This window comes from Trachurus japonicus, chromosome 11 (assembly GCF_045865225.1).
Source record: "Trachurus japonicus isolate A0001 chromosome 11, Traja_1.0".
In the NCBI taxonomy this organism is placed as follows: Eukaryota; Metazoa; Chordata; class Actinopteri; order Carangiformes; family Carangidae; genus Trachurus; species Trachurus japonicus.
The window spans coordinates 17469224-17588636 of record NC_140917.1 but is presented as its reverse complement, the minus strand read 5'-3'; the positions used below and the strand labels follow the sequence as shown (position 1 = coordinate 17588636).

Sequence of the window (119413 nt, the reverse complement as noted above, 5' to 3'; positions counted from 1 at the left end):
CACATGGTACTGTAGCAAAAATGCTGCTTATAGCCTTTTTCCTGGTTAATGTAGTTTTACTTTTTTATAGGCTATTTCATATGAATTTTACCAAAGATAGACTTTCACTTATGTCACAATGTTGATTTAATTTCGTTTTCCCCTCTTTACTTCATTTTTCACTTTGCATTACTTTAAAAGCATCCAAAGTGTAAGAGATTTGTTCAGGCCTACTCTAATTCATCGTTAAACCAAATTTAATTAATTAATTAATTTCATTTTTTTACCTTTACAAATGAATATAAAACATGGCAGCATTTTTTAAATACAGGTTTTTAGTTACAGCTACATTTTGAGTGAGTACACTTTATTTATTTATTTATTTTTTTCATTTTTGTTTTTATTTGAGGGAAGCGGGGACTTTTATTGTGACATTTGTGTGTTTTTATTCTGGAAGACATTTTAACCGGAAGTGCCGCGCTTACGTTGGCTAGCTTAGCAGAGCGCAAAACTGCTGCTTCCGCACTGCTTCCTTGTTTATTAGTTTAAGGAAAATAATCGCTTTACTAGAGAAAAGGTTCGTGTTTTCTCACCCAGGGCACTGCAAGAACCCCTCCACAACATTTCTAAGTGAGTTTACTTTTAGTTTTGGTGGTTTTTGGTCAGTTATCGGTGCGACGCCCGGCTCGGTTTATATTCAAAAGTTAATGCAAAAGTTAGCAGCTAGTTCACTCGCCTGTATTTTCGTTAAATGTCGCAATCCAGACGTGCCGGTCGCTTTTATGGTAGCCTGTTTCAACATGTACCGGTCTGACATTTCAGCAGCACTTCCCTAAAGTTAACTTATTCAGCACACAGCAAGTTTATTCACAGATCAGCTCCTCCATCAGCAGAGTAAAGCCAACGTGGCTGCTGTCAATATTTGTGGCATGAAGTCATCAGGAGAGTGGGGTTTTTTTCTTTTCTGGTAACTGAGCTGTTTTTTTCTTTTCTTTTTTTTTCGTCCATTCAGGTTCACACACTCCTACTGTCTCCGAGGAAGCTGATAAGGAGAGACTCAGGATCTGAGCTTCACCACCACACACCAGTCTGAGCTGAGTTACTGCTCTGAATGGCCACAGCTGCAGAGGAGCCTCCTGGGCTGCAGGGCCACACCGGCAGTAAGTGCTCTGTTATTACACACCATAATACTACTTGGAAGAATAATTCACATTTTTATTTATTTTTTAATTAAAAAAAAGAAAAAAAAAAGTTGAATCAAGTTACTTGCTGATGATACAAACCAGTAGTGCAATGTTCATGTAGTTGCTGCTTTTGTCTTGGTGTGAAATCATAGGACACTGAATAAAAACAAGACATTTGAGGTCCATTTTGATGGACAATTCTCACAACTGTCATCAATGGAGAAGACAATCAGTCGTATTAATCCTACATAAAATCCCTGGCGATTAGCTCCACCCCAACCAGTTGCAATAGAGAAATGCTTTACACACTTAGTAAATATTATAATATAATGTTATACCTTTTCCTGGATTGATAATTTGAGTACATTACACTGTGATGTACGTTTACAGTGTGAAAAATATGGATACTTCCTTCACCTCCAGTTATTTTCTATGAAATTATGTCTCATGTGGATGTGACTTCTTATAAACCTCTAGAGAAGTTTGACTGAACCTCAGGGTCATTTTAGAGGATGTGGTTCACATGTGTTTTTGGTTTTTACATAATGCAGTGGAAACACTTTTGCACACCAGTACAGACAGAAAGGTGCGTCGGAGGAGGAGAGCAACATGGATTGTCTAAGACAATCTCGCACACTTCCTTCTCACTTGCAATATTTTTTATTTGTTAAAAGGCCAGCGTTTCGGTTGTTTAACCTTCTTCAGGGCCTCAGTGTTTTTTAAATAATCAAAATACTATAACAACTGAGCCTACGGTATTTTATAAAAAAAAAAAAAGAAAAATTCTAACAATCAGCATCTGTGCTGTTTAAGTTATATTATTTAGGCTTGGACATTTAACCACTTTTTAGTACGACAGGGATTTGGCACCACTCTGTCATTATTTGCAGTTAAAATTAAAAGAGCTGGGGAAAATATATTCCGACTCTTGGACCCCAGTGTAGGTCAAGCTCCAAACATGCTGAATCCCACATTTTCCACCATTAACACAAGCAATTGCTCAGCTATTATTAATACTTTAAAAAAAAAGTAAACTATTCAGGTCTAATCTTCCATTACATGGATCAGGACATTCATTGACAGTGTATAGACGTTATTAATATCTGACAAGATAAAGGAAATCGTCAGCACCACTTTTAATTCTCATATTGGTTAATCTTGTACAGTAAAGTAACGCACATAAAGACCTGCAGAGTCAGTTGTGGTTGAGGCCTTCTTCTCTCAGACGTAATGAATGAGGTGCGTCTGCGTCTGCATGCTTGTGTCAGAGTTCGGTTGCACTCTCTGTTTACATCATTGGGGAGTTATGTAACCTGTGTGATTTGATATTAATGACATTAAAAAAGAATTGCACTTGTTTGATTATCTGATTTCTTGACGCTGCCTTTTGTATTATCTTGTATAACTTCAATGTTTCTCTCTTTTTCCCTGCCTCAGATTCAACTGGCATACGCAAAAATGCTTCCCCAGAGGTAAGAAATTACTGATTTGTTTGGAGGAAACTCACTCACCTCAAGGTCCGTTAGGAAACCCACATTGCATTCATTTTGAACTGTTGGGAATTTACCAATATTTAGCTGACACATCCTCTTTTACTTCCTCTTTGAAACATATTGCTGCAAACTTGTCATGAATTATTTAACTCTTGTAAATCTCCATTCTGCCATGTTTCCATCGACAGGGTCCGAGTACCAGCACTATGACTCCGGCCATGAAAAAAACTATCGGCCATCGTGGAATCGATCCCACTGGGGAGACCACGTACAAAAAGGTGGGAGATCAGCTCATCGCTGACTGACACACATTTACAGTCCCTCACTATAAGCAACAGATTACTGTATCCATCTACACTTTGATGCAAATAGAAACAAGATCTTTTTGACAGGTTAAAGTTGGTGCTCGGTGCTTGTTCCGATTTGCTTTCAAGCCACAGTGTTGATTTAAAACATGCTTACTCACAAATTTAAAGTTAATTCATTAGGTTCAGTTGTTAAAAAGGGTTTTCTATGGAGTTTTTCCTCAGTCGATGTGAGGGCCTAAGGGCAGAGGATGTTGTTATGATGCCATGTAAAGCCCTTTGAGACAAACTGTTTGTGAAAATGGGCTATACAAATGAAATTGCCATGCCTTAAGTTTTCTCTTTCTTCCAGACAACCTCATCAGCCCTGAAAGGTGCCATCCAGTTAGGCATCACACACACGGTTGGCAGCTTAAGCCAAAAACCAGAGAGAGATGTGCTGCTGCAGGATTTTGAAGTGGTGGAAAGCATCTTCTTCCCCAGGTGAGTCTTTTAGATTATGAAATAAGGATGTGGAGCGGCCTGCTTTATGTAGAGTACAACTTCACTTAATCTGTTCTCCTGTGACTCTTTTACTGGCAGCGAGGGCAGCAACCTGACTCCAGCGCACCACTATGGAGACTTCAGATTCAAGACCTACGCTCCAATTGCCTTCCGTTACTTCAGGGAGATGTTTGGCATCCGGCCCGATGACTACATGGTATTTCTGTTCACTCAGCATCTGTTGTGCTTAAAAATGCGGAGAAAGCAAACGCATCAGTAAAGTTCTGAAGCAAGGGAAAGAGCTATGAACTGTAAAAGGAAAGAAGTGATTGAGGAAGTGGAAGGAGTGAAACTAGAGATGTGTTGACACACTAGAGGTGGAGCTGCTGACAGTGTGGGGGACACAGCTGACTGTTGATTTTCCTGTTTCATACGCTTGAAGCTCGTCTTCTAGTCCGGTGTAGCCGTCTCATGTCTTCACACTGTGCTCTGGTCTGGTTACAGTACTCCCTGTGCAACGAGCCGCTGATCGAGCTGTCAAACTCCGGGGCCAGCGGATCTCTGTTCTACGTCTCAAGGGATGACGAGTATATCATTAAGACGGTGCAGCACAAAGAGGCAGAATTTCTGCAGAAACTGCTTCCAGGATATTTTATGGTAAGACCTGATGAGAGGCAAAGGTGCAGAAGTGTGCACGTGACTGTTCAACCCAGTGAAACTATGGACTGTCTTCCCAATCATCATCCCCTTGTCCATTTATCCATCGAATTAAAAATCTTGGATACATACAACCTTTGCTCTTACAAACAGAAAAAAGAGCATACTTTAATTTGCCAACTGAAAATAAATCTGCAATTATTATGATGTACTGCAGTGGGAAGATAATTGTGTTGGGTATGGACTCCAGGAAGAATAGCAATGGCCTTAGCCAAAGCTAATGGAGATCCTAATAAATGAAATGGCTTAAAAATTTTGGTAATTTTCCAAATCAAAATGTCAAATGTTAACTTTGGCTTTTTAAAATTTTGGATTTGATGCTTTTTACGCCAAATACTTTTGGGTTAGGGGGTTAAATATGCTTCCTATGTTATAGGAATTTTAAATTAATTCAAGAAAATAACTGGCATCAGTTGCAGTACTATGGACATGTGACCATTTTTGTCGGCATTTTTCAAATTAAAACTCACAAGCCGGAGTTGGTGCAACATCATTTGCTCATTGTTTAACCTGTAAGACACTGTTTGTTTGGTTTTAATTTTATCACCACCGTGCATTTGCATTTTGATAACTAACATCCTGGCTTGTCTGTGAGTAATGAGATAAGCCAACATATTTGTTGCTGGCACGTCTTTTGCATGTTGACTTGGGATATCTGCCTGTTTTTGCCCATCATTTATTTGTCCTTGGTTAATATTACTGTTATAATATTTTCCCTTCCTTCCGTCCTTCCTTCCTTTTCTTCCTCTAGAACCTGAACCAGAACAAACGGACCTTATTACCAAAGTTTTATGGACTTTATTGCGTCCAGGCCGGAGGTAAAAACATCCGTATTGCAGTCATGAACAATCTGCTCCCGAGTGCTGTACGAATGCACCTCAAGTTTGATCTTAAGGGCTCCACCTACAAGAGACGGGCATCAGCCAAAGAGAGGGACAAGGCTGTGCCCACGTACAAGGACCTGGATTTCATGCAGGACATGCCTGAGGGGCTGATACTGGAGGCGGACAAGTACAGCGGTGTGTGCAAGACCATCCAGAGAGACTGCCTGGTGAGAGTTAGAGAGAAATGTTTTTCTAATCATCAGGCTACCAGCATCATGACGTTGTCAAACCCAGTTCATAAACACTTTTTCAGTTCATGTTTATCTATAAGTCTCTGGTCTCACTTGTGCTTGTGCTGCTTGTTTTTCCCCTTCAGCTCATGCAGAGTTTCAAGATTATGGACTACAGCCTTCTGGTGGGAATCCACAATGTGGACCAGGCCTGTCGAGAGCAGGTTAGCGAGGAGGATTTAGCAGGCGCCATGGACCAGAGGAGGCCGCAGGGCCAGAAGTCTCTGTACAGCACCGCCATAGAGGCCATCCAGGCAGAGACGGGGAGCATGGGATCACTGGACACAGAGGACAAGTGAGTGACTACATGTTACATGTTAAATCCAAATTAGGAACACAGAGCACCAGATGAAACTTCTCGTGTTTATTTTACAGAACGGGGGGAATACCTGCAAGGAACTCAAAAGGCGAGAGGCTGCTGGTCTACATCGGTATTATTGACATACTGCAGTCCTACAGGTGAACAGCTCAGACACTCTGTATAAATGTACTTGGATTAACTCCTCCCACAATTGAGATCTGAACTCCCCCCTTCACAGACACAATGGTTCAATCAATAAATATTCTATAACACACATAAAAAGATCCTATAGTGAGAAGAGAAACAGCAATTGTGGCCTTACTTCCACGATTGCATACTCCTGGTTGACTTTTTATATTAAATTTCAATATTTCTCTCTGAACCAGAGAAATCTCTACCATGCCTGGCTTGCAGGTGGAGGGTGGTGGTAGTAGGGGGATCTGGTTTGTGTTCTGGTCTGTTTTTATCTTTACCTCAATTGAAGGATCTTTGGACAAAATAAAACACAGTTAAAGATGTATAGCACTGGTATTGGAGTATTAATGGAGAAATATGCTTCATGTGTTTATTTTCAGATTGGTGAAGAAGCTTGAACACTCCTGGAAAGCTCTAGTTCATGACGGGGTAACGTACAGCTACTCACGTCATTTAATTGTATTTTACATTGTAAAACACAGATATTAACTTGGACTTCTTCATCGTCTCCAGGACACTGTATCGGTACACAGACCAGGTTTTTACGCAGACCGGTTTCAGAAGTTCATGTGCGGCACGGTCTTCAGGAAGGTCTCAGGTACGTACACTGTATTTAATATACGTATAATGTCTGTCTCACTTCGTGGGCTCTTCAGTAACACTTTACTCTCTTTTATCTAGTCAAGACCTCCCCATCTAAGAAGCGCCGTCCAATGTCCCATGGTCCTTTGAGAAAAGCAGCTGGCTCCGGGCCTCCTCTGTCCACCCAAACCAGCGTCAACAACCAGCAGCCTCCTCTCCAGAATCAGTTCAGCTCCGAGTCCAGAGAAGACACCGAGGGAGACGCCGGTGAGAACAGGGAGGGTTCCACTGTGGTATGGGAAAGAAATTATGTGTGCCGATAACGACAGAGATTTAGTCTTGCAGCGTGTTCAGGCATGTGAAGAGCTTCTTTCTCAACATGGTATTGACTGGTTTGTTTTCCACCCGCTCCACATAGTTATGCAGTCGGGTCGCCCTGACCTCCTCCCAAACATGACCTTACCAGCCGGGAACGCTGCTGAAGGTGCCGTCTCCTCTTCCTCCCCGGGAAACCCTGAAGTCGCTCCCACGGCTCAGCCTGTGACCCACCCTCAGGATACCTTCAAATCAGTGGGGGAGGCTCTGAACAACACATCGAGCCAAGACCAGGAGCACAGCGCCCCCAAGAGGTAAGAGGGTAGATCACACGTGAAGTGGAGTGCTGTCATAATTGTTTCATTCAGATTCTGGTCAATTGACCTACGGTACTTGTACTTGTATACTGCAAGTTATATTATTTTGATTGAGCATTTCCCTCCAACCTACGTTATTTTCTGCCCTTCATGTCTGTCTGTATTTTTACTGTCCAGTTTGTTAAATTAATCCACATCTGTATATTCTGAATTAGACTCATTGGGGTTCATTTTTTAAGTAGTTAGTTGGACTGGTCTGAGTCTCAGGGCCACCATATAGTTGGCTTGCAGCGCACTACACCCAACACACATTGCCCACTTCCTGTTCATTTAGTCCTGAAGAAGATCTGAAAAGATCAAAACACTGACCCTCAACTCTCAATACATTTTTGGGGAGCATTAAAGGGGAACTATGCAAGTCCAGTTGCTTTTCCGCTAACCCTCCTCCTTTGTTTACAACGACGCTGGCTAGAAATCAATCAATAGAGCAGTACATAACGTTACATATCATATAAGATGGTACATACGTATATATCTGTGTAGTCTTATCCGTCGTAAACAAGAGATTGCGGGTTATGGGGCGTGTTTGTGTTGTGGTGCCACCAAGACGAGAGCTGGGACACCGGGGCGGCGGCGTTGATCTTGCAAAGTTGATTTTCAGCCAAGAGACGCTAGGTGGAAGGCAGAGAGCCTCCATTCTCCCTGTAACAAGTTACATGTCATGTATTAAACCATCACCATTACTCCAAAGCTGTTTAATTAAGGTAAAAATGTAGCATAGTTAAGATAAAAATCCTGCATAGTTCCTCCTTAACCTGCGTACGAACATTTTTCCCTCTTTTGGCTCAATTGACCCTCTGTATCACACTATATACAACTTCCATTCACTTGCTCTGTTATTCTTTTCAGAGCTCAGTTTGGGACTCTTGAAGACAGTATCGGCTCTGAGGACGTCATCTCACTCAGTGATATTGTTCCAAGTGCGAACAAATGTTCTGTAAGTTGATTTTCTCCATTTTCCCAGGTTCTGACTTAAAGGTTGAATATGTAGAATATTTATTAAAAGCTATATTTTTTCAAAAATAATACATCCATGGGGCCTTTAGAGGGGTACAGAATGAAAGTATTGCTTTTCCATAAAAAAAATTTTTTTAGTCTGAATTATTATTTTTAATTTTTTTGACGGGCTCGACAACTGACTTTCTGTCAACGTTCTGTTTACATTCGTACCTGCCTGTAGCCGACATGTGGCTCAGTTCTCTGCTGTTTTCCTGCCTCCTCCCGGTCGTATGCGTTTGTTTCCAACCAAGCCTTTTTAATAATCAATCGGTGGATCAATGGATTATCATATACTTGTTAGGATCGGTGTATTTGTGTAGTCTTATCTGTCATAAACACGTTTATCGTCGCGGACTTTCAGTGCCACGGAGCTCCTTTTTTTTTTTTTTTCTCCAACTTGACGAGAGCAGTGACAGCGGAGGCTCTGAGGCTCTGAGCAGCAGCGGTGTGAAGGCAGAGAGCCTCCACTCTCCCTGTAACAAGCTACAAGTCATTTATTATGCTGTTAATGACGGTAAAAATGAAACATAAGGTAAATATCCTGCATAGTCCTCCTCCTCTGCTGTCCTCTGATCAGAGCGGAGTCCCTAGCAACGGCCCGTTTTACCTAGCAACGGTCTGGCAATCGACTGCTGGAATTCTTTTTCTGTTGTTGTTCTTGTAATTCTACATAGTCAACCTTTAATGTTGTGTGGTTCTCTAACCAGGTTCTTTGCTTTTGGTTCACAGGTGTAGATGTCGGAAGGAGAACAGGACTGAAATTAATCTGAAATAAACTTGCAGGATGTTACGAGCATGGATGAAACATTACAAGCCCCGTACTGTGACCTGAGGTACCAAAAGTGTAAAAGCGCAATATTAGGTGTGGATTTGCACTTGGATTTCCAAATCTCAACAAGGCATTAGCGTGTTAGTGGGTGGCTGTGTGCTCACACTAGGTGCATTAATCATCTGGGTATTGAACACTATTATTCATCTCATAGGAATGCTTGTATGCACAGCCAAAGATAGTGTTTGGCCCTGATGTGCTCAACTAAGCCAGCGCTCAGATTCAGGTGTAACACGAGAGCTTTGTCTTATTTGAAAACCATACTTCTTCATTCAAACTTAAAGCAGAAGTAAGCGATCCGGTTGTTTTGGCTAACTTCTTGTCAGCCGATGGAGTTAGCAGCCCCCGCCCTCGTCATGGATCTATTGGTCCTCGTCCCTACGTCACCACATTCACGCGCATCCCTTGGCTGCACACACAGAGGACGCCCTTTATGCCGTTCTCTCTCCTCATTGGATAAAGGTTGTAGGATACAAGGAAAGTTTTCTCCTCGGCTTACAGCAGAGCAGAGTGACTGACAGACCCGTGTTTCAGACCAAACACTCTATATAAGTGATTGCTGTTGGAAGATATAACTATTTAAGACTTATATTAACAAACAAATATTCCGCTTACTTCTGCTTTAATTCTTTCAAACTAGTTTTTGGAATTGATTCCTCTCCTGTGTTTACTACATTGTCGGAGAACATCCTCATGCGTTGACCTACACAGTTTAGCACAAAACTACATTATCTGGATTGGGGACACAGTTTTTAATAAATGCTTTTTTTTAAAGAAGTGGCTGTAGTTATACATTTGCAATTTTTAAAGTTTACTCTAAATGAAAATGATGCTGGAAAGAGAGGTGATACTCGGCTTTCAGTTTCTATTTAACCAGCCCTTCTAATGGACCTGTACTTTATATAGACTGTGAATCCTCAATTTTACTTTCAAGTGAAAGGGTTATTTTACAACGATTTCTTGATTTTGTTTTTAATTACTTTTACACTGGACGATCTGATATCAGGTTCAGGTTTAGTGTGGGGAGTCGGGACCAATAGACTTGTGATTAAATGTGACCGATGGACTGATCCTGAAAGTGACACAACTGGGGCCTGTCTCATTGAATACAGAGTGAGTCGGTTAAATTTGGAGTGAGGACTCACATTCAAGTGGCCGTAACTAATGCCACTGACCAAACCTACAAGGATCAGTTTATAGGAGAAATATAATGATATAAACACCTAAGTGGCACTTTGGGACTTTATTACAAACGAGTACAATCACATTGTTTCCCATTATGCACAGTATTGTAAATAGTAGTTACAGTGAATGTTTGCAGTATAAATCGTCATCTCACCATGGCAACCGATCAGAGCAGAGTTGGTTAGATGCAGTACTAATTAAATTAACTGTTGCTATGCAACAGTTTTTTTAATAAACTTTTTTATGTTTTTTTTTTTCTTATGGTCTGGTGTAGTCTTATCTACATATTTACTGCTAGGCGCTGCAGCCAGTCTGGGGAATTTGTACATATGTCACATTCACTTTAGTTTATTTTGTTCACCAAAGTTATAGTAGTTTATTGCAACAGTCCTGCAATGAATCAAGGTCATAGTGATGAGTTTTGTTATTAAAGCAGAAGTAAGTGGTCCGGTCGTTTTCGCTAATGCTGCGTTCCAGGCAGGCTTTTGAAATCGTAAATTACAGCTTCAAGTCACAACTTACGACTTTGTAGCGTTCCAGGCAACCCACTCGTGTTTTTCCGACCTGTTTTACCGGTGAAAGTCACTATAACGGCCACTCGTAACTTCCGACCGGTGAACTCGTACCAGATCGAACTGGTACCACTTCACGGTCGGAAAAATACGAGTTTCCTTGAACGCACCATAACAGTCCTCGTCCCTACGTCACCACATTCACGGCGTTCCTTGGCTGCACACACAGCCCTGCATGCCGTTCTCTCTCCTCATTGGATAAAAACTGTAGGATACGATAAATGTTTTCTCTTCGGCTCAGAGCAGAGCAGAGTGACTGACAGACCCGTGTTTCAGTCCAAACACTCTATGTAAGTGATTGCTGTCGGAAGATAGAACTATTTAAGACTTATATTAACACAAATATATCACTTACTTCTGCTTTAAGTACAGGTGTCAGGATAACAAAAATAGTTTAATAAATAACTTAACATCTATAAGTAGTAGTTATTAGTTAATAGTAGTATTAGTTCACATTGTAGTAGCTGAAGATAGAAGCACCTAATAAAAAACTAGCAACTGAGTGTATATAAAAAGAGGACAGTGTGGAGATGTGGATGTGCATCATGCTGGCCAGTGTAAGGTCAATGGGGGCTTAAGAACTTTTCTCTCTCTCTTTTTGAATTGTATGTGTGTCTGTGTGTATGTGTGTGTGCACTTTAACATTACCAATGTTCTTGTAAATTAGAACGAAAGATTTCCCTTAGCATAACTGCATAACTAACTACAAATGTGGTACAACATTTTTGTATTGACACTTTGCCACTATTTGCTGTAGTCTGCTGCTAAAAGTGAAAAAAGGCCAAGCATAAAACAAATGTGTATATTTAATAGGTGATCAATTACATTCCACTGGAGACTGCTCATGGCCCAGAGTAAAAGGCTATATATTTTTTACATTGATTTATAGTTTTATTTTTAGTAATTGATTTTAAGGTATTCCTGTTATTGTCCTTTCTATACATTTAGTTTTTACAAAAAAAAATACTGAAATTATTTCATTTTGATCAATTTTAATGTTAATGTTACATTTGTTGCAGCTACACCCACAGGGACACATTTTTTTACCTGACTACTTATGAGATTTTTTGATGTCGAATGCGATCTGCTTACATTTAAAAACTGCACGTGTCATGTGCACAAGGTTGGATCTGGAGCGATAAATCCAGGGTTAACTGAGCCAGTTGTGCGATGCGTTATCCAAAATTAAGTGTAGTGTGGCTAAGAACTTTAAGAGAGATTTTTGAGACAGGCCCCAGCTGTGGTACAGTTGTTTCTATTACCAGTAAAACATGGTGAAAGAACAGTTTATGTGTTTTTTTTTTTGGTTTTAATTTGATGTGGGGGTTGGTAACTTTAGATTTAACTAACCATATGTATGTGTGGATGAATAGACTGTGCAATACATTAAGTGAATTGACAATTTTGCAAACAAGAGATGATGAACAAACATGACAAACACACAATTTTCATACATCCACTCTTTTGGCTGTTACATCAAACTGTCAGACAATGCTCTGTCCCAACATTAAAATTGAAACTGTGCCTTATTGTAAAAACTCAAAAGCCGTTAAACGTGCAGCCTTTGAACCAAACATGTAAATAGTCATATTTATTATCGTATTTATTACTGTATGTCTTTCTCTGGTTTCCACAAAGTTTACTATGGTGATGATGGATTAAAAATGTGCCTTTCTTTAGCACAACAAACCTTCAGCATGCAACTGTTAAAGTGTAAAACTTTAATAATTTTGTTTATATCTTAACTGTTAAATCATCCTGAATGATTACAATACACTTTAATCTGTCGTAACTTGGTTTTGAATATATAGTATTTATTACTGTATGTTTTTCTATTATTTCCAAAATGTTTGTTAATGGTGATGGATTTAAAATGTTTCTTCCTTGTGGACAACAAACAAACGAACTGTATCTATGGCACGTAACTCTTAGAATCTAAAACCTTTGTGATTATTTTGTTTATTATCATAACAACTGTTAAATCAGTCTTTTTTTGTACAAGAAATATGTGCACATCTGTATAAAAGGAACAGAACAAACGTTTTCACAGAATATCAATTTACAAGTGTCCTTCCATGTTTCTCTTGGGGATGTCATGTTTTTCTACACTTGTATCTAAAGTCATTAAAGAAAAGGAAAAAAAGACAATGTTGCTTTTCAAGGGTGTTTTCAATTTCCAAATTTTTTATGTTTCCGAGAGCTTTTGGTGTATAAAAAAACACTGTAATCTTAAACATGCTTGGTTTATGGAAATGTTTATTAATTAGTAATGGTTTAATTCTAGGATTTGCCAAAAACGGAAAAAAACAAAAAAAACAACACACAGCTGTTCATACCTAATGTCTTATCCATCAACAGTGTTGACTATATCAGTACAAAATTACATATATTTGGACAGACTCTTCATCAGTAATAATCAGTGAAACTCTATACTATTCTGAGCTGTCTCTATGGCTACTTAAAATCTATCTGCTGTTGGAAATATTAATTTACAGGTCTGTTTTCTGGTCAAAATTCATATTTATTCTAATTTTAAGATATCTCTCAACATCTCAGTGTCAAACATAAGACCAAAACATATGATCTGGCTTTAAAAAGACTAAAGAAGACCAGAGGAAGCATAGAAAGCTCCAGGAAAAAAAGCCAGTAAGACAGATCATTCTACAGGTGCATCTCAATAAATTCAAATATCATGTAAAAGTCAATTTCAGTAGTTCAAGTCAAATAGCCCCAACCAAGTTATGGTGTGTGTATATAAATGGATATACTTTTCAGAAGGCCAACATTTCCATATTAAAAATGCTTTTTAATTTGTCTTTTATTTTTATTTTTATGTAAGCCATATAATCATTACAATTAAAAAGAAATTAAACACAGATATGCTCCATTCTGTGTGTAATGGTCTATATAATGTATTAGTTTTTGAATTGAATTACTGACATAAATAAACTTTTTCATGATATACTAATTCATTGAGATGCACATTGATGAGAGTTCAACCAAAAAGGTAAAAAAGTAAGAGGAAGTGGATCTTGAGTCCACACACTGCAGCTGCTGTCCGTTGGTACGTTTCATGTTATCCGCCCCAAACCAATCATATCGCGCCATGTTCAGCCTTCGTCCAATCACCTGCGAGCTTGTACGAATACGACAGAGAGCAACAAGAACTTTCCAAGATGGGGCTTGAAAGTACTATGGTCTGGTAAGAACTGAACAAAATGTGTTTTAATGTCGTTGTTGGTGTATCAGAGGTTCATACAAAGACATCTCGGGTATTTACACGGTTAGGTTTTTCATATAACAGAAGTCATATGGAATAAGTAACACTGTAGCCGGCGAACAACACATCGACCGGCTGAGTCATTGTAGCTGAAGTTAGCTCAGTTGGTCTGTCTCTTCGTAAAGTTTTTCGTTGACGTGTCCGCATTTACAAACGTAATTAGTCTCAATTTAGTGCTTTGTATCGACTGTTTTGAACCGATTAAACCCAAATGATTTGATCGATTGGACCAGCGACCTAAGTGGTGCCACCACCACTTGCTAATGTTAGCAACCAGTGCTAACGCTGTTTTGATTTTGTAACGGCAGCGTATTGATCACTAATTCCCCGTAAAGAAGTCAGACACCCTGTCACAGTAAAGCTGCTGTCGAAGATAGAAACTTAGATGTAAAATAAATGTAAATGAGCTTCAATGCCTTACAGGGGTCTTCAACGTTTTTCAGGCCAAGGACCCCAAACTGATGGAGAGATTGAGCAGGGACCGTAGACTGTATACATGGACCCACTACTATAACAAGAAAGTGTATTATATTAACCTGGGCCCAGTGCCATGTATACACATACCTTGTTATTGTGCATTCAATACTAAGCTATTCAAATAACACACAGCATCATATATTCATGTTTTTATGTTAAACAGACCTTGTTAATGCCAATATACAAGCTATTCAAATTGACGTTTTTATTTGAAACATGTATGTGGAAACTAAAAAATATCTGCCTTACAAGGTCCAGGTTGATATGGGAACGACATATTAACTGATAATGTTAGCTCTTCTTTTTTTCTTTAAATCTATTTACACAATGTCAACAGCAGTAACAGGAAACAAGGAATGCTTGAGGTAGTTTAGTTTAGTTTAGTTTATTTCGGTCAATACATGTCATTAAAAGAAAAATAACAAACCAGAAAGAAAAAAGTAAATAAAGAAAAGTAACATCAATCTGAATAAACAATAAGTAAACAGAAAAAGAAAATTTGGACCGAAAAGGCATAGGCTGAAGCATAGCTTATTACGCCTACCCTGTTACAACTCTGGTTAATTTAAAAAAAAAAAAAAAAATTTAAATGTAAAATGAGGTAATGCAGTCTTGGAGAAAAACATAATAATAATAATGGAGAAATCAAATGAAGAGAGCGACAGAGAGAAAAAATAAATAAATTAATAAATAGAAATACAATAAATCACAAGTCAAACTCATTACATACAGCTATCTGAGGCATTAGTATGTCCAGATGTGACTTACATTAAGAAATGAAGACAGAAAAGTTGGGTATTTGTTTTGTAAATTTGCTGGTGTGTATATGGAATTTTGCTAATAGAAAAAAAAGGTTGACAATGAACAACTTCTTTGTAGGTATTTCCTTATTAAAAAGACTACATGAAATACATTCAATTTTGAAGGGGCAATATTAAAAAAAGATGACATAATGGTTCATCTGTGTGGTGACAGAAGGAACAGAGAGGTTCAACATTTAACTGGTACTTTAATGTTAGCTCGTTAGCTCAATGATGTGTGATGTTGTCTTCCTCAGTGTGGACAACAGTGAGTACATGAGAAATGGAGACTTCTTGCCGACCCGGCTACAGGCTCAGCAGGATGCTGTTAACATTGTCTGCCACTCCAAAACACGAAGCAACCCAGAAAACAACGTGGGCCTCATCACCATGGCAAAGTAAGAGCATCTCTCTTTTAACACAGCACAAATCACAACACCAACATCACTTTCTTTAGCGCATGTGCCCTTTAGTTGCCTCTTTATTTATACAACAACTGTACATCAACATGTACAAGTAAGTGATAAGGGTAAATTGACATTTAACTTTGAATTACTGCATCATTGCTGCATCATTTTAATTGGCAAGAAAAAAAAAACATAGAAAATGCATATTTTAATTTCCCACAGACCAAAGTGACATTTTAAGTCTAAGCAAGTCAGTCTAAGGCTTAGATTGACCATGTATTCGTGCTGCTGTCATGTGATCTTGTATTTTTCTGCAGTAACTGTGAGGTGCTGACCACGCTGACACCAGATACTGGCCGCATCCTGTCCAAACTCCATGCTGTCCAACCCAAAGGAAATATATGCTTCTGCACTGGCATCAGAGTGGCTCATGTATGGACTTTTCACATTATGATCCATTGTTTCAGACTTAAAACAATGAATAGGCCTTGTAATTGTGTTATGTAGTAGTAGAAATAAAAGGGTTTATGATATGTTTTTCTTGTGTAGCTGGCCCTGAAGCACAGACAGGGGAAGAACCACAAGATGAGGATCATTGCCTTTGTTGGGAGTCCTGTGGAGGACAATGAAAAAGATGTGAGTTTGAAGTCTTCTCATTTTCAGCATGATAGGTTACACACACTTTCCCATTGTGTTTATTAATGCTTTTGTGAGTGTTTTTTTCTCTTACTGTGTCCCTACCTACCTGTCAATTCTGCAGCTCGTAAAGATGGCGAAGCGCTTGAAAAAAGAGAAAGTGAACGTGGATATTATCAACTTCGGAGAAGAGGTGGGGAATTCTTTGTTCATCTTCCATGGTACTGCTGTAGGACAGTAATTTAAAGCACAACATATAGATGTTTTCTTGTAATGTATTTTCTAGGGATCATCCGATATGTTTTTTTCAGGGCTGATACCGATACCAATTATTAGTAATCAAGGAAACTGATAACCGATATTTAGAATAGATATTCATTTGCAGTAAAAATTAAAACTTTGCTGTAAAAATATAGAGTAACACACCTGGGATTAGAATCAATACAGTTTACTGAAAATCTGTGATAAAAAAGACCATATAATTTTGTTGAATAACACAAACTCCAACCCAAATTTACTGGTGACCTCAGGCAGAGAAGTCGCTGCATCAGAGCCAAAAGAGCGTGTTTTATATACAGATTATTGAATGTAAAAATGCTGAATATCAGCAGATATTATCGGGCATGCTGGTAATCGATCTAGCCCTAATATTTTCTTGAACCACCATATTCTACAGTTGTCCTTACACTCTTTGTCCAACTCTTTACTCAGGAGTTGAACACAGAAAAGCTGACCGCTTTCATCAACACTCTGAATGGGAAGGAGGGAACAGGCTCCCACCTGGTCACGGTCCCTCCAGGGCCCAGTCTGGCCGACGCTCTGCTCTCCTCTCCCATCCTGGCTGGGGAAGGAGGCTCCATGATGGGTCTGGGGGCCAGTGACTTTGAGTTTGGTGTGGATCCTAGTGCTGATCCAGAGCTGGCCCTGGTAAGTTATAATACGAATCGGTTTCAAGTGCCTATTAACGGATACTTAGATCAGGTTTAATTATGCTGTGTGTGTGTGTGTTCTTTCAGGCCCTGCGTGTATCTATGGAGGAGCAGCGGCAGAGGCAGGAGGAGGAGGCCCGCAGAGCTGCTGCTGCCTCTGCGGCTGAGGCCGGCGTGCCCACACCCACCGCAGACGGTAATGGATGATTGACAAATTTAACTTGAAAGACTTTGCTTATTATCATAATTAATATTTCTTTACAGAATGATAATTTTTTGGTTCTTAACTTTTGATTGGTTTTGCTCACAGAATCAGAGGAGGCCTTGTTGAAGATGTCGGTATCTCAGCCTGAGAGCGGCGCAGCAGTGCTTCCTGACTTCAGCAGCATGACAGAGGAGGAGCAGATAGCCTACGCCATGCAGATGTCTCTTGCTGGAGGAGGTGAAATCTATTTGATTATTATTATAGTCATTTAGGATCTTGATTATCACATTCACTCTTACTTTTTGTTAAAATGTTTATTACGATTATTTGGTGATTCATTCTTTGATCTGTATTTTGAGCAGAATATGGAGAAATGGACACAGGGGCCCCCATGGACACCACAGAATCAGTGAAGGTGAGTCATTAGATAATGAACCAACTGGGAAATTGGTGTCAGCTGGTCCTTGTGTATTCCCACTGCATTTATAAAGGTAGAGTTATTTCTGGAGTCCAGGGCCATGGGAGTAAATATACTACCGTACTAATATACCGGTAGTTTCAGGACCTCAAGGCTTTGATGGAGATGAAGCTCTGCTGGTTAAATCATTCATACAAAAGATGAGCAACTGCATAAAAAAGGCAAATAATAATTATAATCTAATAAAAAAAAAAGTTTTGAGTTTGGTATGAAATGTACAATCACTTAGAAACAGAAATACAGATTACACAAACATTGTAAAATCCTGATCAAACAGCTAAAATCATTGGACACTGAGATTCTCAATTTTAGATTGATGAACCTTCTTCCTATTTTAATCCATAAAGGGTTCAGATGTTGTTACAGACTGTAACAGCTCATGGCCTTACACATTATTAGATTTTAAACCTGTCCTTGATGAAACTGATGGCATAATATAGTTACCTTATTCAGGAGAGCCCTGTGTTTGCTTAGGAAAACTGAAGTTACAGTAATATAGTTACTTTATCCCTTATTACTTTATTATTATTGCCAGCTGTCTATTTGCTGTTATTGATTATATCCTATAATTGAATAGGAGGAAGATGACTACGACGTGATGCAAGACCCAGAGTTCCTTCAGAGCGTCTTGGAGAACCTGCCCGGCGTCGACCCAAACAACGAGGCCATCCGCAACGCCATGGGCTCCCTGGCCTCCCAGACAGGAAACAAGCCAGATGGCAAAAAGGATGAAGAGAAGAAGAAATGAGAAACAGAAGAAGACGGGCAGAGAGACACTGACCAGATTAAAAAAACGAACAAATTCAGAGTAATGGCAGGATTTACTTCAATATATATACGATAAGATTGTCGATGCATCGTCCTGCGTGACAGCGCTGATTGACATTAAATGCCCTCCTTTTCTGTCAAATGACACTTATGAGCACCAACATACATGAAAATAAAAAGTCTGCAGTCCTGAATGAGTATTTAGTGGAAAATCTTACTGCCCAGCAACATAAATGTATTTGCTCTTATAAATTTAATGTGGACCTATTCTCAAATTGGATTGTGCACTCTTCACCCTACATGGTTTAAATTACTGATTGATCCACCACAAGGGAAGAGGAAAAAAATGTGATGACAGGCTCTTTAAACATATAAACACACACTCCTGTCATGTTTTTGTGCGTTTTTTCTTTTTTTTTGCAATAAAATCTCTATGTAAATATGTCGCCTTTTGGTGTCTGTGTGTGCTGTTGCCTCGTATTGTTGACAGTGCTGTGTTATGTGTGTGTGTGTGTGTGTAGACTGGGATAAGGAAAAGGAAAAAAAAAAAGGTGTGATCACGGCAAACGATGATTGCAGAAGGAGAGAGAGCGACCACTGTCTGTCCCCGGCTGCACATGGATGTGTAAAAATAGTGTGGTGAGGACGACACTGCTGAATGTTTTATGTCATTTTCCCCACCGGTTAGAAAAAAAATAAATATACGTGTCGTTTGCAGCAGCAGCAGCAGCATCATCATCTTCTTCCTCCTCCTCCTCCTCCTCCTCCTCCGTGCATTATTTTTTCTCTTTTCCCAGCCTGGTAGGATAGGACGTCTCGGGTCATGTGACGGGAAGCGCAGCAGCATTTTCAGCTGTGGAAAAAAAAAAAACGAGCTAGGATAGTCGGGGAATCGCACATCCAGGTAAACAATCAAAAAATACATGCAATATTAAACGAAAAAATCCCTTGTCCCGGCCACGGTACGGTCTTCTGTGACATCGTCGACCCTACGACCTACGCTGTTGTGAAACCACACCTCTGTAAAAACCCGGTTGTTGCCTTTTTTTTTTTTTTTTTTTTTTTTTCCTTCTCTCCTCTGATGGCGAGGCGCTAGCTCGGTTTTAGCTAAATGACCCCTCTGTGTTGGCTGCCTGCAGCTCAGCGGCCAGCAGCTAAACCAGCCTGGGCGCCGCGGACGGAGATCTACCGACCGCTAGCGCCAAATACCCGAGGTCGCTGCCGGGTTCAAGCTGCTCTCTGTGTCTCTGTCTCCCTCTGTGTGTGTGTGTGTCTTGGTCACCGCTACAAAGCCTCTGCATGCAACTAACCAGCGTTGTTGTTGTACTAGCGTTTCCCATTCATAGCGAATTACTAGAGTTACCAGGGGAAAGATTTGGTTGTTGGTTGCAGAAAGAGAGAGGCAGAGAGAGGGAGAGAGACGCCGACGCTACGTGCTAACAGGCTAATGCTAGTGCAGGAGGACCCACAGTGCAGCTTAGCAGCAGCATGCTAACTAACCTGCTGCAGGTCAGTGGGGTAGCTGCAGGCAGGAGGATGTTGTTTCCCTTTATGAAATTAGAGGTACTTAGAGGTATGAATATCGGCGATTTTTTAAATGATTTTTGCATGTTGAGATTTTTGTAGCAGGTTTTTAATGCTGAGTGATGGATAACAACAACAACATCAACACAGGCAGGCTCGTGCTTTGTTGTTGGCAGTGTTGTAGTGGGTATATACTGCTTTTTAGGTGGGTATACTGTATCATATAAAGACTATAGTTATATAGTTTTGTTGTAGTGGTATACTGCTTTTTAGGTACCCTGTATAGACTATAGTTAGATAGTTGTGTTGTAGTGGGTATATACTGCTTTTTAGGTGGGTATCCTGTGTCACATATAGTTAGATAGTTGTGTTGTAGTGGTATACTGCCTTTTAGGTACCCTGTATAGACTACAGTTATATGGTTTTGTTGTAGTGGGTATATGCTGCTTTTTAGTTGGGTACCCACAGACTATAGTTATATAGTTTTGTTGTAGTGGGTATATTCTGCTTTTTAGGTGGTACCCTGTATACACTGTACCAAGACCAAGACCTCTTGGATGAGAGGTGAAACGTCTTCCTAGACAAATAACCAAGTCCAATTGCGTTCGATTTAAATTTCCTTGAGATAACTATGACCTGGACAAATGAGAATATTCACAGGCTTACTGTATCACATATGTACTATAGTTAGATAGATTTGTTGTAGTGGGTATATACTGTTTTTTTAGGGTTAGGGTACACTGTATCATATATAGACTATAGGTACATAGTTTTGTTGTAGTGGGTATACTGAAACATTATTGCCGGCATGTCCAAACTATACTGCAGGTTTTCTTTCCAACCAAGTACTGTAGCAGACACCAGACTTGACTCATTTAATCAACTGATCTCAGTCTTCAGACAGTTGATTGGTCAAACTATGAGCTCTTGATTGGTTGGAACAAAAACCTGCAGCCACACCGACCCTTGGAATAGTTTGTACATGCCTGTATTAATGCATTTTCAATGGCTATACTTAGTATACCTGAGTATGACATAGACTACACCACTCTACACTGCTGCCCTCTTCTACCATGTCTTTTTGAATTTGTGTTTTTTTTTTTTACAGGAGTCAATCCCGGTATGGGGGACATGAAGACCCCAGATTTTGATGACCTGTTGGCAGCGTTTGACATTCCTGACATAGATGCCAAAGAGGCCATCCAGTCTGCTCCGGACGAGGCAGAGGGACCTCATGGAGCTGCAAGCGCACCCCTGGGAAAGCCGGACAGCGTGGTGGGGGGCGTGGGGTCGTCCCTGAGGCCGCCAAGCCCCTCGGACCCCCAGGCCGACACCTCCATTGTCAGTGTGATTGTAAAGAATAAAGTCCGCGTCGAGGCCGTAGATGGAGGCGAGGGGGACGCAGACCAGGACCCTATAGATGTGATCACAGGGGTGGATGTGGGTCCTAGACTCGGCGCCTGTGCCCCGGGGATGGCTGAATCCGACGCCCTCAACCACAACGGTTTCGGGGCTTCCGGTGTCTCCACGCCCCTTCCCCTCAGCCAGACCCAGTCTAACGGAGCGTCGTGGTCCATGAACACCCCGAAAGTGTCTTCGGAAGCAGCAGCAGCAGGCGCCGGCGCGACCAAGCCTCACAAGCAGGGTGGGAATATTTTCAACAGACTGAAACCTCTGGTGGCGCAGGGGTCTGGAGATCCGGTGGGCCGGGCCAGGAAGATGCAGCTGCTCCAGCAGCAGCACCAGCAGCAGCAGGATACAGGCCAGGAGAGAGCGGACGGGGTGAAGGCATCGTTACCCTCGTCCTCCTCTCTGTCGGCGGGGTCGTCTCCTCTGGCCGCCGGCGGGCCCGTCGGACTCGCCTCGCCGTTCTTCCCGCCTTCCAAGCCTCTGCTTCCAACCCCGCCGTCTGCGCTCTCGTCACACCCACTGCACTCATCTCAGCCTTTTAACGGAGCGCCCAAAAGTGGCCCTGCCGGATTTCAGCAGATAGAGGAAGATGATTCGGACCCGGACCTGGGGAGTCCGCTGGTGATCCAGGAGAACCCAGACTCCCCGACTTGCACTCAGCTGAGCCGACGTTACGTTAAGTCCGACTCGGTGTCGGCTCAGCCCACATCCTCTACTGCGTCTCACCCCAAACCTGGTGACACTCCTTCAGGGACATCTCTGACATCCTCGACCCCCCAGTCCGGCTCCACAGACAGCCCCCAGCTGGAGGACAGACACCCGGAGCACGTCATCGAAGAGCGAGACTCACCAGAGAGTCCAGAACCAGAGATGCCAAAATCGACCGCTCAAGTCGCCACTAAGAGATGCTCCAGCCCCGCCGTGGCCTCCACTCCGCCTCCGTCTGAACTACGGGAGCCCAAAGAGGAGGAGGAGGAGATGGAAGTGGGGAATGGGATAGACAGGGCGGTCGACGGCAAAGCTGACAAGGGAGAAAACGCAAAAACTGGTGAGGAAAAGATGGAGGTGGACGACGGCAAAGCTAAACCCCCGTCGACCGACGGAGGAGAAACAGGCGTCGCCGCGCCGGCTGCTTCAGGAGCTCCATCCCGACCCCTCAAGGTCAGAATAAAAACAATCAAAACCTCCACAGGTGGAATCACCAGAACTGTCACCAGGGTGGCGCCCAAAGGTGGTGCAGCTGCGGGGAAGGGTCTGGACCCCAAAGGGCAACCCGGCGAGCGTAAGGTGTTGGGAAGCAAGGCCCAAAAACTTGAAGCTTCCCCAGGTCACATGACGACAACATCCCAGAAAGTAAGCGCTCTCAACGCGCTGCCCGTGTCTACGCTGGCGGCCAGCAGCGTCATGCTAGCCGCCGCCACAAAGGTGCAAAACAAAATGGCTGCGTCTGACAAGGCGAAGGTTTCCGCCACCGCCGTCAGCATCACTAAATCTGCTGCTCTGCCCGCGACTCCGGCCGTGGCCTCCTCTCCAAAGTTCTCAGTAGCCGCCGGCGGGATCAGCGTACGCACGGCCACCAATAAGACGGCCAACGGCGGCAGCGGCACCATCATAGGCGGCACGCTGCAGTCGAACAAACCCGCCTCCATCGTCAACAGCACGGGCGCCGTCATCTCCCGCAGCCAGTCCAGCCTGGTGGAGGCTTTTAACAAAATCCTCAACAGTAAGAACCTTCTGCCGAGCTACAAGCCCGACCTGTCGGCCCCGCCGCCGCCAGAGTGGGGTCTCCCGCTCCCGGCCACAGGGTACCGCTGCCTGGAGTGCGGCGACGCTTTCGCCCTGGAGCGCAGCCTGGCCCGACACTACGACAGACGATCGCTGCGCATCGAGGTGACCTGCAACCACTGTGCTAAGAGACTGGCCTTCTTCAATAAGTGCAGCCTGCTGCTTCATGCCAGGGAGCATAAGGAGCGTGGGCTGGTCATGCAGTGCTCGCACCTGGTCATGAGGCCCGTCACTGTGGAGCAGATGATTGGACAGCAGGACATCACGCCCATTGGCGGTAAGTTGGGCTGCAGCTAACCTAACATTTCAATTACCGATTCATTTGTTCTTTCATTTATTTATTTATTATAGATCCACTCATCAATAGAATAATCGGGAAAATACCTGACAGATTGCAGCCCTTAAATGTTGACTCTAAAAGCATCAAACAAATTTCATACATATGAAAACCACATGACGGCCACAGTTACTAGTAGGGATGAGTACCGAATTCGGTACTTTTATTGGTACCGACCAAATTCCCACAGTAATCCCAAGTATCAATTCACATAAAATCAAATGGTACCACATTTTGGTACTTGAATGCACCCTCATGTCTGTGAGTCTGGCTGACGAGCAGCGCATTGCCCCTCTTTGCCACACTCTCTGTCTCTCACAAACACATTGACAACAGAGATGTCTCAATTTCCCCTCATTATAACAATAAATATTCAAAATTCAGAAATGTTGACTCATTTTTTATAAACAAAATAACTTTTATTACCGCACAAAAAAGTACCGATAACAGATACCGTTGCTTACCGGTACCAGTTCACAGGAACCAGGTATCAGTAGCGTAGCGGTGTAAATGTGAAATGTACCCATCCCTAGTTACAAGTCACTAAAAGGTCCCGTAACATGACCAGTGGTTTGGTGTTTGGTCTGTAGAACATCAGACTATGTTGAAAACAGCCTCCCACAATCTTCAAAAGCCCAAGTTGACATGTTCAGATTGTTTTGTCCTACAGAAAGTTAGAATCTCAGAGTATTGCATTTTATTTCATTTCATTTTATTCCTACATATGTGTATCTTTTGTGTTTTTGTGTGTTTTGTTTATACATGTTTTATGTCTATGTGATCTGAAGTAGCAGTTGTAAGGAGGCATATCTGAACACTGACTCAATTTCAGCTCAAGAAAAAAATGAAGGTGTAACACGTTACTTTTATTTATTTATCCAATTTTGATCCAAAACACAAATAAATTCTATTTGATCAATGTGTGAAACAGAAAAATGAATAAAATTCCCCCAAAAAACAGATTGATCTAAATGATTGATGATTTGTTTTCATATGTGAAGTTTGTTTGATGGTTTAAGAGTCAACATTCATTCATGTTGTGGCTGCAACATGTCAGGTGTTTCTCAATCAATCTAATCATAAATTGATCTTTAAAATGTCAGAGAACAAAATACCATTGTATGGTTCCTGTTAAGTGTTTAGACCAATCAGTCCCAAATAAAATAGATTTATTGAAATTCTTATAGACTAAAAAAAACGAGTCAAATATTCAAAAATGAGGAGAGGAATCAGATTTTGTGTAATTCAAAATTGTGTGTAGTTCAAAATTTATTTTCTGTGAATGGACTAATCTTCCAGTTCTACATAAAACATTTTTTAAAGATTTGAAACAATCACAGAAATGACAGTCTAATGACATTTTATTTTATTATTATTTTATGCAATAAAATAAAATAAAGTTACATCATTTGTGATTCATCTCCATTGACCATGTCCCATTTGTCTCTTCTGGTTTCCACCTGTTGGCTGACCAGGCCTGCTCTCCTCTTCGTCCTCCTCTCCTCCAGTCTCCTCTCCCTCCACCACATCCGGCGGCCCCGGCCTCTCCGCCAACTCCAGCCCGTTGAAGGACGCCTCGTCTCCGGCGGCGTCTCAGCCTCGGCCGGTCCGCCGCGCGCCTCAGGGCCCCCAAGCGCTGATGCCTCTGCCCTGCAAGAAGGCCGAGGGGCTGCAGTACAACAACTTCAAATGTCCGGAGTGCCAAACGCAGTTCTCCGGCAAGACTGAGCTAGTCACGCACTTCCAGCAGATCAGAGCTGCTCCCAACTCGGTGAGTGTCGGCGGTGAGAGAACAGCGCGCTTCGTGCTGATTTCTATTCTTGGTCACTGATTGTTTGATTTTCCTCTCTCGCCGCCTCAGACGTGTACGCAGTGCTCACCTCCCATGATGCTGCCGAACTCGTGCGCCGTGTCCGCCCACCAGAGGATCCATAAACACAGAGCGCCCCACGTCTGTCCCGAGTGTGGGGGGATCGCCCGGCAGGCCAGTTTCCAGACCCACCTGGAAGAGGCCTGTCTGCACTTCGCCAGGCGCATCGGATACAGGTGTGTGGACACTTTCCAAAACCAGTAACTACACGACGGCCACAGTTACTAGTCGGGATGAGTACCGAATTTGGTACTTTTATTGGTACTGTCCAAATTCCCACAGTAGTCCCAAGTATCGATTCACATAAAATCGAATGGTACCACATTTTGGTACTTGAATGCACCTTCATGTCTGTGAGACAGTGGAGTGTCTGGCTGACGAGCAGCGCATTGCCCCTCCTTGCCCCTCCTTGCCCCTCCTTGCCCCTCCGTGCCCCGCTCTCTGTCTCGGGGTCTGAACTTCAACACTTTAATTTTTTCAGGCCCGTTTAGAGCTCTACTGTCTGTGAACAGCCCCTCCTCTCCCTGCCCGTTTTAAGCAGAGATCCCTCATAATGCCACCTGTTTACTCTCAACCATAACATAAATATTCCAAATTAAAAAAATGTTTACTAATTATTTATAAACAAAATGACTTTAATTACCACACAAAACAGTACTGAAACCAGGTGCCGTTGCTTGCCGGTACTGGCTCCCAGGAACCGCGTATCAGTTTGGTCTGTAGAACATCAGATAATGTTGAAAACAGCCTCTCACAATCTTCAAAAGCCCACGTTGATATATTCAGATTGTTTTGTCCTACAAGCAGTTAAAGCAGAAGTAAGTGATATATTTGTGTTAATATAAGTCTTAAATAGTTATATCTTCCGACAGCAATCACTTACATAGAGTGTTTGGACTGAAACACGGGTCTGTCAGTCACTCTGCTCTGCTCTGAGCCGAGGAGAAAACATTTATCGTATCCTACAGTTTTTATCCAATGAGGAGAGAGAACGGCATGCAGGGCTGTGTGTGCAGCCAAGGGACGCCGTGAATGTGGCGACGTAGGGACGAGGACTATTATGGTGCGTTCAAGGAAACTCGTATTTTTCCGACCGTGAAGTCGTACCAGTTCGATCTGGTACGAGTTCACCGGTCGGAAGTTACAAGTGGCCGTTATAGTGACTTTCACCGGTAAAACAGGTCGGAAAAACACGAGTGGGTTGCCTGGAACGCTACAAAGTTGTAAGTTGTGACTTGAAGCTGTAATTTACGATTTCAAAAGCCTGCCTGGAACGCAGCATTAGCGAAAACGACCGGACCACTTACTTCTGCTTTAAGTGTATTACATTTACTTTAATTTGCTAATAAAACCAGCAAATATTCACATTAGAAACTGAAACCAGCATTTTTTTAAAAACTTATTTTGGTGTATCTTTTGTGTTTTTCTGTATTTTGTTTGTACTTGTTTTATGTCTATGTGATTATGTGATATTAAGTAGCAGTTGTAAGGACCTATATCTGAACACAAACTCAATTTCAGCTCAAGAAAATGATGAAGGTGTAACAATATCACACTTGTCTCTTGTGTAGGTGCTCGAGCTGCCAGGTCGTGTTCGGAGGGTTGAACTCCATCAAGTCCCACATTCAGACGGCTCACTGCGAGGTCTTCCACAAGTGCCCCAGCTGTCCCATGGCCTTCAAGTCTTCCCCCAGCGCCCAGAGCCACATCAGCACCCAGCACCCCACACTCACTGGAGGACAGGCCAAGTAAGCCTCCTCTGACTCCCAAAACATACACTGGACATTTTCAGAGCACGTTCAGATGAATTTTATCAGGGGGATGTTTGAAAATGACACACAGGGTTTTGGAAACGTGTTTTTTTAAAAATAATCTTTGATGTGTGTTTTTCTTCTTTTGCAGAATGATCTACAAGTGTGTGATGTGTGATACGGTTTTCACCCAAAAGCCCTTGCTCTACATGCACTTTGACACTCACTTAGCCAAACAAAAAGTGCATGTGTTCAAGTGTCCTGACTGCACTAAGCTCTACGCCCAGAAAGGTTCGATGATGGAGCACATTAAGGTGCGTTTCTCAGCGTAGGAAATCAACTCAGATATTTCATATTGGAGAACACACAACACACACAAAATCACTGCCATTCATTAACAAGCATTTTGCCTTCATGTGTTGCCCATTCACTGCTTTCTTCAGTGAATGTGGTGTCAACAAAGGCATACAGCAAATCCTTGGATCGGCCTTAGCAGGGCTCCTCTGCGGTGACCTTGTCCTAAGTTCTATACCAAGTACAGCACTTATTGTAGAAACAGTAGTGAAATGGACTAATTCACCTGCTCTGAATGCTTTTCCCCTCTCACACACTTGTCCTGCCGCCCACCTCAGACCGCTCACAGAGGCCCGTCGGCCAAACAGGAGTCTCAGTCCGACGCCTCCAACCCCGCCTCGTCTCCGGCCAACACATCCGGTCCATCTGGCGTCAAGTCAAAGTCCTCCGGAAAGCCGGACAACTCCGACGGAGAGGACTGGGGGCGGGAGCAGGAGGAGGAGGAAGATGAGGAAGACGACGACGACGACGATGCGGACGAGGACTACGAGGCTCCGGGGGGGCACTCGGCCTCGGCGGGGGGCAGCAGCCAGCCCGCCGCTCCGACCGAGTGGACCTGCCCCCAGTGTCAGACCACCTTCACCGACAACGACGACTACCTGAGTCATGTGAAGATGGAGCACGGGAAGGTGGGACATCGCTGTTATTTGTTTATAATCAGATTATATGGAGTCCAGTGACGGTGAGGGAGGAAACCGATAGGGGGTTTCAGACAGACACAGTTCTGGTTCTGGACCAGCTGCGTTCACCAGTTTAAGTTTAAACCAAAGTCGACGTACGTTACTCTGCATTACTCAGGCGGGAGTAAAATGCTTTTTTGCTGTTTTTTTTTTAAGTTTACTAATTATTTGGTCTGGTGCCTCAACCGTCTCTTCCCCAAGGTCAAAGATAATAATCACTTTACTTTATTAAACCCCAAAGGGAAATTTATACAGCTTGTTCTTAATTGTTCTGCTTTCTATCTTTTCTTGAAATTCTGTAGACGCCCAAATCGCCACCGAACTAGTGATGCCAAGATTATACATTTTCTTGGTACGATTATTGTCAGAGAAATAATCACGGTATTACAATTATCACAATTATTATGCATTAATTAATTTCACAACTCTATGAATGTGTGTAATCAAATATATAATGTAATTCCATTACTAATAATATACACAAAATATTTCAAGTATCTATTAATGTAGGACCAATTATTAATCTCCCAGGCGAAGTGTTTTATTATTAATAATAAAAAAAAAGGTAGGAAAATTCAATCTTACGTTAGGTAAATGGACCAGTATCTGTGCATTTACCTTTACTTTGGCGCACATCTGTCGATATGGTTCCACAAAATATTTTTTGGAAAGTGACAGTATTTAGGAACCTTTACGATTAACTAATTAATTGGGGCATTTAATACCGCGATTAATTGTGAAAACAAGTAATCATAACATCCCTACGCCGAACATTTCATTTCTTTAGCAGACCACTGCAAATGATTTTTCTCCAGGTTGTCAGTCGCCATAGATATATAAACGTAGATGCCGCCTCTGACGCTGCTGCCCATTGGAACGGATTGTCGCCGCCACCGCCATCTTGAGGAGGAGGTGTCTAACTTTTACTTTAATATAAACACTACAATTCAGCTATATAACTCACGTTAGCAGTTAGGGTTAATGTAAGTGCCATGGAACTGATTTAATATGGCCTAGCACAATTATCCACCTTTTTCCGAACGTCAAAAACGTAGCCTGTTTTGCCGGTTTTGGAATGTTATGTTTACGTTTCCATGGTTTCAGTAGCCGCGGTAAATGCATGGATTTTTTTTTTTTTTTTCCCCCCAATGAAAATCTGTAAAACGCATGGATCATCACAGCAGCTTTTAACAGTGGGTATCACACAAATTGACATCTGTGTTAAAAGCCAGCGTTAATAGATCCATGCGTTTACCGCAACTATGACAACGCCTGAAAACCATGGAAACGTAAACGTAAAATTCCACCAAACCGGAAGCCAGTTTTGACCATAGATGACGTTCGGAAACTTGTGGACATAGGTAGCCTACAGTGGTTTACACTCACTCGCCGGCCTCATCACCATGGCAACCACAAACTCACAGCCGGGGGAAACAGCTGATAAGCCTAATAGCCTACACATACAGGCAACAAAATAACAAACTATTAATATATTAACTACCGGTATATGCACTAAATGTAACACATATCCCACCCTATGATACGTTACGTTAGTTTCATTTATGTCAGATAACTTACCTACATCAAATTCAAGAAGTTCATAACAGTTATATAATATAAAACAACCTATTACTTGAGAAAAGTTATTCCATGTCTCTTCGTTTTGGCGTTTCTTTCATGGGAACATCCGTACGCGGCACTAAAGTTTGGCATTTTGCCAGATTCACAGCTGTCAAACCCTCTGACTGTTGATTGCTTGTCAGGAGGAACTACTCCTCAAGATGGCGGCCGTGAGACATTCCTGACAAGCCCGAATGCGGCATCTACGTATATATATCTATGGTCAGTGGCTGCCTTCTCCGCCTCCTTCCTGCTCGTCTTTACAGCCTAGAATAAGACACGCCCACTGATGACATCACGGTTTACAGGGAAGAACCAACTATTTTTTGGTTTCCTTGAGAACCGACTTTTCAGGTTCTGAGCCTGTGGTTTTTTTGTTTGTTTGTTTTTTCGGTTCAAAATTGTGTTCAGGGAGCTGACCCCGCACGGAGCCCTGCCTGTGTGAAACCCCTAAGAGAGTTTTAACATGAACTGTTCAACCAGCTGCTTGTGCTCTAGTGATGGTGAAGCAGAAACCTCTGATGATGACATGAAGAAGTTAATTTCCTGTCTGTACTGTAGCACACTGAACTGACATTTAATGGGTTTTTTGTCTTATCTCTCTCTCTCTCTCTCTCTCTCTCTGTGTGTTTATGTGTTGCTCACTATAAAGTTCCCTTGTCGTATTTGTGGAGGAACGTTCAGCACGTCTTCCAGCCTGAGGCGTCACGAGCGCGTCATTCATGAGGGCAACAAAAGAGTCTTCCATTGCCAGTGAGTCAACAAATACATGTTTTGTATTTCGTCACATTACACGAACAAGTAAAAGTAGTAGTTTTCATGGGTTGATTTATCAGATAAGCATATTGATTACTAAGTGTGTCTAACTCTAGAGCTGTGCTGATAAATCACATCAAAACTGCACCGTTTTTAGCTTGTGTGTGGACAGACAGTGTGCTGTCTATATTGTTTGTTTATGTTTCTTTGTTTATCTGTTTATTTGTCTGTCTGCCTGTTTCTTTTTATAATTATTGGGCTTGGAGTCTGTAAAATAAAGCTATCAATCAATCAATACCATCTAATATTATGTTATTGCAAGGATGTTTTTAGATATCATTAAAAAAAAACAGTTATTGGCTTAATCAATATTAAGTTTGAATTTAAAAAAAAATCAATATCAGTCAGGCCTGTGTTCATTAGGCCTAAACTGTTCAGTTTGTTGTGATCTCTCTGCTGCATGAAGTTGTTCAGCTCTCGTCGTTTATTTCTCAGATACTGCACAGAAGGAAAACGCACCTTTGGCAGTCGGTTCTTACTGGACAAACACATCCGGCTTCACCACAGAACCGCAGACGGACAGGTGAGTCCAGACGGCGTTTACACACTTCTCTCTGTCCCTGGACACGAACAGGGACAGAGAGAAGAGACTGTTTTCTTCATGTAGTGTTTACAATGAAAAATTGACATGTTTCCTTAGAAAGTTATTGTGCATTTTAATAAAACTCAATGAGTCATTTATCTTTATTATAACTCATTTTTATCTTCTTTTTAAAAGTATATTTTGGCTTTTTATGCCTTAAATTGAAAGGACAGCTGTAGAGAGACAGGAAATGAGGTGACCAAGAGAAGGCGAGGACTATATCTTCTGCATATGAGCCTGCCTGCTCTACCTACTGAGCGCCCCTTTATCTTTAAAAAAAAAAAAAAACCTCAAAATGTTATTCTTAGTTTCTCCTTGTGAGACGACAGTGATGTGAAAAAGTCACTGATGCTTGTAACATTGCACCATTTCCTGTCGATGTTAAGTACATGCCGTTTAGGGAAGGCCATTTCAAGCAAAGGCACTATTCGATAATCACTGGGAACTATTCGACCATTCTTCGAATAATGGGCTCTATGCACAGCTCCACTACTTCCTGAACTTAAGGCTGCTCTTTTATTTCCTGTCTTACATTATTGGACAAACTGATTAATCCAGGTGTGTCTGAATAGTCACAATGGTCAGACACACCTGGATTAATCAGTTTGGCCAATAATGTAAGACAGGAAATAAGAGAGCAGCCTTAAATTAAGGAAGTAGTGGAGCTGTGCATAGAGCCCATTGAGTTCCACACAGAAGTTTCTGATGGCTGTAGGAGTCCGTCCACGATTCTCCTTTGTCTGCGACAGTAAAAAGGAAACATTTACATTTTTTCAGACAAGACGATCGTCTCAAACTATTCAATTTTTTTTAATCACGACTATATAACGACTATTCGAATATTTGAAAATCATTGCCCCTCCCTAATATTGTTCACATGTAGTTTGTGAAAAATGATGATAAAGTTTGTTGTTTGTCAGACGTGTGGGTTGTGTGAATTATATAAGCTGTATATTGTCTTTGGACAAACTGGTTGTGTTTGTGAAGATATGCAGCAAATTCCCCGTCCGCTCTGTGTCAACCCGACGTTAATTCTGTTTCTCCCCACTTGTTTTCTCAGGATCGGCCCATGACGAGGAAGCGTGCCGCCACAGGGGGGGAGGGTCCAGGTAGCTCCTCTGAGCAGGACGGTGAGGGCGCCCCTCCTGGAGCCAGGGCGGGGGACGAGGAAGAGAACGCCACAGAGGAAGGCGAGGAGGGCGGTAGCAGCAGCGGTACCGGTACCGGTACCAGCAGCGGCAGCGGCCCCGCAAAGAGAACCAGAGCGTCCGCGGCGACGACATCGGCGACGCCCGGCGAGCTGGACGAGGAAGACAACGTTTTCCGCTGCGTCCCCTGCGGCTTCTCCACCGAGGACGGGGCGGAGTTCCAGCGCCACATCCCCCAGCATCGGGCCGACACGGCCTCCTTCCAGTGCCTGCAGTGCGGCGTCTGCTTCGCCTCGGCCGGCTCGCTCAGCAGGCACCGCTTCATCGCTCACCGCGTGCGGGACACCCAGAGTGACACGGAACGGGGCACCCCGCGCGCCCACGCCGGCGGCTCCCCGGACGGCTCCCCCGCCGGCTCCCCCCAGGCGCTGGGCGAGGACGGGGACGGGAACCTGAGCTGCAAGGTGTGCGGCCGGCGTTTCGACAAGGCCTCGGACCTCAACACCCACTTCAGGACCCACGGCATGGCCTTCCTCACCGCACACAAGACCACAGACAAGCCCCAGTAGAGACAAGTGGGCGAGTCCTCAGAGCCGGACAAGATCCATCTACAAACGAGGAGTCAAGGGGGGGTCAAGGGGGGATCACGCCCGAGCCCGGGCGGCGGCGGAGGAGGAGGAGGCGGCAGAAAATGAATGTTGATCCTGAGATAAAATGGAGCTGCTTCCTGTGCAGTTTTTTTTTTTAAAAAGCTACCGTAATTAGTTTTAATCTACAGCACCTCTTGTGTGCGATTGTAACTGCATGTTTGATCATGTTACTGGTCACTTATCTGAACGCACCTGTGATCGTGGAACGGCTCTCCAGCAGCCCCCCCACCCTCCACCTCCAGTAAAAACAGCTCTCTATCAGCCATAAGTTACTGTGTCTAATACGTCTTCTCCCTCCACCTCCATCACTCTCACTCTGCACTGAGTGTCGCCACCTGCCTGTTTCTCCATGTAACACTCACACGCCTCCCACTGTACTCCCCATAGCTGTTTTTTTTTAACTTCATATCAGTCATGATATTCATATTTGTTTGCTTCCGGTCCACAGCCGTTTTTTTCTGGCATTTATGTAAAAGTGATCATCCACGGCATCCTGACACACGAGCGTTTGGAGAATTTGACACTGATTTTTATGTTGCTATAATATTTATTTATATGAAACACATTACGACTCTTTGGTATTTGTGCGAGTCCGTTGCGTCAAATCTTGCTAGACATAGTGCGGGTTTTTACGTTCAACACGAAACATGAGATGCGGAAAAATCTCGCGAAAAAAGCATCTCGTCGTCACGGAGGTGAGGTTACCGGAGGTCTGTAACCTGTGTAGTGTGAATAATGTGTGATGTTAATTGTAATGCTAGAAGAAGAGAGGTCAGGCTTCCTGCCAGTAGTATATGTGTACGAGTTTTGCCATGTAAATACATATAATTACACTAAAAGAAAGCGTTCTGGTTTTAGTAACTTGTTATGATAATGTGAATACGTATAGTATTTGTACTTGTACTGTCCCCCCCTTTTTTCCCCCCAAAAAACAATTTGAGGTTAAAAGAAAAACAAAAAAAGACTCCCCCACCCCCCACCCCCAGAGGTAGCTATACATTGTAATTACAGAGCAGAGGGAGCGTGCGGGGGTTGTGTTGTTTTAATGTGTATGAATACAAATGTTTATCTCTTTGAGATGGTTCTTTTTTATCTACAGAATCAGTGCTTGCTGTACTCACATTTCTTTTGTATGTTTCAAAAACAGCCTTCACGGTCATGTGTTGGAGGCCTATATGAGTGGATTTTTTTTGTTTGTTTGTTTGTTTTGTTTGTATCTTTTTATATGTCATGCTATCATATTTATATAGCTCAATAGTGGAAAGTTCATGTCATCTTCTTTTTCCATGGTTGTGGTCTGCTTGCTGAAATGCCATACACTTTTGTGCTGTTTCGAAATAAATGTGTAAAAGTTGATGGGAGTCGGTTTCTCTGCAGAGCCGAGGGTCATGTCTGCGCCCTTTGAACAGTATTAACCAGACTGAACCACACGCTACAGCTGAGGCTGATGGGAATTATTTAGCAGGTATTTGGTCAGTTAAAGCTTTGACCTGGTGGTGGCGCTAGATTAAAAGTTAACAGATCACCAAAATTGTAAGGTTTTATTATCTACTGGGAATAATGGTATCAATTTTAGTAGATTAGATGTTTTTGTTTTGTTTTACAGGATATGGTATAAACTTTGAGTTGTTGGTGGCGCTAGACAAAAAGCATTCATCCTCCTGGCACCACTATCATTTACTAAATGGGCTCTATGCACAGCTCCACTACTTCCTGAACTTAATGCTGCTCCTTTGTTTCCTGTCTGTGGAGCTGTGCATAGAGCCCATTTCATAGTTATTTAACGTGGTAGGATTTTTCTGCAGCCACAGTGAACCTAGATGTTTCAATAACATTAGCCACATACATTTACACAGTCTCAGTGGATGCAACACCATCAGTCATTTTAATAACTTAATTTGACCACTAAGTCATTTTCTCACAGCCAGGCTCCACCCCCTCCAGCTCCAGCCCCGTCTTGCCCTCCGTGGCCTCCTGACACGACGTCTGGAGCTCAGACGGAGCAGGAGGGTGGTGGACTTCAATCATCAGCTCGTAGGTCAGCGTCCCCAGCAGCGCTCCGACGCACGGGGCCACTACAGGCACCCACCACCAGCCTCCCCCGGCCCTGCACACAGGAGGGTTGTCACAGGATACGATATGTTAAAAGGATAGGTCAACATTTGGGCATATTCGCCTATTGCCGTAATCACTATAGTCATAGCAGTAGGTTCATCACCTTTAATTATTGGTGCATGTTGTTTTGAGATCTGCGGGGCAGAGACGTGAGCTGCTCAGTGAACACAATGGAGGTGAATGGTACAGGTCCCCTGTCCCTCAAAACTCATTACACAATCCAATAACTCCAAAACACTCTCATGGACAAGTTGTGACCTGCACATTCACCACACTATGAAATAATAATGTAACATTACGAGACAGAGTTGTTTTTGAGGCAAATGCAGCCAGAACTACATTTCAGACGCGGATGCTGGGTGGAGTGATTTCAAAAGCGCAAGTAGTTCTGCGTATTTGCTTTATGTGTTGTAATTTTACATTATTATACATGATTATTTCATAGCGTGGCGAAAGTGGAGGTCACAACTTCTCCACGAGAGTGTTTTGGAGTTGTTGGATTGTGTATTTGATGAGTTTGATGAGGGACAGAGGACCTGTACCATTCACCTCCATTGTGTTCACTGAGCAGCTCACGTCTCTGCCCCGCTGATCTCAAAACAACATGCACCGATAATTAAAGGTAATGAACCTACTGCTATGACTATAGGGATTATGGCAATAGACGAATTTGCCAAAATGTTGAACTATCCCTTTAATGTAGAGTGACAAAGTGGACAGATTGGACAAAAAAACAGCGTCCTGAGTGAAACCACTAACTTGAAAACATCCACTCCCCAGCCGGCGATGTAGGTAAACAAGCGAGGCCCCAAGTCCCTGGCTGGGTTGAGGGCGTAGCCGCTGTTTGAGCCCATCGAGATGCCGATCACCAGCACCACCGCTCCCACCAGGACGGGCTGGAGACCATCAGGGAGGGAGCTGTTCCTCTGGTCCCCCAGAGCCAGGACACACAGCAGCAGTGCAGCCGTTCCTATCACCTGGTATAACGAGGATACGGAGGTCAACAGCTTGTTGGTTTTAGTTCATACAAGTTCTGTGTTTCTGTCTCTGAGTGCTTTAATAAGTTTGTGCATTGGCTACAAAAACCACAAAAAGAGACTGGTGAGAAGTGGACGTGCTCTTGTTTCACTCAACAGCGTCTGACCTGATCCACGACTCCTCCCCACACACTCAGGTAGTCGGCCGGGTAGGTGGAGAAGATGCCCGCCGTGGCAGTGGGACCCGACACCGTCAGCTTACCTCCGCTGTACATCTGGATGGCATCTGCACACACCTCATCACACATTAAAAAAAAGAAGATGGGCACTGTTGTTTTCAGTCAACCCCACATTCACAGTCCTCCTGCCAGAAAATCCATCTGCAGCAGTGAATGTGTTTTAATAAAACCAATTTAAGTCACAAAAAAAAGAAAAATTCAAGTGACATTTTCAACAACTACAATGTCAGCTATTAGTCATTCGTCCTTTTAAAAATAATAATAATAGAAAAGTGAACTTGGGAATGAAAGCTCACCGTAGTACTGCAGAGCAACAGTTGATGCAGCCAAAAAGGCTCCGAGCACTTGGAAGAAGACGTAGAAAGGCAGCTTCAGCCATGGATGTCTGCCCAGCACACACAGGCTCAGAGACACAGCAGGGTTCAGATGGGCACCTGATATAAGGACACAAACAAGAGCTCAGGTCTGACATAGTACAAAATAATATTTCTTGAAATAAACACATAATCAACATGAAACATAGGCTAATATTATCATGTTTTATATTATAAGCATTTTGGTTCTAATGTTGTGCGCAACCGTGTGAGGCGACTGGACCTTTACAACATAGGGACTGTACAAAAATGATCAGAGGTGGAGAACACAGACTGTAAATAAAGATAAACGTTGCCTTTGTGACATCAGCCATACTGTAGGTTGCCACTGTCACTATCTTGCACCATCAACCAAAGAAGCCGTGCCCTCAATCATACACAACTTTGAGCATTTATAAAACATTTAAATGAATGAGTTGAAGAAAAATCCATCCCCCGAACAGCCATAGAAAAACCATACTGTAAATGTTTGTTGTTAAGTTGCTCATTTTTACATGGGAGTCTATGTGGACTAACTCGCTCTGGGGAAGAATCCATTTGAAGATGTTCAATTTTTAGTATTTCTCTGTTTTCAGCCACGCAGGTTACTGCTTTGTGGAGGAGGACTGAGAAAACTTTTTTTTTTCTTTTGGCTGTAAGTAGAGTAGTAGGACTGTTATAAGACAGCAGGAGTCGGTCATCAACTTAAAAAAGAAAACTCTTACTCCTGCTATGGTTCATAAATGTGGATTTTGCCGTATACAGAGGAAAACAGTTCTGTGTGTCAGATGTTTAAATTGTTGGTCCACATTAGAGGCTCCTTTTAAAACAGATCTTCACTGATCCTCTCCTCGGCAGCTTGACTACATTACCCACAATGCAACAATGCCATCACTGACACTATAATTCAAGATTCAGGTGTATGATGTGAGATGCAGCTCATGTAGCTTTGACCTGGTCGCCTCAAACCTCCTTACTCTCCACAATCAGATTTTAATCATCTCCTTTTCACATATTAAGGTTTACATTGTGGTTCAAATAAAACATCACAATAACAATAAGATGAGAGAGAGTTTTGTTTTACAGCAACTTGTCCACAGCCCCTCTCACCTGAGACTCCACGAGACACATAGATGCCAAATGTTACTCCCAGAGCAAAACCCAGATTGATCGATAGGTACTGTCCTTTCTTATCTTGAGTTGTCGTCACCTGGGCAACAGAGCCACATCCAAACAGCTGCAAGTGCACAAGATGAAGAGTCGTTTATTAAAATATAAATATAACACTTTATGTAGTCTGTAGTGATTATACTGATCCATATATGTGAATCTGGATCAGTGAGGTGTTTATATCATCACCATGCAGTTACCACAGGATGTTCTGACGCAGGTAAACAACTCCACAGGTGTAATCTCTGCTTTTATGAACTTGATTTCGAGGTAAACTGTTTCATGATTGCTGTTGTAAACGCTGATCGCCCTTGAGATTAAAAATCTAGACAACACTTGTCTCAGCAGCAGAGACAAACAAACATCACAGATGAGGGTCGTCTGCATCGATCCTCACTTTTTTTTTTTACCTCTCTCTCACCCATCCTCCCCCTCACCCACAGTCACTCTTTTATTCTGTTTTTCTTTAAGGCCAAAGTCCTCGGTTATCTATTGTGAAGATTCACTAGCTGCTTCAAAGCCAGAGTAAAAGAGCATGTGATAGTTTTAGGAAGCTGTTAAATACTCTGTGTCGAGCTTACTGATGAACAGTCTAGACTCTGGATAGTTTTCTCATTTCTACAGCTTATTAAATTAGATTTAAATCCTGCGTCTACTGGAAAAGACACAGATGAAAAGCAACTTTCTGGATGAAATATTTTCAAAATTATAGTACCTAAATTGATTTTGAAGAGTGAATCCATTGCAGATTCAACTTCACCTCATGCAACTCTTCAGTTCAGACATACTATACTCACAATCAGGATGTAGACCCCGAGGCATTCAGCCATGCACTCCCTGACCAGCTGGTTTCTGATCTGACACTTCTTCAGCAGCCTGTCCATCCCAGAGCTTTCCTCCGCACCGTCCGGCCACAGCTGAGCTTTCAGAGCCGGGCTGCTGCTGCTGCCATGGCCGTCTCTGCCATCAGGTGGATCTGACCCACACAACACTGCAGCGTCTGCCCCACTGAGCAGAGTTTGCCCTTTCATACTAGAGCAATAGTCTACGTCACGCTCTTTATGGCATGTCTGAGGCAGTGGAGTGTGAGTAGGTAGGAGAGGAGAGTAGTTCAGTTTGCTGGACATCTTTTGTTGTTGTTGTTTTTAACCTAAATCACAGCATGGTGATAGATAATCCATCCCACAAACTGGACTCTTGCAAAGATCCTTGTTAACACCCACAGGGTTGCTTTGTTTTCATCTCACCTGATAGAAATTGGCTCTGATTGATCCTCTCATGTCATTGGTCCATACATCACTTCTTTCTCTCAATGCAAACAGGAAGTGATGCCAGGTCCCAGTTCTTCATCTCAACTGAGAAAAGAAATGTATGCACATATTCCTTGTTTCACATCACTGTGAATTATTTCAGTGATTTTATAACAACTCGTCCTTTGTGCCATAACGTGTCTAAGTATGACCACAACACAACAAAGGTGATAAGAAACAGCAATAATAAGATAAGACAGAGTTAATGCTCAGCTTTATCATATCATGCATTTAAAATCACTGACCTTCTCTGGTGAAGACTGTAGGACAGCAGTGGTGTCTATTACTTTCAGTTCATATTATGCAAATCCAAAAAATCTAATAAATGTTACCACGTTTAAAAAAAATGTAATGGAAAAATTAGTTGCAAACACACTGTAATTTTAATAAAGTATCTGTTCTATTCTATGGTTCAAAAGTATTTCCATGTAGAAATATCACAAAACCTTTTTGTCTTTTTAATAAATAAATACATCATTAAGTGTATCCTTCACATACATAAATAAGTGTACACATAGAAATGGACAAATATTATTGGCTGTAAAATTAAAAAAGCTAATGACAGGACTTCAGCTGCAGGTATCCATGGTTAAAAGTGAGTTGTGGTGCTTAAATGTTCTTTATGGTCCTTGTCATTGACTTCCTCATTGTTTTCTGACATGAGAAAATGGGAATATTAACTGAAACCTTTTGAAAAACAAAAATCAATGGTTATATGAGCTTTATGTCCCAGGAGGGGACACAGACTCATAAGTAAAGCTGAGGGAGAACATTGTGTGCCATTACATTTCTGTATGTTTGTTAAAATAGTTTGTGAGGATGGTGCTCTCTCTCTCTAACGTCAGGGATAAAGCCAGTTTTCTCAGGGTAAATCAGGGCGGTGTTATCTCCACTCCCCTCTCTCTGATGTGTCCCACATGAAAGGGCTCCTTGATTTTTTAAATTCTAACTGAACATGAATTATCGTCCTGTCTGTATCAGAGACATCTCTGTTGGAAATCTCAACCACTAGCCAAGGTCACAGTGAAGCATTAGTCTTTGATTTAATGGCCATTTTATAGAGAAAGAAATGATGAGCAGTTAAGATGGTGGAGCACAGGAGAGTTAGGCTAAATAAACTACAGAGATAATAAAAGCTTAATTGCAGTCATGCATACCCCGCCTTGATAAATGAGCTGCACTGATGAGGACCGGATAAGATTAAATCCAGATAAGAGCGATCAAGATTGTTATTATGCACTTGGTCGAAACAGAAAGTACACAAAGACACGACAAGAACAGAACAAGCTGCATTTCTTAGTGAAGGTGTTGGTATGTTTCACTGCAATTCAAAGCTGCTCCACCAAAGGCATTTGTTTCTCAGCGTAGCTACTTTATTTCCTCTTGTCTGAATTTAGTGGATGCAAGTAGACTTCAATATCCAAGACGTCATTAATGAAGAATAGTTTGGTGGAAAAAATACACCAGCACAACCAGATAATACTTTTATTTATCTAGGAATAGTGTGCAGAAACACTACAGAGTGAACTGGAGGAGGAGGCTCTGCTGGGGCGCTTTAAGCTGTTGCAAAATTAAACATTTATAAATATTGAAATGTAAAAATTAGGATAAATCTTTACACAAGGATCTGGGAATTTGATTTTTTTTTTTTCAGGCTCAGTACTTCTAAGAAACACCAGAGTTCACTCAGTTAATTTTAGACGACAGAGTCAGAAACTAGAGGATTAACTTGAAAAAAAAAGTCTCTCATACATCAACATTTTATCGACTGTAATTTTTTTTTTGAGAACTTGAGGGTCATAAAACTGCAACTTGTCTCAAAAAAGTGTCTACGTTTGTTGAATTAGACCTAGTTGGGTTGTTGCAACAAAGAGTCCCAAATAAAGTGAACTGACTAACAATGTGTAAATATATTAAGACTTTATTAAATGCATCGCACACTCACGTCCGTACAGGCCGGTCTACGGGACAATACAAAAATAAAATATGTAACTGTGAGTCGTTCACCAGTTGATGTGTCTTTGGAATTGGCAGCTTCTCGTCTAGGTGGTCGGTTGAAAACCCGGTGCCGTCAACAGGCCGGTGACCCCTGATCCAAAACTGTGATTTTTGGTAACTGAAGGTCATGCAAGTGTTCTGTCCTCCTCATATATCCTGACATATATCCTGTAAATATGGCAACTCACAGCTATACAGAAACACAGTCATATACTGAAATAGTTTCAGTGTACAAAAGCTACGGCCAATCAGTCCAGAGAGCAAACTTCACTTTACAAGTTATTTAAAGCCTCCGAAGAACTTGGAGAATAATGAGTCATAATCCTGCATGTCTGAGAAGGGCCGTGGACCACCTGGAGGAAAAAGAAGGGTGAAATAAATAATAGTCATGATGAAACATTTACAGTGAGTCAGCTGTGAGTTTAAAAAAAATAAAAAAAATCCTACTGGGGGTTAAGTCACCTGGTAGGATGGGGCCCGGTCCGCGGTCCGGTCCCTCCAGGGCCCCGGGGCCTCCTGAGCGCGTCACTGTGGTTTCTTCGTTGCCGTGGTCGTCTCTGACTGTTCGGCGCTCCTCCACAGTCTGACATAGACACAAGACCAGGAAACTACCATTACTGCATCTCGGTGGAGTCTCCATCAGCCACATCTTAAAGAAGACTTTTAACTTTATTCAAAACAATTACATATTTAAAATTCAATGCAATTTACTTGAACTGAATCTAAACTAAATCAATTGCATGCAATTAGACTGAATATAACTGAATATATTACATTTAATTAAATTGTTTAATTAAAATTAATGAAGTAAAATAAAAATCAAGCAAAATTAACTGTACTACATTTAATTAAATCAGTGGGTAATAAAATAAATTAAATCAAATCAAGCATACTAAATTTGTATTTCAGTTCATTAGTTTTAAACAATTAGATTAAGTGAAATGAATAACCTGACAGAAAATTTAAATTTAATCTATATGTACAAATTTGACTCAATTTACTTGATTGAGTTAAATTTATTAAAATAAATTAAATTACATTTTAATTCAGTGATATCTGACTAAAATTAAAATAACCACATGCTGGTTAATGGCAATAAAACCGAAGTTACAAGTGGAAACATAAATAAAAAGTCATTTTGTTTGCTGAACTGTACTAAACTAAACTAAAACATGATAACGTTTTTATGGAGTGCGGCCCTGGCAAGAATAATCTCTCAGTCCCTGTTGGTGTAACTATGACGGTCTTAGAGCGGGCGACTGTATCTGTCTGTGAAACACTTAGAAATCTGCTCTGAGAGAGTATTAAAGCAGAAGTAAGCGATCCGGTCATTTTGGCTAACTTCTTGTCAGCCGATGGAGTTAGCAGTCCCCGCCTTCGTCCCTACGTCACCAAATTCACGCGCATCCCTTGGCTGCACACACAGAGAGGACCGCCCCTTTATGCCGTTCTCTCTCCTCATTGGATAAAGGTTGTAGGATACAAGGAAAGTTTTCTCCTCGGTTTACAGCAGAGCAGAGTGACTGACAGACCCGTGTTTCAGACCAAACACTCTATATAAGTGATTGCTGTCGGAAGATAGAACTATTTAAGACTTATATTAACACAAATATTCCGCTTACTTCTGCTTTAACAGATGAAAACAATAACAATAAACAGTTCAGACTTGTATTCTCACCCCATCAGGCTTCACCACCTTGGTGACAGTGACTGACTGGAAGAATGATCGGATTCGGGGCTGGCTCGGTGACTGAGCAGCAGGTGGGGATAAAATCTGGTCGAGGCCCCCGGAGGACACTACAGAGTCCAGATCTGGAGTGAACGGAAAACTAGTTAGAGACACGAAAGGCACAAAAACTCCACTGCGTCTCCTTTTCTAATTAATTTAAAAAACATATTCCTTACCTCTGTCTCCTTTGTGCTCCTCTTCTGGAGCTTTCTGTGGCCCCCGTCTCCAAATATCATTAAACTGAAAAGACATCCAAGAGGAGTTTATATACATAAGAGTTAAGATAATGAGAGGTGTCTCTGAAACAAGTATTGACGACAGTCTTGTGTACCTTAGAGAAAGGGCGGCCTTCGATTCGGGGCTCTCTCGACAGCCCTGGTTGAGGCCCTCCTTGGTTGCTATCAGGGGTTTTCAACATAAAGTCTCTCAGGGAATTCCTAATGGACCCTTCTCTGATCTCCGCTCTGTCCTCAGGTGACGGCGGCGGCATGATACTAGGAGAACCTAGGAAACATAAAGGAAACAGAGAGTACAGCTGATACTATGAGAATGTAAGAAACCAGACTGAAACGACTAGAGAGAGAGAGAGAGAGGAAAGACAAATCACAAAACAATGAATGTCAAATAAATGGATCATGGATTACGGTCCGTACCAAAGTGTCCAGATCCTGGCTGTCCATCCCAGCGACCCAACTGGGAAAATATCTCCTCCATCTCCCGGAGGACGTGGCCGAACACCGGAGGCTCCCGGATCCTCATCCCGTCTGGGCCTAAGCTGAAGCCGAACCTCCAGGCGCTGTCAAAGGGGTCCTGCTGGTCCCCCCGGTACCCATCATAGTAGAAACCATCCTCCTCATCATCCTCATCGTCATCGTCATGAGTCATGGCATCGAAGAAGGGGTCCCTGACACATTACAGAGGGTAAAAACAGAAAGTAAAAGTGAAATGTGAGTTAGTGTATGTATGGACTGATTGTTGACTCCCCGAGGTTCAGTAATCCCTGAGGTCACTCTGAGGCTAAATCAACCAGCTGCCATGTGGGCGGAGGGAGGAACCCCCGTGGTTTCCTCCTGGCAGAGAGGCGCTAATCTCGACCTGTCTGCGGGAGCTCCGGTGTTTCAACCTGCGTCATTGTCGCGTTTACATGCACAGCTACGTGCTTCTGTGCAACACTTTGTGTCATCTTTACTGTGGTGCAGCCTGCACACATTTTTTTTTTTTTTTTTTTTTTAAACAAATGCATTTACAAACTAGTCAGGCAAATATTATATCTGTCCAAAATTTAACAAGAGCAGACATCATGTTTCAGAGATAAGAATTAAGAATAACATTAAATAAACAAAAATTAAGATAAGTGAGTAAAAAACAAAACAAACACATATCAAATATATAGAAGGGAAGAGAAAAAGAAAAAGAAAATAAATAAATAAAAACATACATTACATCATCCAGGATTAAAACAAATGTTACGCTACATTAGTCAGATCATTTTTGAACATTGCATAGAGGTCTTTGGCATGTTTGGACTTAATACATTTTAGGGACTTAATATAGAGATGGAATTTATTTAAAAAGTATGTGAAGATGGGTGGAGTTTTTAGATATTTGGCTTTGTGAATAAAGAATTTGGCTAGGATTAGTAAGACATTTATCGTTAAATCCAATTGTTTGTCTTTTAATATAACACCATAGGTAATACTATGCGCACATTGCATTGTCCAGTTGCAGTCAGATTATACATGCAGAAAATCCATTTCCAATCGCATTATAGTCGGGTTTGGAGAAGTCCGGGTATTAATCGGACTAACGCGTTTACATGCACTTCAGTTGCCCAGTTATAGTCGGATTAAGGCAATAACACACTTTTCTCAACTAACATGTAAAGATAGTGAACGTGTGACGTACGAGAGCTAACGTTAACTAACGTTAGCGAGCCCATATGTTTTGCTTTTGTTTTCTCCTCGGGCGACATGAACATGAACTCACCTCCGGCCGCCGTGGTGACCTCCGGGGACTCCGAAGAACCCGCGAAACAAATCAAAAACGCTCATTTAACAACAGCTGTTTGTTGGTTTCTCGCGAAGCTAAATCATAACTACACAAACTCAGCGGCTACACCGTCCGTCCACCTGCAAACGGTCACTGTTGTCAACAATGTCGTAAAGCGTTCTGGATGGTTCCAAAATGACGTCAGCAGTCGTAATGGTTACAATGCCGTAAATTACCGTAAATCCACCTCAAGGGCGAAATAAAAAATGTCAGCGTCGGCGATGTTAAGATTTAAGTGCTGTAAATTGCAGTTTGACGGCTAATACATTACAGGTTTCCCCTACTTGTATTACCATCCTCTGTTAGTTCCTATTCATTCACTACATTTGGTCATAAAGTAACAAAAATGTAGCTCAGTCACAGTCATACTGCTGCTTTTTCCTGTCTGTAATTTTAAATATTAAATGCACATGGTATTATTGTCTTGATTTATATTTTGTACTTTTCATATCTTTTAGCCTATATTTTTAATTACCCGTTTTCATATTTGAGACTTTCCATTGTTGTACAAGTAGCCTATATGCTTTTTTTTTTTATCTTTAATATCACAATTATATGTACATGCAATGCTGTGTGTAATAATTTTCAAGTTGTTGATTAAAAAATGTTGATGCCAATACTTGTGTACCTGTACTTGAATAATAACTTTACTTGTGTGGGATTATTATCTATCATGTACATGTTAAGTTCTGATCTTAAGACTTCCTCCATGAATTTAAAGAATGTGTACTGATATATAAAACACTTGAGATGCTCACATGTCAAGGACTACATTGTCCAGTATTATATCAAGTGATTAAAATTAGCTCCACCTTGACCAAAAACAGCATCAAGGTGCTACTGCAATAACAAGACTGACAGAGGTTATTCTGCTGCACAATGAGCATTTAACTCACGTAATAGGACTTTAACTTTCAGAAGTAGCTACACGTTAAAGTCCTCTATTCAAGATGTTACTTAATCTGTAAACTAATAATAAATAAATAGTCAATTAAAATGTCCTGGCTTTAAAACGTGGAATTTTACCAAGGAAATATGGTGGTGTACAAGTATACAGTAGAAAAACAAACACATTTCTAAGTAAATACAACTGTAGATGTATTGTGCATCTGACCACTACTTTTCACATCACATCTGTTACACACCGCCTGCGTTGCATGAGTGCGGTAGTGGACATGGGGTAAGAGGAACAGGACAACTGTTATTTTCCTGTCAGGACTAGTATCATAATGTAAGTAGTACAAGTTTAAGCAGATTATTCAACTATTTAGGAAAGTAACTGGCAGTAAGAGAGCACTGATATTAGGCAATATCCTCTATATTTAGTATATACCTGTCAAAAAAAAGATGTTTTAAAAAAAGTGCATCCAAATCTTGTAAACAACAAAGAACAAACAAATCTCTGGAGATGTGCTGTGTTTGGAGTTTAATTTGGTACTGCTGATCCCCTGGAGTCTGTTAGATAACTCAGGCCTATAACAGAAACCAAGCCCAAAGCCTGAGTCAGATGGTTTCAGTTGTGTTAAACACTCGATGGCACAAGCTTCTTTTTACAGTGTTTGTCAAGTCACCAGCCTTGGGCAGCGTTCAGCAACACACACACACACAAACACTGAGCATCACTGTCAAACCACTGGAAGATGCTGCTGCTGCTGTATTTACAAGCCACATGAGAAACAAATATAGTTTCTTAAAAGACATTCACATCCAAAATGATGAAAATGTCTTTTTCTTGTTTATTTACTTAATATTTATATATTTTTACAAAATAAAAAAAATATATGAAACAAAAAGCTAACAAGTCTGCAAGGATTTGAGAAGGAAAAGGAGAAAGCCATCAAACAAACAGGGACTACAGTACTTGTGTTTTTTTTATATATGTACAAGACAAGTTTATCCATTTAAATTTTTTTTTTTTTTTTTAAAACGCACAGTACAAAAAGAAAAAAATAAATCACTGACAAAAAAAACCCATAGAACAATTCTGTCCATCAGTATTCAATTCTGCAGTTTTCCTTACAATGTCAGGGGACAGGCGGTGGAGCAGGGAGGAGGTGGGGGCCTCAGAAACAAACAAAAGAACACACTGGAAGGCAGACTGGGTGTGTATTGGCCTTGGAAATCATTCTCATCATCTCTTGCAGAATAGGTGCGAACTTTATGCAACATATTCGTAATTTATGGGAACAGTTACTATACAGGTGTGGGATAATGAAAAATTCTGTGCTAGGCAAAAAACAAAGCACAGTACACAACCACGGCCCCTGTGTGTACAAACATGCACGCAGTCACATGACAAACACACTTTCCTCACAGTCCAAGCCAGTGAGCTTGCTTATATGTCTTTATATATAATATATCTATATTTGGTAAAAAATAAACTTCACAACTCTACCAATTTAGAGAATTGTTTCTTCAAACTTAAAATGACATAAAAATGAAAGAAAAGAAAAAAAAAAACATTTAACAGCAATCAATCAAACTACTGTGGTTGGATATTTTATGCAGGAGGGAAGTTTCCACCAAAATTAAGGAGTGGGGAGTTGAGGGTGAGAAATACAAAACCAGCCTGTCCCCCCACCTTCAGATATTACATCGTTCCTCCCCATCAGCAAGAAAAAAAAAAGGGGGGAAAAGACCAAAAAAAAAAAAAAAAAAAAAAAAAGCACAGGAAATGTTCATTCTTTTAGAAAACAGTTCTATGTTACATACAAGTGAAAGAAAAAAGGGGGTGGGGCGGGCGGGATTAACATGATACAAATTCCCAACACTCAATAATTCATCTCTTGACGGTGTATCTATAACCATTTAGGTCCGATCTCCCCCTTGTTTCTAAGCCCCTCCTGTCCCTCCCACCCGTCCATGCATCATTACAGTGCTCGTTCTCTCGGCGCAGCAGCTCCTCTGGCGGCCGCTCAGAGCTGCAGGAGTGGCTGGGCCAAGAGACTGGGGAGGGAAATCTCTTGCAGGAAGAAGAGGGAGTTTTACACGTGGAGAGACTGAGGAAGGAGGAGTGACGAGCCCCCCTCCTCGCTTCTGCTGACGGGCGGGGGTCGGAAGGGGTTGTTTGGGGGGCGAAGGGTAACGGATGTTAGTTTGCCCCCCAGTTGTAGCTGCTGTATGCCGACTTGTTGATCTGAGACTTCTGCTGAATGGAGGCGTTCTGGCTGCGCTGCCCAGTGCCGCTCTGCGGAGAGAAAGACAGAGACACTCGGTCAGCCGCTGCCATCGCACCGTGTTGAGTGAAATATCTTAATGACACAACCACCCTATATATACACACAGTATATATATACACACACACACACACTTCAATACAACTGCCAAGAATCAAATGCCACACTAACACATGCTTACACTTGTTCCTGTATATCAGTGCACGTATAATGAATTCAGTTTCCAGAGCCAATCTCCTCTAACGGTTGTATCAGCTACAACAATGTTATCTGTATTTCCTGTGTTCAGTGTTGTTAATGTTTAATAATATGAGACCAATAATGGCATTGTGACACTACTACTTCCACACCACAGTGTTTGTCCTGTGTGTGTCCTGTCAATCAAACTCAGACTTAACAAGGTCATTAAAAACATGAAAAGGATTTTTTAAGACCAAACAATATCATATCTGGTACTAGATGTGATGTGAGGACGGCTGCATACGCTACACTAATTTCAAATCCCCCTGCTGATCGTGAACTGCCAAACAGGAAAACTGCCATCTCATTTGTGTAAATGATGAATACATTTATGCAAGCTCATTTTGTAATCATTTTGTAGATAAGTTTGTGTCCTACTTTTTGTATTTTGGCAGTTCCTCATTAAAAAAAATGTCCAACAAAGAGCCCACACTGAACATTTCCCCCTCGTCCTGTTAGGGTACATAACGTCTCTTCTTTCCCCGACCAACTGCACTGAACTACAGCTGTGGAACAAAAAACACAACAACAACAACAACAACAACAACAAGCATGTACACTACCTGTCCGTCCTGCTGCAGGTGGTGGTGCAGGATTTGAGAATGGGGCTGTTGGTGCGGTGCCAGGATGTGCATGAATGGGGCCGGGGCGTAGCCAGCGGCCGCCGGGGGGTTGATGGGTCCCCCGCTCCCTAAAGCCGAGGGCAGGCTGAACGAAGCTGCCGGCGTGCCGGCGTGAAAACCCTGCTTCTCAAACGACTGCAGGGAGGAAGAGAGACAAAGAACATGTGTCATTTTTTAAAACTTGATCCAAACCGTAGGTGGTCATTTTCTGTAACTAAACTAAAAAACAGTTCTCGCGTGCCATTTACCATATGAAGAAAGTCAGAGTCCTTTTGTGAGGAGGGATTTACAATATTTTTGAACGTTCATGTTCTGTAATTACCTGTGTCTTTGTGTAAACAGACCCTGAAATATCTGGTACCCCCGTGTTGCTTGATGTCACAGAGACTCCTGCAGAGACAGGGGGAAACAGGACACACATTTAGTTCAACCACTGGGAAGTTTAATGTGTAGGGCGAACACTGTTGCCTGACAAACAAAAACCACACAACACTTGGTTATGAGATTCTAGTCGGCATGATAACTAAATGTGTTTCTGTGATTCCACTTGCTTCATATAAAGCGTATAAACACGTTTTCCGAATCAAGTTCGAGAGAAATAACTTTGATTTGAAAGCAAAAGAAACCTGGGAAATGTCAGGTATAATATCTATGTCGTCGTGAGTTCATAGATGATTTCAGCAGAATTTCCCGTTGATGACGACAGAGTCGGAGCGAGAGGATGAAGAGGGATGAGATGAACTGGGCGGGGAGAGGGATGAGGATGAGGAAGATGATGTAGCAGTGTGTCAGTTCCAGTCAGCCACAGTGGGTTAAGCCTGACTGTATCTGGTGGTTACTGCTCAGGTTGGTCTCGCACACACTGACCCCCCTGTATCGCCATGGAGACGCAGATCAGGGTCAACACGTGTGCAAGAGAGGACGGGCATACTTTCAAGACGTCGGTCTGGTGGCATTTTCATGACTGAATTAGTCTTTATGGGATTCACTGATCAATTTTTAGAAGAAGTGTTTTAAAATACACAAGGCCTAAAGGAATGAGCACAGTTTATTCTTTGTAACTAAATGAATGACAAAAGCTATGGATTGAAGTTGTTACAGATTAATACAACCATTCTTCTCAAAATAACCACTGGTCTATAAAATGTCAAAAAATTGTATTAAAAGACGTCGAATGCAAGTGTCCTGAGCCAACGGTGGAATAAGGTGGAATCTCTAAGCTTCAGTTTTGATGTTTGATGCTACATCTGTGGACGTTATGAAAGGACATAATGAAGAAGACACTGTCCCTTAAGATGATGAAATAATTAGCTGCCACTACATTTGTGGAAATGATCATGGTTGGTGTCGTCTTGCTGTCGGTGCACCAACCGCAAACCACAGTTGTCATCACATTTGTCATGGAAATGCCACAATGTAAACACTCAAAGTATCAGAGCAGAAACACTGAAGATCAAACCCCCCGGCACATGTTAACAAGGCAAAAAAATGTGTTTTCATTCCGGTACCCAGTGTGAGTGGTTGAGTGCAGCCGCTTTTGAAGAAGCTCTTTAGACTGAATATTCACACCCCGCTGTTATTGTGTAAATCACAGCTTTATTCTGATCAGGGATTGCAGACACTTTATCGTAATCCACTTTGCTCAACAGGACATCATCGACGAGCTTGTTACTCTGGAGACGGACATACCAGCAATGGTGATATGAGTGAAGAGCAAGCAACACTGAGGGGAAATGACACGGCTTCAACCAGAGTAACTCATCATCAGTTTATTGCGGCCACAGCTGCCACATTTTGTCCCCAAACCTGATAACTGAGCAACATAAAAAATAAAAAAAAAACCCAGATTGGACTGATGATGAGTGACCCTGGGAGACGACGGGTAACAGACAGAATGGCAGACAAGGTTTGTAAGAGAGGCAGGCTGCGTTGGACTGTCTACAAGCTGATGTAGCGACGGGTCTTCCCCGCAGGCTGCAGCTCATCAGCGATGAGGCAAAGGAACGAGAGCAAAGAGGAGGGGGGGAGAAGGATGGTTGGTGACACAAGGAGGAAGACGGGAGGGACAGGGTTGCTTTTTTTTTTTTTTTTGCTTTGTTTGGTTTCTTTTTGTCTTAATTTGGCATGTGGCGGCACTCACCGACTCCAGGCCCGGTGACAGAGCTGGCTGGCTTGTTTTGTGCAGAAGCGGCGGCGGCCACGGCAGTGCCGTATCCGCCCTTACAGAAATCCCCACTCCCTGAAGCCTGGCCCACATCCTCATAGCCTGCAACAGTCAGACACACAGCCGCAGCCCACAGCGTTAGACACACCAGGCAGGGGGACGCAGACCTGCCTCAAATAGCATTTGCAAATAATTCATAGCGTTTCGTTTTGAAACTGTAACCGCATGGACGGGCTTTACCCAAAAACTACAACAATACGGATGGTGTCAAGTCTGGTGGGAAACGCAACTGTTCTGAGATCTGAAGACTTTGACACCAACTGCATCGTCGTCCTGCGTGGTAAAGCCTCCGCCCATCCAGCACAACAAGCAGGTCGGATTCAACGCTAACCATCATTTGCAAGTACAATTTGACCCAAGTCTGAGGGGGAGGAGGTGGGAGGGGAGGGAGGGGAGGGGTGGGGGGTTGAGGGGGCAGGCAGGGTGGGTGTGTGTGTGGGAGGAGAGGGTGGGTGGGTGGGTGAGGGGGGGGGAGTGAGCTTGAGTTGGGTGATGGCAGAAAGCAGCAGATGGTGCAGCTTAGAACAAATAAGTGTTGCACGTGTGACCAAAGGTGGATATTGAGTGATGACTTGAAGCATGGAAATAAAATACAGCATCACTGAGAGGGGGAAAACAAAACAAAAAAAACAAAGAAACAAACATATAAAAAAGGTGATGGAGTGGATACCAGAAGACCACTGGGAAAATATGAAACTGCTGAAAGAATATGGGCTCAAAGGAGTCGTAGAGAAATATGGGAAGATGATGGGGTGCTCCATTTGTTGATGTGTTTACGATGAACGTGTGTGTCCGTGTGTGTGTGCAGGAGATGGGTTGGATGGTGAAGCCCTTGGGCGAGCTCCACTTTTCTGAAATGAGCAAAAGCAAAGCCACGGAAGACAGCAGGAGACCTATGATCTAACCCCTCTGATATTTTAACTGGTGGAGCCAGACACTGCTGATCAAGCCCCTCTCCTTCTTCTTCTTCTTTTCCATTTGGTCTGAATGGCAATCCCATATATCCTATCATGAGAAGCCATTTCATAAAAAGTGGCAGACGTCATTATAGAAAAACAGCTGAAATATTGAGTCCTGTTCCTTGTGTGTGTGTGTGTGTGTGTGTGTGCAGGCAAATGAAGAGGTGTGTACACGAAGCAGATGCATTTCCAATAGACACAACTAAACCTGAACATTTAAGGCTCACAGCTGAAAACATTCTGTAAACTTGAGGTCAACGGTTCAAGTGCGAATCAAAATGTTTCGTGATCCCGTTTACAACAATCCCAACACAAGCAAAACAAATGCCTTTTTCACAAGCATCGTGTTTATGCTTGCAGATGCCGCAGAGCTCGGATGAAATATGCAACTCCACACCAATGAGAGATCGATGGGCTCATTGTGTGAAACAGCACAGAGTTGTTGGTATGCAGGTATACAGAGCAGGACCTGCATGACCCCCTCTAAAAAACATGGCACTTCAATATAGTTTTTAGTGGCTCACCAGTGCTGTATCCATGGGAACCGTAGCCACTAGCCTGCTGGAAAGGTGTGGCTGATGCATTGACGCCGACATTCACACCGTGTTGCTTTGACGAGGTAGGAGCCACCTGGATGAAAACAAAACATGGGATGTAATTTCATCGCGTCAGCAGGGAGAAAAAAAAAACTAAACACTTCATGGATGTCATCAAACTTGTGCTTTTCCCCCTCATTTGGACTTCAGAGTGAGGAAATACTCATGTTTTGGATTTCAGAACGCAGCCTGATGTCACAGGGATATCAAAATCTTCTACTCCTCTGTGGAATATTAATAGATGCTGTTAAAAGCCTGTCATTTGATCTCATAAAACCGTAAATTCTCAAAAAAGACGCCGGTCTCCTCCTGTACTGGCCGCCGGGTCTGGCTACAGGTTTGAGCAAATAAAAGCCAGTCTCAATAAGAAGCCGGGTCTATTTTATTTTCTGCAAGTTCTTATGATCGTACCAAACCTCTCAAAGCCCACGATCGACCATTTGAGCAGTTTCTAAGCTGCTTCATTCATGTTCTCAACAGGCCTGAAATAAAAAATAAAAAAACTGGTCGGGCATGCCGGTCCTGTTGAGAACTCCAGCTGACCCAAGGAAAGAGCTGGAGCCTATATACAGTGCCCTTCTCTTTCATATCCCAAATAAAAAGAAAGTCACGGTGGCTTCAATGACAAACCAATATTCATTGTAATACAATCCAAATGCTCTATAGACTAAAGTTCTCATGTAAACAAAAAAAAAACAACCTTTTTCTTATGGTGGCAGGCACGACATGCCTTTCGACCAGCAACACCTGGCACTGATTGTCCTTTGTTCAAATAACCCTGTGCCCCTTGTGCGCATTACATCACTTCCTGAATCAGCAGAGGTTTACCAAAATAAAACACAGAATACACACCCAAATTAAATGCTGAAATGGCTCCTACATACAGTCTATAGTTGGAGCATGCAGGTTTAATTGGTGCCGATTAAACTTCTAAATGAACACGTTCTCCAAACAATTTTATCATATTTTCCATCTTTGCTGAGCATAAGGATTTGTTCAAAATTAAATAAAGCTTGTGACAAAGTGTTCTCACCGGAAACACAGCAGGTCCGTACTGGAAGGTGTTGGGCAGGCCTGGCATGCCAGTGTAGTAAGGGAGGCTCGTGTAGCTGTAGCCAGGCGGCAGCGCGGGGTTGAGGAAGGTCTGCTGTGTGGTGTGATGTGTCTGGGTTTGGTTCTGTTGTGTTTGGGCTAATGTCGTGGCCGGAGCCGGGGAGGACGCATCGCCTCGACCAAACTTCGACAAGTCGCCTGCAAAGGAAGAGAGGGGTGTGAAGTTATTAAAGGAGTATGAAAGTATTTCCACTGCAGGCGCGAGCAAGACGAGACGTAACGACTTGCGGTTGAATACCGTCGCTGGGCGGGATGTTGCACGTTTTATGAGCTGGATAGAATATTACAGGCTCATCACCAAAAATGATTTATATTTATCTTCTTACTAGAGCATGCATTCATAACATATCATATCACATCACCACCAGCAATAAATAATAAATACTGGAATCATGTTTATCATGTCTATCGGGCTCAGGTGTCAATCAATAGCCATAAAAACCTTTCAGTAAACTCAACACCACACTCAAAGAGAAATCATTAGTGGACGGCTCACCAGAATAGGGGTTACTGGTCAGGCTGCCCTCTCTGCCAGTCAGTGCTGTTGTGGGAGTTGCAAAGGGGATGCTGTAATAATCCTGAAGAGATAAAAAGATATATTCTTTTAATAAAATAAAAACTTAGGTTGTGAAGAGGTGAAGTACGGGGTTGTGCATTATGGTTTTATTGCAGCAATTGAACACTCACCAGCGGTATTCTCGTCTGCAGCATCTGTAGGTCATCATAGCCGTACACCTGAGGCTGGGACAAAGCAAAAGATAAAATGGCGTTACAAATTATACCAATAATCTTCTAAGTGTGGGTAAATCTACGCTCAGGTGATCATGAACTTACAGGGTAGGCGTGCAGTAGTCCCGGGGCCATGATGTATGGGTTGGGCAGTAGAGGCGGCACTCCAGGTGGCAGGTTCGGAGGTGCTTTCCCTGTATACACAGAAACAAAATATACAGAACGTATTTATTTGTATTTTCTCTTCAAGCCAATGCAACAAAATCTATAACCACAGGTTGGTTCACTGTGGAAATATATATATCCTCTTATTTGCCGGAGTAAATTCAAGGCATCAGCTACAGTGACACAGCAGAGCTGTTCAATCAATCGTAGTAAAATGACACCTCAACAGTCTCAGTGTACAAATGGATTCTGACACAATTCAATTTCAACAAACCAAGTGCTAATAATTCAGTGTTTTGGCCCAGAGCCGCTTTCACCTGCTCAGAGCAAGAAGTCAGGAGGAGGGAGGAGAGGTGGTGGCTGGGAGTGTTTGAGGTCTGCCTCTGCTGCTTTGTGGCAGGTCACAGCCCATTGCATTTGCTTTTTAAACCAATGAAACATCTTCATTGGTGGGAAACTAATAGATATTTTCCGTGTTGCTTTGCGCTGGATGTATTGAGCCCTGCGTCTTTGATGTGCATAGGTGGTTGTGGAATGAACACCGACCATACTTCCTCCCGTTCTCAGCACTAATTTCTCCCTGAGCTGCGTCAACATGTCAGAAAACTGCATTACACCATGCAGAGGGAGTAAAGAAAGAAAACTAACATGTGTGAAAGTGGAAAAAAAAAAAAAAAAAAAAAGGACAACCAAACCAAGATGAGTCAGAATTATGGAAACACAGCCAGTGATGAGGCTGAGGAAATGGAAACCAATTTGTTCAATCCAGGACAAATACATTGTGCTCTTATCAAATAAAGGGTCACAGCGGGTTTGCCATTCTTCAACTAAGAGACAATGTTCATAGTCAAAAACAGCTTCTTCTTTTTTTTTTTAGCAATCTTTTGGTATAGCTGTGATGCTCGGTGGAGTAACACCACAAAGTAAAAAAAAAAAAAAAAAGATCTCAAAAAAGTAGAAGATGAAGCTATCCAGACAAGAAAACTCTGCTGAGAGCTTGTGGCTGCATCAAAGCTCACAACAAAAAGCTTAAGGTTATTATAAAAACCACAACATGCTTTTATACTTTGCTCAATTGAGAACTACAGAAAACCCCTACGAAGCAACACAGTGAGTATCTTACAGTAAGGACAACTGAATTACACAATTTGATGATTAACTACGTGTGTAAATTTATGTTAATTAACACCATTATTAAAACAGACTGTCAGAAGTCTAGTCAAAAGGCTCAACAGTGCAAATAATTTGATCAATTAAAGACAATACGTCTCAGAGCATAAACTAATTGTTCAAATAGTAGTGGTGTGCATCTTCACTGGCGTCACGATTCGATTACGATTCACCAGTCTACGATTCGGTTCGATTCGATTATACGATGCATCACATCCTCAATCTCCTATGTTGCCACACAGGACATGTCTGTATGATGATACAAGTCAGCAGTGTAAAACTCAAGGATGTTGAACATCCCTGAATGCTATGAGTGACAGGCAAACAGCCGATCATTTAACAGCTGTGTAGTTCAGTTGCAGCACCGTATCCAGATGTGTTTATTGACAACAGGAGAGGAGATTTTAAACTAAAAAGGACAAGTTAGCTCGTTGGTATGGTAACGACGGATTTTAGGCGGAGCGGACTCGCGGACGTCCGAGTGTACTCGAGGCGGACTCAATGTGACCCAGAGCGGACGTCTGCCGGACACATCACCACTGTGCGTCTGCCCCAACTCTGAAGCAGCGACAGCTTTAATGAAGTAGAGGCCGCTCACCACCACGGAAACGGAAACACTCGATGAAATCCCCGGAATAAATACGCGGGGCTACGAGCGGCTTACATCTCACTTGGTAGAGCGTGCCTGCTGCAGCGACCCTGGGTTTGATTCCGTCACACCCTTTGCTGCATCTTATTCCCCCCTCACGCTCTCTCCCCCTCCCCGTCTCTCTCCATCTTTCCTTTCAAAATAAATGCATAAAAAGCCTGGAAAAAATGGACTTGCGTGCTGGTGGCGGTGAGAAATATAGCGGTGGTGGCCGCCACCAAATTCTCTATGCAGGAATGAATTATTTGAATTTAAAAATCAATTATGTGAAATAATTGCATCTAATCAGAATCGTCCAATTAAGATTCTCAATGCATCTCTGAAATTATTATTTTCCGCACCCCTAGCAAGTCTTATAAATAAAAAGCAATACATCTCAGAACATAAACAAAGTAGCACTAGGCTAAAGATACAGGCTGCATTCACATTGCAACAAATAAATTAAATATGCCTCAGAACAAGGCTCTGGCTCTTTGATCTCTCTCCCTCACATATTTCTCAAGAACAAAAAAAAAAACCTCGTGGCATTCTTCATTTCAGTCTTACCCATGTACTTCTGAAGAAAGTCGACCAATAAAGATCAGCGATAATCAATCGGGACACTCCTATTTCATAGTGAAGCAGACTATGGAATCACATGAAGCTGCCAGTCCTTTGCATCTGCAAGTTCTCCAGATGCTTCAACCCTTTCAACTTACAATTGCTACCTGCACATTTTGTCCTGGAAAAAAATAAGTATGCAGGACAAACAATGTGTCGGGGGAAAAATTCAGCACTTTTTGACACATTTTTGTTCCACAATTTCATAGCATGTGATGGGATGAAAAATAACCTGACGGAGGAAGGAGATGCACTTAAGTTCATGTCTAACCTGAGGATGCTGCAGAACTGCGTGTGGATGAGGAAGTAACTGAAGAGGGAATGCTTGAAGCCGTTGAGGAGACCGAAACTGTGTTGGCTGCTGCAGCCGGGGCTCCCATGGAGGCAGTGTTGAGGCCCATGGTCAGACTGCTGACGGGGCCAAGGCCAGAAGGGGCTGAGACGGTGGCGGAGCCCACCGAGGAGGCCTGAGGGGCCCCGAGGGACACTTGTGCAGCAGCAGCAGCGGAGGAAGAGGAGGAGGGGACTGATGAAGACGGCACGGCTGAGACGGAGGAAGGGAAGGAGGAGGAGTGCAGGCTCGAGTCACCGTCTACGCTGGGATGCTGCAAGACAGAAGGAGTAAGAGAGAAAGATGGAGTCAGGACTGATGAAATTACATTTCCATTAGGGTGAATGGACATCTAATGTGCCCTGTCTGCCATCACAGGAAATGAAGCTTTTTAAAATCGTTCACTGATGGAGGGAGATACACTCCACTCCAAACCAACTGGCTTCAAACGACATTTCAGTGGTTACAAAACCAAAACAATAATCGCTGGACATGATTGGTTCTTGAATAGACATGTACAAAAATACATAAAAGGACCAACCAGTAAGCTTGAGTTGGATGTCCGGACTGAAGATGGAGCAAGGCTGTTCTGTTGTGTTTGGTGAGAGCTGCAACAACAAGAGGAAGGTTCAGAGCACATCACACCCACTGATACCTGTATTCACCCAGAGGTCATAACTAAATACATTAGTTCATTTACTACTGTGTGTGTAAAATGTAGCTTCAGCTCACTTGTGCTGAGGAGGAGGAATGGTGCTTGGAGGCAGGTCTTCACTGTGCCCCAGAGCGCTAAGGGATGTCTGATTGGATGTAGCCAATAAGGAGGCGGGGCCGCTGTCCGTCAAAGTGCCCATGCTGGAGACAGATGCCGGCGTGACTGAGTCAGACGCTGGCTTGACTGATACTGCAGAGCCTGCTGCAGCTGGGGGGAGAAAAAAAAAAGTGTGTGAGTGACAGATGCGCCAGACAATGCTCGTAGGAAAAAGAAGAGCTTCGTAAAACAGACGCTTACCTTCCACAGATTGCGTTGCTTGTATTGAACTGTAGCCATTCTGTAAAACCAACAATTAAGGTGAGCTCACAGGTTTCTATGGAAACAGGCCCTTGATAAGAAATTGAAGGGTGTCGGGCACTTGCAAACAGTCACAAAAAAAAAAAAAAAGCTTGGGTGATATGCAGAGAGTTTTAACAACAGGTCAGGTTTGAAACCAGCAACCAGCAATTACAACGACCACAACGTACAAAAGCAAAAGAGCTGGAACAATGAGGGGACAGACCAACGCCATCTGCACCGAGTGCGCTTTTTATCTCAGAGGTCTCAGAGAAACGCAGTTTTCGATCCTCTGTGTGTCGTGTACATATTGTAGAAATGACAGTAAAACTGACTTTGTTCCAGGGAACGTCGGCTTTACCTTGGGTTGCATATCCTTCTGCGGGGAGGAGGAGACTGAAGGAGGGTAACGCCGTGTCTGAGGGGCTCTCTGATCGTACAGGTCCATCTGGCTGGAGTTGGAGAGAGCTGGAGTCGACTCACTGCAGATTGTAACGGTATTGACAAGACCACATTGGACTTTGTCCTTAGAGAACAATGTGTGGTTCTCACTTTTAAGTGGTTTTAACACCACAAAAAACTTCTAACCCAACTTCCAATACTAGAACAGACATTAGTACCGCTAATGGCTATGTGTAAGGCAATTAAACTGCTTAATGTCCAAACATTGGTATATACGTTGCCATACAATTTCACCGTCAAATGTTACTTTGACCCAGGAAGTGGTGAGAGAATTAGTTTCTCTAATCTGCACACAGTTTTCTGGTTGCACTAACCTGCTGGGGCTCGTGTAGAGGCTGTTCTGAACCTGGTTGGCTGGTGTCGTGGTGGTAGGGGCGGACTCGTACTCTGGTAGAACTGGTTCGGACCCAAATTGTAACGCTCCGAACTGAAGATTGAGGCCTGAGATGTCTGTTGAACCAGGCATCTCCACTGCCATTGCTGGAATCTGAGGGAAGAATCGGGGTGTTTAAAACTATTCCCACAAATCATGCTTCAAAACGAGCCATGTAACAACACAAACCGCAAAACCAGACATGGCGGAATTAGAGGTAAATCAACACAAACAAGCTCCAACAAGGTGCTTTTTCTTTTCTTTCTCCAGATTTGCATAATGTGGGTCTACGGATACATGTGAATGGAGCAGCATCTTTACACTAAAGAAACTGTAATTTGAAGTTTACCTTGGTTGTAATGGAGGTCCTCTTCTTCTGTTGTTTGAGTTTATGTTGCTGCAAAGGCAGTGGACTGGAGCCCTGGGCATCTGAAGAACTTGGAGAAACTTGTTGACCTAGAGAAGGGACCGCTGTCATTTTGGGAAGGGAGGAAGCAGGTGGAGGCACCACATGGGGTGAGGATGTGGTTTGTTGGGGTAAGGAAGAAGACGAAGAGACAGAGGAGGAAGGAGGCAGGCCTTTGTCCTGCAGGAACACATCCAACATGGACGAGGTGGAGGTGGCGGCCTGGTAGGGCTGCCGCTTCGTAAAGGGTGTATGGACCGCAGACTCCGCTTGAGTCTTCATGTCTGGACAGTGAATGAGGGCAAAAGTAACGTAAGGATCTACATTGCATTTAAATACATGTTGTCCTTATTATGCTCAAGTGGACTGAACAACAGGGGCATTTAGTTTCATTCCTAGTAGTAACAGTAGAGTGTGATCTCACCGTATTGTCCCAGTGAAGTGGCACTGGTGTCCCAGGAGGAAGGGGCTGTGTTGGGAGGTCCTGTCTGGGAGTGCTGGGCTGCCAGCTGGGCCAGAGCCTGGGCTGTTTTATATTGCTCCAAGAACTGAGAGCCAGTGGTCCCTGTGCTGCCTCCTTTGGGGTCTCCCACATCCCCAAAACCCTTGCTCAGCATGCTGACCTGCAATATTGGTAGATTGTTAAAAGAGGCGCTCATTTCCGAAAGGCAAATACTGCTGCTACGTAAGTGTAATGAGAACATGGTGTCTATGGCCTTATCCTTTTCCTGTGTGGTGAGGAAGCAGTAGAGATGCAAGAGTTAAGAGATCATTTTGCATCACTAAGCAAACTCAAGAGTCCGGGTGTATGTAGCCGTGTAATTTAAAAAAAACACTTCACATGGCTTTTTTCTTATTTTAGTGGTCTCACCATGCTGTGCTGGGTGTAGGGGGTGCTGGAGGACGTTTGAGAGAGCGGCACCCCTTGCTTGGAATTGCTGAAAACCAGTGACTGGGACAGGGAGGGAGGCTGGGTGGCCTCCATGGGGGGGTTTTCTGTCTCTGAGGAGGAGGATGGTGGAGTCTTCCCCAGGAGCACCGCAAGGTCAATCCTACAGCGGGGAAGAAACATTTATTATCACAAAGAGACATTAAAGTGGCGACTGTATCAGTTGTAGGGGTGTAGGAAAATATCAATACACTGAAACATTGCGTATAGATATTCAAAAGCACTGTATTGAACTTTTTTTTTTACTACATACATTTACTCTTTAGTATTTTAGGACTGTAAAATCTGGTCATTTTGAATTAATGTGTAGCTTAATTGGTTAATATCAATAGAAAACACATTTATGTATTATATATTTTTTTCCTGTCTCAATAATGTATGGAGTTCTAAATTGTCCATGGATGGATGGAACAAATAAAATAATGAAATCAATTTTCATCAAGCTAACTTCATCAAGCTCTGGCGACATCTTCAATCGAAACAGTATCCAGTTCACTGTTCACTGACAAAATGCAGCAGCAAGTCTCTAATAAAGTGAGAAGCTTGACTCCGGAGCGATCCATTAGTCAGTCAATAGATTCAACTGTAAACTATCTTAAATAATCAATTGTTTTGCTTTTGTAAAACATCACAATGATCTATCCCAGTTGTTTTGTTGGACTAACAACAAAATCAAGTAAAATTTAATCCCCATGACATCGCTCGAGCTGAAGAAATACAAAGTTTGGTCTCAATCAGTTCCTGGAAAAGCTATTTTCTGGAAACCGTGAGTCAGGCCAGTGAAGTGCATGAAGGACCCACCTCTGTCCTTTGGTGATGGTCACATTCTCTTGAGGCAGAGGAATGGATGCCACACTGGAAGCTGTGAATATCTTGGTCTCCGAGAGCTGCAGAGGAAGATGGAAGAAGTCCAAGTTGAAAGGGCAAAAGTACACATCCAGGATTAAAACGAGAACCAGTCCTCCATTAGTCAAACTGTGCTAAAATCAGGTTTTTTTTAAGAAGTGCTCACATAATTTTATATTTAGAGCACTTGCATGAGGTTAAAGCCAGAAACACTCACATCCTCATTCCAGTCCTCAGTGCCCCACTCCTCTGTGGCCGTCCTCCAGGCTCCTATGAGTCAAAGACAAACCATTCAATATTGGTGCGATAGGAAAAGCGAGCTTCAAACTGAAAAGAGGAATGCATAAAAACAAGAAGTGAAGGCTTGTTTACCAGGAGCAGAGTCAAACTTGGGTGGGTAATTTGTTCCCTCTCCTGCAGAGTATTCCAACCCTGGAGACAAAGACGGAGGCAAAGAGATTAAAGCTGAATGTCATGGAAAGAGATGATTATCTTTTATTCACCTGGCTACACACAGACATCTGGACATAAGGATCTGGGAGGAATACAGCTTGTCCGAGGTCTGGCCATTTGTTAACAGTTTGCATGGTTGATAATGAAGGAGGCTTCTACGTCCGGCATCAAAAGGCAAGTGCCCTCTGAGCGCGAGCGAACCTTCCTTTCATCTTTTTTTCCGGAGCTTTCATTGGAATGCCAAACATGATTTAAAAATTGTTTCGGATGGTAAACAGACGCTTCATTGATAAGATTAACTCCTCTTACTGGAGGGCAACCTTTCGAAATTAACTTACTAGCTCCTTCCTCCAGTTCCATGCTTCCCGTGTTGTTCCAGGTGCTGCCCCCTCCATAGTTTTCTTCTGTCTGGGCTGGCTCCGCATAGTCAGCAGGGTTGAAAGTTCTGGGAAGACAGCGAGAAAACATAAAAAAACACAACATTTGAGCTGACAGCTGAGCAACTACCCATTTCCAAAAACATTAGCCATAGGTGCGAGATCACACACAAAAAATCTGGGGGAGTATTTTTTTTTTTTTTTAATCTTACCTATTACAGGTCAATGTTTTGAAAAGGCTGAGCAGAAGCAAATCTGCTTAGTGGTTTAAGCCACTGATTTAGTTGGTTTTCGGTGCATCTGTGCTGTTCTGAGTAAGTCCCCAGCATTACTATTATCATAAGGGTGTTTATGTAATAAAAGAGAGAGTGTAGGGAGGGAGACAGGAAGAGGAAACTGTATAAGACCGACGTGAAAACCAATACGGTCCTGAATATGCAAATGAGGAGTAGGCATTTAAATACTATGTTGTTGCTCCTCAACAATTATTTTCGGCATCTCTTTCCTTAATTCACCACACCCGTGTATGCTGAAGAAAAAAAAACACAGCTGATGCAACCAAGGCAGCATAATGACGAACAACACTTTTCTTTTGAGTCAAGCCGAGCCGAGCAGCTTTCTTTATTCGTTTGGGATGCTTCGTGTTCAATTGTGAGGGCATTTACGGCTCGCATGAACAGATTTAGCATCCGATTTCAGACTAGTCATATCTATTTCATATCCTATTAATAGAATAATACTTTGTTTTGATAATGTCTTGTATTACATCATCCTGTTTTACGGCACTCAAAAGGTCTCCCTACAGAAAGCAAGAATAACAGACACACTAGAGGCAATGCACTCACCTCTCACCTCCTGCAATATCATATCTGGGCCCCTTATCAATCTGGCTTTAGAGGAAAAATAATGGCAACAATTACAGGAAGCACAACAAAGTAATAGTAGAAGACAAAGCTTTTTGTTCAGACCACAATCCAGAGCAGCAGCGTAAGCAAAATGCCTTTGATCTACCTGTGCCAGTACTGTAACAAACACTCCACATGTCTGTCAGTCACTCCACTAAGCAGGGCAAGCCAGTGTGCTTTTAGTGATGGTGGGTCAATTAGGCTACATGTTTCAAGGAACCCCACTCACCATAAGTATTACACAATGCATACACAAATACAAACCCTTTCCTGCTAGATGACAGCTGTTTTCAGAAATCCTTTTCAATGAAGCAGTGCGTCTCCACCTATACTTGCAACAGGCATTTAATACTCATCTGATCTTTACACAGTGATGTATATACTCTGTGATAAACCTCGACCAACTCAATAAACCATCTCAGATTTAAAAAAAAAAAAACAGGTAGCCGTGTCACACTGTATTAAATCTTCTCCTAGTTTCTTATAAATGTAAAACTGGGAGAGTAGTTTATGAAAGCTCCAACAAACTTTGACTCATTTCTTCCCTGAGTTTCTTCTCTGCAAATTCAAGCACAGAATTCAAATACAAAGGCTGCTAACAGTTACCCCAAAGAAACAGCACTGTAAATGAGCCAACAAATGCTGTGGTACAACTGAAAACAACTGGCTGCATAATGAATGGAGCTGTGTTCTCTCGTTCTTAGCAATATCTAGTCTCCTTTTATTGCAGGAAACATCAGGAATGGGTGAGGTTGATATATGCAGCAGCTCATGACACCCACATAAAGTCCATCACAACCAGGATTAGATTAATGCTAATTTCAATGTCTTTATGTATATGCATATAAGAGTGAATATAGACAGCAAAATTAAGTTTCCCTCTATTATGGGACAATACTTGAGATTTAGTAGTATTAAATAATGAAAATTAATAAGCACTTGTGAGGTAGTAAATAATATCTTCTGAATGACACAGGTATGGTGCAACTTTGATTGTATAGTTAGTGGGGTCTGGTTAACTTGTCCAGCCAGCCAATACCCATCTGTGTAGTTACTAAATACGTCATTCATAAAAACATCTAAACACTGACACTGTGTGGGTTATCTGAGCCTCCTAAAATTTAAGTCATCTCAGGTTTACACCGACTCTCCAACAAATGCCTTTGATCAGCTTTTTCATTAGTAATGACTTATGGCGTTTGTTCCCCTTGTGGGTCGCTCAGTATTCATTTACAAGCCGCCTCGGCGTTGTGTCAAAAGCACCGGTACAAGATACCGACAACACACTCACAGTGCTTTCCCCCCTCCGTCATCTCATCTTATCAAACAGTAATAACCTGATCAAACAACGTATCTGCTTGTAGGCTGCTTCTTTAAAAAGCCATTTATACTTCTTTAAGTCACCGTGTTTACATGACACCGATACCCAGCTGGTAAACCGTGTCTGTCAGCAACAAGATGCAAAAGTTGCAGAACTGTTGTGGCGTCGGGTAGATGCCTTCAACATACAAAAAGAAAAACAAACAAAACAAACAGCTTCTTTCGAACCAGCAGCAAAATATTCCTTTGAGACATGCGAGTCAATATCTGGCTCCACAAAAAAATACAAATACGCTGAAAATTGCATCAGAGAAACTCGGACCATAAATATACCTTAAAGACTCATGCCTCGAGCTTTATAGTTAAATTGTCTGCAGCATCTCAACACGCCTGTTTTTTCAGCAAAGCCCTTGCACCTTTTGAGCCTCAAAGTACAAATATATACATGAATTTATGACATTCTTACACTACTGCTGAAGTACACTTTCAATACTTGCTTCAGTGAGAGCGAAAAATAACATTCAACCTTTCCTTGGGTGAAAGCCGCTCAGCCCTTGACCTCCATAGAGGAAGCCACGTTATGTCACATGCACTACTTGAGCAAACCCTAAGGGCCAAAAAAACCTACAACTGCAGAATAATATCACACTACACCTGAATGCTCATTATTAAAAAGGCAGGATATTTAGTATGGAAACTGTACTCCTACTACATTGTTTCCCATTGCATGACAGTGAAATGAATTGAAGAGTGGCACCACAGTTAAGAGAAGACGTCCTTTCTGTTATGACACCTACTAATCAAGCTGCCAGTATAAGATGCCAGCTCATCAACTGGCATGTTATTGACTGCACACACACACACATAGAAACTGGTACACAGAACAGGCAAAACACACAAACTGAATAATGCTACAGCCCGGGGGCCAGAGAGCAGAGACTGTTGAGTGGAGCCAATTGGGTCCCTGATTCCCCTCTAAGTGGGTCTATCCAGATTTCACTCTAGAGAAAATGTTCAGACACTATACATTCAGCAGACACTGAGCTCATGCTGCTCCTTTCCATTGGCTGATGTATGTCCTCCTTCCTTTGGATTACGGCTAAACAATAAGCTGGGGTCCTGCTCTCTGGTGACCATGGCAACAGGTAAAAGTGGAACAAAAGGCCCTCTGGTTTTAGGCAACGCAGGTGTTCCCTTACCCCATGCCCTGCGCTGAAAATCTGCCTCCTCGCCGTCCAGATACCCCTGGAGAGACAACAAGAGCTCATTTCAAACTCTCAGTTTAACAACTATTGTCACAAGAAGGAAGGGTAGAATTTTATGTAAAAATAAAAACCCTATCTCGCTTTGACTGCATACCAAGGAGTCTGGCTATAGACAATAATAGCTACTTACCACCAACAGTTCCTCTTCCTCTGCCTCGTCCCCTCCGGCCTCGCTCTGCACCTCTTCCAGCTACTCCGGCCTTGCTGCCATCCAAACCGTTCTCCTGACCACGGACTTGAGTTTAGAGAAGAGACAGTGGCATGAAATGTAGATGCTACACAGCAGCCAGTTGTCAAAATAAGAAAATGTACGTAAAATGTTTTACTGTTTAGAGAGAAACTATGTAACCAAGGCGTGTTGTAATGTTCCTCTTTTTTATATAAAAAGGGGTCTCCATGTTTTTTGTGATCTGTGCGACTTTTCATTCTTAACCTCAAGCACGTTGCAACCAAACTTCTCTCACACGTTTAAAAGCTACTGTTCACGTAAACTAAAACATTCTCTGCTGCTGCTTTGCGTTTAAAGATTTCCACTGATGGACCTTGACAGGACTTTCATTTTGAATGTACAAGTTCCACAGCCATGTTTGATAAATGACTGGTTTTAAATTGTAGATAAGCTCAGGAATCCTACAGAGATTTTGTTGCTTTGCTAATGCAAGGGTCAAAGTATGCTGTTTGTTTACATATGTAAAAATTTGTCAGAATTCATTAGAGGGGGAAATATTTTGTAAACCATAGATGTGTGTTACAAATCTGAGCACAGTCCCCTGGCCAGTGCCTTTACTACTAAACCAAAGCTTGTTTCAGACTTAACAATCATCATAATCCACTACTATTCATCATTTCAATTTACATTCTTAATTACACCTTTTTAATATTTGTCTAAACTGTTGATGTCAACACTACACAAAGCATTTGAATTAATTTTTCTTCCCCACTGTGACAGTGGAGGGCACTAAAACACTACAGTCATCTCAGTGTAACAAGCGAAAAGGAAAAACCACAAATTTACAGATTTAGACAATTACAATTAAAAACGTGTACAAGCGAGCCATTAACGACAAATTTTAATCAACTCAAATGACCTTTCGTCTTGCCTAACCTCAAACTTTCCTCTATATATTTAAACTGGGTGTATCCAACCACAATGGGAGATTGCTGCAGAGTTTGTGTATTGCATATGATTCGAGGAGCTTTTGCTTCTTTGCCTCTTTTCTTTAATTTTGTTCTGAGGGATGAACTTGCTCTGCTTCCAACATTTCTCTGTGATCAGAAATCTAAAAAAAAAAAAAAAAAGACTCTTGCAACATGGATTTCCAAATTCTACGAGCACTCGCTACATTGGAAGGTGTAGGAGGAACACATGCTATTCCTTCTGCACCAAGGACGTGACTGCACCCCTCTGTTTAGGTCACAGACGTGCCTCATGTACCCTGTGAGAGCGTCTGCGTGAGTGTGGTGCTGCAGAAGCTCTGCTCTAATCTATCAGAAATGATGGACAGCGTACTGAATGTTTGAAGGAAATTTGGTCAATGCAAATAATTATTTTCTTTTTCCAGATCTTGTTTGTAGATAAGTCATAAATGCATGGGAGAAATAGAAAAAGATATTAGAGCTGTGCAGCAAATCCCAAACTTGTCATTAAGATAACATGACACAATGTGCCATTTCTGCTGCACAGCAAAGCGTACTTTGCCTGCATACAAGGCTCTGGTCGAATATACTCATTATGCAGGTTTCCCGACCATATGAGCACCTTGTATGTTTTCTCTCGAGTGTCAAGTGCATAAAGGACTTTCACAGATAAATGTGGTGATGCCACAAACTCCAAAAGAAGTCCCAAGTAAAAAATAGAAGCACGGCAGAATCAAAATAACCCTCAAGTAGCACACAGATGAATTTCTTAAGGGACTCGAGCATTGAGAAGGACGACACGACAAAAACCAACAATAAAGGATTGGTAAACACTTACATTCTCGTCCCCTGCTGGCTCCACGGCCTTTGCGTGGAGCTCCGCCCCGACGACGTGCTACATCTTTTTCTCCGCCTTTCTCCCGGTTCTCTTTTCCTTCCTCTCCGGTCTCTGCTTGGCTCGTCTCCTTCTGGCCCGACACCCCCTTCTTCTTCCCCACCATTTCCCAAGAGTCCTTAAGAAGAAGCAAAGACAGTGCGACAGTTAAGTGAGTGTACTGCTGGATTTATTGACTTTGTACTGACTCATCAGGTGAGGGTCAACAAAAATCACTGCCACTTTAACAGGACAATGGGCTCAGGCTAAAATATGATCAAATGTAGGGGAAATGTACCAACAAACATGATCTTTATGTTTTTCCACCAGGTGATAAATTGTGTGGGCTGGATGTGGCAGCAGCTTCTTTAAATAAAAAGCGAAAACAAAAACAAATTTGGTTCCTCTTGTTGGTATTTTCCCACCAAGCCATATTAAAGCGACCCATTTCTTTCTCGTCTGTGCCTGCCTCTTGACAGTTTTAAGTAGCTGACAACCCCTCATCAGCTCTGGCGAGATTAATCACGCGTTCCCCTCGTGAGTCCATTTTATCGATAGTGATAAAATATGAGAATTGATACGTTTTTCTAAACAGGTCTCAGGCATTTCTTTACAATGAACTTCTTAATGCGCCTTTTTACTGCTTCTTTATGTTAACTATGAAAACACAGTCTCTGTACACATACACACCATGCTCAAAACTATCACAGTTGCAGTACTCATACAACATAAACTGTGAGTTCATTTCCATAGTTATCTAATCCAGTGTAGCCCTGATTTCTCCAGAACCTGGCCTACACAGCGCTAAGCCCTCACACAAAGCCAATACTCACAGTGTCTGGGCTACCCTCCAGCAACACGTTAATGGCTCTGTTGACATCCCCGTTGCAATCGTGCAGTGCAATCATAGACTCATCCTGGTCCTTGCCTGTGATGTCAATCAGCTGGAAAAGAAAGAGTGACATGATGAGACACAGACATGACCCCTGGCTGACAGTCCTGCCATCTCATTCATAGAAAGATGAGTTCTGGAGGCTTATGCTAAATGATTCAAAAAAAACACGAAAATTACATTTAGGGAAAAATGTAAAAAAAAAAAGAAAAATGCCATTCTGAAATGAAGATCATTTCAGTGGGAGGTCAGAACAGAGATTTAGCTACAGCACAGCACAGAGCCGTCCATCTGCTCACCTGTTTGACCTTCTCTTCAAAGTCCGCATCATTGTGGTCTGAAATCATCTGCGCGAGTCGGATCTGCTCTGCGGTTGCCTGTTCCAAGAAGAAACGCCAAACATGTGTGTCAACCAAGCGAAGCACGAGCTTTGCTTTTTGTAGAGTCGGACACGAAAAACGAATATTCAGTTTGTTTGTTTTTTAATTCTCTGGGTCTCACACTAAAGGAATTATTATCCAACAAAATAATAAAACAAATACTACGCACCACTTCGGTTACAGTGGCCTTAAACTGGAAACACACTTTTCCTTGCCCACTTCACATTAACTCAGTTTGACACCCATTTTGCATTGGCGTCTTTGTATTTTTTTTTTGTTTTGTGTACATTTTTGCACAATTGTGTCCCCCTGTGTATGGATTGTATATATAAAATCAATTTAACTTGGAATATTTAACCTTTTAGGGTTGATTATCTCACAGATGTAAAACTGAAATGGCCAGCGCCTCACTGAAACCTTTTAAGAACTCATGCAAACAAGTATTTGATAATATGCCTACTATTATCTAAATTAATATGTAATATAGTAATAAGAAAGAGACCATATATTTAACTTTTCACAAATTTTAATATAAACTTTTGTCAGGGAGTAGGAGGAGTAAGCTTTTTCAGAAGGAAACAGCAAATAGATGTTCTAATAATGATACAGCACTTTTTCATACATTTCATCCTACATATGACACCATCAGTGGTTATTAAAGATATTACTGGACATTCATGCTTGAAGACTAGCCTGATCACTACTGTGTAACTATAATTGTAATCCAAAAGCCTAAAAAAAGGGTTTTCCCTCCTGATGGTCAAAATATGGTGTCAACAGTCTTGAAACCGGAGACTGTTTCCATGGGTCATATTAATATGAGCACGTTATTGACTTATACAGTTCAAATTGTTGGCGCGCACCATTGTAGCCAGAAGTTTTGCATCCAACAAAAACAAGTTACAATTTTGCAATACTTGATTTGACTGCATTCAACCCTTGCATGCAAATCAGTTTGCATCTGATCTGACAGTGAGACAGGTGTTGAGGGTGAGGGTACCTGAGGCCTCTGCTTGTGCTGTGTCTGGCTCTGTGTCTGGCCCTGTGTCTGCTCCCAGCTGCCCCGGGCTCGGTTCCCGCCCATGGACGTCATCATTTACAGTATATACAAATAACAGTATTTACAAAGGAATAACACCTAGGGAGAGAAAGAGACATGAGAGACACATTATGGGCATGTGATAATGACCTACTTCATGCCATGTACATGCACAGTTGACTTGAACAGTACTTCCTCAAACTGCCTGGTAGCTTATTGCCTAGTGGGGGGGGGGGGGGGTCGGGGGGGTGAGGAAGGGGGGGGCTCAGCGGTATCGAGAGGACACCATCAGCTTTGTTTCCGAGACGTCTGGAAAACGTTGACAAAGGATGTTTTTCAGCCCCTTTCTGGGACAATGTCTCAAACCAAAGCTAGCCGCGGGTTTGACCCGGGAAGCTGTAGTGCCATGGTATACTACACTGGGTGTTGTTGCATAGCAGGCTTACAAGTGCACAACACAGGTTAAGTTATTCTCCTCTTCGGGGGTTATGATGCAACGCTCAATATATCAAAATAGCCTTGGTAGTGCTCAGTTAACCCATATATTGTCAAACGACATCATATGATCACAGAGCCAGTGACAGACAGATACATTAAATGGATCGTCAAAACAGAGGGGGGAGATACAAACATACACAGTTCAGACAGACGACTACATCTCTGTTCAACAGCAAACTGTTAACCTTGTTATCGACAGCTTCTCCTTAATCTTGCATACGTTACGTAAAACCCTGTGTGAACTAGCCCACAAACAAGGCTAAAGCCAGGCCCCGTCGATCATCATTTCAATTCTACTAGCCAGCCACATGGCCGAAAAAACGCTAGCCTTACTGGCTAATACTCGAGGGGAAAAGCAACCAGCTTTTAAGTCTTGGTGGGCTTCCGCTTCTCACGGCTTCACCTCATGGCGACTACGAGGCTAACTTCAACAGCCGCTAGCTGCTCACCTGCTAACTAAAGTGCCGATAACCGGTTCAACGTTGAGCTGTTAGCGTTAGCTTGACCGAGCTTGGTGGCCAACAAGTTAATCAGCTAAATCATCAAATAGCTAGCGAGCAATAATAATAAAAGCGTTCACGTTCGACCGGTCAAACCTAACAAAAAAAAAACGCCCATGCCACTCCATTGCCACTGGTTATCCCTGCTAACGACTGTTAGCCACGCTGCTAACGTCGCTACATGGCCGTTACAGGAAATGTTGGCTCGGTAGCTGCGCTAGCAAAGCAGCGGCTTCTAGAACTGCACCGCCGCTCTGCGACATTTAGAATCAGTCTGGCCCGCCGGTGTGATCTGATGGCCGGGCTGTCGACATGGGAAAACACCGAGGCTAATGGCAGGCCTGCAGGCCCTGAAAATGAAAATAAATAACAGGCGATACTGACCAGAAACCCGGCTCAATATTAGAGACTGCTACACAACCGACCGACAAGTGGTCTCGTTGTCGACCTTCTAGTCGGATTTAGGACAGGATATAATTCCTGAACCCCAAGTTGATACAACTAAATTGAGAAAATATAACGAACCGACTCGCTCACACAATAAGCGAGAGACTGAATTTACCTGTTTCTTTTCCACTCTGACACCACGGAGAGCTGCGTCACGTGGTTCTCCACAGCGCTTCGAGGAAACCGGACCCACAACATGTGATCACTCATTAATATAGTTTTATATCACCAACGGGGTTACGATAATGTCCGCGGCAGGGATGCAAATTCAGATAATAAACTCAGACAAACAACGAGGGGTAGTAAAAAAAAAAAAAAAAAGATTAATACCAGAGACGTTCTAGGGCTTTGTTAATACTACAACGAACAGAAGCTTGAGTTTCCCATGTTACAACTACTAAGGTTGGACATTTTGAATAAAAAAATATAATAATCGTATGCAAGAGAATATGAATGACTAGAAATACTTTTGCACAAAATAACGTGATTGAATTCTAAAGCCTAATATGGTTTTTAATGGTATAAAAGATGTGCTTTCTGCACAGTACTTACTGTAAACACAGAAGACTATAGAAAGTATGTAGGCATATGTAGATTTATGTAGATATATGATAGTCCAATGACACAATTATCTGTATAGAATTATCGAGATTTATTTGATAGGAAATTAAATAGGCATTAAAATATAGATAATATGATTTTATATAATACAATATCACCAAGTATGTCAAGGCTTCTGGGATGTGACTAATGTTAATATATGTTATATAAACGTTATTAAGAACAATGTGCACTAATGTTATTATGAAGTACCTGTTTATATGCACAGCAGGTCAATGTCCAAAACAATGTGTTTTGGATAATAAATTCACCTTTATACAGGAATAAACGTCATATTATAGAAAATATGTATGGTGTAAGACATCAGTAGCAGTTTTGTGGCTAAACAAAGCAAAACATTTCACACAGTTTCTTCCCAAACTACAGGGTCTTATGGTTCGCTCTTACAGCGTCATTACGGTAAATGTGGAGCGTCGTAAATCAGACGTCACTGTCGCGCACTCGCTCGGCCCCAGCTAGCATAGCTAAGCTGCGTAATTTTAGGCGTGATGTCGCTGAATAAGATGATGAGTATCGATACGGCGTCTACATAGTTTTCTTTCTAGAAACATCCTTTAGAGAGCCGCAGTGTAGTAAACAGCTGGTCTGTGCCGCAGTGGGAACGGTTTTCAAAATGAACAGCCGACTGTTAACTTAGCTAACTTACCAAGCTAATGTAGCAACGACAAGTTTAAATTGCGAGCGAGCTAATCGACTTGTGGATAGACTGTAAACACACCGGTGGTGGATAACATGGCAGAGTCGTCGCCACTATCAGGGGTCAATGTTGTTTTGGTCATGGCCTATGGGAGTTTGGTAAGTTAAGCAGCTAATTGTTACGTTAACGTTTTGGTTGCTAGCTGTGTCAAAGCTCATCAAATGACAGCCGACTCAATTCAAGCTCCTGTTGTGTTGTGTTTTGTTTTTATGCGCAGGTGTTTGTGTTGCTGTTTATCTTCGTCAAAAGGCAAATCATGCGATTTGCTATGAGATCCCGACGGGGACCCCATGCGCCCATTGGCCACAATGCACCTAAGGTAAAATACTGTATATCTCTTTTGTCCTCGGTTGCTTCCTGTGTTATTGTCAGATAGCACAGGCTGAATACGCGGTAGCTGTTGTTGGTGCAAGAGTTAACGCGTCTGTGCATTGTCTATATTTATTAATTTACAGGGTCTGAAGGAGGAGATTGACTCCAGACTGTCCAAAGTGCAAGATATCTGTTTCGAACCACGTCTCCTATCGGAAGAAGACGATAGACTGAAGCAGGGATTACAGATCAGTCAGTCACTTTTTCACACCTCAACTTGTTGACACCTGAATCTCTTTGCACTCCACATTTCTATTTTATTGTGTAATCTGAAAACAAAACCCCCGTTTGTCCTTTGTACTCTGCACTGTAGGTTGCTACAACTACCTGTACAGAATGAAAGCTCTGGATGCCATCCGTGACTCAGGTGAAACACTAGAATTGCTGATTAAATGTATTGATTCTTCAGGTGCATGCATGATCCCCCCCATCACATCACATAACTGATGTTATTTTTCTCACACTCATTGCATTATCATTTAACAAAAACATCTTGTGGAAAAACAGCATATTCCTTGATGCTTTAACCCAGTCCTGATTTTATAAGAGACACAGTTTCTCCATTGGTGCTGCTGAAATGCCACATTCTCTGACCTTCACTTCTTGTTCCTTCCTGTTTGGATCTTAGGAATTCCTCTGCAGGAGATAAGCCGCAGTCCCAGTGCGTTTACGGGGCGCAACTTCAGGAACTGGCTCTTGGAGTTGCGCAACTCCCACTCTTTGATAAAGAGCAGCCACAGTGCGCTCATTGACCGATTGCTTGAGGGCTACGACAGTGCCCGCCATGGGACCGGGGTGTGTACCACTGTCCAAAATCACTCTCTTGTTCACTCACTTACCACTCCCTATGAATAGACACTAAAGCTAAAACAGCCTTTGATACTTACTATTAATCATTTTTTGTCATCATTAACAGTTATTCAGTTAAATGATTGTGAGCTTACTAATGTAGAATATTGCAATCAGGGCTTGTAAGCAGAAAGTGATGTACATGCCATAGAAACTATTCTTTGTTCCATTGTGGATTATTTTAGGACACTATTAGTGATGCAGTTACATACTGGATCAACATGTGTGGTGATGTTGGCCTCAGGCTGAGTGTGACAGTTGTAGGGGATGGAATGAAAATAGCATATAATGGGCTTAACATGTTTCCCATCAGCTGTTGTAACATGTTTCTGATTTGGTTTTTAACTCTTTGTTCCAGGTGTTCGGGGAAGCAGAGTTTCTTGAATACCAGCAGGCCCTGAGCGAACTAGCTGATGTGTAAGTGCTGTTGTACTGGTCCAGACTTGACACTGTTAGACTTGTAAAATTGTTGTTCTGCATTGCTCACATCAACAGGACAAGGCGTGGAGCATGCCTTTAGCAAGTTATCACCAATAGTTTTAAATTATGACAATCTAGTGATAAAAATGATGTACAACAGTTCAAATGGCCTATCACGTGTATAATTTTATCTAGGGCTGCAATTAAAGATTGTTTTCATGATCGATTTATCTGTCGATTATTTAAATGATTAATCAATTAGTTGTTTGGTCAGTAAAATGTTGAAAAATGTCAATCAGTGTTTCCCAAACCACAAGATGACGTCCTCAAATGTCTTGTTTCGTCCACAAACCAAAGAGATATTCAGTTTATTGTCATAAAGGAAGAAAGAAACCATAAATATTCACATTTAAGAAGCTGAAATCAGAGAATTTAGACTTTTTTTCTTAAAAAACTACTCAAACCAATTATTCGATTATCAAAATAGTTGACGATTAATTTAATAATCGATTATTGTTCGATTAATTGTTGCAGCTCTAATTTTATCTGTGAAATGTGTAATCCACTTGGTAATGTATTCCTGTATTTATCCACTGACATCAACCCACATTTGTTTTCCATCTCCTCCCTCAGGGTGAAGGCCTATTCCAGCACCACCAGTCTGGACCAGCATCACCAGTCCGCAGCGAAGGACCTGACAGGGTCTCCTGTCCGCAGCACCCCCTCCACCATCCAGGTCACCTACCTGCCCTCTACCGGCCAGCGCAGCAAGAGGCCCAAACACTTTCTGGAGCTTAAAAGTTTTAAAGACAATTACAACACACTGGAGAGCACGCTGTGAAACTCTGTTCTTACAGGCCGACGGACATTACAGACTGAGCATGTGTACGATGGTTGCACACGGCCCACTGGGAAACAAACCGTAACAGACTGTATCTTTGTTCCTAAACTAAGCTGTAAAAATTTGACCCAAAATTAAGTTTGGGAAACCCTCTCTTTTTTTTTCTGAAAGTTTTCTTTTGTAACAGGTCTTAAAATCTTGTCACAAGATTTCTTTCCTGTAATTGTGATGAAGCCCTACTGTACAACAATGGCTTTGACTTTATTTTGGACCTAATGAGCGTGTTCAGATGGCAAATGATTGTAGCCAACTCGGCATGGTTGTCATCGTCAATTTCTTTAAGACAGCAAAGTAAATGACAAATCACCTCCATTTCCCCCCCCCCACAAAATATCCAAATGTAAATATGGATGTATCTTTTGAACCACTGTGTGTTTGTAGGGATGAAAGATATTTATATGGACATTATAACTTATTGAATTGATACTGTGTGATTTTTTGTATTTATGTGAGGTTGTCTACTTTTGTTGTATAAGATAAAAACCTTACGAACACTTCTTCATAGTGAGTGTGGTTGATATCTCCACCAGGTGGCAGCAAATGGTTGCGGGGTACAGGTGTAACAACAGAGTGGAAACCATTGTGAAACATTGAGAGCAACACATAAACCTGATAAACCAGGAATTTTATTAAAATTAAATACAATTTTACAATCTACAATGAAAGTACATAGCCTTAACTTCGGTGCCTCTAACTAAAATGTTCACAGTAAAAGGTTATTCAGTTTATAAAAATGTTCATCCTGCAGCAGGAAATATTTTACAGAGAGAGAAAGAGCCAAACACATTGCAACAAGTAAGTCTATCAGTTCAATCAGAGTTAGTTATTAAATATGAAACCTTTTAGCACAAAACAGGGTTTATCATGGTGCGTGTGTTGAGGCAGCACTTGGCAGCGTACATAAGAAACAAAATTGTAACATCAGCTACTCACCGTCTCTACATGTAGCCTCCAATAAGTATTTTACAAACAATAAAGAGAGCAAACATTTTTACATGTAAAAAATATTATTATTATTATTATTATTATTATTATTAACATTCTTAACTATTCAACTCCCTCTAATGTCAAAGAAATATATTTAACTTATGCATAAATCATATTTCATGGTTGACATAGTTAACGTCGTGCCTGCCATTGGCAATGTGGTGCAAAGCACTGAGGAATTTGACCCCCAACCCTGACGCCAAGGATTGTGGTAGAGCAGGCTGCAGGTTGAAGAAGTGCTGCAAACATCCAACAAAACGTGATTATTTCTACATTAGACCAAGAGTATGTGCAATGGAGATGTTAACAATAATAATTGTTTATAATCTCAAACTATTTACAAATTATTTTATGTGAGCGAGGTGGAAAAACCTAACAGCTCTACTGAACTCTTGCTTCTGCAACTTCAACACCTTCTGACAGAGGACGTAGTTAACTGCTCAGTACACTGTGCATCATCTTGCATTGCATGTCTCCTTGTTTGTTTCCTTTAGCAGATTGTTTCTATGTTTGTAATCTAGTTTCAGTTCTCTCTGACTTTACCTTTTTAGGTTTTGTTTGACAGTCAGAAGTCCTTTAAAGGGATGCACAATGATTTCTCAAAGGTAATGGGTATCAACAAAAGAGCACTGTGCTTTGTCACCATGAGGTCTGTTAAGCCAGCTTTTTTAAATGACTGCAGACCTATGTTTTATACACTGATAGCCGGTTAAATGTATATATTTACAGTTTTTATTTCTGATTATTCCGTTGGTCGACACTTCATTCAGGACTTGATCTCAATGACTTTGATGAACGGCAGGACCTTGTTGGTCTGTGTTGTCGGTGTGAGTGGTTTACTGTACAGGGGAGGGAAGAAAAAAATATAAAAATGAGTTAATTGAACATTAAACTATTAAATGAGTAGCTGACAGATACTGCCAGGATAAGAAAATGAGCAGAAATGGTAATTAGGAAGCGATTGGTCACCTGTAAACGACCTCTGGCTTGTTCACAGTGGACGTCAGGGGTGGAGGAGTCTGGTCTGACAGGAAGTACTCCATGTGGTCATGCATTTCTCTGTTCTGCAAAGTGAAAACAACAGTAATAAACATTAATGTGTGTGTCCGTTGGGGTTCTTTTCCATGTGCTAAAGGTCAGACACAGGGGGATTACAGGATGAAGGCTCTATATCCAAGGCAATTTTAGGGTATTTCCACTTTTAGTCTACTTGGAAAAGCCTTGTGCCTTTAGTTACCAAAAAAAATAACAACAACAATCCATTTTATTGCAAACAAACCCCACTAAAAGACCAAAACAATGAATCTTTAATTTGCCTCTCTGACCTTCCTATCCTGTGTGTGTCTCTCAGTCCCACGCTTAATTTGTTTCTAATGAACATGTCATTTTTATAACACGGGACAAAATGTATGGGTTTCTTACAGACTTGGGAATAGCAGTTCTTAAGGAGAAGTTACTTAAAGAGGAGAAAATCTATCAGGCTACAACACCACAGTCAGTACTTGGGATCATGTGTTTTAGTGAATTAAGACTAGTTAATAGTGAAGATATACAAGTAAAGGAGATAAAAAGAAGTTCAAAATACAAACAACTTATCTTTGAAAAAATAGTAATAGCAATAACATGTCTAACTAGAGATCTTTATTCAAGAATTCACTAATGAATGCTGGGATATACAGCTCCTGACCTCAGCTTCCAGGAAAGCCACCTTCTCCTCCAGATCCCTGATGACTCGATCTCTCTCTTGCATGATAGTCCGGGAGTTCTGCAGCTGTTTTACAGGCAACACAAACAAGCACAAACACAAAACACAAACAATGTGAGATACTCAGGAGAAGCACAGCTCATTTTTCCTCAACAGGAGCAGATGCAGCATCACTTATTCATGACGAGTGAGTTTTGTTTCACCACACATTTCCTCCTGGCTCCATTCCCTCACATCAATAACACTTTGTGTCTCTGCTTCCTCAAAATCTAATTTCCTTATTAATGGCTTCCTGTGTGTTTGTGGGCACTAGAGGAATAATTTGCATTGTGTTTGAGTGTGCGTCTGTGTATGCCCTTGCAGCACCAGGCAACCTGCCTGTGGACATAAGTACCTGTTCGATCATGTGGCGGACCTTCCTCTGCTGACTCTTCAACATGTCATCGAGGTGATGAATCTTTTCCTTCAGATTGGCCACTTCCTTCTCCAGCTCTGCACACCTACAACACACACACACACACACACACACACACACGAGGAAACGCTGGTTAATACACATGAAGTATGAAACCCTACACAAGAAAACTGCTTGACAAAATATTTAGTGATTCTGACTGTGGGGTGGGGAATATAACATATTTAGCAGCTGTTAAATCCACTAACAAGAAAAACAAACAACTTCCAGGTATTACTTTAACCAGCGAATGCCCCTCACCTCTGCTCTTTCCCTGCTCCTCCCTCGGTGCCCGTTTTAAGCTGCAGCAGCTCGGCCTGCCCTGCCACCATCTTGTCTTTGAGGAGGCCGCTCTCGACCTCCATGTTTCCCAGTAGCTTCTGCAGCTCCTCCACCTGCTGGCCTCTCTCCTTCGACTGCTCCTCCGCCTTCTGCAGCCTCTTTGTCTGCTCAATCAGGCGATCTTGGTAGTCGTAGGACTCCGCCTGGGAAGGCACAAGAGTGACAATTGGTTTCAGTCCCTCTCTTTATTACACCGTCTGTGTCCCAAATCCTCTCAAGATACCAAACCTACAGGTGTTACATGTAGGATGTTTCAGTGAGCTGTAGATGTACACAACGCAATGTAAAAAAGATAATGAAGGAGATGCTCATACATAGTATATGGATTTATTTTGTATATAACAAAAAATGTATGCTATAAAATGGAGCATGTATATCTATGTTCAGTTGTCACATTGATACAACTAATTACCAACTGACTGACTAGTGTCTAATCAGTCAGGATAACACCTGTGCAAGTGAACAGGGTCTTTAACAGATGCATTAATGTGTCTCGTCAGTGTGAGTTGTTCAGCACACACAATATTGTTGTTGTGATATTAGCTCAGTTTCTGTTTTGGTTCATGACATGGCGATAACTAAAAATAAATTGTGGCATCAATTACATTTTGTTGCTGCTCCTAAAACAATAATTAAAAAAAAAGAGGCAAAGGTGATGGTGAGAGCACAAGACAGAAGAGCCTGTGGTGACATCAGCAGGCAGCGTCCTGAGATGACCTGACGGATGAATGTACTGTCGAGCAAAAGATGAAGCAAGTGGAGGATCACAGGATGAGAGATGAAATCCAAAGATAACACTGGCAGATAATGAGGATGATTAAAAGAACGAGAGAGAGTAGGGTGAGTCATAGCGGCAAGACAGGAAATCGTGTCACGTTACTCGTCTCATGAGACAGACCTGCAGTCTCTCTTTCTCCTCCTGATGCCTCTTCTCCATGTCCTTCAGCTGCTCATACAGACGCTTGGTCACCTCCCGGAGCTTCACACTCTCCTCCTGAGTGTCTGTAACCTGAGACAGAAAGTGACATGCTCAATTAGGTTTAATCTGGCAAACTACTTGAACCTCAGGGCAAGGCAGGAGTTAACACACAGATAAGAGCGGCAGCTGATGGTCCATTTTCTGAGAGTTTAAAATGTTATTTCTGTCTAGCCTGAGGTAACAAAAGCAAAAAGCATTTAGACGAGATGCAGGGATGTCTGTTGAAATACGCAGAGATAATCTTTTTTCTTGGAGCTGTCCTTTAGGTGGGCAAAATACCTCTCCTCTCAAGACAAACAGTGCACTCTGTGTAATCTCACACTACTTAGAAAGGAGGGCAGTGTAAATCGACCCTAGCTTACCTACATATGACACATGCAGGTCACTGGGTATGGGTAACCACAACGCATGCACATTCGCTCCCTGCTTTGCACTACTTCCTCAGTGGATAATGGTTTTGTGTTACAGGAAATGCTATAATGTACCGAGCGTCCGATAATGCATGTGAAACACAATATTCTGAGTGTGTGTGTGTGTGTGTGAGCGCCATTAGTCAGAATGTAAGTGATCCCTTTCACTGTGTGTGTCGTACGCTCTGTCATCAGCTTCACAGAGTCTGGCCGTTTTCTGTGGAACAGCAGGCGTTAGGCTGGCATGTTAACGGAAACAGCTGGAGGCCCACACATTTTTTCCATTATCCATGTTATGCCTGTCATTTGAATTCAAATTTGAATGTATTCAAGCTCGTTCTATCTGAAATCGGTCTCTGACGCTTCCCATTGTTGATTCAAACGGAACAAACAAATCGTCAGTAAACAAATCGTAAAAAAGCCCAGCAAACACTCCTCTGAGGATTTTAAATGTGTCTTACATGAACATCTGGCTCAATGAGAACAATGTTGCCATTGGTGACAGCTGGTTCGTTGATAGGCATGTTGACTCTGAAGCCATTGGTTACCATTGGATACTGGAGGAGAGAGCGGCGGCCGGTTAGTGGGTTAGTGACATTGCTCGGATGTTTCAGCACTGTGCTAAAAAGAAAAGCATCTTTAAAAAAGGTGAATGTAGAGGGCGTGCACCTTGTTGTTGTTGTTGTTCTGTCTGGCCGCCATCTGCTCCCTCAGAGTCTTCAGACAGTACCTCACCTAGAAACACAAACACACCGAGCATTAAAAAAAAAAAGCGAGTTATGCAGAAACGCCACTGTGCCCTTCTGCTCATTCAACCCAACATCATAAAACACACACACACACACACACACACACACAATGTTGACTCATTGTCTAAATGCGGCCCGGGAGGAGTTGCTCACCTCCTGAATCTGTGACACCTCGTCTGTCAGCATCCTGACGCTTTGTGCTGTCTCTGGACGGGATTCAAGGTAAACCTGGGGTAACACAGAGGTGGGAGAGTGTGTTAGATCAGGGCTTCCCAAACTTTTCCATGCCAAGGCCCCCCAAATAGCAATAGCGTCTGGCCGGGGAACCCACCGAGATTGAGGCTTTATGTCAGGCACAAACTGCCAGGTCAACACAGTTTATGATGTCATGAATGATATTTTGACTGGCGAGCAATTGGAAAGATGAGCATGATGGAAAATAAGGTACTATAAATTATATTTCATAATAATTCTCAAAATATAATGATTTGATTTGATTTTGTTATTTGCCTTTTTTTTCTCATCTTCACTCCAATTTGCTGAGGACCTCCTAGCACCCCCAGGCCACCCCAACTTTGAAAACCACTGTGTTAGATAACACAGGTGAATATAGTGCCGATATAACATGAAGGGTCGACCAGCTGCGTACAACTATTCAGACAAACAACTACAGAAAAACAAACTCAAATACCTTGATGACTTCAACTTTTTCGTCTGTCGGAGTGATGAGTTCAGGTGTTTCTTTCTGCTCCTCTGGTTTTTGTGGCAGCACCACTGCTATGCTGCTCTCCTTCATTCAGTTAAAAACAACAAAAACGAAGATTAGTCAAATCCCACCATGATTGATTGTTCTTTCAGTTTAGTAAAAAAAACACAAAAACCACTCCTTTCATTTTGTACCTTGTTGCTGAGTCGCTCTGAGGTGCAGCCTGACTGGTTTCGATCTTGCAGATTGAGTTTAAGCCGCCTGCATGATCGGCCCTGAAATGAAAGATGAGAGGATAAGTGGGACTGGATGACTAAATGGAGGCGGAGGAGCAGGATTATGGGAAAAACAACCAATGAGGAGAAAGAAGAGGGGCTCAAAATGAAAGTCAGAGGGTGGAGCGGAGAAAGAGAGGGGGGGACTTTTTAGCCATAAAACTTCCCCATAGTGAAGTTCCTCTGTGGATGCCATGGTGATCCCGAGCAAAACATTTCCATTCAGTCCTCACCAGTCTGCTGACTCTGACCACACACACTCTCCATCCACGACACGACACTACACTCACTGGAAAATGAAACCAGTCGAGTCCAGAGGAGGCCAAAAATACCAACACTCAAAACATCCACAACCTCTGAGTCACCCTCAACTGTACTTTGTCACCATGGCAGCCAAAACAAATGGAGGAACTCAGTGTTGTGCGCTGTGCTGACGATTCACAGTAAAACAAAGTATTTAGAGAAAATAGTGATGAACAACAACTGTACTGAATGCTTTTCTATGTTTACAATGTTTTTTTTTAAATTAAATCCCATGTATTGTATCATATCTCTAGCTATGATAATATATACTGTAGGCCTGCGTGTGTTCGCTCTATAAGTCTCTCATAGTCTCTTCTCTTCTGTTATTTGCATGTTAATATAACTGGTTTGGTTGGGGGGGGAGTTCCAGTCTGTTCTGTCCTGTAATTACATGTTGGTAAAAAAAAAAAACATAAAGAGGGCAAGGTGTTTCCAGCTTTTTTTTCCGTTCTTTTCTTGGTCCTCCTTCAGCTTTCCCCTTGATAAAGCAGATAATTTCTTCTCATTGATGACTTGTTCATGGCTCTCATCTTAGTTGAATCCTGACTCTATTATTTTTAAGTAGACCTATATTTTTTGGCTTTTTGTGCCTTTATTAGATGGTGCAGTTGAGAGAGACAGGGACAGGAAATGGGGAATGACATGCGGGAAAGGGCCGCCGTCCGCCGATGTGGGATTCAAACCCGGGGCCGCCTGCAGTGAGGACTGTGGCCTCGTGCCTGCTCAACCTACTGCGCCACCCGACTCCCCTGGATCCTGACCTTTTTATAGCCTCTTTATTTTTTATTATAAGGTCTTTATTGCTCAGGTATGACATGCAATTCTTGATAACATGAACACACCTGTGTTTTTGTTTTTGACTGTGGGCTTTAACTGGAAGTCTTTGATGTTCTTATCATAGCTATTAAATCAAAGTTCGTCATCTTGATTCACTGTTATTAGGTTAATATTGTACAACTTTATCTTAAAAGTAGCTATTTGTCAGATCCCACACATTTTGGGAAGTACATAACTCCTCAAACTGTTTCTTGGCCCGTGGTTATTCAGACTTTATGTTTCAGAGACAGACAAGCAATCCATTTAACAGATAATGCATAACATAAAGCTGACAACCGAAATTCAATTTAAAACGCAAGTTTTTTTTATGTAATTGTAAGATTTCTCCCCAAAGCAAACAAATACTTTCTTAATCCTCCTGGACAACGCCCACATAGGTAAGTGCTGGTAAAACTCCAGACTAATTGTGCTAGCTGCTTTCCTTTGAATTTACAAAGAAAACAAACCATTTGGCTCGTTGACAAATCCTCTTCTGGTGGAAGATAAAAGTCCAGGTGTGGGTGACCTGTTATGTAACATCTGATTTTTGTCTCATTGCCAGCCTGACCCGTGCTTAATCCTTAACCCTTAACTCCATGGAATTGCTGTGTTTGTTTGCATGGATGAGTGAATGTATGTCTGTGTATGAACTTCTATGGAACACACTGTACCCATCTGCAGTGCGGCTCCACCCTGCATTAGCTCAAGTGTAAACAAAATTACGGTTATCAATCATGATTTGAGGGAGACATCTATAAAACTCCTCCATTAATGGCTGTAATTATATTTTATGAGGGTGTTTGCAGAGTAAATGATCAATTATCTTAACTTCTGCATTGATTTATGTTGTTGTCTTCCTCTATAGATTAAGGTGGGAGTAGATGAGACTCCTCTGACATCAAAACTATTTTAAGAATCAAAAGACTGACCTAACTTTATTTAGACTGTACTGATAACATAAGATAGGCTGTTGATTTGATTTTCTTCTATTGAATATATGCAACTGCAGGTGTTTACAGTTGCTACGGCTCAGTGGTGTCTCTGTGTTCATGAAGGTGTTTTCAAGGACGAGCTTTTTATTTTCTGTCAGGGAGGTATTTTTTTTACAAGTTTAAGAGGTAGGTGTTACTTTGGAATGATGCACGAGAAACAGATGTTGTTCCATCGTCCTAAATCACCCAGAAGGACATTATGACTCTTCGCTGTCAGTCTTCTCACCTGTGTGATATTTTAGCTTCAAACACTTCAACTAGTGGCTGCAAAACATCGGGTTTATGTCACCTTGTTCGGTCAAGTGTGACCTGATTAGCTGCACAAGCATTTTTGGCATACAGCGCACTGATGCTGTTCACAAATGAAGCCACTTTACTCACCTTTAATGACACCTATGATTACACTTCGTGAGAAAGAGGCACTGACACATTCTCTACATGCCACAGTCTGTTGTTAACTATACTGTAAGTGAGGAGGCAATGCCACAATAACAATGTCAACACACGGTCACATCATGAGACAGAGACACCACATCTGAATTTGTATCTTGGAGTTTAGAGGTCAGAGGAACCTTTAATCAGATCATTTATCAATGAAATACAATCATGGACAAAAGAAATGACAAAGTCTGACAGAATGTAGAAAGTTTTCCAGTGGGAATAAAACATTTTTCACTTGGTCCTTGTAGATTTTGTTTTACACTTGTGCAATACTGCTCTTGTCTGCAAACTTTATGAATTCAACCCCTCCTTCTTTCCCAAGAGAAGCCCTTTGAGAAAAAATCTAACTTCCAAGAAACAATGTGGCAGAGCAGTCATATTAACACACATTAAGTGCCAGGGGCTTATTTCCTATTCCATCATCAGGTTGCATCAAAGTGAGAAAGGAACTAATTAGTGGTAGAGGCCAATGTTACACCTTTATCTGACAACTCTGGCCAACTGACAGAAACATCTTCAACACAAACTCAAAAATTTACGCCAACAGCGTTTTAATGAAATAGAACAATTAACATGCAGGCCCGTTCTTGCAGATCATTTGGTATTAACAAAACAAGCATCGAGTCCTAGAACACTGCGCTACAGAAGTGAATACACAAGGATGGGGAGGGAGAGAGTCTATTACAACACGCTGAAAAAGTGATGACACCAAAGTTTGCTCAAGAGACATCCTTGGGCACTGTTGTGAGAAGGATTAATATTGAACCAAAAGATCATTTCTGTAGTGTGCATATGTGCGTGCAATACATGTGTGTGTGTGGTTTTACGACTGTGACACATAAATAAACTTGTGTGTGGATGGGTGTAAGCAGTTTCAGAGTGCGTGTCAACATATGAACAAAGCAGTGCAACCCAGAACAGCACATGTGAGTAACACATTTGGTTACTTACATAAGCCGTCAGTTCTCTGCTTTCAAAGTCAAACGCAGGGTAAATGGTTTAGCTTGAATGGCAGTCCTTTGTGCGTAATTGCAGCCTGAAAACCATCAGAGCCAAGGCAGAGACAGGCCGGCCAACATTTCACTGTGATCTGAGGGAGCAACAGCTCCAGGGCTGCTTTGTCCCAGAGACACACAGAGGATCAGACACACCCTGGGAGGTGGATACGGGTACACTAAAAACACAATGTTCTGCACATCCACACACTATTCTTTAGCACCAACTCCATGTACACATTTACAGTCATGTAGAGCTAAGAAATAAATACAGTGGTAATGTGTTACAGTCTGCTATTTCCTATAAAATCAAACACTTTAGAAATAAATCATAGGTATGCTGTGATAGTCTAATTAACCCATAAAGCAATCTCTAACTCAATCTACGTTAAAACCATTAGGAGGTTTTTTTTTTTTTTGCCAAGCTGTTCCAAATGCCTCTAAGGTGCTGCTTCCTTCTCTTTGTAAATTTATTTTTCCCACACCACATGATAAATAGAAATGTGGTGAACTGTGACTGCTCTGTTCCCATAAACAAATTAGTTGCCATATTTCAAAAAAACAAAAGTGTGATGTATTATAACTTCAAAATCTTTGACAGGTCAACATCCCAGTTGGATGAAAACATTCCCAATCCCAACACATGATTAGGACAGAAAGCAGGACTGATTAACAACCACTCCCAACAAAAACATGCTTATTAGGTGTCATTACAGACCAAACGGCCTGTATTTTTAATTAAACACAGTGAATCACTGCATATTTGCTCTAATGTAACAACTCTTACTCTTATTCATGCACTCAAACAAAAAATACAAACCTGTTTTTTCAAGCTGTCAAAGTACAGTGAAATGCATTATCCCCTCAGGTAAATACTTCAGCTTTGTCCTTATCTACATTTACAGTACTCTCTGCAGCATGGACATTTGCAAAGTCATACTTGACGTATATAATGGGATCAGCCCTTTCCTCTGCTCACTGCATTCACATTCCATTAAAAACCTGCCCCTCGTGTTGAGGAAAAGCTTCTGTGAGCTTGTCCGTGCAGCTCAGTGAACACTTGATTTACATTTCTACTGTATTTACAGTTCAACAGGCCTCAGGGTAAAGTACCATTCCAGTTTTTCCCCTATATCTCTGACATAACATTAGCTCTCATTGAAATCTACTAATTTCACAACAATTTTGTTAAACTCAACCTGTAGGTTAAAAGAATCCTGTGTAAATGTCCGTTGGTCAGAAAGTGATTTGACGAAACAATTTACTCATGTCAATTAGTCTAAAAGATCTACCAGTGTCATCTGAAATGACAGTCAAAGCAGTTTTCATAGATCATTGCAGGCCTACATGCTGTGCTCACATGTCATCATAGAGTCTCTGAACAAGTGCTGCAATACAGAGATCTCAAAACGATTCAACATCTAACGTTATTCTTAATCAGAGGCAACATTCAGCAAAAAACAAACATTCTGGTAAACAATCTGCCTCTGGAGGCACCTGCTTAGTGCTGCCGGTCGGCTGGTCAGCTAAGGAGTAGTGAGCCATGAGGGAGGGTCTGGTTTCTGTCTCTAGTGCCCTGTTTTCACTGCATCACACGACAGAGCGCTGCTATACAACTCTAGTAGTGTTTTACTGCAACTTCTGCTTACAGAGGCTGACGTACTCTTAAGGAGCTAGGAGGAGAGTACAAATCACTGAAGCACAATAACTGAATGAGGAGATTACAAATGAATGAACGGCCTCATTTAGAGTAAGAGTAACAGTTTTGAATGTAGCAGAGAGAAAAAAAGAGCGGAATAGAGGAGATACTATGACAGCCAGGTTTCCAGGAGATACAATCAGCCGCACAACAGATTATATAATCATGTGTACTCACTTAGAAAATATAACAACAACCAGTTAGAAACAACGCGGTCCAACCTGACTCAGGTTTACAGATTTGGAGGTGACATCACTATTTTACTAGCGTCTTGGCTACGGGAGCGTCTTCATACCTACGGGATCAGACAACTCCAGTTACTGTACTGAGCCACAGCCAGTTACAGATGATGTCACTGCTGTACAAAGCTAAATGACTCTGTAGAACGACGAATACCGTAGTGAAAATTATTAAAATGCCAACAAGATATAGATCTGTGTGCTTATTGAGACAAGCTCAAAGGGGAAAATGAAGAGAGTAACATAATATGTGAAGATTCAGAAATCTCAAGTCATGCCCCACGTGCCAGAGTTCACAGCTAAGTGTGAAATCCATCCATCTCCCACTGCAGTCAAAACAACGCAGTTTTATTACCAAGCAACGTAACTACACACAATGGGAACGACATGAAATGTTGTAAAACACTTAAACAACAACTTGCTGATATAAGTGATATCTCCACACCGCCACAACTACGACTCCAGACTGTTCCCTTCCCATCGATACCAACACCATGTGTCATCATCATTACAACAAAAAATGAATCACCTCCACTGTGTAACTGATGGCGGTACTGCTGAAATTGTCAAGCTATTTTTGAACAAAATGATGCCTAAGTGGCTCTATTTGGATACAGTTAGTTGGTGTGTGGCAAACATCAGCCTTTGTTTTAAGTACAACAGGAAATCCCCAAATGAATCATGTAACCAAACCATGTCACATCAATTCAAAGAGCAGACTAAACTGCAACCACGAGTACCATCATGCACACATTCAATAAACCCAGATGCAAAATACCCCATATCTCATAAAAATCAGTCAGATATCTACCTGGGCAGAAGGAGCTGTCTGGGACTCTTCCCAATGATGTTCACACAGCTGCGATCCAGACCTGTTTGTGTCTGTCTGACTAAGTGTGTGGGAAGCCACGGCTGTCTTGCCTTACATGGCTGGGTGAGGCTCCACCAGCTGCCCAACCCTTTTTTCCTCCAGTCACAGAGCTACGGTGCCAGTCCAAAGAGGCACAGAGTGTCCCCCCTCTCCACAATAGAAAGAACTGGAAGGAACATTTCCACTTGTTAAATTATACACAGCCCTGAACAAAAAGGGTTTGTTAATGGTGAATCTACACTACAGAGACATTTGGACAGAATTTCCTTTTCAAAGTAAATAACTGACTGGGTTAAACTCAGCTAATACTGTATGCAACCATTATGTAACTTATTTAGGACAATTCGGGACCAACAAATAAACCTGTGGGATTTATATGGCACATGGTGGCAGTGATAGGTAGCAGCACTCTAAGGAATGTTTGGTGCGAGTTACATAACAAAGATTAATGAGGCATCTTTATATAACCGGCGTCACTGGCATGATGAGAGTGTGCAGTATAAACAAAACTCTGCAAACAAAAGTCAAATGCCACAGTCCATATTAGTTCATGTCTCTGAGTCTCTAACCATCCAAAACAGCAGACGCTAAAACTTCCATCAATGGAACTTATCATAGGAATAGTTCAGCTCCTTTGTTGCTCCCCTTGAACCACAATTTTAACGATATAATGAATAATCACCAAAGGCAACCTTTGCTGCGTAGATAAAAAGTTCAAAATGAGAAAGTCGAGAATCAACAAACTTTCTGTTTTGTGACGAGTCCTCTGGTTTGCAAACTAAACATCATTTCATTTTCTTAAGCTATTTGTACATATTGTTTGCACGCACACAAATGTATAATTGCGTATCCTTTTGTTGATGTGTAAGCAGCGGAGCCAACACGCCATTTACCCCATTGGAGTCAAACACAACAAGCTTGTTAGGAGTGGATCTCTCTTATGTTGCCATGTAGGGAAACAGTCGAGTTGACAAAACACCCATGACAATCCAGCTAAGCTGTTTTAATAATATCCTTCCCTGAACCACTCTTGCTCTTCCCAGCATCCTCTCACGCAACGACACAACACACAGTCACTAAACTGTCATTTGTCAAGATTGGGAAGAAAACAATTAAACTGCCATATGGGATGAGATGAAATGGTTTTCCTTATGAGAACAGCAAACAGTGGGGTTTGCAGAATGGGATCCAAGAGAGGTAAAAGTTGGCGTATATGGGGCAATCACAGGAAAAACTGAAATACAGGTCTGTCTACAACCAGTAACAAAAACAGTTCTAACAAATCCAACAAGATTGTTGTCTTGATCCTCTTTTGGAGGATTTTGTATCATGTGTATTTGTCTGGATACAACCAAGCAATTCTCCTCTTCCTGTCAGATGATAAATAAATGATCTATCCAGTCATGCCTTCAACCCATTGCACATGACATAACACTTACTAACTTTTACAGTTTAAGCCAATGGGTTACTTTTGAATCAATTACCATTTCAATGCCAACAAGTTATGTATTGCTTCATTTTCCATTTAACAGATTCTTGTTTGTTCAACTGTCATCATAGCGCAGCAAACTGTGACAGAGCAGGTTCTGAATGTAGCGGTGTGAGATAATAACACATGACTTGACTGGCAAAGAAAGGTTGGCATTTCGCTTTAACCTCACACCCAAAACATCTTGGTACAGTGGCTTCTTCGGAACTCTTGGCATGGAATTATGCAAATTCAACATCACGGAATGTCAGTCCATTGACTTGTCACCTTCGCTTATCACGGTTCTAGAATGACTTAGAATGTTGCAATCGTTCTTAAGCACAAAACCATGGGCTGGAGGCTATAATCGTTTCTTTTTAAAACTTATGAGGCGCAGCGTTAGACCAGCGTTTCTCTTATGTAAACACCTTTTAAAATGCTCAGATAAGGATCCAGAGTAATCCATCCAAGACACAGAGCAGGTTAAAGTTCAGTGAAAGTGCCATGTATACAGTGGGACACTGTAATTACCCTGTACATAAAGTGGTGGAGTTAAGTGATGTGATGCCTGTAATCCAGCAGTCACACCTGCTAGTTAACCTGAATGAGTAAGAAACAAGGGACAAAGGACAATTTGATATGACTTTATATTAGGCTAGTTCTTCTGATAAATAAGATATAGCCTATCAGTCAACTCAACTTTGACTCACAGTCATTTCATTTAAATTTAGATTATATTGTCACTACAAGAACATCTGACTGACATACAGCAGCCAAAACTCATACTGTAAAAGATAGTAGGCTACAGTCATTCAGATAGCCTAGGCTACATGTAAATGCTTCTGAGATTACATCAACTATTATATTGGGATTCTAGGGTATACAATGACTCAACTTTTATGGAGGAGTAAAAAAACAACAACTTATGGATCAAGTTCTGTGTCAAAAGTCTAAAATAAAAAATAAAAAAAGACTACTAGATGTGCTTTAAATGTCGAGTTTTCGCCTCCATATCTTGAAATGTAAGTTTTAACTTTTAATTCGTTACGTATTTAACACAAGAGTCCGCGTGGGGCTAATTAGCGTCATCTACCACAGCTGAGGAACTCTTTTCATTGTGATACGCAGGAAGATTTTTTTCTTAATAAGTAGCCTATGATGTTATTGACTAACACAGACACAACTAGATCAGTTACACCTGACAGGGAATAGACCGAGTGTCTTTGGATGAAAACTGTTAAACTGGTTTTAATCATTACTCACGTTAACTTTATTGTCCTCTCCTCCACTCGCTACAGGCTGCGTCACTCCGCCGCTCATCTTCTCAGCGAAAAATAATGAAAAAAGGGTTAATACAAAAAAAGTTTCACAGCCGTATAAGTAGGCCTATTCCTATGTCCTTCAACTCTCACTCTCCCTTCTTTTGTAAACAACTGCTAGATAGTTAAACTACACCGCGGAGAGCAGTGGAGGGGCTCCTGGACTCTACTCCGCTCTACTCTGCTGCTCTGCCTTCACTCCTCTGTCTGACCAGGTGGCTGAGCTGTGCAGGTCCTCTACACGCCTGCTCCAACTCAGGCGGAATGTAGTACTGAATCATAAATCAGCATGAAGGAGGCAGAGTTATTGTATGCAGTTTGTGCCACTTCAAACTTCTGCATTCTCCACATTCTGCTTTACAAGCCATATATTTTCTTCCTATGACAGCGTTGATGGTGATAATTTAGCTACAGTGCATAGACTCGACTTAAAATTGAGTTCAAGTTTAGTTTTTATCTTTCCACCTACACCCAGGGCCCTTTTCTGTGATCTTATCTTATCTGACTTGATCTTATTTGTAGTAAAAATGCCTTATACATCACAATTAACAGTTAGTACCTACATACTGTAAATTCTAGGTAGGCCTAAGTAATTTGATCATAACGTCTATTGGGAACTCTCCACTGAGGAACACATCATTAAGACACAGCAGGCTCAAAGGACCATATCTACAGTGAGATGTACAGTGCATGCAAAAGTTTGGGCACCCCTGGTTTAATTTCTGTTTTAATGTGAACAGTTAAGCAAGTGGAAAATGACATGATCTCCAAAAGGCATAAAGTTACTGACACCCTTAAAATTTAAACAATATATTATTTTCAAAATGACAGAAGGGCCCGCAGCAAAGGTTTGGCCACCCTGCATAGTTAGTAGCCTACCTAGTAGCACCTCCATTGGAAACTATCACAGCATGTAAATGGTAAATAACTTGTCTGATACCTTGGTCACAGTTATCTTAGAGCTCAAGTCTCCTGGGTTTCCCGTTCTTTTGCAGGGTGCTGCTTTATTTCCCTTTTTCACTCTTAAATTATAGAAGACAAACATAATGCACTGATATTGCTTAAAATATTGCAAAAGAGTGTTTCATGTTTAACTTTATGCCTTTTGGAGATCATTTCATCTTCCACTTGCTTAACTATTCACATTAACAGAAACAGAAATGTTGACCAAGGGTGCCCAAACTTTTGCATGCCACTATACTGTAGTCAGTCTGCAGGTAAAGTTCATGACAAACATTAGGTGATGAGAGCGGTCACACCTGCTATTTAACCTGAATGAGTGAGAAATGAAGGACAAAAGACAATTTGATATGACTTTATATTAGTTCCTCTGATAGATGAGGGATATCAACTCAGCTGAACTCCTTTAAATCACAGTATTTTTTTCAAATTCAAGGTAGATAACAGAGGTAATTCCATTATAATATTGGATTTTTCTGTAAGGATCTATAGGGATAATATAAATAAACACATATGATTGAAGAAAAACTGTGTCTGACCTCAGAGAAGCCGGTGAGCCCTCCATGTGGCAGACACTTGGTGTGAGTGCGGCTGAACCACAGCATCTTGCTCTCCGTCACCTGCCTGATCTTCTTCCAGACTGGTTCCATATGACTTCTCTCTTCATCGGTCCTATTTCAACAAATTTGGTTCAACCTCTTCCCCTCTCGATTTCCAGTCAGTTCTCTTGTTTTTAACACCACAGCACCAGGAACCTTCCACTCTGAGATCTGCTTCCTTTCCACTGCAGCTAATTCTGTGTCAAGCCTGCAAATAGGATATAACCCTGTTTGATAACAGTCCCGTCACATGTCAGGTGGCTCTGGTGCCACTTACACTCTTAATTATTTTTGCGTTGTGCCTCTGAACTCATTTACCCTTGGCAGCATATGGCTTGAAACAATTGTGACATGGCTGGCTCATGAGCCCGGAGATGGTGTCCTACTTTCAGCCTTTGACAATGTGGCTGTTACAATGTGAGCACATTTTGTACTTTAACGTTACGGTTTCCCTATGACGTTTTTAAAATGAAAATTTCATAACCTTCATTTAACAGTCCAACCTAATTTAGCAGAAATTCACATAAAAAGCTGTTAAAATTCTCTTGAAGTTTTAATTGACACTGGATTTTCTTGTTATTGCTTTCAGACAGGTGTGGCATCACATAAAAGCGGGGGCCATTAGCATGGAAAGACCAGAATCTAATTCCCTGGTAAATCCTGTGTTTTTCCGCTCTGGCTTAGATGATGTCATTACGTTTTATATATCGGATTTCAAGAGCTATTTGTTCTTTGACAGCCAAATAAAAGCAGTGACTTTGTGCCTTAATGAAATACAATAAGCTACTGTAAACGTGGCACGTCTGCTTTGTGTGACGCACCAATCACCAGTGAGAATGACACAAATGCAAATGACAGATTTTACTGAACAGCCCAGCCTTAGGTAAATATACACATACGTTATATAGATTAATGGCTTGGGCATGAAACAGCAGCCACCTTTATGTCCTGTACATTGTGGAGTGTGTGTGTTACTTTAAGTCACAGGCATGAATGTCTTGAACAAACCACCAGTGTTTGAATTTTAGACATGGTGGCAAAACATGGTGGTCATAACCTACTCTGTATTGTCTGCTGAGCTATTTGTTTACATGTTGTGAGTGACATTCTCCTGTTTCTTCCCCTGAAGTTTTTGGAGAAGCAATGGATCAGCGCTGGTGCAGAACAACATTTCTGCTCCGTCATCGTAATTCACAACCAGCAACTGACTGCTGACCGCTGCTAACTTTCTCACACATTGTGAAGGTACACTCAAACCACTAATGAACATTTTCAACCCTACAGACTGTATGTTGAGCTACAGTAAATGCTCCATCATTCATTATGAATCCAGATCTAATTAGTAATGTGTCATTGAATACTATCTTACAAAATGTATATAAAGTTTTCCAAAAGAAGAGGGAGAAAGGCGCAGAGGTTAGACGAGGTGGAGTCATGATTACAGCTTGATGTCTTCAGTAATTACAGTAAACCAACTAAGGATTACAGACTCTGAGTCTCTGAGGGGGAAACTCAGCCAGAGCTAAAAGAACCACACTGTTCAATTACACCAGACAAGCAGCTCGGAAAGTGAATCTAGATTTTAAATAATGAAACGAGGTCAGGACATTTTATCCAAACATCAATGCCAGATATTCACAACATCCATTCTTACTTGTAAGCCTATTTGGAACAAAATGCAACTAATAATTTGCATGCAGTTTGTGCTTAATCCAAAACCAATACTAATGCAAATAATATAGAGATAATAATATCAGATAATGATGATTATAATGATACCCTCAGGTATTTGACCTAATTACAAGACATTCTTCTTCTCTTAGATAGATTGTCTTTGCCTGACATCTTTGTCACATTACTCCATTACTTGAACAATTGACTATAATGAGCCACCGAGACGTCTATGAAAGAATGATGTGAAAACTATAAATATTCTCTGTCTGAGCTGCAGTTATTAAACAATATTGATTCAGTCACTGCTGAATTCACTTGTTCTGGTAATGTGAGAAACCTGTTGGATGAGAGCTCAAGTGTTTTCACGTTTACAGCCAGTCCAAGGGATTTAGTCTCAAAATCCCCTTGTCTGATACTATTTGTCACCTCATTGTTAGTGACCCCATGACGCCATGCTGCCTGACAGCGTATGAAACTCCCTTTGACAGTGAACCATCAGTTCCTGCTGAATTGGTTTGCAGTGATAAGCTGCAGCACAGAACAGAGCAGCGGGGCGGCAGCAGGCCTTGATCTTGTATTCTCTGTATCCCAGTAAAGGTGCGATTTGGCCTCAGGTTTTTTGATATTTTAAACTGGTGTCTGATACAAAGCAAAGCCCCTGCATAGGTTAGGACTACAGTCACATCACGTGTCTTTGAAATCCAACATCCAGGTGCAACATTTGAAGACACGCTGCCTTTACCTCTACCGATATACTGTATACATAAACTGGAAATATCTCTATGAAACTATACAGTACACAATATATTCAACATTCAAATCAACCTTCTTATAAACTTTTTGTTGGACTGGGACCATTTCCAAATTTAGATTCATGGCTGTACTGTATATGCTCCAGTTATTATATTTTGACTTTCTTGTTATGAGTAAAAACTCTATTGATCTATGTGATTATAAGTAAAATGCGATCAGCTTGATGGCCCTGTGTGAACTCACAGAGGTGAGTACGAGGTGTGCACTGTGGTTTTGGTTATAGAGTGAATTAATGAGGACTAAGTTCAGACCTGCCACTGACTGGCACTCCTCTGTTTGAGTACACAGAATAGGCAGTTATGGCGTCAGGCGTCATGGCCGCACCCCTGGGATAAGAAGCTTCGTACACTAATCGTTTTATCCCAGGGGCACGACTGTGTGATATCAAAGATGACCTAAGTTCATAGGACAAAAATCAGGCTTCAAAATAAGAACTCCAAGCAAATGCAACATCGTTAAATCTACTGGGGATTTTCTTAAAAAGATAACAGAGTTTGGGGCCTTTTGTCTCTTTTGGTCTCAGTTTACCACGCTGTCCCTGGTTGAAGTTTGGCCAACCTTTTGTGCTTCTGTGTGTCCCTCATTTCCTGCAACAGTATTGCATTGTTTCTACATAAGAACAAAAAGATAAAATACGTTTTTAAAAAATCAGGAAAAATGACAATATATTTCTTTTTATTGTACATACGGTCAAAAATGTACTTAAAAATATCCGTCAACAATTTTGGAAAGCTTATAAAGCTCTTTGCCGAATATCAAATGGTACCAGCGACTTCATAAACAACCTCTGAATTTATAGCATCCTTGCATGTAATTGCCATAATTCAAATTAGGAAAGTGACATGTTCAAAATATAATAACCATCATCACAAGTAGTGGGAACAAAAATGTGGAACGGAAAGCAGAAGGCGATGATACTGCTACTAGGAATGCAGAAGAGACACAAGCAGAGGCAAGCATATGACACACCGTCTAAATCATTACAGCAGCAGCAGATGAACACAACACATGCGGTGACAGATAATATATTAAACTAATTGTTAAGGCATTTGAGTGAAACATGCACGTGGGCCGAGCTAAAGAGACAGCGATATACTAAACCATCTTCAGAGATGTGGCAATTAAAGTAGAAAAACGTAGCAAGAGATGATCAATCTCTGAGGATACACAGTGTTATTTCTTGTATAATATTTGATTGTCTAGAGTTAACAGGTATGCACAGCTAATACAGTGTAAAAATAAAGGCTCAGTTTAAACAGCCCATTAGTGTCACATTCAAAAGGTAAAAAAAAAACAATAATTGCATCACTTTGAATACAACAAAGAAACACTTGGAGCCACTAACAACACTGACAGTTATAACTTATCATGCGTAAGCAAACGTAGATAAAACCAACAACTGGAACAGTAAGAAAAAACACAGGTAATTTTTTGGTGTAAGACTGATTTGAATTTGCAATTCTGGTGTCAGTAAAACAAAAAACAAAAAACAAAACAAAAAAACTTGCTTCTGTATGAGCTCTGACCATACAACATGCCACAGTGATGTGCTACCACAGGAGTATACAACTGATATGGTTAATACAAAAAAAAAACAGCACAGAGCCTTTTTGGAAAGGTATTTTTAGTAAAAGTACATGAAGTAAAACTGTAATTGTAATTCTTCTCTTCATAAAAACAGAGAGAAACAGCAGATCTCAAGATGACAGCAAAGAAACAATCATAATCACAGCTGAAGGCTCAATCTAATTATCCTGACAACCTGTCTCTGTCGGACTGCTGCACTAAAAATAAAACCAAGAGCAACTGCAAGGCGAGTCTGTAGTGCATGGCAACAGAGTTCTTCACACGAGTGAGTCCTTGATGCCCTGAGTACCTTTCTCTGACAAACTCTAAAAACTTCTTGCACTGAAAAAAAAAGAAAAAAAAGAAAACAACGCTCTCTTTTCTTTCTTTTTTTTTTACCCTTGCAGTGTTTTTTTTTTCTAGGAGCTGGTGGTCTGCAGGTGGCTTTCATTCAGGATGGAGGTGATGTTGGTGTCATAGAAACCGTCCTCGTCGTCAGAACTTAAAGTGGTGGAGCCCAGAGCGGTGCGATGTGTGTGATGTGACTTCCGCCTGAGGGAAAGCAAACAACAGAAAAATCCAACAGCATGACTCAGTCCTTCTACTTCAATACACTGCAGCTCAGTGAGCACAGGGAAGCCGTGTGTCAGGCTAGTTACTATAGAGTGCCACCTAGTGTAAAGAAGATGGAGTGATGGGGTTACTTGTCAAAAAAAGTTAAAGGGATAGTTCACCCAAAATTCAAATTTCACTCATTATCTACTCACCCTCATGTCGACTAAGGGCTGGGAGGGGTTTCAGAGTCCTCCGTGCCTTCTCTGAGTTACAGCAGGGCTCCGTGCAGCACTGCATGTCCATATGACGGTTGCGAACGGAGCTCACTTTTCTTCGTCCAAAAAGACACACCAAAAAACATCCAAATACCTCCATACTGCTCGTATGTAATGTCCCTCTTGTTTTGAAGCCCCAACATGAGAAATTGTTCAGAAAAAAATTAAATAAGTCTATGTTTTAAGCTTGTTTGTAGCGGAAGCTCCCAGTGTTGTTCTGCCGGAATCTCGCACGATTTGTGGAGCCGTGAACTGGGTGTCAATTAAATAGTGCGAGAGTGAACTGAGACACTGGGAGCTTCCGCTACAAACAAGCTTAAAATATAGACTTGTTTAATTTTTTTCTGAACAATTTCTCATGTCGGGGCTTCAATACAAGAGAGACATTACAGACGAGCACTATGGAGGTATTTGGATGTTTTTTGGTGTGTCTTTTTGGACAAAGAAAAGTGAGCCCTGTTTGCTACCGTCATATGGACATGCAGTGCTGCACGGAGCCCGGCTGTAACTCCGAGAAGACACGGAGGACTCTGAAACTTCTCCCAGCCCTTAGTCGACAGGAGGGTGAGTAGATAATGAGTGAAATTTGAATTTTGGGTGAACTATCCGTTTAAGGAGGTCATCTTATAATGTGTGTTGGACAATAAAATGATAAAATATTAGCTGATTTAAAATATTTTTTGTGGCAGTGCATGTCATCCCCCCTGTCTCTGCTTCCCCATTTCCTGTCTCTCTCAACTGTCCTATCAATTAAAGACAAAAAGCCCCCCACAAAAAAAAATACTGCACAACATCTGAGATCAACATGATTTCTCGGTCTTACTTCACTTCTCCCTCCAGCGCTGTGACTTTGGCCTGCAGCGCCTCCTGGAGCTCCTGCTGCTCCTCCAGGTCCCGGAGGACCTTGCGGCGGACGCCCTCCAGACGCTCCACCTCCCCCTCGCTCTCGTCCACCTGCCGCTTCAAGGCCTTCACGCGCAGAGACAGCTGGGGACGGAGACAGAGAGAGAGGGAGAGGCGGGAGGTTAGAGGGGGAAACGGAGGAGGTCACAGGTGAAGTCGTAAGGAGCAGAGGGGAGGAGGCCGGACAGGCAGGGGTAAAAACCAGGGGTATGTGGGCTCGTAAAGGTGGTGGGGGGGGGGGTCAGCTACGGCCAATGAAAAAAAAGGCAGAGGCAGCAGAAAGATGATAAGGGAAGGAGGGCAGGGGGTGGGGGGTCAGGGAGCGCTCTGGTGACCGAGTCGGGGTGGGTGTGGGTCAGAAGAAGCAGAGGTGAGATTAGTCTTATGTAAAAGAAGCAATAAACACTGTTTGAACTGTGTTAATGATTAAGCAGCAGGTGTAGGTCAAACAGGATCTATAGATAAGAGTCACTACATTATTTAAACTGTCGAGTAGCTAAATTAATACAAACAATGAGAAACCTGAGACGGGATATTTGATACTTCAGAAGGGTAAATTTCACTGGTCTGGCAAAAACAGTTAAAACACATTCATTTAGCTTGTTTCACAAAATAAAAAACTGGATATTTTGGTTTTACTAGCAGCAGCAGATCCTGGCTAACTGTTAGCATCCTCAGTTTCCGTTGTCTTCTTGATCTTCCAACTCGAAGCACATTTATCAAAGTGTCCAACTCTCACTGTAACTGGTTAGCTCCAGTTTCGAATTTCAGCTTTTTGTATTTAACCTGCAAAAACCAGGACAGAGAGCAAACGCAATTTGCATGCAAATCTTGATATTTACCTGATCTCTCTGCTCAACGTGTTGGCTCCTCTCTTGGTCTAATGTGGCGTTTAGCTCCTTTAGTTTCCTCTCGGCTCGTCTCTGAGAGGCCTGGACACCGGCCTTCTCTCTGTCGGAAGAAACTCAGAATTAGCACAATACTACGACAACACTCTGATGTGATTACATTTTCATATTTAAGGATATGTTGTGTCACATTTTCACTCATTCTCCATTCCACGTGTCTTCATTTTATGTGAATCTCTGTGTCAACAATATGTAGACTTCTATCTGTATGAATGTATAGGTGAATATGACAAGTCGTGTACATTAGGACAGCTCTATAAAAGTGCAGTCCAATTTACCATTAACGTACGTATCGTACCTTTCCTCACTGCGAAGTCTCTCCTCTAACTCCTGAATCTTGTTTTCCAGCAGGGCGATTCCAGCCGAGGGCCGACTCTGTCCCTCCATGTCCGCCACACGAGACTTCAGCTCCTTCACCTGGGCGGAGGGTGGTGGGTGGGGGGAGTCGTACGGTGAGGTGATTGTGTGTTGGTGTATGATGAGTGAGTTTGTGTGCTTGTCTTTTATGAACAGTACCTACCTGTCTCTCCAGCGAACTCTTATCCATCTCCAGGTCGTGTCTTGCCGAACGTTCCTGCATCAGCTCTGAACGAAGCTGATCCACCTGAGAGAGAGGAGACAGAGGAGGGCCGTGTGAGCGAAACCTGTCTCCGCTTTCATCCATTACACACAAAATACCTCCTGCTCATTTGCATGTGTATTCAAATGCTTTTATGCGGCACCTGATCTCTGCTACGAGTTATGCGGTCGTTTAGAAGCTCTACACTGCTCCTCTCCTCGTCCAGCTCGATCTCCAGTGCCTTAATTTTATCCTGTGAACACACACACACACACACATATAGAAGAGCAGATTAATACATACTATAACATATTTCCTTTATCTGCCTGTACTCTATTCAGCTATTTGACACCTCCATATCACTCCCACCCATCTTTAGACTCCCCAGATCACGACCTTTGACCTTGAAGCCTCACCTCCAGGCCTCTGATCTCCCTGGTGCGATCAGTGTGGGTGCTCTTCTCCGTGTCTAGTTCACTCTCCAAGTGTTTGAGGCGGTTGCTGAGCAGATCTCTCTCCAGCTGGGCGCTGTCTCTCTCCTCGCTGCACGTCAGCAGCTCCTTCTTCAGACGGGAAACCTGGAAAAAAGAAACAGTGCAGTTGGTCACTGAAATGAAATTTTATAGGAATTACACCTATTGTAACTAAGTACTTTAGCATTTTCCAAACATAAAGTGTGTCCAAGCAAATTTTATAGTCAGTACGATAAATAGTAATAAATAGTAATGCTGTAACAGTTGGTATAAATGAAATTCAACCTTTATTCCCACACTGTACAGTGTACCCATGACACAATACATACAGTAAGTTTAGTGATGGGGCCATTTAATAATATTATTCTTCTATGTTAAATATCAATTAAATAAGGAAGGAAATTTGCTTGGACACACTTTACATGCTCCTTATAGATCCCATCTCCACTTTCTTAAACCTAATGTGATAGGCCTATATCCACATTTCTAAATGGGCATTGACCACTTCACCACTAATATATCTGCAAGCAGATTATATAGCCTAACTTTTAGAGATACTGAATTTTGGTAAGCCATAATCAATACAATTAAGAGAAATAAAGACATGGAAATTTCAGTCTGTGTGTAATGAATCTATATAACATGAGTTTTACTATTTGAATTGACCTTCTGAAATGAATTAACTTTTGAATGATATTCTAATTTATTGAGATACACCTGAAACTCAAAATAACTCAAAGCACAGAACAGAGGCCAGCAGTTATGTCAAGTCAAGTTAAATTAAGATTATTTGAGGGATCTTCTTTGTTTCTGGGTTTTGCTACATGAGCAGATTCACATTCCCGTCTCCGTCCTCACCTCGTCCTGCTGGGCCTTCAGGTTGCCCTGGGCTCTCTGCAGCTCGGCCAGTCTGTCTTTGCTGTTGCGCTGCGCCTCCAGCAGGTCCTTTCTCGAGCGCTCCCTGTAGTCCTCCAGCTGCGTCTGCAGAGCCGCCACCGACTGCCGGGAATCTCCCATCATCATCTCCATCTGACAGCGGAGGAGGCAACAAACCAGAGCAATGGAGATCAATGATGATACCTCTATCTATGTAATGTCTCTAGATTTAGACGATATCTAAACCATACTGTTGTTCCAACACACACACACACCTCTTTGTTAATCTTCTCCAGGGCTCGGTCCAGCAGCCTCTTCTGCTCCTCCAGGTCGCTCTTGCCCCTCCTCAGCGCCTCCCTCTCCAGGTCCCTCTCCTCCAGCCGCCGGGTCAGCTCGTCCCTCTCCTTGCTCAGGCGGGCGGCTCCTCTCTTGGCCTCCTCCAGCTGAGACTTCAGGGAGCGGTTTTCATCCTCCAGGGCTTCCACCGCCTCCTCAGCCTCCGAGCTCCGGTTCACGCTGGAGTGAAGCCTCGACTGTTGTTAAAAAGAGAATAATATTAACCACACAGTCGAGACATTTGTGTTTTACCAGTACTTCATAACTGGCCTTTGAGCTCTGCGTGGTTACACCTGTGATACAAAATACAAGGGATTGCAAATAACTGAAGGGCTTTCAAAAATATTTGCTGTACTAGATGATGAAACCATTGCATCCAGACTCCAAACTAAAATCTCACTCTGTATCTTTGACATGTGGATTTGTATTAGCTTTGCACCTCTGCTGATTTGGGCCCGACTACGCTCTTCACATGATCAAAAGTAATACGATTAAAGCTCTTAAAACAGCTGTAATGCGCTGGTGTTCCGGCGCACACGCAGCACAATGCACATCTTATGCAAATTTATCTCGGAGGGATTATTTTCCACGCTTACATGTTGGAGTTTTTTTTTCTTTGGGTCTCATTTACTTCACGTCTCTCAGTTGAAAATAGCGTTTGTGTGGGAGACCATCTCTTTTGTTCTCGTACTGTATGTGTGTTGAAATCGTTTTGCATGCGTGAGTGTGTGTGTGTGTGTGTGTGCAGTCTTTTTCTTTCTTTTTTTTTTTTTTTACCATGCGTGCTAGTCTCTCTCTGAGGCGAGTGTTTGCTTCCTGCAGCTCTATGTTGGCACCATGGTCCACTGCAGTCTGGTGGAGACACGTGGGTCAAAACAGAGACAGGGTGTGAGAAGGTGAAACAGAAATTTGACTATACATAAATCACCTGTGATTTTTGATATTTGCACATATTTTTCTAATATAAAATGTCTTCCAAACTCGCTCATATTATCACATTCACTTCTTTTCCACACAACACAGACGCTGCTTCACCTCCTTTGCCTTCTCGAGCGCCTTTTCCAGCTCGGCCTTGTCTTTCTGCCACTGCTCCTTCGACCTGCCGATTTCAGTCAGCAGCTCGGCCTCTTTCTCTCCGCTCGCCTTCTTCAGGCCCTGAAGTGCCTCGCTCTTCTGGTCTAACTCGCCCTTTTGTTTGACCAGATCGGCGCGAGCCCGCTTCAGATCGTCATGGCAACGCTGAAGCTCCTTGGGATAAGTAATCAGAGATGAATAATGCGTGTGTGAGCAAGAGGAATGTGCCAGGGCGGTTGTATATATGTGTGTGTGTGTGTGGAGGGAAAATGAATGAAAATGAGAGAGAAATGATCTAAACGTCACCCACAGTCGTATTACGGCTCTGACAGATTTTTTTAAAAAGCACTAAACATACTGTAAAACAAAGACAATGAGCCCCTGCATGTCACCCACACAGTGAGAAGAATCTCCGCCTCGTGACTAACGTGAACATGAATTACCTCCGCTAACGACCGGTTATCATCAGGCATCTGCTTCTTCACTGAAAGAAGCGAATTCTGAAGATCCTTCAGCTCGCCTTCAAATTCCTCCCTCTCCGAACAGGATTTCAGCAGCCTGCGGATAGGAAGTACATCTTAAAAAGTATGCAGTGGTGACAGTGGCTGCCATATACTACACACACACACACACACACACACACACACACTGCAAGGCCGTAAGCATGAACACATGTGCGACGAACGACAAACAAAGCGCAGAGAGAGCGGAGCAACACTACTGCAGTTAAACCATAAAAACATCACCACATCCCGAATCTGACTTTGTTTTTTGTGTTTAAATCAACTCCATCGCTTATGTGTTTGTTCAAAAAGAGGATTTAAATCAGGAAAACAATCAATGAGCACATTTTTGTGAATGCTGATTGGCTTGATTGTTGATTGATGATTGGGTTTGACATCACCAGATCACTGTTATTGAGGGCCCACAACACATCATCAGATCATCAGACACAAACACTCTGATCTACGAGCCTCTCTGCTGAATCTCAGGAAACACATCTCAACTTCTGATTGTAAGAAAAAAAGACTAGTCTAAATCTACTCCAACCAAACACACTGAGACTGATCTCCTCTCTCACATTCGCCTGCTGACGTGCTTCCCGCTCCTGCCGAATGAAAAGTCAAGTGAAAGAGTAAAGGCATTAAAAATAACTCCAGAGCAATGTTATCTTGTAGGAGTGAATCAAAAACATTTTTTTTAACATCACTTAACAGGATTCTGTGGACTAATTCTCCTGATTGTTAAAACATCAAACAGGACAGAGGGTGTTTGATGTGGAGGACGTTACCGCTGCTATTTCAAAGCTGTCAACAGCAGCCTGTTTGAATGTGTATGTTTTTATAAAGTAATAATATGGTTACATAATCATATGATCTTATATCTGTCCTTAAAGGGATAGTTCAACATTTTGTCAAATTGGCCCATTGCCATTATTGCTATAGTCATAGCAGTAGGTTTGTTACCTTTATTTGTCGGTGTAAGCTATTTTTAGAACAGTGGAGCAGAGCCGGCAGCTGCTCAGAGCTACGCTACGGAGGCTAATGGGATTTCTTGGTTTCCCTCATCAAACTCATCAAATACACAATCCAACAACTCCAAAACGCTCTGGTGGACAAGTTGTGACCTGCACATTCACCACGCTATGAGATAATAATGGAACGTTACGAGACGGAGTTGTTTTAGAGGTAAATTCATGCAAAACCACTGATGCGCGTTCCCGTCGGAGGCAGTTTTTTGGCAAGCAGTCTCTGTATTTACCTCGAAAACAACTCTGTCTCGTAACGTTCCATTATTATCTCATAGTGTGGTGAATGTGCAGGTCACAACTTGTCCACCAGAGCGTTTTAGAGTTGTTGGATTGTGTATTTGATGAGTTTGACGAGGGAAACCAAGAAATCCCATTAGCCTCCGTAGCGTAGCTCTGAGCAGCTCGCGGCTCTGCTCCACCGTTCTAAAAATAGCTTGCACCGACAATTAAAGGTAACGAACCTACTGCTATGACTATAGGGATTATGGCAATGGGCAAATTTGACAAAATGTTGAACTATCCCTTTAAAATTAGACATTGATTCATTTACACATCTATGGTGTTTGGTGTTTTTTGAAGCACTCCAATGTGAGTTATCACATCATACAAAGACATTAAATGCTGCCACAGTGTGAAATACATGTTTTTGGTTTATATTCTGAACAGCTAAACAGCTTATAAATGTAATTGATATAGATGTTGTTGTTTTTTTCAGGTCATCTGCCCTTTATTTCTACGTGGTGCAATGAAAACCATAAAAGTAGATGTAGGAGTGTTGGATCATAGACACTGACTCTTCTCTGGTGCTGTGCAGCTCCTGGGCTGTGACCTCCAGCTCCGTCCTCCACTGCTCTCCCTGATCTCTGCAGCTCTCCAGCTCCTCTTCCAGCGTCAACATGGAGGCGTTCACCCGCTCCCTCTCCTCCTCTATCTGCTCCTGGGACTGATGCATGACCACACACCCACACACACACACACACAAAATGATGTTTAGAGTTATCAAAGTAGGTGTGCAACACGGGGTTATTTCCGCTGTTAAATTACCGTTCTCATTATCTTGACATACTGTATAAGAGCAGTGATTCAAAGCGAGCTCGCACGCCCAAGTCTGTCACATTTTCTTTTAATTCACTTTCTTTTCAAGCATGTTGGGCACAAAGGAACAAAGACACACAGAGAACGTTCAGCTTCCTCCTTCATCAGCGTCTCTTCAACTTCAAGTACAATACTTGCAGATAAAAAATAACACCATTAAACTTCATAGAGGGAGAGGGAGTGCGGAACAGCCGACACAAACAGCGATCCGGCTCCTCTTGCTAAATAAATCACCTCATCAAAAAGCAGCTGACAACCTGTCTGCTCATTTCCTGCTCTCGGGCTGCGTATTACGTTTTTCCTGACACGGCTGTTACTGTTTCCAAAATCTGCATAACGATCTATTCCTGTACAGCTGTATATCTTCTACAGTGCTACATCCTAGCAGCAGCACCCCGAAAATAGTCTACCAGTAGAAAAAAAAGGAACTCTGCCATGAAAATTCCCCGAAAACTTTCACACTGCATTCACAAGTAGAAAAATCCTCTTTTCTAACTGTGCACGCTGGGCTCAGCCTGACCCGACGGTGCACCCATGGACACATTAAACAGAATAATAAGACAAAGCCTTGGTGTGGAAAAGGCAGCTGCAGAATCGAGCAACGACTGAACTTTAATAACAACCTGCTTAATAAAACCTGCGGGACACAAACTGCCTGACAGGTAAAACCTGACTAGTCTCCCTCTCTACATCTGCACAAAGAGCTGCTCTGAAAGGAAACATCCTTTGTATTAAGAGTATTTTATCCAGTTTTATCTACTGTCACAGAAACAAAAAAGAAAATCTGTCATCAGAAGCTGAGAAATATTGTAGTAGCTGCATTGCAGGTTTTACTTGAGGGTAAATATCCTTCCTGGTTAACTACCTGCTGTAATCTGACACTGAAACAACATCATGGAGATACAGTAGTCACATGAACAGAAGCAAATCGTGTTTGTGTGGAGCCCAAACACAAAAAGAAAATGGACATCTTCATCTTCATTTTCAGAAGAAAAAAACTTTAAAAAATCCTGCACGCCACTCCCTGAGTGACTGAAAACTACAAATAACTTAAATGTAGTAGAATAAATACAGTAAATGTCAAAACCCACTTGGAGCTGCTTCCTCTTCTAGTTAAGTGATATTTTACTATATGTTTCTGTGTAAACAGTTCCTTCCTTGTTTTGCTTCAGCTACAAAACCAACATTTTTAGTTTTACTGAGCCAAATAAAATCCTCTGTCTGTTTCCAGGTTCATCAGGTCAAACACACAGTGGGACAAATGTAACCAACTCGGGAGCGTTAACCGTGGAGCATTAACTGTAGAGACAGCAGAGCATCATCAAACAACGCCATCATTTTTATAGGGCATTACTGCCGTTTTGTCTTTTTACTATTTTACTAATCAATATTCTTGCTGTGTATCATTAGTTCCCTATTGGCTGCGTTAGTTCAAAAAGTCTCTAATGATTCATCACAAAGGCACAGTTTTTATTCCTTTGATCCCTGTTTTGAAACTATTTATGTTGAGCTTTGTATCTCTTCTACTAACAACGACAGGAAAATGTTTCAATAATCTTATTTTCTCTTAAAGCAGTACTAAAGAACTTTCAGTTTTGGTTGAGTTTGGCGGCGCCTGTGGACCAAAGCGGTAGTGTTTTGCCTGAAGGAAGACTCCATTTCCCATGAACACTAGCATGAAGCCCTGTAAATATCCTGCATTAAAATTAACAGAAGACATCAAAACTAAGTTTCTGTTTCCAGTGAAAACACAAACATAATCCATTGCTAAAGTGCCGTTTTGCCTGTTCCCTCCTTGTTGTGACTCGCAAAAGTAAAAGTGAAAGTAAAGTGAGAGCAGGGTTCCTACCATGCTCCTCAAAGCTGCTTAGTGCCAGAGAAAGAGATACAGACCCCCTCAGGCCATGACAGAGGTGTCATTCAACTTGTTGTAAGTCCATGTATCATCACAAAAGTTATGAAAATATTTTATGAAGGTTGAAAAGTTACTTAGTGCTGGTTTAAATGTTCAGCTAATCTCTGCTGCACCACAGTTCACACCCTGGAGATCTGTCCAGAGAAGTCGTGTCATCACTTATGGGCTGCAACAAAGTGACGTTTTGTGATTGACTGAAGCGATAACAGAAGCAGCTGCTCTCACCTGTGTGACCTGTTCCATGGTTCTCCTCAGCGTGGCCATGTCCTGGCCGTACTGCTCCCTGAGCGCCTCCATCTCTCTGTCGTGACACTCCACCTCCTCCTTCAGCGCTCCCTTCAGGGCCGTCAGCTCCCGCTCCCGCTGGTGGAGCGTTTCCTCCTGCCGCTGCCGCAACAAGGCGGCCTCGGCCAGCTCGGCCTGCAGGGTCACCACATCCTACAGAGGGGGGGGGGCGGAGGGTACAGATGAGTGGGCTGGATAGTAGCTTAAAAGTGTGTGTGTAGAAGTGTGTCAGTTTCTTCAAATTTACTCTATGGTAACTTTCTTTGAGAATGTATGTTTATATGTGTCTCTGCTCCCTGTTGGAGAAGTTGTTGTATACTGTTTGAAAATTGTATATGTGAAATGTTAAATATTGATATGTGGAATCAATAAAAAACGTTAATTAAAAAAAAAAGAAAAAAGAAGTGTGTCACTACCGTATGCAGCGAGTCTGAGTGAGGTGAGATTTCTGAAACTCTCCTGAGCTCCTCCTGAAGCTCGGCCAGCTGGTCCTCCTGTAGACGCAGACGAGACTCTGATCCCTCTCTCCCCATACGCTCTTCGGCCAGTCTGCACACAAACACACACACACACACACACACACACACACACACACACACACACACACACACACACACACACACACACACACACACACACACACACACACACACACACACACACACACACACACACACACACACATACATTAAAGGGGACATATTATGCAAAACTCACTTTTTCATAGCTTTAGTATGTGTATTTGCGTATCCAGAGTGCCTCCTCACCCCTTAAACATAAGTTTTGACAACTATGTGAACATTTTGTAAACTGCCATAGTCAGAAAATGTGTTTCTAAACAAGCCGTTTTAATTTCACCCGGCTTATTACATCACAAGCCGGGTGATGTGCCCTCGCTCCCATGGTTATCTCAGCTACCAGAGCGAAGATTCTAAACCGACCGTTTAGAGCAGGGCTGTGAAACTGGTGTGTAGAGAACCCATCTATGCTCAATTTTTTGGTTTTTCTGACTAAAGCATGTTACTAACATTACTCTTAGACATCAAGGTACCATGTCAAGAAGCAGAAATGAGCAAAATATGTCCCCTTTAACACTGAAACACTGAGGTCATTAGCGAGCCAATCAATCAGGAAAAAGCTAAAATAACCACAGCAACAAGAGCTGGAAGCTTCTCGTCGGCCTTAAAGTGCATACACTGCACACAAAAACACATATAGCCTACACCCAAACACATATTCTTACTCATCATGGGCCTGCCGCAGCTCTTTCTTGCAGCGTTCGAGTTGCTCCTGAAGTTCCTCAAAATTCCCCTTTTGGAGATTTCCATCAGATCCTCCCTTCTGTACACAAACACACACACACACACACACACACACACAATGTAGCGGAGACTGAGGCTGAGGCTTTGGAGGAAAACAAAAAACAAAGAGAGGACACAAGGACAAAGAACAGGACTGGAAACATAGCAGAAACAGAGTGTCAGTGTCAACCTCGCACATACATTATGCGCTCTGTATTATCTTAAACATTAAAACCCGGTCTTGGATTTCTTGCCCTAGTTTCTGACAGTCAGTCAAAATCTCAGGGAGAACAGACCCTGCCAGTGCGCTCAGACAGCGTCAGGGAAAAAAAAAGAAGCTGATCTCCCCACATAAACAACAGTTTCTGACAGGCTGCAGGGGGAGCGGAGCCGGAGCAGCGGCGGCTCGTTTGTCGCCCACACCGCTCCGCCGCTCGTCAGGGCTGGCGCTCATTGAGAAGGAGGTAGAAGAAGCGCAGCACTGCCCGTGAAACCTCTCTTATCCTCCTACACTCTCATTACAGAGGACGTGCGCACACAGAGACGGAGAAAGAGAGACAAAGTGAGGATCACAGACGCTCTCGCTCCTCAGGGGACCTCACATTTCTGTTACTTATCAGCGATGGATTATGAAGATATACTTTGTACAGATTTGTTCCGTTTTTCTTCTCGTCCCCCGCAGGACAGCGCGTAGATAATCCCGTTCTGGGACATTTCAGCTTCTCTCTGTCCTCACAAAGAGATAATTAACAGAAGATAACAGAGAACTGAGCATATATATAAGCTCTTTTGAGCGCTTGGATTGTATTGCATCAGCTGTGTCCTTAAAAAGAGACACTCCTCCTATACTATGTACATTAGTAGTCATAGCTGGAAACCTTAAACACAATGTGATCACAGACTGCAAATGAGATTAAATACATATTGTAAGCCTGGGCTGCTGGGGAGATAATCAGGGGGATGGTGGAGACCTCTGAGGGGTCGTGAACGAGGCAGAAAACCAACCATCCACCGTTAGTGGCCAGTGTCATATAATATTAACATGTTTATGGATGTTTTGTAGGGGTGTGCCAAAAAATCGATTCACATAAGATATGAATAAGAATGGCAATTCTCATTTAATACGATTCAGAATCGATATAAAATGTCCCAAAATCGATTTAAAAAAATGAAACAAATCTGCTGGCTGTCAGCCTCCATTTCCTTAGAATTTAAAAGGCAGCATGTTTAACTGCATTATTTTTTAAATAAAGAGGCACTTTTAATGTTGTCACTTAAGTTATATGTGATATTGCTTTTATGCAACAGTTTCAACAATTCCATCTAAGCATGGATACATGTTTAAAACTCAATAAATGTGAAAAAAGACACTTTAGTCATTCTGTCTTGCAAAGCAGACTGGAGTAGATCATGAGGATCCTTTGCACACCGATAGACTGAAGCAGAAATCATTATGAATCAAATCGTTTTGAATCGAAAATCGATTTTGAATCAAATCGTAGCCCCAAAAATCAGAATCTAATCTAATCGTGAGATAGTAAATGATTCCCACCCCTAATGTTTTGTTCTGAAATGCACCTTGGGAGTCCCAGTTAACTTTATCTCTATAATGTTTGCACACAAACTTCACAACTTTTTGATCATTTCTATTGCAGCTGTTGATCTTGTCTGATGGAGGAACTGTGAATCATTTAACATCGTCTGTGGAAACATGAATGAGAGTTACTATGAATAGCTCTTTGGTTCAAACAGTCACAACCTGTCAACATGTTCAAAGTGATGAGGGGCACAGAAAGGAAAAGCTTCGTCCCTCTGAACAAGCAGCAGCCACCGGCGTTCACTCTACACAAACAAACAAACAAACGTCAGCTGTCTTGGACTCAGGTAATTCAACACACACACACAGACACTCACACAACAGCATCTGATCCTCAATTAACCAGGAGACCAAACGGGGTCTTGGTGCATTAACTCATCACTCTGACAACTGGTAACACTGCATTAAACCAGCCAACACACACCACACAGGCTCTCAGGAGTGACCCACATACATTAGTGGTACACAGCAGGGAATGTGAACCCTGCTTCACATTACGCTGCGAAATGCAAGCGAGTCTCTGTGAAGTGAAAGGCTGAGCTTGTGTCAGTATCTGAATCTGGACTTTGTTTTTATTTTTTAATAAAAAAAAAACAGTCTGTGGATGAGCAACAGCACAAAGTCATCTCGATCCTCGATGCTCTGATCTCATGTTTTGTTTTTTGCACAGACAAAAATGATGTTTTGGCTTTTACGAGCAGAGATGGAGAAGAGAAAAAAAACGGCCTCGGGCGAAAAACACAGTTTAAACCCCCTTCATCCCACACTCGGATGCTTGGTGGAGAAATCAGCCGTTAAATCCACTGAAGTGGACGACGGTGTGGGTGTGGGCAGCAGCAGCTTGGAGGCACCGAGGTTTTTGTACAACAAGAAACCCTCTGAGGAGGATCTGTCCCATCCGGCGAGCCAGCCCCCAGCTGGTGCAGGGTTCCAGTCCGACTCAATTATTGATGGCTCTCAATGACACACACACACACACACACACACAGACACACACACAGAGGCCTCAGCAGCTTTCCTCTGCAGGTGCATCGTTGCCAAGAGACAAGACGGGGAAAATAATTCACAAGCAGCCATGGCGACAACCATGCTGAGAAGTACATAACAAGGGATCATACATAATCAAGTGCATGTGATATGAGAAGGTAAGGACACAAAGGAATTACTTGGGTATGTAGATTTATGCAAAAGGATGCAAATTCAAAGGACGTAGTGTGTGTGTGTGTGTGTGTGTGTGTGTGTGTGTGTGTGTGTGTGTGTGTGTGTGTCCTCATAAAAACCATGGCACTGTCTATTTTAATAAGGTGTCAGAGGAGCACAGGAGCAGGCACCAAAATTGACAGAAAAATACTCAGCAAGCCCCTTAATTTTCAGACTTTTGGGCTGCCAGAAGAAGATCCTCAGAGACAAAGTTGAATAAAATAGAAACTTCATATCCTCAGAAAAGAGGACTGGCTGCCAACCATCTGTTAGCTTCATTATAAGAGACGCTCTGCTGAGAAGAAGACGACCCCCCCCCCCAACTTTATGTTTAACCAATATGCAAAAAGTGAAGTTGAATAAGTGCCATCCAAAATTTCTGTTGTGTCATAATTGTTCTTTTAAAAGTAGTGCAAAATAAAAATAAACTGATGCCCTTTCACTTACAATGCAGGTTTGGTCGCTTTTTCTCTGTCTCGGTCGCTTTTTTTCCTCTACGGAGCTTCCCCTATAGTTTCGGAGTGCATATTTTTGAAGGTGGGCGACGTTATACATCATATAGATTACGGATTATGGGGCGTGTTTGTGTCGTGGAGCCGTAAAGCAGTCCATGTTTCTTTGCGAGACGAGATCAAGGACACCGGGTCGGAGGCTCTGATCTTGCAAGTTTGGCTTTCAGCCAATAGACGCTACGTTGAAGGAAGAGAGCCTCCACTCTAATTTAACTATCACAATTACTCGGAAGCTGTTTAATTAAGGTAAAAAAAAACTTGATTAGTTCCTCTTTAAGTCCAACTACAGTCAAATTAAGACTAGGAGATGTCGTTGGAGTCTTTCAACCACATCTCATGGTCTTCATTAGTGAATGGAACTGGCTTCGGTGCAATCCCGTGATCTAAATGTGGAACAACTGAGCTAGTAGTTTCATTTATTCATGAACACAGTTTAGATATGGTGAAAAGCTTCAACAAAAAAAGGTAGTGAGTGACATTTGAGTTGGAATGATCTTCCATTGTTCCTAATTTAAAAGTGCACGTGAGTGACATTATGATTTGGCTTTGACGTCTTGTCGTACCTTAAAGCTGCTGGGTGAGTTGACCTTTCTTGTGAGGGATCCTTCACTGTCACTGCTGCGGGCGAGAAAACATCAGACGGAGGGTTAATCAGTGTTTCCACGCACTGTAACAGTGACTCAAACTGTTCAGTGTATCTTGTCTGTTGTTGTGTACCTGTCTTTCACAGTGTTGAAAACAGACTGCTTGACCTGAGGCTCCTCCCTTCTGAAGACCTTGGCGCTTTGATTCAGGCTCCGCGGGGTAATCTCCTTCAAATAGAAAGTGAGCAAAGTAAAAAAAAAAAGAAAAAAAGAAAAACACAATACACGAAACAAAAAGACAATTTAATAGCCCCCCACGCTCCCCATGGCAGGTACTTACAGGCTTTTTAGGTAAAGCTGGGGGGAAATCCTTGGCAACAAACTTCCCCGGTGAGTTAAAGCTGGGCTTCGGGGCCGCTTCGAGTGCCGTCACCTTGGCAACAGATGCAGGGTTCCTACCCAGGCTGCTCGTGGCCGATGACGTCAACGAGTTTGAGGACGTGGACAGAGGAACGGCGTAGGGATTCAGGAGAGTGGGAGAGGTGGGGGAGGGAGAGGAAACTTCCGGCTGAACTCCTCCTCTGGCGTCGAGACTCCTGGACCTCCTGCGCTCGTCGAAGCGGAGCCGCTGCCTCGCTCCGGAGCGGCCTCTGGTCTGTGGTGGGGCACCGCCGCCGCCGCCGCCGCCCGGGGGGGTCGAGCTGTTGAATTTGCTGATGAGCTTGTTGATGGGAGCCAGGGAGTTGGTGTCGATCACCGGGGCCGGCTCCTCGTCGGTCGACGCCCGAGGTCGTGGGAATGATTCAGAAGGGGAATCTGTTCTCAGTTTTTTCCCGCTGTATCTCCCCAACGAGCCGGTGAAACCAGGATCCGCCGGTTTGACCGCTCTGGGTCCCACGCCGTTTAATTTGACGGGTTTCAGCCCCGCTTCGTTGTACTCCTCCGTATCAGTCGAGTCTTTGCTGTTCTCTGCCTCGCTGGCTGCTGCTTTGAGACGGGGTTCGGCCTTCGCCCTCTCCACCCGTCCCTCTCTTCCAGCTCCTCCCTCCTCGTCCGCCTGCGTTCCTGCTTGACCGTCGCCCGGAGGTCGTTTGAGGGGGCTCCCGAAAATCTCCCCGTCCTCGTCCTCTGCTGGAGAAACGGGGGAGCGAGCTGTGGTTGCGGCCGGTGTGTAGGGGTTGGCGAATTCTGCCGGTTCTTTCTCCGTCTTGGGGAGGGTGCTGTAAGGCGACGGTGACCCCGAGCTGGGAGTGGGAGTGTTCAGCTGGACGCCGTACGAGTCGCCTTTCTCGCCATCTTTCAGGACCACGTAGGGCTGTCCAGAGATTCCCTGAACCCGCACCGCCACTCCATATTTATTCGAAGGAGGAGCTGCGCTGTTGTTTGCTCTGGCTTTGTCGGGATGACCTCCGCCCGTGTCATGGAGGTCCTTGATGAAGCGAATCTGGACGCCGTAATCCACGAGCGGCTTCCTGTCAGAGGAGAGGGTGCTGCTCATGTTCACTTCCTGGTTTCTGTGCGAGCAGCCTGGTCAGATAGGAGGGGACAGAATAGAAAGGATGCAAATTAGGTTAAATAAGCAACAAGGATGAAAGTTTAGATGCTGAGATACTTTTTATTTTAACAAATTCTTTCCACAACTCTCACGGACCCTCCTGCGTTGCTACAATACGCCCTCGTCCCCGACTACTACTCCCTCACTCAGACCCCTCCTCTTGACCTGTCACTCCTTCCCCGTGAGCTTCTCCTGGCTTTTGTGTGGATCGCCTACTTCTTCCCCAGGTGGAGCCTCAGTCTGGCTCAGCTAGAATATCAGATTGCTGGTATATTATCTCGATGAAGCTGTCATCTTCTCTCGCTGCTCTACGAGGTTAAATTCCTTCTCAGCCAGAATGTATCATTCATGTCACGCCAAATATGCCAGCGGGCACCAGGAGTCTCTTTGTACCGGACCAGGCCGAGGGGTGTGTGTGGAGGCAACAGGGGGTTTGTGCGTTTTAGATGCCTCACATCAAAAAAGACTGATATGTAGCCTTTAATCTACAAAACCAAGTTGATATATGACTTTTATCTAAACATTATTAAATAAAAATTATTTTTGATATTACAAAAAGAGGAATATGGACCTACTTTATAGGTGAGTGGGTGGTGATATCTTTAGCCAACAATCACCTGATACTTGTGTTGTATTTCACTGACAAATGAGTATAACTTTTAGTTCAACGTTAAGGGGAGTTCCAGTAATTTTACACAGGAAGGTCAGTTCAGTGTGATCATGAGAACTACTGAGCTGCAGGGGAATTTATAAAGTATATAATAAAAAAAAACCCGAATCTTATCTCAGCTTTGGTTTGGAAAAATAAAAACTTACAAAATAAAATTGGCGTAGCAAACTGGAGGCGTGGAGATGGGGGGGAAAAAAAGAGAGAATGTACCAGGCAGTGATGTCGTTATGTTATTACCTGTCGTTTTGGAGCAGAGGAGGTCAGGAAATGTTGGCTCACTCTGTTACTTAGATCTTTGATTGTTGTGCATCCTCTAACTACACAGAAGGACATTATTAAACTGATGGATATCAAATCAACACGTTTGTGAAGCCAGTTTGATATTATTCCCCCCCAAAAACCCCATGTCTAGCTTATCTGCTCTGAGAATGAGCTTGGTGATGAACACAGGGAGAAGGTGAATACTCCTCCTTTTGTCCAGGCTCTGTGGAGCATTAAACACCAGGGGCTGTATCAGGAATGGGCCTCCTCTCTTTCTCTCTGCCTCGGCCTTTGCCAGAGTCTCCCCAGTCACCAGACTTCAGAGAGGAGTCACTCAGGCGTAGGCTGTTTACTTTGAGCTGTGCAGGCGCAGACATCAGCTCAAGCTTATGCACATAGACACACACACACACACACACGGACATAAACATAAACCCGCTGTGTATTCCTCATCTGGTAGCAGGTAGTTCATCTAATAAGCGACCTCTCCCTTTCTTGCAGGTACTAAGTGACATGCAGCATCTTCTAAAAGCATCACTACCAGTTGCTTTCTCTTGAATTTTTGTATCGAAACTCTGCCGGTGGGGTGAAATTGAGCAGCACACACCCACCCTGTGTCCTTGGGCCCATACCTGCAGCACTGACTCACACTTCAGGACTTAAAGTGTAACCGACTCTAACTGACCGCTGGTTACAGTGTAACACGCAGCAGCAGCTCGACTACCAATGAGGTTAGATTAGTGAATCAAAGTCAGCCTTTGTCTTTCCCCCCCAAAAAAACATTCTTAGGATTCCAGACGTCCCCCTTTACACTCGGCGTTGCGCGTGGTTTGCATTTGTATAATAAGGACAGATTAAGAAGAAAACTGAGAACTGGGGCAGCATCAACTGTAAAGCCTACACATGCGGAAAAGTGTCCACATAGGCAGTAAATGAAAAGTGAAGAGACTAATTAACAGATGAAAAGTGGAGACTAAAAATACGCTGCAAAACAAATTAAGCCCCCCCCCTCCACCCAATCCCAACTGCCCCTGTCCTGACGTGACAACAAGCAGCCAGGTTTAGGCCGGACATCGAAAAACACTGATGTGAAGGTGAATAACGTGGATCTATTTTGACTGTGTGTGCTCTGGATTCAGCTGCTGGTCTCACACACACACACACACACACACACACACACACACACCGGATGCTCCCAGGTGTAAACATGCTCCGTGGGTAAACACAGGTTTTCAACAAAGGACTCAGTTGTTGCTGTTGTACACGTTTGGCGACCGGTAGCCGAGAGCTGGCTGCTGACAACTGGTTCACCTCCTCTCATGCTCTCCCTCTCTCTCTCTCCCTCTCTCTCTTGTCACAAGGAAAGGCTGTGTCAACAGAGACAGGAATGTCACTGAACGGGCCGGTCAGCCATCATCATCACGCTTCCCTTGCTCCTCACCCCACCATTCACTTCTCATTGTGCTCCGGCTCTGTATACCTGCTCCCTTTCCTCTGCTTCTTCTTACCTCACACTCGGCTCAGCTCTCTCCCTTCAGTTTCTCTTGCCCCTGGGTATCTGGAGAAGACAGTGTGTAACTTCGACACTTACAGGGCCGGATGATTTCACCGCCAGTAGGCCTGTGTTTATTAGAATAAATAAACCAATAGAGCAGCAGATAAACAGAGAAGTAATACACATCTATTATCCTTAATTATTCATAGGGTTGTTTGCACAGACTGGCCTGTTCAAGCTTCTGTAATGGACATTTCTCTGTTTTATTTGACTATAAATTGAACATAACTGGATAATGATAGGCTACCTGTAAAATTGTGACATTTCATTTGACAAATTGAGAAAAGAAAAGACAGATAATGAATTTGAGTTTGTGAGAATAATATGTATACGATTGATGCTGACAATATGTAAAACAGAACATTATTTCAACAATTTTACTAGTTTCTAGTGTAATTTTCTTTTCTTTTTTTTGGTCAAACATTAACACAACATGGCTGCATCACCATGCATATTATATATAGCCTATAATTCATTTCCAGATCTGACTCAGTATGCAGTTTCTCCTCCACAGCAGTAGAGCCACATGTTGTGTGTTGTGTTGGGGGCAGGTTCCCTTGTGTACAGTAACAACAGCAGCAGGTGAGTCGTCAGGTAAGATGAGGGTTAATCTCACTTTTACAACCACGACTCATCAATTAAATTAAATACAAACTCCCATCCACCCATATGTTCTACTGTTTACACAGGTAGAGGCTCTGTGTGAGCAGCACCTGCCTGCTCCTGGGCTCATTGCGTCACACCCACCCATCCACTCACTCACGTCAGTTTCGGTGCGCGTCGAAACCACCGAGCTTGTTTACACGAGCCGACCACGACCGACCAGATAAACAACCGACGACACCTGCCTGCCTCCACAAACCGATTTGAAGCCTTCACCTGTTATAATAATAACCTCTCATATCCTCTTTACGCAGCGCAGTCAGATCCAATTATAGACAGCGGAGAGCGACACACACACTCACACACAGAGCTGCATCCATCCAGACCTCTCGGAGGGGGAAAACATCGGCTTGTTGTCGGTCATTAGCAACCGAGAGCAGGAAAAGCCGAGCAGGAAAGAAGACGGCTGCTGCCAGATGCCCAACACAAAGCCACAGGTGTTCCCCGCTGCTCTGCTGCTCCAAATGTGGCGCTCAGCACAAACGGAGCTTTGGAGAATTAAACACATCCACACACTTGTGCAGCAGCCAAACCCCCGCAGAAAGTAAAAAAGAAACGCAGCAGCTGTGTAAACACTGGGAGTTTAGTTGTTGTACTGCACCTGCAATGATCCTCGGCGCTCAGTCAGTCAGTCAGTCGGTCAGGGTCCTCACAGCAGCAGCAGCAGTTGTAGTAGCTACTCGGTACCGGTTCCTGTTCAGTCAGAGCGAACTGGGATGAGAAGATGTTACTCAACCAACTGAGGACATGAAGGGGGAATATTCACCCCCGCCACCAGCGCAACCTGTTGCCAGCACATCGGACAGTCATGGCCCGCCTCAGGACCGACTTGATTGGTGGGAGGCTCTCCGAGGGGGCGGCGCCTGCTGCCGGCTCCGTCTCATCTAGTTTCATCCTCTTGCACAAATGCACGGGTTCATTAATACAGAGAGAGCGCGAGGCGAGCCCGTTTCCACAGGAGTCATCTCTCAAATCAACTTGGAAAATCTTTGATTATTACTCATTTATCTAAAAACTAAAACGGGCCACTAGACATTCCAGTCATTTCAGATTGCAATTTATTTTCTAAGACAAAATAATCATTACATTTTAACTGTAACAATAAATAAAGATTTATTTGGCCTATTATGTTGCTTAGAATATAGATTTTCCTAGGCTAATTAGATCACATGGCTCAGCTTTTTTGTTTTTGGTGACCTAAGATAAATCATCTCAAGAAAAAAACCTTCTTCTCTTCTTGTACCGCTTCAAATAGACTTTGATGTACATATGGTGGCCAAGCATATTGTATAATAATGTAGAAATACCTATAATTATTTCTCAGGTTTCTGTTTGTAAAGATTCACACAAACTGGTATTTAATATCAAAATCTTTTCAATAATTGTTTCTCGAGGAAAACTGTAATTTGGTGCCAGTTACATGCGTAAGAGAAATATGGAAATATGAAGAAGCTGTGATCAGTTTGTTGAATGAACAGCTCCATTTCAAGACCAAACAAATAATTACTTATTTATCATTAGCTGTGTGTTTGCCTATAGCCCTTATTAAAATTCTCTTAGTTGCTCTATTACTGCATTTCATTGGCATTCATTTGAACACTGTTTATGTTCTAGGATAAAATTAAGTCATCTTAAATTGACAAAAGTATGATTATGTATCATTGCCAATAATTATTCCATT

General features: G+C 42.3%; 9 protein-coding genes and 1 non-coding gene across 34 annotated transcripts; 5 read left to right on the top strand and 5 right to left on the bottom strand.

The window, feature by feature from the left end:
• The first annotated feature begins 458 nt into the window (after positions 1-458).
• LOC146978606 (phosphatidylinositol 4-phosphate 5-kinase type-1 alpha-like) lies at positions 459-8851 on the top strand. The gene is made up of 16 exons (XM_085791422.1): positions 459-609; positions 992-1139; positions 2601-2635; positions 2845-2934; positions 3314-3444; positions 3544-3661; positions 3949-4101; positions 4913-5212; positions 5362-5570; positions 5651-5734; positions 6152-6200; positions 6285-6369; positions 6453-6620; positions 6772-6982; positions 7895-7982; positions 8774-8851. Exons 2-16 carry the CDS (start codon positions 1091-1093, stop codon positions 8777-8779), a joined length of 1776 nt encoding a protein of 591 aa, XP_085647548.1. The 5' UTR covers positions 459-609; positions 992-1090; the 3' UTR covers positions 8780-8851.
• Positions 8852-13782: 4931 nt separating this feature from the next.
• On the top strand, positions 13783-19052 carry psmd4a (proteasome 26S subunit ubiquitin receptor, non-ATPase 4a). The gene is made up of 10 exons (XM_085791414.1): positions 13783-13832; positions 15445-15585; positions 15912-16026; positions 16144-16230; positions 16355-16423; positions 16942-17157; positions 17247-17355; positions 17470-17601; positions 17727-17779; positions 18420-19052. Exons 1-10 carry the CDS (start codon positions 13807-13809, stop codon positions 18588-18590), a joined length of 1119 nt encoding a protein of 372 aa, XP_085647540.1. The 5' UTR covers positions 13783-13806; the 3' UTR covers positions 18591-19052.
• A 178-nt stretch (positions 19053-19230) lies between these two features.
• Positions 19231-34490, top strand: znf687b (zinc finger protein 687b). 2 transcript variants are annotated; one of them, XM_085791412.1, is made up of 10 exons: positions 19231-19514; positions 21243-23606; positions 25175-25437; positions 25528-25712; positions 27108-27284; positions 27439-27601; positions 27920-28270; positions 30594-30694; positions 31193-31280; positions 32401-34490. In XM_085791412.1, the coding sequence occupies exons 2-10, from the start codon at positions 21257-21259 to the stop codon at positions 33055-33057; spliced, it is 4335 nt and encodes a 1444-aa protein (XP_085647538.1). In that variant the 5' UTR covers positions 19231-19514; positions 21243-21256; the 3' UTR covers positions 33058-34490. The 2 variants fall into 2 exon arrangements, with proteins under 2 accessions (XP_085647538.1, XP_085647537.1); XM_085791411.1 differs by having other exon boundaries at positions 25142-25437.
• On the top strand, positions 27695-27830 carry LOC146978604 (small nucleolar RNA SNORA13). The gene has a single exon (XR_015037165.1). It is a non-coding gene; the product is annotated as a small nucleolar RNA SNORA13 (small nucleolar RNA).
• Positions 34491-35004: 514 nt separating the features above from the next.
• Positions 35005-39230, bottom strand: aqp10b (aquaporin 10b). Its single transcript, XM_085791413.1, has 6 exons — positions 38790-39230; positions 37933-38059; positions 36766-36903; positions 36398-36516; positions 36013-36230; positions 35005-35245 (listed from the first exon to the last, which is right to left on the bottom strand). Exons 1-6 carry the CDS (start codon positions 39117-39119, stop codon positions 35044-35046), a joined length of 1134 nt encoding a protein of 377 aa, XP_085647539.1. The 5' UTR covers positions 39120-39230; the 3' UTR covers positions 35005-35043.
• A 1975-nt stretch (positions 39231-41205) lies between these two features.
• hax1 (HCLS1 associated protein X-1) lies at positions 41206-45200 on the bottom strand. Of its 2 annotated transcripts, none has more exons than XM_085791409.1 (7): positions 45016-45200; positions 43683-43933; positions 43361-43533; positions 43206-43269; positions 42979-43112; positions 41748-41883; positions 41206-41653 (listed from the first exon to the last, which is right to left on the bottom strand). In XM_085791409.1, the coding sequence occupies exons 1-7, from the start codon at positions 45078-45080 to the stop codon at positions 41580-41582; spliced, it is 897 nt and encodes a 298-aa protein (XP_085647535.1). In that variant the 5' UTR covers positions 45081-45200; the 3' UTR covers positions 41206-41579. The 2 variants fall into 2 exon arrangements, with proteins under 2 accessions (XP_085647535.1, XP_085647536.1); XM_085791410.1 differs by having other exon boundaries at positions 41763-41883.
• Positions 45201-46761: 1561 nt separating this feature from the next.
• Positions 46762-72055, bottom strand: ubap2l (ubiquitin associated protein 2-like). Of its 22 annotated transcripts, none has more exons than XM_085791387.1 (30): positions 71943-72027; positions 70344-70481; positions 69263-69340; positions 68905-69015; positions 68036-68210; positions 66191-66295; positions 65995-66040; positions 63416-63460; positions 62532-62638; positions 62113-62172; positions 61958-62010; positions 61696-61781; positions 60817-60997; positions 60370-60568; positions 59889-60229; positions 59481-59653; positions 59066-59186; positions 58666-58705; positions 58386-58575; positions 58195-58261; positions 57594-57927; positions 54844-54932; positions 54697-54750; positions 54506-54587; positions 53930-54147; positions 52825-52930; positions 51258-51383; positions 49440-49507; positions 49058-49252; positions 46762-48265 (listed from the first exon to the last, which is right to left on the bottom strand). In XM_085791387.1, the coding sequence occupies exons 2-30, from the start codon at positions 70437-70439 to the stop codon at positions 48170-48172; spliced, it is 3642 nt and encodes a 1213-aa protein (XP_085647513.1). In that variant the 5' UTR covers positions 70440-70481; positions 71943-72027; the 3' UTR covers positions 46762-48169. The 22 variants fall into 22 exon arrangements, with proteins under 22 accessions (XP_085647513.1, XP_085647514.1, XP_085647516.1 ...); XM_085791388.1 differs by having other exon boundaries at positions 66194-66295; XM_085791390.1 differs by having other exon boundaries at positions 59066-59156; positions 66194-66295.
• Positions 72056-72844: 789 nt separating this feature from the next.
• On the top strand, positions 72845-76181 carry LOC146978599 (lipid transport auxiliary protein 1-like). Its single transcript, XM_085791383.1, has 7 exons — positions 72845-73243; positions 73363-73464; positions 73601-73709; positions 73831-73884; positions 74146-74312; positions 74725-74783; positions 75420-76181. The coding sequence occupies exons 1-7, from the start codon at positions 73181-73183 to the stop codon at positions 75625-75627; spliced, it is 762 nt and encodes a 253-aa protein (XP_085647509.1). The 5' UTR covers positions 72845-73180; the 3' UTR covers positions 75628-76181.
• A 1222-nt stretch (positions 76182-77403) lies between these two features.
• Positions 77404-93125, bottom strand: tuft1b (tuftelin 1b). The gene is made up of 13 exons (XM_085791384.1): positions 92937-93125; positions 91382-91438; positions 82214-82294; positions 82005-82103; positions 81467-81541; positions 81234-81299; positions 81026-81121; positions 80074-80184; positions 79095-79318; positions 78774-78879; positions 78362-78445; positions 77644-77738; positions 77404-77513 (listed from the first exon to the last, which is right to left on the bottom strand). The coding sequence occupies exons 1-13, from the start codon at positions 93045-93047 to the stop codon at positions 77441-77443; spliced, it is 1278 nt and encodes a 425-aa protein (XP_085647510.1). The 5' UTR covers positions 93048-93125; the 3' UTR covers positions 77404-77440.
• A 3017-nt stretch (positions 93126-96142) lies between these two features.
• On the bottom strand, positions 96143-118599 carry cgnb (cingulin b). Of its 2 annotated transcripts, XM_085791380.1 has the most exons (21): positions 118334-118599; positions 113369-114555; positions 113162-113256; positions 113008-113062; positions 109078-109175; positions 108251-108383; positions 107775-107987; positions 105334-105482; positions 104090-104116; positions 103452-103566; positions 102970-103182; positions 102712-102786; positions 101874-102131; positions 101581-101751; positions 100666-100827; positions 100413-100502; positions 100211-100294; positions 99989-100107; positions 99625-99733; positions 98703-98866; positions 96143-97601 (listed from the first exon to the last, which is right to left on the bottom strand). In XM_085791380.1, the coding sequence occupies exons 2-21, from the start codon at positions 114524-114526 to the stop codon at positions 97469-97471; spliced, it is 3621 nt and encodes a 1206-aa protein (XP_085647506.1). In that variant the 5' UTR covers positions 114527-114555; positions 118334-118599; the 3' UTR covers positions 96143-97468. The 2 variants fall into 2 exon arrangements, with proteins under 2 accessions (XP_085647506.1, XP_085647507.1); XM_085791381.1 differs by lacking the exon at positions 104090-104116 and having other exon boundaries at positions 118334-118542.
• Positions 118600-119413: the final 814 nt, after the last annotated feature.

Excerpts from the sequence above, each read along its gene's own strand:
- tuft1b (XM_085791384.1), bottom strand. The coding sequence starts at position 93,047 with ATGGAACCAGTCTGGAAGAAGATCAGGCAGGTGACGGAGAGCAAGATG. Across the intron at positions 82,104-82,213 it reads CAGAGCGACTCAGCAACAAG|GAGAGCAGCATAGCAGTGGT; the intron begins GTACAAAATGAA and ends AACTGAATGAAG. Across the intron at positions 79,319-80,073 it reads AGGAGAAAGAGAGACTGCAG|GCGGAGTCCTACGACTACCA; the intron begins GTCTGTCTCATG and ends GTGCCTTCCCAG.
- hax1 (XM_085791409.1), bottom strand. The coding sequence starts at position 45,080 with ATGAGCGTTTTTGATTTGTTTCGCGGGTTCTTCGGAGTCCCCGGAGGT. Across the intron at positions 43,534-43,682 it reads GCCAGGATCTGGACACTTTG|GTTCTCCTAGTATCATGCCG; the intron begins GTACGGACCGTA and ends TATGTTTCCTAG. Across the intron at positions 41,884-42,978 it reads AGGTGGTGAAGCCTGATGGG|ACTGTGGAGGAGCGCCGAAC; the intron begins GTGAGAATACAA and ends TGTCTATGTCAG.
- ubap2l (XM_085791387.1), bottom strand. The coding sequence starts at position 70,439 with ATGATGACGTCCATGGGCGGGAACCGAGCCCGGGGCAGCTGGGAGCAG. Across the intron at positions 69,341-70,343 it reads AGCACAAGCAGAGGCCTCAG|GCAACCGCAGAGCAGATCCG; the intron begins GTACCCTCACCC and ends TTCTTGGAACAG. Across the intron at positions 58,576-58,665 it reads AGCAACGCAATCTGTGGAAG|CTGCAGCAGGCTCTGCAGTA; the intron begins GTAAGCGTCTGT and ends TTCTCCCCCCAG.
- LOC146978606 (XM_085791422.1), top strand. The coding sequence starts at position 1,091 with ATGGCCACAGCTGCAGAGGAGCCTCCTGGGCTGCAGGGCCACACCGGC. Across the intron at positions 3,445-3,543 it reads GAAAGCATCTTCTTCCCCAG|CGAGGGCAGCAACCTGACTC; the intron begins GTGAGTCTTTTA and ends TTTTACTGGCAG. Across the intron at positions 6,621-6,771 it reads AGACACCGAGGGAGACGCCG|TTATGCAGTCGGGTCGCCCT; the intron begins GTGAGAACAGGG and ends CGCTCCACATAG.
- psmd4a (XM_085791414.1), top strand. The coding sequence starts at position 13,807 with ATGGGGCTTGAAAGTACTATGGTCTG. Across the intron at positions 15,586-15,911 it reads GGCCTCATCACCATGGCAAA|TAACTGTGAGGTGCTGACCA; the intron begins GTAAGAGCATCT and ends ATTTTTCTGCAG. Across the intron at positions 16,424-16,941 it reads TTATCAACTTCGGAGAAGAG|GAGTTGAACACAGAAAAGCT; the intron begins GTGGGGAATTCT and ends CTCTTTACTCAG.
- LOC146978599 (XM_085791383.1), top strand. The coding sequence starts at position 73,181 with ATGGCAGAGTCGTCGCCACTATCAGGGGTCAATGTTGTTTTGGTCATG. Across the intron at positions 73,244-73,362 it reads TCATGGCCTATGGGAGTTTG|GTGTTTGTGTTGCTGTTTAT; the intron begins GTAAGTTAAGCA and ends TTTTATGCGCAG. Across the intron at positions 74,784-75,419 it reads CTGAGCGAACTAGCTGATGT|GGTGAAGGCCTATTCCAGCA; the intron begins GTAAGTGCTGTT and ends CTCCTCCCTCAG.
- cgnb (XM_085791380.1), bottom strand. The coding sequence starts at position 114,526 with ATGAGCAGCACCCTCTCCTCTGACAGGAAGCCGCTCGTGGATTACGGC. Across the intron at positions 109,176-113,007 it reads ACTCACCCAGCAGCTTTAAG|AAGGGAGGATCTGATGGAAA; the intron begins GTACGACAAGAC and ends GTTTGTGTACAG. Across the intron at positions 101,752-101,873 it reads TGGAGAAGATTAACAAAGAG|ATGGAGATGATGATGGGAGA; the intron begins GTGTGTGTGTGT and ends CTCCGCTGTCAG.
- aqp10b (XM_085791413.1), bottom strand. The coding sequence starts at position 39,119 with ATGTCCAGCAAACTGAACTACTCTCCTCTCCTACCTACTCACACTCCA. Across the intron at positions 38,060-38,789 it reads TCGGGGTCTACATCCTGATT|CTGTTTGGATGTGGCTCTGT; the intron begins GTGAGTATAGTA and ends GTGCACTTGCAG. Across the intron at positions 36,517-36,765 it reads TGTTGCTCTGCAGTACTACG|ATGCCATCCAGATGTACAGC; the intron begins GTGAGCTTTCAT and ends AGGTGTGTGCAG.
- znf687b (XM_085791411.1), top strand. The coding sequence starts at position 21,257 with ATGGGGGACATGAAGACCCCAGATTTTGATGACCTGTTGGCAGCGTTT. Across the intron at positions 23,607-25,141 it reads GGACATCACGCCCATTGGCG|GCCTGCTCTCCTCTTCGTCC; the intron begins GTAAGTTGGGCT and ends TTGGCTGACCAG. Across the intron at positions 27,602-27,919 it reads CGATGATGGAGCACATTAAG|ACCGCTCACAGAGGCCCGTC; the intron begins GTGCGTTTCTCA and ends CGCCCACCTCAG.